Source organism: Haemaphysalis longicornis, unplaced genomic scaffold (genome assembly GCF_048455015.1).
Source record: "Haemaphysalis longicornis isolate Haplotype H1 unplaced genomic scaffold, Haemaphysalis longicornis Haplotype H1 scaffold_6, whole genome shotgun sequence".
Taxonomy (NCBI): domain Eukaryota; kingdom Metazoa; phylum Arthropoda; class Arachnida; order Ixodida; family Ixodidae; genus Haemaphysalis; species Haemaphysalis longicornis.
In genome coordinates, this window is record NW_027526407.1 from 62,509,072 (window position 1) to 62,653,250 (window position 144,179).

At 45.9% G+C, this 144,179-nt stretch overlaps 2 protein-coding genes across 2 annotated transcripts in view; both read left to right on the plus strand.

Annotated features, from left to right (window-relative positions):
• Nucleotides 1-22,760: 22,760 nt before the first annotated feature.
• Nucleotides 22,761-96,111, plus strand: LOC144141591 (venom metalloproteinase antarease TserMP_A-like). The gene is made up of 13 exons (XM_077673135.1): nucleotides 22,761-22,851; nucleotides 36,032-36,210; nucleotides 37,696-37,788; nucleotides 44,496-44,634; nucleotides 52,771-52,928; nucleotides 60,003-60,074; nucleotides 69,613-69,743; nucleotides 69,834-69,883; nucleotides 87,410-87,518; nucleotides 87,685-87,852; nucleotides 93,682-93,817; nucleotides 93,936-94,076; nucleotides 95,814-96,111. Exons 1-13 carry the CDS (start codon nucleotides 22,806-22,808, stop codon nucleotides 96,081-96,083), a joined length of 1,692 nt encoding a protein of 563 aa, XP_077529261.1. The 5' UTR covers nucleotides 22,761-22,805; the 3' UTR covers nucleotides 96,084-96,111.
• An 18,881-nt stretch (nucleotides 96,112-114,992) lies between these two features.
• Nucleotides 114,993-144,179, plus strand: part of LOC144143044 (A disintegrin and metalloproteinase with thrombospondin motifs like) — a 52,625-nt gene continuing 23,438 nt past the window's right edge. The window contains exons 1-8 of the mRNA XM_077674865.1: nucleotides 114,993-115,035; nucleotides 116,878-117,056; nucleotides 122,294-122,386; nucleotides 132,252-132,390; nucleotides 136,077-136,234; nucleotides 138,852-138,923; nucleotides 140,838-140,968; nucleotides 141,058-141,107. Of these exons, the coding sequence (XP_077530991.1) occupies nucleotides 114,993-115,035; nucleotides 116,878-117,056; nucleotides 122,294-122,386; nucleotides 132,252-132,390; nucleotides 136,077-136,234; nucleotides 138,852-138,923; nucleotides 140,838-140,968; nucleotides 141,058-141,107 (865 nt within the window). The remainder of the gene's footprint in view (nucleotides 115,036-116,877; nucleotides 117,057-122,293; nucleotides 122,387-132,251; nucleotides 132,391-136,076; nucleotides 136,235-138,851; nucleotides 138,924-140,837; nucleotides 140,969-141,057; nucleotides 141,108-144,179) is intronic.

The window sequence follows — 144,179 nt, forward strand, 5'->3', positions numbered from 1 at the left end:
GCCTTTTATTGAGCCTGTGAAGGGGGAGTGGTCCCTTATTTCAGGAAGCCATTTGATGAGCGGGCAGCCTTCGCTATGGAGACCAAAATTTTCTGGACGTCCCGATCGCTGCTGGTCACCAGGTTCTCTAACACTCAGGGATGGGAAGGGGGATGGAAGAGGAAGGAGGTAGGGGTTGTGCTTGCACTCTAATTGTGAGGACCAGTAGTGGGTTGTAAGCAGAACTTGCATTCGGCCGGAAATTGCGTTGGAAACATGCGATGGAGGCGGACTGGGTGAGGGAAGGTATTTCTCTGCAGTCGGCGAAGTAGGGATTCTTCTTTTGAGAGGTTAGGATGTGGAGGAGGGAAGGGCTGTCTTTCGAACCGGTAATATTGTGTAATATCTAGAAAAGTAAGTAGGCAGACGGACGGTACGGTATCCTCAGTGGCCTGGCGGGACAGGGCGCTCGCTTGCTGGTGAGCAAAGTTATTGCCCGTCAGTGAGGAATGTCCAGGAGTCCAAATGAGGGTGAGTTTCCCCTGAGGAAGGACAACAAATCGGGTCCGCGAATTTTTGAAATACGCTTCGCCAGAGCAGCAGCCGGCAGTTTTGCCAGGTCCGGCGATTTGTCGCCAAAGTGGCGACTTTTCAAGAATTGTGGCGACAAAATTTCATGTGGCGACTTGGCTACTTTCTGACTCCTTTGAGCATTGGTGACTTTAAATATTTCCGGGCCCTTCCGATGCCCCACTTTCCACAAAAGGGCCTTATTAGAATCTTTATTTGCATTTTTGAAGGTGAGACAAACTGAACAAAGAGAAATGAAGTAACTTTTAGGCAGGCCATGGTTATCCACAAGGAATAGAATAGTTCTGAAGAATTTAGTCACTCAAAAACATCTTGTTACAGCATTACGTACTGGAAGAAATCAAAATTTACCTGAGTCTTTCTATTATCCTGCCCCTGGTGCACGACTTGCGCAAAGCCTTCATACAGCACCCTCGGGTAAAAGTTCAATGCTTCAATAATTTACGAGAGCTTGATTGTCGTGTAGATTGGTGGGAAGTGTGTAAGACGTTGCTGAGTAGGCACGGGAATCTAAAAAGGCAGCGAAAATGTTAAAACGTGATGTGCAGCGAACAACCAGTGTAAGTCATTCCTATTCTTTGAATGTTTCCCCTAAACCTGCATATCGTAACTTTTTTAAGACGGCAGTGAACCGCTGTCGCTTTCCAGCAACACAGCGCACGAATAATATTTGTAATATGTTTTCCTACTTCTCGGAATTTTGGCATTTTTGGCAGAGGTAATCAAAAAGTACCTACTAGCACCGCTTTGCTGAAAATGGCGGCATTTCGATCTCCTTTTCAGAGATTCACTTGAAGGAGCCGACTTTTGTAGCTACATTCGGAAATTTCCCGGCGACTTTTCCTTCTCAGGACATAGCAACAGTGGCACTAGGTGCGCCAATTACAGCGGCAACCCGACACCCCGTTAGAATGAAACAACAGTACACCTCGTGCGTGCCCCGTGGCAGGGGAACGTGATGGCACACGCGTACAACGGCTGCACGCCAGGAAAAGATATGACTGGTGAAGTGGCCGTATGAATTGCGGTCACAGTGTTTGTGGGGGTAATTCACGTCAGAAGCGAACAAACGAAAGCCAATAAAGATACGAAAAGGTGATGTAGCACTAATGAAGTCTCTTTTAATCGCTGGGCTTGCGCCTTCAAATAAAGTAAGCAGACATGTTCTGATAACTTTTTTTGTGCTCGGCATACGACGCCAGCTACACTAAAATATATAGTTTGGGCATGACGTGGGAATTTGTATGCTTTCAGAAATAGTAACAGTGGTCTTAGCTGATTTCCAGGGTTTACGAAGTGGCACTGAACACACGTTCCAAAAAATTTGATGGGCGCGTCATTACGTCAAAAATCCTGCTTAGGACGGTGCACAATATATTAGGAAAAGTATGATAGGGTTATATCACTCACTACGACTGTAACACAAAAGTGATGTAAAATATTACCTCCGCAATTGTCTTTTCTTCTAAATACCGTCATTTTGAATGTTGTAACCCTAACTTGGCGTTGCTCAGTACTAAAAAAACACGCTAAGTTAGTGTTTTTGAAATCCTCCAAACTAACTGTAAAAATACTTGAAACCGATGGTGTGACAGAAGCGCCAGGTTTAGGAGTACAGGTTAAGAACTCTGGCCAAGAAGTTGTTAGGAATAAAAGGTTTGCATTACAGCTGAACCCGTTAGCCTCGGACGAAGGATAATGATTTGGAGCACGGGCGTGGGCCTCGGACGTGTACAACTCAAGCACAGCGTCTTTACAAAAAATATAGTATTTTAGGTATATGATAACATGTTATCACTGACAACATTTCCTCTAGAGTACATGTCAAACGAATAATCTGTGACTTAGGGGCATCAGAAAACCCAAACCTTCCATGCCAGTAGCAGCGCAGATCAAACAGCCCTTTTTTCTGAACTCAAGGTCGACTACTTTGTCAATGACCCTGCAGATAAGGAGCCATGTAATGATGGACCCTCAATAATGATGACGATGGTATAGGCCACTAATGCGCGTGCGGGAAGAATTCTCTCTTTAACTATGCCTTCTTGCGTTCTTGCTGCGCGTATTATGCTGCCAAGCAAGCGCTTTTGCTTCCTCTGTGTACTCACGTATCAGCTCTCCATGTGGTGGTATCGTTGTCTACTGTAGGAAAAGATAACAGCGTGGTATACAGCACACTGACCACACCCCAGACCACAGATCTACTAAAGAAAAGGCAGTTAACAGCATCGTCTCCCTACTAACTGATGCTTATGTGGTTAATTTGATTTCCATTAACATATTATGAGTGTGGTAGTGAACTTACCCAAGAGTCCAGGAATAAGATTTAGCAGAAACTTGACGTGCAGTTCTGAAGTAACTTCTTTTAACGGTGGAACCTTATTGAAGAAGTCAACAATATAGAGTAGAATTAAACCGTTGATTGCAAAGACTGTTTTCATTTATGTATCTTACTATTTATATGCAATATTTCTATATTTGTGCTCCTGAAAACGAGTTATTCCTGCTAATTCAATAAAGTGATGCTTTCCCTAATTATATATTCCGACGCAACGCTGTTTCTAGCAAACAGGTGCGCATCGCTGTTTGTCTTGTAATACAGCAATTATGAAGGATTTTTCTCAGCTCTGCGCCATCAATGTGCCATCTGCTTGGCCACGTCAAATAATGCGAGTTATAGGCAGTGACGTAGCTAAAATCAAAACGTGTTTGCTTCTGGAATTATGTCAGCAACTACGTTTGCACTGAAATGCCAACAAGTAAGCATAATTTTATTTGATTGAAACTTTCAACTTGCACCGTGAATCATAACTTCGTGATACGTAAGAGGTCAAGTATTGGCTTGTCTTACTCTTTCTACAAGTGAACTCTACACGCTGAAAAGAGCAGAAAAGCATGCGTTCAATATTGTGCGGGTGAACGACGCTTTTTGCTTCGTCTGCGGGAGCTCGAGCGTCAGCTCTGTTTTATAGCTATATTTTTCGGCGCTATTCCGTGCGTAATAGCAGACGCAACGCTCCCGATTTTTGTAGGCACTGCTAAAGTTTCGCTTACAGAAGCGCGCTGCATAAACTAAAATAACCTTGGCTCCATTTCTGATGAAGCAAAACAAAGCTATCACATGGAATCAATGAAACTGCGTTTATACTACTTTCTGCACATTTGCACATTTTTTTGTAATTTTGTAATTTTTGACAGGAAAGTAATATCAGCACTAAAACCATTGCCATTGGTTGGCTGTTAGGCTACCTCGGAGGAAGAACGAGGTAGACTTCCAGGATCGAAACCATATCTCGGTGTCTGCGCAGGTTTTTCAGAAACCCTGACACCCGTGTCCACAGGCGTAGGATGCATAGGTCGGCGTACTCACTCGTGAGTACACTCATTTGTACTCATTTGTACTCAAACTCACGAGTGAGTACGATGATGAGTGATCACACACCCAGAAAAAAACAGTGAGTATGATGACGAGTGAGTACAGGGGTAAGTCCACTACTCATGAGTAAAGTACTCATGAGTACACTACTCATGAGTATGAGTACTCATGAGTACAGTATTCATGAGTATGAGTACTCATGAGTTTGAGTACTAATGAATATCAGTACTCATGAGTACACAGTACTCATGAGTAAACAGTACTCATGAGTACACAGCACTCATGAGTACAATACTCGTGATTACTGTTTTTGCGAGTGCTTGCACTCTTGAGTATATGCACTCCTGAGTACAGTAGTGCAAACAGTAGTGCAAACAAGAAAACGGAGGACAAAAGCTGCCACCCGAAGACACACAGAAAAACGCAGTTTACGGCCACGGCTGCACCGACAACCCCCGAGCTCCCCTGAGCCCGACCCGGCCTGAGAACAAGAGGAGACGCCAGACGCAACGCGAGTGCTTACGTTCCGTTTCGCTTTCTCACATGTACTTGCCTTCGCGCAGCAAGTCGCTCAACGACAGTGCACCGCGTCAGACGTTTTCTTCCTCTGTCCTGATTTATATGTAACCTGTGTTTTTTTAATCAATTGAACAATTTATTTTTTCTACTTAGTCTTTCATTCGAGCTACGACCTAGCTAACAGTGCAGATAAGTTGATTATTCGTGAGTAATACAAATTGAGTACTCATGAGTACAGATTGAGTACTCATGAGTGCAGAATAAGTAGTACTCATGAGTGCAGAATGAGTAGTACTCATGAGTGAAAAATGAGTAGTACTCATGAGTAGTACTCACGAGCAGTAGTACTCATTGAGTACTCATGAGTACAGATTGAGTACTCATGAGTACAGAGTGAGTACTCATGAGTACAGATTGAGTACGAATACTCGTGAGGACAGATGAGTTTGAGTACAAGTGAGTACGATTACAAATGAGTATTTGATGAGTGAGTACGAGTGATTTTGTAAACAGACGAAGTTTTTGAGTCTGAGTTTGATTGAGTACAGCGTGAATGAAAAAAATTGTGATTGAGTTTGAGTGAGTTCTTTCTGTTTTGCCGACCTATGGTAGGATGACGGTCACGCCACAAAGAGCCGAGCTCCACGCACACAGAGGAGCGCTGTGGCCACCAAGACTTAGCCGTCGTAACGCCTTCGGCCATATGCGTCAATATTACCCTCGAACGCGGATACAGCGAATTATTCTCAATTTCGAACAGTCTCAACTTTCCCTTGGAAATCTCATGCAAAAGTATGGCGCTGTTGTACGTGTGTATCGAGCTTCTGATCACGAGCACATTCGATATATCGAACGCCGAGCCGCAAGTGCCTCTGCAAGTGCACTTCTGAAGGTTCGGAAGGTTCGGGCCCATGTCCGCTGGTTAGAGGATGCGGTGTCGGGTAGCTTGGATGCATTCAGCAGCATGGCAACGAGAACGCGGCGAGTTATTGGGTGCGAAAGGCAATAAAGGGTGAGGGGAAACCGACAGGAAGCGCTCGGTTTCTGGATCTTTTTCAGCGTGCGGAAGGGGTTACCAGTGGTGGTTCACAGAGGGCGACCGATGTGGAGTGCTGTTTGTTTGTTTTGTCGAAACAAAACTGTCGGAATAAATAATTTTGTCGGAATAAATAATAAACGGAACGGAACGATTCTACACCAGTCTGTATGCCAGCGACGTTATATCAAGGCAAATCGCTAAGAGTACAAGCTTAGCTTGCGATGTCCCACTAGTAACGAAAGAGGAAAAGCTGCAGGTGGTGATGGCTCAACCGTAAATCTTTTAAATGAGGGAGGAGATGTTGTTCTGGAAGAGCTCGCTATATTGTTTTTGGAGTACTTGAACACAAACAGTGCCCAAAGCCTGGAAAAACGCCAATATTATTTTCATTTATTAGAAGGGAGATCCCAAGGACCTCAATAATCACATATGAATCACCCTACTGTCTTTTGAGTACTAAATTTTTACCTAATTTATAGTTAGCCGCATAGGTGACAGTCTGGATTTCCAACAACCCAGAGAGGAGACTGGGTTTAGGAAAGGGTACTCAACCATGGGTCCCAATTGTGTTGTCAATGAAGTGATAGAAAAATCCTCAGAATACACTCCATTTCTTTACATGGCATTTATGGGCTATGAGAAAGTGTTTGATTTCGTGCTCACCGCAGCCGTTCTAGAACCACTAAAAAATCAGGGAATAGAGGAGACCTACGTAAGACACCTAGAAGACATATATAAAGAATCCACGGGCACGATAACCCCAGACAAGCGAAGCGGTAGATTCCCGATTCGGAAGGGAGTAAGACTGGGACGTACCATTGCGCCAAAACTATTCATAGCCTGTCTGGAATGGGCGTATAAAAGCTTGAATGCGAAAACATAGAGTTAAGGCTAAATGGGGAATACTTGAATCATTTGAGGTTTACGGAGTAAAGTATTGCTTAGTGAGACTTCAGAACACACGCAAACAATGCTTGAGGAACTGCAATACGAATCATGGCCATGGGGCTAAAAATAAGTAGCAATAAATCTCAAGTAATGCAGAACAAGCATGCGAGAAAGATCCTCTTCAGCTTAGGAAATGAAACGCTGGAATAAGTAATCAAATGTGACTACCGCGGGCAGATTCTTAATGCTAACCCCAACCACGAAAGAGCAATCTGGTGCAAATTAAGTATGGATTGTCGTGCACTCACCAAGCACCCCCAAATAAAGACAAGTTAGCACCTCTGTTACGCAAAAGCAAAATCTACAACCAGTGCGTACTGCCGGTTATCATGTATGCAGCTGAAATTCGGCGCCTAACTAAATAACTAGAAAGCAAACTTAGGTCAGCTCAACGGGCCATGGAAGTAAATATATTAGGAGTAACACCCAGGACAGAAGACCAGCTACCTGGATCACAGAACAAACTGGACTAGAAGCTATCATAGTTGAAAAAAAGAAAAAGAAATGTACTTCGACTGACCATGCAGTGAGGCGGAATGACAACCGGTGGATAATTAGGGTAATAGAGTTGATACCAAGAGATGAGTCTGGAAGAAGGGGAAGGCTGTTAATCCGATGTTAACATGAAATAAAGTAATTCTGGGGTGAACAGTAGACTCGAGCAGCGCAGGACAGGAGCAATTGGAGGTAACTGGGAGAGCACTCGTCCTTCAGTGGACCTGTATATGCCGATGATAATAATGATGATGATGACGACGATGATGATGATCAGTATTTTTTGCTTCCTATGTGCTGTTCAGGAACGTATGTGTGAATAATGTCGACAACTTTACCGCTGTCGTTCTAACCGGCTTAATTAGGTGGTTTGAAAATTGATTTCGTAGTAAATCATCCTTGTGGTCATCTTCAATTAAGGCCGCCTGAAGGCAACCTTGGGCGGTATTACTTCAGAAGAAGGGCGAGGACAGAATTCAGCAACAGCGGACGCTAGATAGCAGAAGGTATATAGCGGGTCAAGTTGTAGCTGAAAACAATGACAACCCAAACATTATCAAAGGAACTGTCACCATTCATATACTAAGAGAAAGTTAAATTATCTCTGATTAGCTGCTCGGAAGTTAATGTTTTGTACTCTCAAACTATCTTATTCAGGTAGTGTATTGTATATTTCAATGGCTGTAGGCTAAAATTGTTTGTTGAAAGCCTTTTTTGTATCAAGAGTTCTGGGAACATGATTGATGAAAAAGAGGGCAAAGAACTCTATTGCGTAGTGAATACTCAGTATAATATGGTTTCTTTAGAAGGCAGAGTCAAGAAACTTTACATTGAATTTGGGAGGGTGGGGGGAATGTCGAATTACGACTTTTTTGTGATTGCGCGAACTATCCATTACATTTTGTTGTGTCAAGTTGCATCAGTCACCGTAAAGACTATTTATGTTTGGTGCGGTACGTCATTCTGAAGGCTGATATGGCCAGCGTAACATAAAATTTGCCGCTACATTTTGCAGGTATTTTTGAAACGGAGGTTAAAAGAAAAAAATTCGGCTGGATTGTCACTAAAACGTTTCTGGGACACAACGTGTGAGGATGGTGACACATCTCAGGCATATACGTCATGGAGTGTTGTTACTACTGCCAGCATACGTAACGCATGCGGTTTCTGTAATCGGAAGAACGTATTAAAAATCAGCAATATTTGTTTTAAAAAACTTGTGTATCAGAGACCATGGCACCTGCTGTAATAACGTTCACAGCTCAATTTCGCAGGTCTTTGCACAGAGCCGCATATTCCCCGCAAAAAGCGAGGTGATTACTGCAGGTTGGTAGGTGGAGAATACGCCGCAATGAGGTCAGTACGCAAACAAGATATTTCGCGCTGGATGATAAATACGTACGATATTTTGTGTGACAAGTGGGCCCCGGAAAAACCGCTACTGGCCTGGGAGGACGCACGGTTCTGTATTTTGCGCAACAAGGCGTCTTGCGAAGTATGCGCGTTTTGTTCTCAGTAGTATCTAAGGTACACAGTGCACCATTGCAGACTGTGGCAGCTGAAACAGGCAGACGACGGGGTAGCAGGAACTACTTCAGAGCTCGCCGTTCGGGAGGCCGGCGACACTTGCACGGGAAACTCAAAAATTACACAAAGTCCAATCTCTATGAATTGATATTCCAACTATGTTACTATGTCCTTGGCGTTTCTAAAGACATTACAGATTTATTATCATAAAGTCAAATCAATGAAAATAGCAAATCTGCTTATTTGAGCTGGTCTGTTGGAAGGCGCGAGTTGACCAGAGCTTTTCGTGACACGTATGCTGTCTTCTGTGGCCTACAATGCCTCCTATTATAATTATAGGATCGTTGATGCAACAAAGAAGTACACTTATGAAGGACTGGTTTGTACACGTTTCAACCGCCAAAGAAAAGAGATGTTAAGGATTGAAGCTCAACCTTTGACTTGTAATCGCTGGACACAGTTCTCTTTCTGTCACATTGTAAGCAGCAAAGAAAAAAGAGGCGAAGAAGGATTTCGAAACAAGTAGTCTGCTAGAAAAAAAAAACGAGAATCGTTACAGACGCAAAAGCGCACCCATTTATGATAACCGAAAGGTTAGGCAAAAAAGAGGCTTTTTTTATAGAATAGTTTGGGAAGCCTGAGCTTTCCAAGAAATACTCAACTTTAATAACATCCCCGTATGTTGTAGCAGTTACTTCTTGTCTAATATTTGTGTTTCCAGGATTTTTACTCTATGAAAAACACGCCCGTACCGTTTTGTACGAGTGTAATAAATGAGCGCTTTTATGAAACCCCTCGCTGCTCTCACAGGAACACTCAGGACTTAGTGACACCTGTTCGCAAAGTACTTTGCCGCAACAGTCATGCATCCGAAAACACAGCCCACGAAAGCTGGGGGGCGATCATCAAGAGGGCCATACAATTTGTAGCATTCAATATTTATCTTATAACCCTATCATATACGCCTATTGCGGTGGAAACCTCGCTTAGGGTCATAAAGAGATTTTGAAAAAAAATTGTGTTTTTTTGGGTATTTAGAGCTGCGGAGACTTGGTAATCAAACTATGCACAGCCATTCGTTGCACAACGCCGGCAAATAGGTACAAAAATGCAGTTTTGGTTTTACCGTGGCTTTCCTCTTCAAATGGTGAAATAATGGCATATTAAGAAGTTAAATAGCCAATCATAGCTCCCTGCTGTCTCCACAGCATGTCGGCGTAAATCCGGCGCGCAAATGGTCAGGAAGCTACAACATCGTCGCCATGATGGAATTTACCTGCAAGTGAACAGGTGTCGTCTGGTCTCTGACTTTACTGATCAACATAGACGATCTCCCACTAAAGAACCCGGGCGAGTGCGCAGACAGAAGTTACCATGCTTAAAGTACACTGGGCATTTGCAAACTGTTTAGGCTGCTTCGCGTGTCTTCAAACTGTCGGTCTCCTAGCCGGTATTTTCGCTCAATCTGGCCGACGTCTGTCGCACATTGGCTCTAATGTGACTTACGCGAACGTGAACTTTCTGACCGGAAGAGATAAGTGACCGAACGCTTTTATTTGTAATTTACTTCCACAACACGTTTATTGCAGCAACTTTGGCTAGTCTGAAATTAAAAAGCAACTAGTTTTTTACGTTTCAGCTTAACAATAACGAACGAGAAGCCGTCACACAGCGCGTCTAGCCCCCATCACGCATTTCGATTGCGTTCATTCAATAAGCAATCCTGCTAATGTTTTTTCGTCGATTGAAAATGCTCTCCTATGTCTGACTGCAGAAGCTTTCAACCGTAAGTTGCCTGTGAAAACGCCAAGTACATTGGAATTTGTGATTACGTACAAACCTGCATGATGGGCTACAAAGACGAAGCATCTCTTATGCTGCAGTTTTCAGGTGCGCGCGCTCTCTATTTAAAGGAGCCATGAAGAGAAAACGCAAGTTTGGTTCATTCTAAAGATTGCCTCTTTATAAGCATACTGACACCTCTTTTAACGTGAACTCCACTGAAATAAGCTACATAATTAGGAAAAAAGGGGAACGGCCATGCGACCCACAAGCTCATTTCCCGCAACATAACGTACGATGTCATACCAGCCAGCTCTGCGATTGGCTGAGTGCGGCAAAAGCCAACGCAGATTAGGCAGAGCGTATAAACTTGCCGAACGAGCTATTTGCGCTTAAATATAGGGCACATTCTTTTTATATAAGTAAGAATGGTGCGACAAACGGTGGAGTTGCGAAAGCACAGGTTAACATAGAAGTAACGGTGCGTACTCCTGGTAGTACTGCGCGTACTATGCTTGGTTCAGCTGCACAGGACTGCGGGGCTTTGGGGTTGTCTCAGACGGCACTGGCTGATTGATGCAAGCAACGGTGTCTTACGTGAACATATCTGTCGAGGGAGAACTATGTTTCACGAAACTATTATTTTCTCCCTTAACAAAAACAATGCAGGGTTGAGTACGGTCCAATACAAACCAAAGGCAGAAACGGCTTGCCACGGTAAACAAAGCTTCCCACTGGGCTGCAGACCGGTCGGTTCCCGTGATGTCATTGCAGACAACGAAAACACACAATTTAGCGGGAAAATCAAAATTTAAACCTAAATAATTAAGCTCTCAGTGAGTAAAGCATTGTTTGAATTTGGACAAGCGCTGGGGCACTATAAAACACGAAATCTTTTGAATAACACAAACTTGTATTTTGTCTTCACGGCTTCTTAAGTGGTGGGGTGGGTAAAAAAATGTCCGACTTCAATGCAGGCTGGTCCGCGGCCGCAAGTGGGAATCATACGCAGGGCTACATGTTTCGCTTAAACGGTTTTATGCAGTTTGAAACGAAAAAAGAAACATTCCGAAGAGAATCGGCCAAATAACGGGAACCTGAGCAGCGAACCAGCACAAACAGCCCGGAGGTCCGAGTTCTGTGCAATGTTTGTTATAGAACTTACGCCATTGAAGCAATCACGCTGACGGTCACGTGGATAAAAAATTTTTGTGGCACATAATAAAAACTGTATTATTTTTAAAATATCCAGTCCACATTTTTATAAAATGATGTACAGATAAATAGTCTAACTTTCGTGTGTCATTAACACTGCGTCACTGCTAAATGTAGCGCTGCCGGCCGAGGATATCGCATGGTCGCTTGTGATGCGCCTGAAAACGAGCATTTCAAAGCATCTCGTAACTTCAATAAGCAAGGAATTGTGAAAATATTTCGGATGCATGTTCTTGAAGGCTTGTTTAACCAGACAAATTTGCGCAGAGGGAAATGCAGTTTTTCTTCACGTCCTCTTCAGCGTTTCTCCAATGTGAATGAGTGATTTAACTGTGGTGTACGTTAATTCGTTTAAGTGGTCCCTGTTTTCGTCTAGAGTCTACATCAAGTTTTGTACTATAGTCCTTTTGCCGGCCGCTTTTCTGATGGATGTGAAAAGCAAAAACGCCTGCGTGTACGAGATTTCGGCGCACTTTAAAGATTCCCAGGTGGTCGAAATTAATCCAGAGCTCTCCACTACGGCGCGCCTCATCGCGTGCCTTGCGTTGGCACGTTAAACCTTACAATCAATTAACTTTATTCCTTTTTTGTTTTTTGTGCATAAATTAACTTTTGATCCTTTAACGGTATAACTAATGATGATGACCATGGCGACGATGATGGCACTGGCTACTTCAGCCAGTGAACTGTGTCACTGATGCATGTTGAATTCAGAGTACACCAATAATAAAATTTAAGACAATTCTCATATACAGAGAAACAAATTATGACTCAAAATGCAGTGAGATTTTCTTGGCCCAATAATTCCGCTCATTGAGAATCCACTTTATATTGCACTGTCTTGACAGTGAAGGTGCTCTTGAATACAACAAATACTGAGGGAGACGACAAAGGTTTTGTTATTTCCCTTACATACCCGTCGCTTCAAAAGTTTTTGTTAGCACCATATATGTTGAAATGTATTACCTTGATGGCGAGCCATAATCTCCTGGAAATCAAAGCATAATCAATTGTTGAATTTTTTTTCTTAATTTTTATGAGCGCACACCCATGCCCTTTGCCCGCACTGATTCGATCCCGGAGGTCCAAAAGAGGTTGTAGAAGCTCTTTTAACAACAATTTAAGGCTTGGTATTGGCATGATTAAACTAAGAAAAACGTTCTACTCATTAACTTCATCATTAGGGAGAGATTAAAAAATAGCAGACATAATACCACAATATATGGTTGCAATAAAGGAAGCGACTGTCTTCGGCAAAAAGGAGTAAAATGAGGCAATTGTAAAAGACTAAATGTATTAGAGTTAAGAACCTCCTCTTACCAAAAGAGGAATGAATTGGTTGCTCGCTCAAATAAGAAGCATTTGTGTTTCAATCTCGAGTATTACGAAACGATCGCGCTGGGATATTCTGTTTCACAGTTTGTTCCCATAAAATATAAAACTACCTAACAGTTAAAATAATCTGAGGTGTTGATAACGTGGTTCAGTATATTGACACATTGAAATAACTAGCCATGTGACGACAAACAATAATCGAAAGCAGGTAATTGTATTCAAATTTGTCATGTGCAGATGAATGAGCACGTGCCACTCTACGCACGTATTAAAAGAAATCATACTGAGCGTTTTATGCGAATATTTTACAGCTTTTTTGCAAGCATAAAAGGGACGCTAAAACGAAATTTGCAAGCTCTTGTTCTTGCTTCGACTGCGTAGACTGGCTCAAAAACACTTTTAATAGTTTTTCCGTCCATAAGGCTATAGTTATTTTATAAAGACCTAAAGAAGAAAAACTACCATGCGCAGCTTTCAGCGCCCGCACCAGGTGTAGCAGTGACACCCGTACAACGTGTTGACATGATTGGACGAAGTACAATTTCCAACGAGTCTCGGTTTCCGTTCCGTGAAACAACATGATTGACATCCGCGTTATGGTTGTATGGGCATTCTCGATATCTCAGTAATCGGCATGCCGCGCTTCCGCTATGCTGTCGGCTGTAAAATACATCTTATAAGCATACCAGCATGACTTGGAATTGTAGGAATCACTAACGGGGGCCCTCGTAGTAGCTGAACGCTCTCCGCGCCACCACAGACGCACAAATTCAATGCGCTTCCCAACCCACTTACGGAGTTTCCCTGAGTTGCGCCTGTATCGTAAGAGACGTGTTCGCGCCAGGCCAAGATTCCGCTGATTCGGGACTGTGCCGGCTAACAATCGGTGCTTATGGCAACACCACGCTAACGAGAACTCGCCTGCGCGTCGAACTCGGTATGCACGCGTTCTGCTAACTCGCTCGCTCATGGAACAATGAACATTACAGTGATAAAAATGTCAATTGAGTATACAAAACATTGTCCAAAGCATATTAATCAAGCTAAAAAAACAAGAAAGCGTGGGCTGTGGAAGATTCCAAGATGCGAATCGCACAACATTGCACTTCATGCTCCTTACCACTCCCCATAAGCTAGCGCTGCGAGGAGAGTAAATATACACTATATTGCAGAAACTCCTGTGGTACAGATTGAACTTTCCACCATGTCCATAGCAGTGTACTTTCCTGTTTAGCCGTGTGAGAGCGAGGAGAGTGAGAGCGCGCTGCGCCAACCGGCAGCTGTTTGGGAGAGAGTGTTCGCTATCGGAGAGAGGAGAGGAGGAGAGGCGCAGCTGTGCGGACAACGCCGGACAGACGCAGGAAGGACAGAGGGGCGAGCATGAGATGCGCTGCATCTAAAACATTGAACAACAGCGCCACACGGCTTTCCGCATCATTGACGACGACGGTATCACACTTCCCGCTCGCAGAAGTGTATTCGGCAACGTCATGAACTATACATTTCAGGACTATAAAGGGATAGCCGAAGGCAACATGCGGTTACTTCTAGACAAAGGTATCTGCATCGCGAGGGCATTTGTAAAGCTGGATAATGGGTGCATGCCCGTCTTGCTTAAAATTTCTGCAATGAACGTCGATATCTCGTGAAAGATACCTACATTGCATTCATTCAAGAATTCAAGAGGTCGCCGTGGTAACACACCTGACTACGCTAAGCACAGCGCCAGCAGATTAGAATAGACAGGCGTCATTCTGCGTGTCAAAGTTAACCAGAACCTTTCCGCAACGCAGAAAAATGCTTTAATGGGTGTCGGCAACGAATTTTCTTACTGCTTCGTCCCGACGTCCAAAGACCGTCATACTCATGAGACGAAGCACCCCATCCTAACAGACGAATCCGCGCGACCTGTTCGCCCGAAACCTTACAGGATGTCCCCGAAGAAGCGTGAAGCAATAAAACAGCAAGTCCAGGAATTGCTAAACGATGATGTCATCCGGCCTTCGAAGAGCGCATGGGCCTCTCCCGTCGTAATTATGCGGGAAAAAAGACAACCCTCTTCGCTTCTTCGTTGACTACCTCCAATTAAACATTATAACAAAAGGAGGTGTTTATCCGCACCCAAGGATCGACGACACGTTGCACCGGTTGTGCGATGCCAAATTCCTCTCGTCCCCGGACTTGAAGTCGGGATATTGGCAGACGAAGCCGACGAGCGTGAGCGCGAGAATACGGCATTCGTGACACCGGACGGCCTCTATGAATTCAAGGTGCTACCCTTCAGCCTCTGCTCTGCGGGGGCTACATTCCAGCGCATGATGGATACCGTCCTCCGTGAGGTGAAATGGCAGACCTGTCGTGCACACCTGGACGACGTGGTCATTTTCTCCGGTTCATTTGACGAGCACTTGTCACAGGTCAGAATGGTCCTGGGAGCTATCCGCTCTCGAGATTTTATTTTTTTTTACATACTGCAACCCAAGAGGGCTATCGCAGGGGTGGGTAGGTACAATGCATAAGATAAAAACAATGTAAGGTCACAAACGCCATTATACAATAATATTCAAGTGCTATCAAGTTCGTACACAAATTCATCATATCAGATAACATGTTGAGCCGGGAAGAGAATTCCATTTTGCTATTGTATAGGAAAATATACTGAACTTGAAAATATTAGTGCACGCAAAATACGGGATAACGTTGAGGGGTGCCAACTACGCGTTGTGGATGGTTTAGCGAGAACGACGTAATGATTATCAGAAAGGCAACAGTGTGAGTTGACAACACAATGAAGAAACTTCCGTGATTCGGTATTGCGACGCGCAGCTAAACGTGTAAGACCTAAGGAATGCAGTGCAATTGTCGGTGAAAATTCTGAGTCAAAGCGACAACAGATAAAGCGAACGGCTTTCTTTTGTACAGATTCCATCTGGTTTATTTCGCATTGCTTATGCGGGGTCTATACTGGCGATGCGTATAAGAGCATTGGGCGTATTAGCGACCTATAACCAATCAGCTTTATTTCCCGAGTGCTCCAGCCAGCGGGCGGTGCTTTAGCCAACTTTTTTCAGTGCCATATTGTGATAGAATTTATATGTTTTAAAAAGGGCAAATGTGACGTAAAATTAACTCCGAGATATTTGTATTCATTCACGGTATGAAGCGATTGTGCGTTAAATGTGTTACTGAAAGCGGTAGGAGATGTGCCATTTGTAACCCTTATTGTCACGGTTTTACGAAAGTTAATGTTCATTTGCCATGTTTCCGGCCATGAACAAAAATGCGAAAATAATTTTTTCATATTTAAGTGATCTTAAAACGAGAGAGTCTTCGAATATAATACACAATCGTCCACCTAAAGCCGTATCGTTGATATCATATTAATAGGCAATTCGTAATGCATAAAAGAAAAAGCAAAGGACCTAGCAATGACCACTGTGGAACCACTGATGAAACCGGTACAATATGCAGGGATACTTTGTTAAATGATACAAACTGTGTACGCTGAGTAAGGAAGCTCGATATCCAACCAAGCAGCTGCGGAATATAAATACTAGCGTTTAATTTTTGGCGACAGTTTGGTATGAGATACCATGTACAACGCTTCAGAAAAGTCGATGAATATAGCATCATCCTGGGTACCCTTATCTAATCTATGGCAGCTATCGTGAGAAAACGCGGCTAATTGGGTCAGTGTGCTGATTTGACCATTAAGCCAGAAAAGTGTCATAAAGGGTTCGAAGAACTCAAATTTCTTGGTCATATCGTAAGTGCTGCGGGTTTTCGTCGGGATCCAGAGGAAACAACGGCCGTCGCGTCATTTCCCTACCGAAAGTATAAGGCTGTGTGACGCTTTCTGGGCTTTCGCGCCTATTACAGACGATTTTTGGACGGGTTTTCAGATATCGCCGAGACATTGAGCCGATTTATGAAAGATGATGGGCTGTTCTTCTGGAACAATGACCAACAACAGGCATTCGACACGTTGCGTAGACGCCTACAAAGTGCTGCAGTTCTAGCCCCCTTCGATGACGCCTCTCGAAAGGTTCGCGAAAGGCAGCCAGCACAGCGTTGCTGATTGTTTGTCACGGGTGAACAAAAGGTTGCTTGTGAACAAAAGGTTCCCAAAACGTTAACCAGAAGAAAATAAAAGCTTTACAGAAGGTTTGAGAGAGAGATAGAGAGAGTTCCTGGAGAGCCGTGTCCGCACGCGTGAGGAGCAATGGATTCGATTGGATTGAATGGAATTTGGATTTGCATTGAGTTAGATTGAATTGGATTGGTTTAAATTGAATTGAATTGTATTGGATTGGATTGGACATCGTTTTAGCAGCAGTAAGCGCTCTCACAGGTAATTCACGGTAAGAACGATCCCCAGTTGCTTCGCCCACTCATCAGGATTCACTTTGTGGAGATGTGTGAATTTTTTTTAACCAACCTTACATGCACATGTGCTCTGAAGGCTGCTGTGACCGTGTGAAAGGACATTGATCTTCTTCTGCGACAAAAATAGACCGCGTCAAAAAGATGCCGAATTTTTCACTGCTCGAGCAAGGGGTGCGCATTCGTTCTCAGAGGTCCCCAATTATCCGGAGGCCTGCCGGAACGCGACCGTACGGTGCTGCCACCCTGATTTTCCACCCTGGATCTCTCGCTGGAAGCGTGTCCGCAAGGTTTAAACACGATAGTCTTTGTTGGGCTATTTAAACGCGATAATTTTGTTCTATCTATCCGAGTCTGTCCGTCTGTTTCCTTTTCTGCCGTACATCGCATGTTTACCAACCCCCTCGGCAATCAAACACCGAAAGGCGTCATCGTTGTCTCTGCTATGCCCCTGCTACTCAGTTTTCAGCTCCGACTCCGCCACTTGCGGTGCCAAAATTCCTACAAGATCAGCTGATGGTGGCCCGTCATCGTGAGCCTCCACTTGCAGTGGGTATGACTTGACGTGCTTTGTAGCAACGTCGCCTTTGTGAACTGCCCCTTTTTCCTTTAGTAAACTGACCCCGTTCGGGACGGAAGCCGTTTCCAATACTTTCCTGAATTCGAAGGTCCCACCAAGAAGGGCGAAACCAAAGCCCACACACTATCGCGCCCAGTGAAATCTTGGCCTCTTTTGGGAGCCTGAGATAATTCTTCGTGTATCTTTTTTAGTCACCCCTTCGCCTCCTGGGTTCGTGGCACTCTCCGTGGTAGCGTCCTTCGCAACCCACTCAGGTGCTTGTTTTCTCGGAAGTGCGTCAAAACGAAAGCACCTTTCGCGCAACATCTGATCGGGCCTGTTCGAAACAAGGTGCCGGTATTGTCGAAAAAGCCGTGGCGATACCGCCGGCTGAATGATCACTGCACAAATGGGCCTCCCATGCTAATTAGCAATCGGCAGGCTCCCGCTCCGCCCTGCTACAGCCTGTTTCAGCCAAAGATTATTTCCCATCAGGTGATGCGGCTCGACGTAAGAAGGTTGGATCATGTCTACCGTCACTGCGGAGTCACGAATTACGGGCACGGTTTGTCGTTGACTACGAGCTCGCACACGTAGCGCTCTAGTTGTTCCCTGGTGTCCTCGCTCTGGTCTACTACGTGAAAGACAAGCTTGTCGTTTTTGGAACTCGCAGCAAAATGAACTGCCTCGCCACAGTTGTAACACGAGGAATCTTTGAGAGTCTCAAAGCCCTTTTTCGGCGCAGGGCAACTGCAGCTTTGCCCTTCTTGTTTACTTGACCATTTTTTCTATCCGACACTTGGACACCATTACCTACATCTATTTTCTGTGAAGCTCGGCCTTTTGGTCCCGACCTACATGGCCTCTGCCAGAAATCTGTTTGCACATCCTCGGGCCCCTGCATATTGCGAATTTCGACCAACTCGTGGGTGGGCTGAGCTGTCCTGTCAACAGTGTTTGCATCCAGCCAATCCTGCACCCAGTGACTCACTCTTCCTGGTAGTCGGCGATAAATCTGTTCCTGACCAAAGCACTCAACCACCTTGCTTTGCTAGCCGAAAGCCGTCGCTTCTTGAGCCACTCTTCCATGTCGGCCCTCAGCTTACGGGCTAATTCCGAATATCATGGGCTCTTAGCTCTATACGCCTCACGGAATTTCCGGCGAAACGCCTCAAACGTTCTACCGCGTGGAAATGCGGTCGAATCTGCACTTATGCAGGAGGCTCCAAATAACCATCTGGTAATCCTTCGGCTCCTTTTTAGGCAAGCGGGCCATCACGTCGGAAACCTCGCTCAGCAAAGTGGCCTAGTCTCGCCGATGAACTGGGCCCTCCCGCAGGTATACTATAAATTGGCAAAAAAAGACCAATGTCCTCTCCTACCTTGCAGGGCTGCATTAGGTCACTCATTCCAAGCGTAAGTCACTCAGTTACCGCTGACTCCACACTGCTGTCAATTTGACCTCTAGTGCGGGACAATTCTAGCTCGAGCTGCTGGAGCTGTATCTGCTGCTTTTTTTCCTTCTGCTGGAACCTCTCTGGCTCAAACTTACGCTCTCGTTTCTCTCTCCCGAGTCTCTGTAGTCAGTTCATTTCTTCCTGCCGAACCCTTTGTCGTTGGCACTCAGGCTCTGGAGCTTGGCATTTATGGTCTCCAACTCATCAACGAGCTCAATGCATTGCGGCAGCTCGTCATCGTCAATCACAACAGGGAGTGTAGCCCGTACAACCTCTTGCGTTCTCAGCGCGTCTGAAACATCAGAACGTAACTCTTTTACAGCCTTGAACAACTGCAGCTTTGTGAACGCTTTCAAATTCCTGGCTGTCAGAAATACAACTTTTCCACTGATACAAAATAAGCGTGTGTGAATAACCCACTCGACAAAGACACAAGCCCTACTAGCAGTGAAGAATAGTTCGAAGCTCCTTGTACATCCGTGATACTGGATGCGCACCACCGGTACCAGTTGTTAAATTGGCCAAGGCATCCCCGAACCAAGCTACGCCGCCTCCGTCTATTTCCACTTGAGAATACACCAATCAAATGGGAACGGCAGTGCAACCTGAAAGGTTATTAACTTTGCATTAAACAAAACCTGCACGGCGAACACCTAAGGAAACTAGTTGTCGATGAAAGCACGGTAACGAGTAGCAGTGCGGTTTCAGAAGGATTTAATAATTATTTTGCTATGGTGACTGCTAAATTAATGCAGACTCCGTCAGGGAAAGTATTGCTTGACCCCATGAAAGGCATAAACATTGCTAGATCACTTTTCCGCAACCAGTAAACACACATGAAACTTCTCAGTTAATTTTATATTTAAAACCAAGTGCATATATGGGCTATGATGAAATTTGGTTTCACTGCTGAAAACGAGCGCAACACATCGTTATTCAAGAAAAACCATACAGAAGGCCGATTGCATGGACTGCTCGCTGTGCACTGTATATCTTGAGGCTGGCGTCTAGATTTTCTGCATGTACTTGGTAAATGTACTGAAAGCGATGGATGTACTTAAAAGCGATAAATGTACTTTGAAGAAATAGCTCAGCAAAAGAACAACCGCAAAAAGCATGTGCCAGTTTAAAACAACAATAAGTATCCATCCATACTGTAACCGCCATTTTATTACATCTCATAGGAAACTTGCCTGCACTTTGCGCAAACTGTCTGCGCAAACCTGAACATGCTGCAAAATTGAGAGGTGGTTCCCCATTCATTACTTCTGCAACACAACGCAAACATTTCACTGTCCGCCTATGAGTGCATTAAGATTTTTTTTGGCGTGATCAACTCCTTTGAACAAAAGTTCGTAACGAACTCATGTTCCAAGCCAAGATAAAGTTTTGGCCCTCTTTAGTCTTTTAGGGGCGAAGAATCCTAGGACCTCGCTTTGTCCGTGGCTTGCCCTTGGCGTCCGTGCACGCAGTGTGGCGCATGCTCGAGTAGCATTGGATTGGATTGGATTGAATAGGATTGGTTTGGATTGGGTTGGATTCAGTTGCATTGGATTGGATTGAATTGGAATAAGTTGAATTGTATCGGATTGGATTGGATTGGATTTGTATATACTGTACACACTCGTCACTCAATTACATGCGGGAGTGGGGAATGGTACGGGCGATTTAAGGTAAGAACGATCTCCAGTGTTTCCCCACTCGTCATGATTCACTTTGTGGAGGTGCGTGAATTTTTTTAGCACTGAATACTAAAAAACTACCCGCTCTAAGTAACACAAAAGCGTGCATTCTGTAAATTCTCCCGGACTTTTCAAACTAATGCACACAGCAAGACGAACGGGGTTCCTACTGTCTCGAAATTTGAACTTAGTTCTTCATTTGTTTCTCTGCACGCCAAAAAGACGAGCTTATAAGGTTTTCTAGTTATTCCATGTATGTTTTTTTGAAAACACGTAATTTCAGCTCTTGCATGAAACTTAAGCCAGCAGATGAACAATACCGTTCCGCAAAAAAACACTGCAAGCGGCTTGCAACGCTGTGATAACTTTGTTTTCGTCCGGACATTACATAACTCCTCGGTGCTCTTGGTATAACGGCGGTCGAGAAGCCTTCAGGAAGCTATGTTACTGCTGCAAGACCCTCACAGACAATTTATAAGAAATGTTATCAGCTCTGTGCTGCTTATTCACCGGCGCCAGAAATGTAGAAACAGGTTCGCTTCTGTGGGTGGATCTCTCTGCAGTGAGTGCAAATATACCACCCGCAGCAAGAGCAGGTGCTTGGTAATGCAGAAAACGGGCAGTGTAGCACAGCATTCCCTGCCCGGCACGCGTTCCCGCCTTACGACAAATGTCGTCGCCAATCGTGAATAAAAATGAGAGGTCGCTAGAACTTGTCGAAGGCGTTTAAGCAACTGCAGCGGCATCATCATAATCACCACAGCAGCGCACATCACCAACATCGCCTACGATTCATCAGCATGATCGTCGTCATCATCATCATCATCTACCGCGGGTGCTGGTGTGAGCATTCCGAGCCACACGCAGAGAATAAAAATCAGGTTCGGGTTGCGGCAAGATGTCTGGTGCCGTCTCTCTCGCCTGATCGGCGCAGTACAAAACCAAACATTAAATCCACTGCGTGTTTTAACGCCAGCTCTGAAATATTGCACACATGTTTCGTTCACTAGAACGTCTGGGCAGATAATTCAATTTTGATTTCAGTCCAATTTTGTACATAATTTTAAGCATAGTCCAAAGGCTAACAATAATGAACTCGACTGCGATTGCTCCTTTAAACCTCTGTGTTTAATCATATACAACAACCACCCGAAAACCATCAACATTAGTGTCGGAGTAGCCTCAAGTCATGCCCTGCGGTCAGCCACCTTCCTAAGAAATTTTGACAATATTTTCCACTGCTTCTCCCAGGCCGAAGCACCTCTCTTGCTAGAAATGCTTCGAATCACTTTTTAGCCAGTCCCCCGTCAAGATTTTTGACTTGATCTTTTTCGTCACGCAAAAACCGCGGGAAAGCAATAACTGAGTGAACTGACTGATTGATTTATTTATTTTAAAACAAGTAAAAGAACTTTGCACCCTCGGACAAAAGAAAACAAAAAGCGAGAAATGGTGCGATGGTTTTGTTTTATACAAAAAGTCATTCAAACCTTTATTGCCGCTCAAATATTAAAATTAGCGTTTCTACAAAAGTGCGCTGACCAAACGCATTATTCTCAGTCGCCATCAAGTGAATTATAATACGAAGAACAACACACTATTCTCGTTTTCCCGTTTACAATGAATCAATAATCAGACCCCATATGGTTGTCCGAATCACAGGCAGGACTTCCCGGGATCCGGGTTCAATAAACAGCACTTCTCGGAAGCAGCCAGTGTCCAACAAAAACTGACACCTTTAGAAATGGGCGTGATGTCGAAAATATCACGCTTTTTATGCCACACAAACAATAGTTGCGCGTGACCGCTGCCGATGTCTTCCATCCGGGACAGGAAGTGACGTCGGTGGCCTTTGCCTCCCTGACATAAAAATCTAGATAGATTGGCTACCCATGTTGTGGTCAGCAAAGTTTTCAAAATGCGCTGCGTAGTAGTGGTTTTCATTCTCGCTTCAGCCACAAAAGGTAAGCAAGCGGGGTGTTTTTTTTTTCTGGCGGGAAGAGCTAATATGGAAAGCACACGGTGTGTCGATTTGGCTGCTACCCCGAAACTATGCAACGTGAACGGAAAACGTAATGCAATAGAGAATTACAGCAATTTGTGAGAGCGAGTGCTTACCCGACAATATGACATTACAGTGGTGTGCTCTGGTGCACGAATATCAATGCCTGATATCGTAGTAGGAACAGATTTCAGGTTTTGTTTCCCATATGACGCACATAATTTCGTCATACTTGATGTTTTTGCTGGCAAGTATGTGAAGGATGCTGTTTTGTTTCAAAGTTAATCGTAAGGTTGTTGTACATATGCTACGTTGATTTCATAAATGGCAGTATATATTTTCTACGCTTTTCATCATCACGTGCAATGCTTTCACGCTCGCCCATTTTTCATAATTTCTGGTTAATCGATGTGAAAGGTATTGAAGAAGGTTAAAGCCTAAGGCGAAAAGTCGTAAGCAGGATTTTGTAAGTCAAAAACTGACGAACGGTTATTGTGCGTGCGCTTAGGCTAGATATATTCTCCAATGTGGGGTCTGAAAAGCCGAATAGCAGAGCATGGTTTCGTTCTAGTCGCTACAGTCAATCGATCCCAGTGCGTGAGCTCATCTATTATCTGCGTCAGTTTTCTTAATGTTGGTCAGGTTACATAAGCGTGACCGACAGATCCGCCTGCTTCAACAGGTGCGCGTTCCTGTGGTAGGTGTCCTTCTTGCTAAGACTTTTCGACTGTTCATAAAGCCGACCAAAAAACACGGCTCAGCACCATCAGTCCTACTAGATTACGCCAACGGTACATTATAATGCGAACATCTGTAGAGTCGGAGGCATGGTCCTAGTGGAAACGTTAAGGCCAATAATGGAGGTCAAGAAAAAATGTGTTAAACCTATGCACTTCTCATTTGTGAACACAACAGCTTCAAAGTCCAGGTGAACGCCATAAAGTGCCGCTTCAAGCGGGCGGTTAGTCCTTGCACCCTACGTCAATTGAGAAGAACGCCGTGAGCCTCTCTCCTCAGATTTTATCGCCACAGGCCAATCCCAGTCACTGGGCATGTAAGAATGTTGTTTAATAAGCATATTAATTTATTATCAAGGAGTACATACATTGGTAAAATGGGCCCGCCAAAGCCAACAGGTGGGCTTGTGAGGCGTCGCCAGGCAGCAGTGGCCTTCACTCCTGTTAGAAGCACTCACTTATAGCGATAACTGAACATAGATAGAAAAAAAAAGGAAAAAGGAAAACGGAGGAAAAAAAGCAAGGGAGAAATAAATACAAACAGAAAAAACCGACAAAGACACTCAAAAACAAGCACAATATATCACCATGGATTATAGCTACATTGTTGGCATCTTCCTTATTACCTAGGCATGGCAGCAAAACGGAAAACGCTACATTGATCGCGAGGTCTCATGACCGAAGTCATTGTCGATTATGGGGTTTAACGCGCGGAAACTACTTAGGCGATGAGGTGCGCCGTAGTGGAGGGCTACGGATTATTTTTTACCACCTCGGAACTTTAACGTACAACGAAATCTCTACACACGGGCGTTTTTGCTTTTCGCCTTCATGAGAAAACGGCTGTCAGGACCGGGAATCGAACCCACGTCCTTGTGCTCAGCAGCACAAAGCCTTCGCCACTGAGCCACCGCGGTGGGTACCCAACTTATTGTCGTTGCCCTGTCTCCTTGAGAGGGTGAGTGAGAACTCCAGGCATAAAATGAGAAATTACTGACAAATTTAGGCGGAGAAAGGTTCTTAAAATAAAAGAATGGACATCTATTTAAAATGAACACCTACGGCTACTAAAGAAGGCTGTACAACTTTCCAGTACCTTTGCACTTGAAGGAACGTTCACCGTGGTGCCGGGTTGAAATCCCGGGCCACGACGAACCTTTATTCGGTTAAGAGGTTTCTACGAAAGGTGCAAATATTTTTTTTTCTTCCCGAAAGGAAGTTGGTGAAACGGCAACGAACGTTTTCGGCAGTATTGACCGTTACTCCCAATCTGCCAGGGTTGATGCCTTGTGATGCCAAAATTTACACTTCACGTTTGATTACCCTTATATTATACAAAACTGCGTACCAAGATACGTCAAACTGATTGTAGGTGGAACTGTTTGCAGCAGTTTCAGCATTTTCGAAATCAAAGGTCACAGCATGTTCATTATGTTTCCCTTAAAGGGGCACTGACACAAAAATTTTGCATCTTGTTTTTTTTGTTGCGATAAGTAGCTAGTGACCTACTTGTAACCTGCAGAAACCTCATTTGCTTCAGCGTGCGACGGTTGTTTAATTAGAGGCATTTTCAATGCGGCCAGTCGCAGTTTCGGTTTCAGCGAGTGCCGCGAAACGATGGATTTTGTGGATTTTGTGTGAACGAAGCTGACCACGTGACCGTCGGAGGGATATCACAGAGCAGAGCCGCCGTAGCACTGTCGAATCCGCATCGACGGCAGTTTCTGCGAATGCCCCCACGTGAGGCGCTTAATTAAAAAGCGACCGTGGATGTGACGCAGGCGCTGCGAGTGCAAATGCTACCGCGGCTAAAGAACGACGCGCGACGCTCGAGACGGTGGGTGGCAAGACGCGCGCTGAGAGACGCCGGCCGGTCTGCCTACAGGTCCGCCTACAGATGTGTTCAGCTCAGCGCTGCGGCGGATATTCGAGTGCCGTTCTCGTAAGCGGTGCAGATGACAATTTTTAATGCAACCCGCCATCGCATCATTAACTCCTTTCTCATGTAAGCCACCATAGTCGGGACTTGGGGACAATTTCGTGAAGCGGTAACAAGCTATCACTCGAGCTACCTGCGCTGGCCTGGGCCACTTCGCGGCCGTGGCCGCCGCCTGCACAGCGACCGTGCGGCTAGCTCAGTGGGCTTTTCGTGCCTCCGGCGCATTGTCGCATCCAATGGTAATAAACAGTAATAGAAACAGAGTGCCTGGAATCGCTGTAGAACTTTGGTCGCGGCCAGCTGCCCGATTAGCTGACGAAATCACGGCGCCTCCGCCGCCAACGATCGGGTCGTTCGTTCTCGAGAGCAGAAGCTCCGCCCTCCGGCCCTCCGATTGGAGCGGCGAGCCGGGCAAGCCAGCTAAAAACGCCGGTAGTGCGGAAGCGGCAAACACAAACTCGTGACGTGTTTGGATGCTGTTTATTTACAATTGCGCGTGGTCCTCTGCTGGCTGTTCGGTTGCGTTTCGCACACTTCAAAATTGATTTTAAATACGTTCTAGGCTGTATTCGCCGCTGATATTTTGCAGCTGATGTATATGTGTTCCCACCAATCTATCTGCGAAGTTATCTCGCCTTCAAAATTTTGTGTCAGTGCCCCTTTAAGCCAGTTAAACGCGCGAAACCAGTCATACACCCTCCGTTTCTACCTTCGCAGACGGTTCCCTGTTTTCTGCACTTATGCGATATTACAGTTTACATTCCTTCACGCTGGAGGGCTGGTGGCTTGGGTGGTTACATGCCACTTCTTATTTCTGCTGGGCAGTTTTGATTCGATGTACGTCAGTATGATTTAACTGTGGCAATCTTCACAAAACCCCTGCTTTTGTTGTGTTTTATTGTATTTTATGTGTACTGAGGTTTAAATGTCTTTCTCTAGCAGCAGGACTCAAGACAATACAGAAACAAAGCCGATTTCACACAGCCAAATCAGAAAAACCGGGACATATACTGACCCCGTCAGGCGAAACGCGTGAACACGCACATGTGATGGGGGATCAGCTGAGTCAACATTTCAGAGCAAATAAACTGCGTGAAGGGTAAAAGGTCGAGCGCACACAATACAGTCCGCTTATTAAACGGCTCGTACTAAATTGAGCAAAGCACCCGGCAAATGTTTTGTAGCGTTTTGCAACCTGTCAGGGAGTATTACGTAGCGGTTCGTTGAGCAGTTAACATTTGTATTCGTACTTAACGCTGGCCCCTATAGTCACACCTTCTAAACGGAAACCGTCGATGAACAGGAACTAGGCAGTCGACAAGAGGAAGTTCTGTAATGAAGGAAAATTCCCCAGTTACCATTTTGCTGGCGACACTGGTAGAAAACACTGTATCTAACAGCCGCGTTGACCGGGAACTAAAGTCCTTCGTCTTCTTATTCTGCATAAGATAGCCATATGTCCAAGAGCCCTGCTTTACTGCCAGTCAAGAACTGTTAATTCGAACGTGCATGTTCGCTTGATCCTTGGGCGTTTTTTGCGCGTTTCCTTACGCATTCCGCGTGCTTACCACAGTTTGTACTTTTGTGATCCCTGTAATTTATACATTTCTACTACTCTTAACAATGACCAGCATGCTCACCTCAGGGCATAACTCCCCTTTCTATCTTTTACAATAATCATACTCCTACAGTGTTTTCTTCATTGGCTGTTATCGCGTCTCCTTCGTAGCGGAGTAATGACGTTTGTCATCCCCTCTCCCCCCAAAAAAAGAGCGGGAATATTTATGTCGTCTTGGTGTTTTAATTATAGCGCTTCTCTTCACGGCAGGTTAACCCTCATTGTTCATTGTGCGTGGATGCCGTCCATCTTAGCTCTGATCTGCCTCCACTGGCATTCCAATCTCTGTCAGTCATCCTTACAGGTGTCTAGCGTTACATTTTACCATTGTTAGCTTCCCGTATCCCAGCCTTTCCCAACAGCCACCAGTATTCCTTTCCAGTATGTTGCCTCCCTTTTTACTTCTACTAGCAGCGGCTCTACTGAACTTACCCGTTCCTTCTCCACATTCCCCTTTTTAACCTTTCCCCAATCCTCTTCCTCACCCTCTTCTCTTTTTGTTATTTCCTTTTCCGTTCATATCCTTCGCTTTGACACCCTTTCTCCCCTTTCACGCTCACTCTTATTTTAACACGAAAGTGCTTTATGCCGGGGTCGACCAAGATCTGACTGACGTCATATCCGTCACGTAAATGACATCGCCAAAAAAACTGCAATTGAAGGGCTGCACCGGGATTTGAACCACGAACTCTTTTGGCCGCAACGGGAGGTACGTATCTCGCTCCCGACTGCGCTTTGAACATACGCGTAAATAGGGCGACAAACGCGCCTTATATCTTTCCCTTCAGATGGTGCTGCTGTCTAGGAGAGGAAAGCGAAGTAGTGCACTATGACGCTAATGAGCGCCGACAGTTGCCGCCTCGATGGCAGCGCCTACGTTTATGGGGGTGCGCAGCGTAACCGGCGAAGAAGCCTGTAAGGCAACGACTACGGAGTAAGGTCGAAGCCTACTTGCGAATGTCGCGCTCGTGGCACGGTCCCGGTCCGCTGATCCTTTCGCTGCAGCGGACCGTGTGCTCACGAAACGATTCGCTGACAACCAGTTTGGTTTCGTTCACACGGACGGTTTGCGCGCGCCTGTGCTTTCAGTCGGATTTATGCAATGGTCCTACACGTGCCATCCAGTGTCTAACGTTGATGTGTCAAACAGTGTCGTACCGACGAAATATAAATAGCGATGTGCAACTTCATATCGGTGCACAATAAACATTCAACTGCTCCTGTGAAGGTGCACTTCACTTCCGCGTTTTGCTAGTTCCTATAGATGAGGGATCAACCACTCTTTTTTCCTTGTGCTACGGGTGGAACAATGTGGCGCAGTGACAAAAATTGTCCGCCCGCAACTAGCGAAGAATGTGACTAAGGGCATTCGCGATATAATTGCGTCAGCATATTGAAAAGAACATCGCTTATTAAAGTTACGTTATCACACCATGACAATATTATGCAGACCCTTTATTCATGTGGCATAAATTCAAAAGTTCCGCAAAAAAAAAATTATGAATGAGAAATTTGCATACAATCGCAATAACAGTGTTCGTCTTACTCTTCACTGCTCCCCGCCAATACCCTTGTGGTAGAGGGTAGGTGTCCAGCGTTTTGATAAACTGGACGCCCAATATTCATTGGAACATCTTCCGAGAAACAGTATCTGCGACAATTAGAAAGTCCTTTTTTGTACTCACCTTTATCCCCTTATGTGCCCTAACACAGCAAGACTATTCTTGTGCTTGTGAAGATGGCGAGCTTTACTGAAAAAGAATGAATGTTGTACGTTATCTATTCGGAGCTAAATCTATAGTGAAACTTTTCCTTACATGTCCTGGAAACATGGAATTCACATGGTGTAATTAACACCCGGGTGTAGCTTCTCCAGATAACGTTTCCAAAAACAAAAAACTGAACTGATTTATCGGAATAGAAACTTTGACGATGTGTTTTGTCACTTTTTGAATTATTGAATGAAATATGGCCCCGTAGGTTCTGCGTATGTTGGCCGTATACTCCGTATATATGGCATTCTTAAGGACGTTGAGGTCATACAGACATAAAACGGGTGTAAATTGTGTTTGCGTGATACCATACTCGATTACCACGCGTTGCGGACACATATGCCTGTTTATATTCCGGGGGTGTGTAAGCAAAGGTAAAAAATTGGCTGGAGATTGCGATACTCCCTAATGGGATATTTGGGCGCAGCACAAGTGCGCTGATGCAGCACTCACTCATAAGTTTTCTCGACGGCAGTGATGATGAGCCTCTGCATCGGAGGCGCGAAGGGAGTCGCAGGAAGGGACTACAAACTGCGTCTTCAGCGAACGCACATCATAGTCACGCGCACGCCCCACTCATATTTTAGGGGCGAAGCTCCTCTTGCTCGGGCTCTGTCCCGTCCCTCGTTGCTGCTGTACTCTGCACCACGCTTATGATTGTGGCAGGATCACCCTTGGGATTGGCCAACCAAAGATTGGACGAAGAGGTCAAAATGTGCAACGCGTTCGTTGCTACCCAACCGGGAGGAGAGGAAGAAAAAGAGGTTGTCATTCATCGCCTGCGAGCTGAAGATACGTATATCCAGGCCGCAAACTGCCTTCGTTACATGGCCTTCGTTGTTCTTCGGTAGTTCATGGCCGCGGTTCAAACATCCACAGGCGGTCTTTGTACAATCTTTGCTTGGCCCATTAAATGTGACCCTCTTGTCGGCTCCAGTACTTGACAGAGTATCGCACTTCCATATTTCTTTGATAAAATCTTTCCCTCTAACGCGAAATAACTCCCTCTGAACCTTTTAACAGGCCTCCTACAGGATCACCTGAACGGTTTCCCATTCCACGCCATTGTTGCGACCGATGTTTCTGTCCGGAAGGAGAGGGCAGGCGTAGGTATTTTTTCTCCCGGTCTAGATAGGGCCTTTTCCCTCCGGCTGCCTAACTTACTACATCTTTCCACGCAGAATTTCTCGCAATAGTCTTGGCCCTTCGTAAGCTTGGTTCCTCGAAACGACAGGCAATAATTCTCAGGGATTCATTTTCTGTTTGTTCTGCCCTTACTTCTTCAGCTTCATCCCCCCTACGTCGAGTCCTAGCTTCTTTAGCGCCTTCCTCCCTTCGTGAACTTTGTTTGGTCTGGGTACCTGGACATGCAGGTATCTGGCTTAACGAATCGGCGGATGCTCTGGCGGGAATGGCATTGGGCGGTCCAGTAGTGGAGGTTCTGCCGCCCATTTCCCTCATAACTTCGGCTCGCTTCCGTAGGCTGCGCTTACTTCAAAGCATGCCAGATTCTATTTACGACGACTCGGAGCTCGAGCACCTGCGGTAGTCATGGAAGTGCAGCATAAGCCAGTCGCGAGCTTGTAAAGTAACCCTCACTAGCTTTCGCTGTCGCGTGCCAAATTTAAATTATTAATTGCACCGCTCTAATCTGGCCCTGTCACCGTTATGCGCCTTTTGTAAAGAACCAGAAACAATCGACCATTTCTTCTTCTCCTGCCGATGGTTCTCCTCGATAAGACGGAGATATATAGAAAGTACATGCAGCCGGCTAAACCTCCCGCTGTCTGCTATAGTTATTTTGTCATTCGGGGCGAAGGAACTGGGATTCTGCCACGTGGTTCTTTGCAATGCGTTGCACTCATTCCTCCTGGTATCGGGCCGTCTGCCGTGCTAGACAACATTTAGCTTACCTGGATTTTCTTGTCAAGAATATGCGCGCCCAGCTCACTGCTTCTCTGTACCACTTTCTTCGTGTTTCTTACTTCCAATTTTCATTAAATGGTGTTCGTTTTTAACCTTTTTTTCTTTCTTTCTCTAATCTTCTTACTTTTATTTCTCTAGTCATCTACTGCTCATCCATCCTAATATTTAAATATTTTTGTTTCCCAACAAAAATTACCTAATTTCTTTCGGTAAGGCGCGCATTTCCTGGCCAATCCCCCTGAATGGGTATGCGCCATTTCACTGGAACCACCACCACCACCAAGTACCGGAGGTACGCGACACAAGACGCTCTGCAGAAGGTGACGGCCAAGATCGCTAAAATATCACATACCGAATACGCCAACTTACCCATGGAGATTCTCATCGCCCCAAACAAGCCCTACATAATCACCACAAACATCGACGTCGTCGACGGGCTTGTCAACGGAGCGGTGGCATGTCTCAAGCTTTCCGAGCGAGGAGTGGTGGTGTTGACGCGGCGGCGCCCGGTTTCGATTCCACGACTCTCTGGCCGCGATGGGAGGTACGTGGCGCAGTTTCCGCTGCGCTACAAATAGAGACGCGAGCATGGCTACGAACGAGCCTTATGGCTTTCACTCATTCAGATGGTGCGCGCTGTCAAGAAGACCTATAACAATGTTTCACGGTGTCACCGATAAGCATTTTAGCTTCGCCCCTCTCATCATCATTCACTTCGTGGAGATGGCGGGATCTTTTCCCAAGCGTCCCTTGTCTAGCGCCTGGTTTTGGCACAGCATACTGCCCCCTCCGCACCTCCACCGCACACTTTCTCAGAGTGCTGGGTCGCGCCACCATGGCGAACCGCCCTCACCTCTCAATTTTGCGAAACTCTCCTCCTTGGCTTTTTTTTCATCGTTCGCTTTTTCTTTCACTAGCTGTCCTGGCATCGTTCACTCGTTTACGTCGAAAACGTGGCTCAGCCGAGAGACGGCGGCCAAAGGGCTGCACCCAAAAAATTCCGTTCCGAAATTCTGTGTATATGAAGCTTTTCGGGAAGGATGGTAGTATTCAAAAAGCGCTAGCGACGAAAGGCTTGGGCCCATATGGCGCGCAAGAAAAAACACTAACCGGATATTTCTTGGAGAAAACCTCCGAAGAAAATTAACTTTGTACTGTTACAACATCAAAGCCTACACCCTCGTTCTTTCAGTGATTGCCAGAGACTAAGTTTTCAAATCACTAACTAGCTGTCTAGTAGAAACACAAGGCCTGTAGAAATATTTTTTATACCGGGCAAAATAGAAAGCCCCTTCGTCTAAGGACAAAGATGGCGTTAACGTGAAGCTTTCTGCCTCCAGAAAACGAGTAGAATGAAAGTAAAATCTCCTGTGGGATTCATTCGCTAACGTCTTAGGTTGGATACTGATGATGATGGTTGTCGCGACTGCAACGCCTTCGTTAAAGGAAAAGAACGGTATTTAGATCACATCACATACAGAACACGTCTGACCGCCGCCATCTTTCTTCGTCGTTCTCGTTGTCTCCCATCTGCGATAACTTCTTCGTCCTCGCGGAATAAAGTTCCAACAACCTCCCCGCGCACAAAAAAACAGTGGCTCGTAGAGGATATACCTTGCATTCGTCCTTGCGCCCGTACTTACACCAGCGGCGTGGTTTACTACACGGTCCGTTTCCGGTCATCCCGGGCAAAGGGTCACCTCGGTGGCGGTTCTTGCGCCGGTATTTCCAAGTATGATTACGTCCGGGAAAACCATTGTTGCGGTTGTCATCGCTGGAATGTTCTTTCGCCAGAGACCGGATGCTGCCGCGGCCACGGCCAAGATGTCTGCCGAGCGCGGCCTGTGCGATGCGAATTGTTTGCTCCACGTTCCTGTGTCGGTGCCGAGACAGCTTATAGGTAAATCTTGCGATGGAGCGAATGTCGTTTTTGTCCCTTGTCGGGCATTTTACTACTTGCTTCAGCCACGTTTCGTTAGTCATGGCTTGATTGATGCGAGTACCTTCATGTCAGGTGGACGCCATAACTGTCTTGGGGACTTCGCTAGAAGCGGTGGTCATAGTTCTGACTCGTTTGTCGCTTGTTGCCGAATCTTGATTGAACCAGTCCATCATTTCCGCGCAGGTCATTTTATCATGCTTGCTGTCAGGAAGGCGAGAAGTTAACTTGAAAGTTGAATCCTTCCACTCTCGCTTGCTACTGACTGTTTCAGCGTAGGTCGGTGTCGGGAGGACCGGCACAACATTGGGATGTGGGCCCTTCTTTTCACGCATATCCGACTCTTCCTGCGCAGGTTTGCCGCGGTAGCTGTCGGTGTAACTTCATGGACATCAGTGTCGTTGCTTAAGCCTTCGATACCATTCAACGGGGACGTAACGAAGCTGTTTGAGGTTTCAAGAGGCGCGTCATCCCGAGAAGCGTCACCGTGCCAACTGACGTTTTGTTGTTCTGTGGCAAGGATGTTAAGGTGAGATGGGACTTGTTCATACCTGCGGCACACTACATCGAGATCACCTCGTGGGAACTGGATCGCTTGCTTCAGTATAGATTGCCATGCTACAATGTAGTCCCGGAACTCAAAGCTGTCCATAAACTCTTGCTCAGCGTGGGCATCAGCCAGAAATGCTTCGATGTTTCGGTCGATGTTCCGTAGTTGGTCGAACTCATAGTAAAGGCGGTCGGTAATGGCGGAAATTTCTTCACGTGTTGAGTCCGCGTTCAAAATGGCAGCCTTCGCTTGGAAGATCAGCGTCGTAATTGTATAGCGTCGAAAGCGCCATTTTCGGTATAGTTGATCTTCGGTAGGCTCCGTTCGTGGTTCGGTCATGATCAATTCGGTATTAGTTCTTTTCAGGCATTGGTCGCAACCGTTGAGGTACATACCATGGTTCGTTGATCCCGAGCGATTTCGACACCACTATGTCGCGACTGCAACGCCTTCGTTAAAGGAAAAGAACTGTATTTAGATCACATCACATACAGAACAGGTCTGACCGCCGCCATCTTTCTTCATCGTTCTCGTCGTCTCCCCTCTGCGATCACTTCTTCGTCCTCGCGGAATAAAGTTCCAACAATGACGATGCCCATTAATTGTTCGGGGCGTACCCACTCCGGAGGATATGGAAGGGATAAAGTGTTTATGTGCACCTGCTCTTGATGTAATCATCATCAGCAGCAGCAGCATATCTACGCTTACTGCAGGGCAAACGCCTCAGGGTTACATCTCCAAATATCCCGATCCCACGCTAACTGCGACCATTTTATCCCCGACAACTTCTTGATCTCATCTGCCCTCTTAATTTTGTGCCACCCCCCGGCCACGCTTGCAATCTCTACGGATCCACTCGGTTGCCCTTAATGACCAACGGTTATCTAGCCTTCGCGTTACATGCCGTGCACACGCCCATTTCTACTAATATGTCCTTAACACTCATTGGTTGCCAGACCCACTCCTCTCTCTTTTAGTCCATCCACGTTACACCTATAATCTTCCGTTCCATTGCTTGCTGAGTCGTCGCCAATTGAAGTTGAACCCTTTTAGTGGGCCTCCAAGTTTCTGCCCCGTAGGTGAGTTCGGGTAGGATGCAGCTGTTACGCCCTTTTCTCTTCAGAGACAATGGTAGGCCACCATTCATTATCTGATAATGCCTGCCGAATGCACTGCACCCATTCTTATCTTCTTATCCTTCTGATTATCTCTGCCTCGTGGATAGGTTCCAGTATCACTAGTTGGCCTATGTAGATATAATCGTTTACCACTTTCACTGCCTCGCCACCTATTCCAAACCTTTCTAACTGCCGTGGCTATTGAGAGTTCCTTTAGTTTTCTGCATAATATTTTTTAGTCCCACAATTCTACCCTGCTTGTCCAGTGAGGTAATCATGCTTTGCAATTCGCCCCCCGAGTTACTTGGCATGCCAACGTCATCAGTAAATATGAGGTTACTCAGGTATCCTACCTTAACCCTTACGCCGAACTGTTCCCAATCAAATGTTCTAAATACCTCTTTTAAACATCGGTGAATACTATTGCAGACATTGTGTCTTCTTGTCTGACGCCCTCCCTTATAGGTACTTTACTGTTCTCCTTATGTAGGACTCTGGTAGCTGTGGACCCTCTCCTCTCGTATTCTCACATAATGCTCATCTACACCCTGAAACGCGCTTTATGTGCCTTTGTGCAAACTCATTGTGTAAGTTACCTTCCCTGCAGTGCGTTTCGGGCTAAGAGTTTTGGATTTCCGACTTTTACTTGGGGACTTTGAAGACGTTGGCTTTCTACCAGAGAAAGACTCGCGTTTCACGAGCGTCGTCAGAAAAAGTTTGCTTTTCTGCAGTGCGCCTTTGCGTACGGGCGCTATGAGTGCAGAAAAAAGGTACGCATTAAAAACTACCATACGCCCCTAAAAGTAATGAATTACTTACATACAAGACCTCTACACGCCCCGTTCAGAAGGATGTTTCTTCGGTTTGGAGTGCTCATCAGCATTTACTGAGTGATAAACGAAAGAGACAAAGAGTGAGTAATAATTCTTTCATAAAATATAAAAAAAATGAAACAGTAGCAGTGCGCTTCATTTGCCCACGATACCGCAGGAGATAATATGTCAAAAGTATGTTAAAATCATGTAACGTGGAAGTGCTGGAAATACGCTGAGAAAAGCTGAGATTCGCAGTAATGTTTTAAAATGTAAGGGGCCAAGAAAAGGGAACTCAGACGGATGTCACAACCTACCCACAAAGAAGGAGCTTGGTTGAGGCATAGTGACCCAATAAGGCCTTTTTAGGTCTCTGTGGACGTGTTCATACATACGTTTTTTTTTTGTGTTGCATAGAAATATGGAATAGATTTCTAGAGAATGATGTTGCAAGCTAGAATGGTAAAGAGTTTGAGTGATCGCAGGAATTGTATTTGCGGCTACACGAAACGTGAAATCTTTCATTTTACTGTATATTATCTTGTTTTCCAATACTCCCCAAATGAGGGTTACAGTATGAATAAACAAAAAAAAAGAAGTCTTCAGGCCTTCCCTAAAAAAGGGCTGAATACGATCTCTTTATTGCTTTGACAGATGCACCTTTCTTCACCAAATGTTCCATGCGTGGGATATCGTTCTTAACTGGTGGTGATAATATACTCTTCGTGCAGGATATCAGAGGCCCCAGCCAAGACTTGTTTACCCCAGGCTTCTCGAAGAGCGCTCTTCAAATGGAAGGATGGTTATGCATGTTCACGACGATTTGACACTCAACCTACGGAAAGCCTCCGTGGCCGCACCGAAACTCCGAGTTGTAACGGAAGAAGATGGGGTCTCAGCTACTCGATTCGTACGTATATGACAAATGGCAATTTTTTAAACTCTTTTGTATTACAAATATTGATTGCGAGTAAGCAGATGTAGTTTTCTTCGAACGTTGAGCTGTTTTTTTTATAAATTTATATTGACCAAATTTGTCTTTGCGACTAAATATTAAACAACCACGTCGGAATTTAAACCGGTTGTATTTACAACGGAATGATTTTCTTCCCCTTTCGTAGCAAATACAGTCAAAACTCGATCTCACGAAACCCAATCATAAGAATTTCCCGATCGAACGAACAAATTTAAATTCCCCCGCTTGTGCCTATACCGCTCAATGCTTTTATTAACTCGAGCTAACGAAATAGATTCAGCGCCGTTCCCGATTTAACGAAGAATTTGAGAAACAGAGACATTAAAAAAGCAGCAATTTCGCATGTGTTTCGTCAGAACACCGCGAATATTATTGCGCCACTTCAGAAAAAAACGAGGCATCTAGCTTTGTTCTTACGGAGCTGTACGAGATGAACTTAGCAGTCTCATTTTAGTTTCCGGCGCACAAGAGGTGTCAGAGGATGCTGACGGAAACTGCTGAAGCTCCTGTACCCGCTCCAGGCCAGGCGATGGACGCGCCTTGCTGGTCGCTTCAAAGGGAGTGAGGACGCGTTTGAAGTACTATGAAATGCCTGCCCGCACAATGCTCACAAAAATCAATCACTTTTCTTGCCAGCGGACTTTATCATGTTGCCAAATCAGCGGAAGGCAAGTGAGACGACCGCACAAATTATGAAGTCATGGGAGCAGCTGGGACGCGCCTCCTTTTCGACATCGAATTTGCGGAATTAAATGCTTCTAAAACGAAATCCCCAGTTTTACGTTCTCAATTTGACAAAATTATTCGCGGTCCCCGGTGACTTCATTAGATTTGATCTTGACTGCAGTTCCAATTATCAGCTCAGTGACAAGATTTCAGCTGGTAGGCTATAGATAAAATACCCAGAGTTACACTTAACAGAAAAACCTGAGTATTTCTTAGATCACGAAATACTTCTCTGGCAGACTGGGCTTCAAAAATTATTAACAGATATAAAGAAAACTTTTCTTTCGTGACTCACGCAAGAAATGGCGCCAAGTTCAAGAAATTGCGGCGTGTCTGACTGAAAAACGAGACACCGACTATTCCGCAAATTGTATTTTCGGTGGATGGTGATCGAGTGGGTGGCGGTGCCAAAACCATCAGTTAAAATGCTGAAACGTTCGCAGCAAATAAACCAAGCCTTCGTCCTTTGTCAGTGCTATGCACTTCTGATGAACAGCGCTGTTTGAAGCGAAGACTTGGCAGGAACACAGGAAGGAGTGCTTCGCCCTGTGTTCCTGGCTTGTTTCGACTACAAAACGCGGAACCGGACAACATTTTACCTTTTAACTATGCTACACTTTTACGGCTGAGATAGTTCCATCGATTGATTGGTGAATAGCTGTGGAAACCTAAAATTGTTCTTTTTCTTTACAGTACAATGGGGCCGAAATTGAAAAAGATCTTTACGAGGATGAAGAGAAAATTGCCACACTCCACGTGACCAGAAGTGCAAATGGTGTCCAAATGGTGGGTATTTTTCGAAACCAAAGTAATACTGCTGACCACACTGTCTCCTGCAATGATACTTATAAAGGGGCAATGCCGACAAAACACGAGCTTACTTAATTCGATAGAGATTGCCTCGTTAGAATCACACTGACACCATTGTTAACGTACACTTGACTCAAAACAGCTATATAATTAGAAAAAAGTGAATGCCCATGCAATCCTCTAGCTAATTTCCCGCAACAGAACCTATGATGTCATACGCACCATCTCTGCGATTGGCTGAGGCCGGCTAAAGCAAACTCAATTAGGCAGAGCTTATAAGCTTGCCGAACGAGCTATTTGCGGTTAGTTACATTTAGGGCACATTCTTTATATAGCCGCAAGAATAGTGAGATAAACAGTGGAGGTTACGAAAGCACACGTAAACATAGAAGTACCGATGCGTACTGCTGTTGGTACTGCGCGCACTGCGGCTCCTTGGGGTTTGTCTCAGACGACACTTACCGATTGGCGTAAGCGACGGCATCTTACGTGACCTTATTTGTCAAGCAAGCACGATGTTTCAGGAAATGATTATTTTCTGCCTGAAGGGAAACAAGTCATTTACAAATAAGATCAAAAACAAAGGCAGAAAACGGCCGCCCACGGTATAGTGGCTCCATCTAGGTTGAATAACGGTAAACAAATCTCCGCTTCATACTCCGCTTCACACCTTGCAGAACCGTTCTTATGATGGCATTTCAGACGTCGTTAAAACACACGAGTTGGCGGGAGAATCAAAACTTTAACTTAACTTGATGAGTTTCTCAGTGAATGAAGCATCGTTTGCTTCCGTACAAGCGCTGGGGGCACTATAAAACACATCTTTCGAAAAAAAAAAAAAACTTGCCTTTTGTCGGCATGGCCCTTTTAAGAGCTGCTTTGAAAAACAAATTAATTTAAGATTGCCGCCTGCCCCCCCCCCCCCCCCCCCCCTTCCGCTTTTGTGTCAGAACACAGCGGACGTAGCCAAAATTCGACTCTTGGTGTATGCACAACCCCTAATGTCTTTCAGATTCTGGGTAAACGTTGACGGTAGCTCAACATGTGACGAAACGCGGTAAAGCAGCAACTAAGACGACCGTATTCCGCTGTGTTGTTCCCATGGCCGTGCTTCCTAAACCTACTGGACTTGTTCTAGGGAGCGGAAGGACAAAACATTAATGCGAAAACATTTTTGTTTCGCAAACTCGTAATATTGAAACAGAATCAAACATTCAAACGCCGACTTCTTAATGTAAATTAAGCCCCAGACAACCAATTTGAATTTCTCTTACATAAACATCACGAATCAGGTTTGGCTTGCACAATTCTTACTATTTTCTTGGTCTCAAATAGGGGAATGTTAACGGCGCGCCTTTTTGATGTGGAATTCCACTCGGCATGCGTCGAGACACGAATCGGTTGGTAATTCTTAATGAAAATAATTCAGTTTACGTACCAAGAAAGTACACCGGTCTTCAATTTACGGCTTCCTTTTTCCGGAACTATCGTGTGGGACCGCCAGAGTTGGCCTAATATACCTAAGAGTTCTCAAAATATTGAGTTTTTGTGGCTCTGCGACCGATGCTGAAGTTCCTTCACAAAGTGTCCGACCCCGTGAACTTTGGTTGGGGCTGTGGCGGCTGCATCTCCGCAGAGAGCTAACAACGCAAAAAAGGAAAATCATCAATGACATCAAAGTTCCTGGGACGTGTCCTTCGCGGCTGTTCTTTCTTTTGCCGTTGGACCGAGCGTTTGCTTTCCTTGTATCGTCGCCTTTTAGCGACTTCCAATGCTTATCCCTCCTCCCTTCCGGCCCCTCGCCTTTGTGCGAGTTCTTGTATTCCTTAAAGGAGCCATGAAGAGAAAACAAAAGTTTGTTTTATTCGAAAGATTAGGTGTTTCATAGTACCCCAAGCGCTTTCCCGGAAGCAAATGATGCTTTATTCACTGAGAAATAAGGCAATTTAAGCCAAAATTTTAAATCTCCCGCTAAAATTGAACATTCCGTGACGTGTACAATGGCGTCATAGAGCCGGTTCATGAAACAGATTCTTAGTATGTCGACTCCATATAGCATCCTCACGCGGGAGTCGATCGAGACGGCGGCCATTTTAAAAATACTAGTAAAACCTAGTGCACCCGCAGCCCTAGTCATGGAATCGCCTGATCCGGAGAACAAAACTCTCGCCGAGGAGCTCGGGCTTGCATTTAACAACCTCACACCACTAAAACGCTCAATGCTTCTAAGTGCACGAGCGGCAAGAGTTGTGGGATACGCGGTGGACGGGAAAGCGACCATTCCGCGATAGCCACAACAGACGAACGCCCAGCCGTCGGCACCGCTGCCTTATCAGCCCCGTCGCGACGGACGAATATAGACTGGTACGTAAGTGCCGTATTTTGATTACGGTTAATAATAGTCCAATTTCAGTAGCAGTATCACTTATGCCAGTTAGTTGGCCGGTGTCGTGTATGGAAAGCCGTTCGCGCGAGCTCTCTGCTTCGACCAGAAAGATACGAGCGTCAATGCGCGGTGTTTACGGCATTTTTTTCCCCAAGGTCAGAGCGATTTGACGAAGTCGGCGACGAGCGCCAGCATGTCCCAGGAGTGCGCTAACGTAAGGGTCCCTGCCGTAATCACTTCCTCGGAAATGAAGCGAGCACACTCGTACTTCCTTTAGCTCTCTTTCTCCTCCGTTTGCAAAGTTCACAAAACGTAGCCACTTGCTTCGCCTAGGTTCGTCGTTGGGCAGCACATGAAAGGAGATCTCCTCACTGGCGGGGATGTCGCACTCCCTCGACGATTTGCCCGTACTACACGGGCATTTCAAAACGCAGCAACGAAATTTCATTGTAAAGTACTCGAACAAACTGAAGTTTTCAGTGGTTGTAAACTGGAAACGAGCTCGTAACGACAGCAGCAAGCCAACACCATTCGAAACTTACGCGACGACTGCCACTATCTCGTCGCTTCTTGCTGCTGTTCCTTACTCCCCTCGTTTCTATTTTTACCTTTGCTGGTTGGCGATATGACGGCCAACCTCCTGTGAAGGGATTACGATACGAAGCAAGGTCGCGGCTGTGCGCGCTGGAACGGTTCGTTGGCCCCGAAGAGCCTCGAACCCGAAAATTCGTCTGCGCGACGGCGAGATGTCGAGCTCGGCCGGCGCTAGTTTCGTACGCATTGGCGCACACGCTTGCGTGTTCGTTCGGACCTTCAACCGTTTACTCCACCGTTCTTTGGCATAAAAAGAATGTGCAGTATGTTTCACGGGCATTTAGCTCGCTATGCAAACTGTAAGCCCTGCCTAACATGCGTTTGCTTTTGCCGGCCTCCGCCAATTGCAGAGCATTCCCAAGTGACATCACAGGTTCTGTTGCGGAAAATGAGCTGGTGGGTCACATGGTCATTTCCTTTTTTCCTAATTATGTAGCTTATTTGAGCGAAGTTTGCGTTATAAGTGGTGTCGTTATGGTTCTAACGAAGCAATCTTTCGAATGAACCAAACTTGTGTTTTCTCTTCATGGCTCCTTTAAGAATAAGACTGAATATGCGGGATGCACAGTAAGAAATGCAAAAGTGTCAATAGTGGCGGGTGTAATTCCGCAAAGCGCCAGTGTCAGTGAGTGAGTGAGTGAGTGAGTGAGTGAGTGAGTGAGTGAGTGAGTGAGTGAGTGAGTGAGTGAGTGAGTGAGTGAGTGAGTGAGTGAGTGAGTGAGTGAGTGAGGGAGGGAGTGAGTGAGTGAGGGAGTGAGTGAGTGAGTGAAAAAGAAAGGTGGGTGCGCTAGGGGGGTCTCAATGTGTGGGCGCTTTTTTTCTTCGTGTTCAGCTTACACCGGCGCTTCTATTTGTCTATACGCCCTGCCGACGCCACTCCTGTCATTTTTTAAGGATCAGCGAAATAAAACGAGGAAAAAAAATGGAGAAACGAACCGTCCTGACCGCTTGTCAGTTTCGTTTATTGCTTTTTTTTGCGCTGATCATTATTTATAAATATTTACCAACTCGCCTGGCTTCTACTATTTTTGAACCTTTGATTTATGCATGGGTTAGACAAACAAAGGCGGAGGGCGTAAATAAACAAGAATCGAACGGAATAGTTCCAGGTGCTTACGTTAGATGCAGCTTTTTAGTCACATTTGATGCTGTTATCACGCAACTTAAAGTTCGTGGAAGGTATAAGAGAGAATTCCTTATTCAATAAATAAGCCAATTTGCCCTAAACCTACACTTTGGAAGGTAGCTTCACCACTAGACACAAATGGATCCCATAGAAACTTTGTTTTAGGATCCAAATAAACGATAGTTGGTCAACGCTATCTGTACAACTGCGAATGACAGTCCCTAACACAACTGTTCTCCACACGATCACCTACTTTCTCCCATGTGCAACTTTAGTTCCACCTGGGAGAAATAATTGCGATAATTGCCATTTGAGCGATCGGTGACGAAGAGAACTGCCATGGCCTCTTTTTATTATTCCGAACATTTTGCGCCATCCTTCGGTCGTTCGCCGCTCTTCCGGGACAGACCATCTAACCTCCACGGCAGGTCAGCATCGCGACATATATCTGATCGCCGCTTCTAAAGTCACCGCTGATAACAATCCCTAGCCTGAGATCTGAAGATACCACAGATAACAGATACAAACAGATAAAACAGGCCGGCATAGCCCGGCGTAGCTTGTCGGCAAAAGAAAACACAAACAAACCTAGTGCGTGGTTCGCGGCAATATTCATCATTTTCAGTAAAAAGTGCTGTTGGGCTGGATGGTGCATTATGAATTATGAAAATTGCGCTAAATAGAAAAATAGAGGAAGGAAGACCGACAATGCGCTACTCACAACTATTTATTTGCAGGGAGAAATTGCCTTAAATGGACTTCTACATTACATAAAAAACATAAAAGCAGATAGTAAAATCGATGACAACACCACAATACTCAGATGCCGCATACCGCTTGTTGTCTAAAAAACGAAATTCATTGCTAAAAAGTGATAATGACGGTTCACTGATGCGCCCCTCACGATTTTCTTTTTTTTTTAATGAAGTACGCTTCTTTATTCGGAAATAAATAGTTGTGAGTTGCGCATTGGCTGTATTCCTTCCTCTGTTTGTCCATTTAGCGCAGTTTTCCTAATTCATTTTGCTTGTGCTTAAGGACACTCACTGACAGCTTCCAGATGGCGCGCCATCGACTGAGGGACCAAGCACCGGCAAAGCAGACCTTGCATCCTCTCCTAGTCACGTTGCTCGCTTGCGTTGAAGAGCACGCACAGACAGCCCAGCAGGCGCTAAACGAGCGAGCGAAGGCTAAGCAGCCATTTAACTTTCCCCTAGCTTCTTCAGTCCCAAGAATCCAAAAATACAAAAACCTTTTGTAACACACTTTTATTCGGTTCATCATCCATAGAAATAAACGCAAAAAATACAATAGCAAAAAAGCAAAAGAAAGTAATTGAATTTGATGGTCCAATTAGGGCACTCTGGGCTTCAATGCGTGTGGAATGTCAGAACAAATATTTTCAAAAATGCTACAATGCATCGAAAATGCTTAAACAATGGTACAACACACTTTTATTCGGTTTATTAACCATAGAAATAAACGCAAAAAATTACAATAGGAAAAAGAAAACGAAAGTAATGAAATTTAATTGTACCCGTTTCGGTAGTCTTGGTCTTGCTTACCCTGTGGCCGCATTGGAGCGCTCGCGCCGTTAAAAGCCAATTTTGCCGCCTGCTTCTTCAGAAATGACTTGACACATCGCGTCACCTGGGGGAGGGGGGGGGGGGGGGGCTAGTGAAAGTAAGGCATGCTTTTTTCGGGGGACACACCTTTTGACGCGCCAATTTCGAAGCTTTTGCCTTTTTGGCTATGGTACCCATTTGGGTACCTCGGGACTGAGGAGGCTAGTCACATGGCATAGAAGCGAGGAGGCTTCGAACACGTGAAGTAATGAGGCGCAGTTGGTGCACCAGTGGAAAGGTCGCCTACAGAGCTATAAATGACCTGGAAAGACGCAGCGCAGCTGATGTTTACCTCCAAAATCAAGCAAAACCTTTTTCACAGGAGCACTGAATGACCTTGCAATGTTTACTGGGTGTAACGTTGATCAGATTGAAGACTCAGGGATGGTACTCGGTCGTTGAGCCATTTTGGGGTCGGAGGTTAAAATTGGTTATTGCATGCCTAAGCCGGTGTCATGACCGTTTAAAATATTTACTTTTATTTTTTGACCATAAATTTTAGTGTAATCATGTGCATCCGGCACAAAGGTTTTTCTTTTTTCAACGTATTTAGGGGTGTAGAGAAAACGTCGACAAATCATATGTAACTATCTTGGTACCTATGTGATTAATACAACTTCCTCCTGTACATTATCCTGCTTTTTCAAATGCATGTGTAGAACAGGTTTGCGTGCTTGTGGGCTCATAAAAAATATTCCACAGGTGGGATGAGCGAGTGTAAAAAGTGTATTATTATTTTCCAAATTACACTCCCGAATTACCGACAATTTTCAAATTGACCAATACTAATATTTACCAACTTTTATTTTTGCCAGTAATATTATTAATTATTATTAACCCGTATAAACCAAAAATGAATCAGTGACATTTTCCTAAATTGAACAAAAAAGTTTAAATCGTGATAATAGGTATCTGTAAGCGAACGCGCCTCTTAATGACACATTTGTTCCAGAATGGTTTGGTTGGACCGCACCATAGAATTTCTCCAATGCCCACGTTGGAAAGGTCTGCCGGGGATGGTGTGCCCCACTTAATTCATGAAATTGAGCAAGAGGAAATGATGGACAAACATCTTAGTGGAGACAAAAAGGGTGAGCAGTCTTTTTAGGCAAGATTACTAGAAATGTTGAGCCCTGTCTTCTTTCATACAAGTGCAGAATTTACCGTGGTATGCAGGACAACCTGCTTCAATATCTGTCCTGTAAGAGTGCACATGTAGACATTGTACATTTCTTCAAAACAAGTCTTGTGTCCAGCGCACATTTGCATCGTAAATTTTGATCTTGGGCGTAACATTTTGCATAATCAATCTGATGCAACGAACAATTTGTCGCCTAGTTAAAACTGAATTTCTTGCACTTAGCTTGCATTTGACAGCAGCTGAATGGTGGAGCTTTTTGTTTAGGAAAGCGACAAAAGAAATACAGCAGTTTCATTTGAATATCTCGTTTTTTGGGCGCTATAGAGTCGCAGCACGAGTGTGTGGAGATCGCCGTAACGCTATTAGTACCTCGTTAATACTCCGAGTGCTATGATTCGAATCTACTTAAAAAACCCTTGACTCGCCGTGCAGCTGTGAACCAAACACGCTCAACCTCTAGAAGATTGCCGACGGACATACACAGGTTACACATTATATATACCAAGTAAACGCACTAGCATGCAATGGTGTTTAATTTGCTTCCAGGGGAAGATCATTCCAATTAGATACAATAAACAATGCCCTGATCACTTATTCGCTGATCAATTCGGAACCTCAGTGCAGAAAATATGTGAACAAGGCCTCCAGATACTTTGTTCGCATATGAAAGAGGGTTCGAATCAGAGAGCCACCCGTGCCCAGCCAAAACGTTTCAATTCTTCAGTGGCAGCGATTAAGAATTGCGCCAAGGCGTAGTGCAGCATTCGGGGTTCAAATAATAGATCGAAAAGGTTGTATTTGAACACATATTTTTTTTTTGAGTGAGCTTCAAAATCTCTCCTCTACTAAAGCAGTGCTGAGGGGAACGGCGTAACTTTTTTGTTGCAAAACATAGGGGCTTCACAAGCAACTGAAGCTTTCGTTTTTAAATAATAAATTCTTGAGCACCTACGCTTGATATGTCGAACTAATTAGCACTGGTAGCTACTATCCAGGTACTGCTACGAAGCTATGACTTCTATGTCGGCAGTTGATTTGTCACCTAAAACCAATTACAAGGGCTGCAGAATGATAGAAAGACCAAAAAGGAGATTTTGCAGACGATAAATAATCTTGATTGTGATAGCTACTTCAAAAAGAAACATTTTTTTGCCTGTCGGTCTTTCGACACAGATGCGCGGCCAAAAGTTCAAAGAATACTTGAACGAAATATTTGCATTATAAAACTTTCCCAAACCAACAAATTTTGAAAAATACCTTTCAACATTGTTCAGGAAAAAGAAAACATTAGGCATAGTTGAGGGCAGACATTTTCGCAATGTTTTGAATTCAAAATAGATAGCTGCCTAAATTTTGTTGCAGAAAAATAAAACAAGTGCGTTGAAAGTAATGTTTTGAAAAAAAAATACAAAAACCGCTGGTGCCCGAAGCTAGACCTTGCGGTGGCATTTAAACTCTAACACTAACAAAACGTTCCAGTAGATGGCGCGCAAGCAGTGGAACAAGAGAAGGTTTAGTTGACTCGCGCATACCTACACCGTGTTTATTGCGGAAGGAGCGATACAAGAAGGGAAGGGTATTAAAGAGTGGCAAACAATAGAATACGTGGCTAGCGTATTTACGTGGCAAGAGTGGCAGAGGGCTATCATTTTTACCGCAAGGTACACTACGCTACCTCGGGCAGTCTTCGCGGGGTGACCAGTTTTGCCCTTGAGTGCTAGAGGTCAAATCACACCCCTTCCACAAGCATTCGGCACGGAGCAGCGGCCCGATAACGGTGTGAGATAGGCGGCCATAAACAGATAGTCGAGGAGGATAAATAACGCCGTGATGCGAAAAAGAAGAACGCTATGGTTGGGTACTGCTTGGCTACCTTCAACTCTCACGAATTTGTGTGAGCTTCATTCATTTTTTCTGCCATTTGCAGTGAAGAGAGCAGATACGCCTCCAACTTTTTGTAAGTTTTTCCATTCGCGCATGATCACACATTCAGTGCGTGTGACGCTGCAGGTCATGACGCACACCTTAATGTCGTCCAAATCATTTTGCCAGCGCTGCAATCGCCGCAATGGCGACGGTGCGGTACCTTCGTTTCAATGCAAGGGGTGCGGGTGAGCGCACCGTTCCAATACCTCCTCATCCAATTTGCAAGCATAACAAAGAAGGTAGGGTGAACATTAGCTATAAATAAACAGACAAAAACACTGCGCCAAGCGGAAAGCAAAACGGAGAAGTCCTTGTCTCTTTTCCTGGTTTTTAAGGGGGCTACCGCTTGCACTCTTGCTTGTTATGCCACTGGGTTTTATCTTACACCTGGCAGGGAAAGGCAGACGAAGGTGGAGGGGGGGGGGGCGTAGAGGACGCTGAGGAATTTGGAAAAGATACCCCAGGCCTCCCCCTACCGTGCCCCAAGTGCCGGCCGGGGAAGCCACTGGCGTCAAAGCACCGAGCGAAGGACCAGTTCCTTCGGGTATCACGTTATCTGCGCTTGGACCTGGTGGCGTCGGCGCCTGGGAGATTGAGATGCTCAACATATCTGGTTAGGTCTCGTACTTTCCGAAACGCTTTCCACAGCTCATTGTTCCTAAAAACCATGAACTACGTCAAGCAAAATAAGACTAAAAAATTCTACGCGTGGGTCAAAACGATTTCCCTTTACGATGTTTCAAATTGATCCGGAGGATCTGCCAATAATTGGAACACGAATAAGGTAACGTGAACAGTATTGAAAGAAGTGAAATAAAGTTACCAGGAACAAGAGGCGTAAATGCCCTGAATCAGATAATTATGGGGTGTTCCGCATATAAAAGCAATCATGAAGGAAAAGAAACCAGTTTTCGTATAAAGCCACCCCCTTCCCCTTATTGACGCATCGTTTGCTAAAGAAAGCGCGAAGTAAAAATAGTTTTTGTTAGACGCATTGCACGCACAAACATTTTCGACCCTCAACAGCGTAAAAATTTTGTGTTGAGACGGAAAACGTTGAACTAAGGCACTCTTGGATCCTAATGCCAGGGCTTTACTTGGCATATGTATACGGGTACATTTTGGAGAAGCATAAATTGCTACTGCTGAATAGCTGTTGGACTACCTATCCAACGCCCTTCATTGTGGTCTACGTAAGGCTGGAGGTTTCCTGGCGAGGTTTCCCGGGCCCTGTTTCAATACCGGACCACGCCGCACGATGTCACCGGCCGTGCCCCTGTAAGCTCCTCTTGGGCCGGGTGGTCAAGGCACCTGAGGAAGTATTGTATCCGGCAGTCCGGTCCACAGCACTCCTGAAGCAGCTGAAGCAGAAGCTGTCTGCATGGCTAAGTTGCCGTCCCGGGCTTTTGCTGGAGTATGGAGCTGCCGTCGTCGCCGGGAACTTCGGTCCTGGTCCACCCTAATACGCCTGGCATCTGACCTCTCCTGTCACTGCCTCATCGCTACTCGTTTTCATGTGGGACGCGACCACGTGGCACGGGCGCACCGTCCATGTGAGGCTTCGCCTCGCGACCCAGCTTGACCATTTAGCCGCCACTTCAGGAATGCTACCCGCCGGAGAACCAGCAGCAATACGGTTGGTGCCACTTAAGCACCATCAAAGGCTGCAAGCGTCAACAGTTCCGTGGCGCCGGTAGTGCCAATGCAAGTTCGGCGCCACAATTTTTAGCAGACCAGAGCAGACCTTCCGGCTGACTCGAGACTGGCTGAGGCAGCTCCCGATATTGCCACACACGGATCATCAACACCTGTGCCCAGACGGGGAACGCGACTGCGGAGACCGCCAGACCATTACTCGCAACATTTACAGGTGTCGTCTTAGTTAAATTGTGTTTGTTGGGCAGACAAACTAGGGGGTAGAGGGTGTAACAAGCAGGCAACGCCACCAAATGGCCGTAATCTTCGTTGGCCGCTAGGCTTGGTGGCCCCGTCCTGATCTGTGGACGACATTTTTCATCACAAAGGAAGAAACATGGACGGGCATAGCTGCTCGAGGTCAACCCGTCGTCACCGCTAGCAGACTGCGGGTCGTCTCTCGGCTGGAGGGCGCCTCGGCCCTCCCACGTTCACAAATGCGGTGTCAATCGAGACAACAAACTTCGACGAGAATGTGAATTTATCATCGTGTCCAGACCATCTCTTTGTACATTTTGACATTTCGTTAAATAAGTGCCATCAGTCAACTATATTTCTTTGCTTTGGTTAGCGAATTTCGCAGTTATGATGTAGTAAACGGTACTGGTGAAGGTGATAAAAGACACGATACATGCATATTAATTTCCATTTAGTAAGTATGGCATTCGAGACGGTTTAGTTGCGTCCCCCTGTGCACTGCGATTGAATCTTTCCTTTGGTTTCTACAAATACTATATCGAACTTCACGAAACCGAATTAATAAAAACAGAAATCATAATGAGACGCAAACTTTTAGCCTGATAAGTCCCGTTAGGGAAAGGCACGGGAACAAAGATGTAGAAAAGAGCACTACAGAGGTGTAACGAGAATGAAGCAATCTGTAAGTTAAATGCTGACACCCGGTCGAACATGGGACAGGCCCCAAATCTATTTCATTTTTCAATTTCAACCCTATGATGTGTTCGGCGGTATCCATTCATTCTTTACTGATGCATTCTGACACCATGTTTACAGCTCAATTTTTTTACAGCGCCAGACTATATGACTAACATTTTTTGTTGAACCCAAAATCAAATGTTTGTTTAGGAATGGTAAATAGAGGTCCCAAACACTCAAGGATATGTCTATTTCTTCCGGAGAATTCCTTAGAAGGCAGTATAGGATTTAGTCACGGCCTATAAAAGGAAGATATCTGGGGTACCTTTGGCAGCATTTCTAAGCTTATGCAGCAAGATTCTAAAAGAGAGCCAGCCCTTCCTATCATTAGCTATGTTTTAAAGAAGTTTTTTTCTATTGTGGTGGTCGGCCCCATCTAAAATGATAGTTCACTAGCATAAAGAACTGTAATAGCGGTGGTGTTTCCCCTTGTAATAAATTTATTTCTTATATAGTTCAAATATTATTCCTTCCAGGATATCTTCTCTCTGTCGTGTGTGGTTATTGCGCTCTACATTGTCACTCTGCTCTGTAGTCGTTGTGGGTGTCAGCAAACTAGGACCGGGTGGGTGGCAGTGTGAATGGTTGTTGCATGGGTGTACTGGCAGCTCTGTCGTCAGGTTGTTTCTACAGTAGCAGCCTCGTTAAAGTATTGCTGGTTATTCCGCTTCATGTTCCCGTAGGTCAGCGCGTCGGGAGAGTAACCTGCTACAAGTTGTAGCCACTCGTGGTAGACATTTAGCGGATGTTTCGACTGAATAATTTCCTATGTAACCCACGAGTTTTGCGGATAATCTGTCTTTGTTCGTATGCCGCATATTTATTCTTACAAGAATGTCCAGCTCCTTTGAAATGAAGCCATAAACCATTTGCCTCCCTAGAACAATCTCTATATTTACCCTTAAATTAGTACAAATTTACTTTACTTACGTCTAAATGGTTCTCATTATAAGCATTGTCGAAATCCCTAAATGGTTAAGTATAACACGCGATGGTAATCGCGACATGTCGATTTTAAACTGCACAAATTTATGATTTGAAATCCGCGGCAGAGCACTGACATCAAATAAAAGCCTCTGAATACTTCACAAAGAAATATGCTGTAATCTGTGTCTTTCAAGCTTTTTCTGTGTTTTGATATCCACGCCTTATCTACACCATCTGAAACCATGGAAATTATTGGTCTCCGCTTATTCTCCACTTTTTACAAAAGCTGTGTATATGTTCTATTCGGATGTTCTGCACATTTATTGTTGCAATAAGAATGTCGCTTGATGTTATAGGCTATAGGAAGTGCCCCTTTTCTTCTGTTTAGTTGATTCCGTACACAAGTAAGTTATTCCTTCGAATTTGGGTTTCCCAGTAGTTGATTTTTAGTATATATTACGCAGGAGTCCATGCACTTGCTATTCTAGCTTGTCTACTTAAGGAGTATAACACGTTACAGTGTTGGAAAGTTGATCTAGGTTTATATCAATAACAGAAAGTATAGTACAGTTTTCATTCAGGCACGGCATTCCGCCTGTAGGGCTTTGTTTCACTTAACAAATTTAATCTAGTACTGCTGAATCGTATCTTTGGAGGCATAGGAGGCATAGGAGGCTGAATCGTATCTTTGGAGGCATAGGCATATCTTTGGAGGCACCTTATAAGAGAGTTTTAGCTGACCGTTTTGACGCTCCGCTATGCTCCCGACGTCCAGCTCAGCACAACCGGAGCGTCAGCAGCGGAAAGGCTTTTAGCTAAGCGATAACCGTATCTCCCTCGACGGGGAATGATTCGCGTGACTGGTCGTTTTGCGTGCGCCTGTAAACCAAAACTTCAATCTAAAGGAAACATAAGAATTTGTATTTGGTCACCCAAAAAAATGCAAAATTACGTGTTTCTTGCCCTCATGTAACCTTTTTTTGTATTATGTAGTCACTGACATGGTATAATTTTTCTAAATATCAAGAAACAAGCCGATAAACTTTGGAATAGCCAAGCCAAGGCTGTCTTTCTCGGCGCTGCATAGAAGCAGCCCCGCGCTTCGGTCGACGTTTTTCGCTTCCGTTCTAAAAATCTTTGAGGTGTGTGGCACCACTGCCTATTCGGAAGCGCTTTCGCGGCTTCTTCGGTCGTGTTTCAACTGGAGAAACGAAGTTCGCCGGAGTGCGGTCGCATTGCGGGGGCAGCCATGTTAAAATTCCGCCCGGTAGCGTAAGCTGCCGCGACGGTCCGCTAAGAGGCCCCGGTTAGTGGAGCGGGGCCCCGCTCCAGTATCGCCGGTAGCGCGCTAGCGTACCACGCATGCGCAATGGCGCTCCCTCTTGCTATCGGAGTGGAGCGGACCTTCAGAAACGGTCAGCTAAAACTCTCTATTATGTCAGCAACAAGTAAGCTGGTCTAAAAAGCTGCTATCGTAAACTGCAGACAGAACAGGCAGCAACAACCGTTTGCACGACCGAGGCATAATGCCTATGTTTCACTACGATGTGCAAGAAATGTACCTTAGCCTCAAACACATATAACAAGTAAAAACGGGTTCGCCGAAATCATGCTCTCAGCCCTCCGTCGTGAATACGAGCCGCTGCGCGCAGAGCATATATTTTGTAGTTGCCTCGGTGACGGCCGGCTGATGGCACTGAAAGCGCCACCGTGACGGAGTAGTAGTACGCAAGCTGAAATATTTGCTGTCGATGCCGCACACGGCCGAACAGGCGCTCAAGGCTGCGTGATATTGTGTCGGTTGCGTCCAGGAACAAGGAAACGCCGATGTGTAGATGGAACAAACATGTACGAGCACCTGTAAAAATGCACTGCAGTGTTCTTGAGAACCATATTCTCGGCACCTCTGTCATTTTAGCAGGTGTAACTTTATTTGACGCTGATGTAATAAGGTACGCATTTGGGCTGGTTGATTCATGACTACGAGTGAAAAAACAGCGCTAAAAAGACAGGACAAGAAAGGTAATGATGTAATATCGCACTCGTGTGGCTCCAAATGTATTGACTAATGCATTACACTCACTGAAACTAGGAAGCATGTAAGTGGTAGTCTGAAGAGATAGTGATTTAAAGGGTGGAGTGGGTGAGCGGCTGAAAAAGAATAAAAATTTGGATTTTGTGGAAAGCAACAGAAAAAAAATTACCCAGGCAGAATTTATTTACTGCAAAAGCATTTTACTATTGTGCAGATATGATGCCCTGTGTAATTTGGCAATATATAGAAGGACGGCCTTGTCAACTTTTCTCAGGCTTATCTTCCTTGGCTCCTTACTGCCCTCTGTACCAATTTCTTATTGCTCACCTCATATGCTGAATACGATTTTTGCATAGACACAAAATTAACTGTGTACAAGTTTTTCTTACAACTGCAAACTTACAGTTGCTACGGACTATGCTTCAGCAAAAAAAAGGTGTGGTAAAGCTGAACTGACATTTCTTTTAGGAGTAACGAAGTTTATAAAAGCAAATTTTATTTGTTACGCAAAACCATACACAGTTTCTGTGTTTTACTTGTGCTAACAACGCTTTCATTGCATTGCAGATCCCAGAGAACTTCTCAAAGAGAGGCAATATGGGAGATCGCATAGGTGGCCTGATACGGTACGGGTAGAAGTGTTTATAGTGGCGGATCTCCGACATTATAGTTACTTTACGAAAACCGAGGATCTACTAGCATACCTGTGTGTAATAGCGAATGGAGTAAGTATTTTCTTTTCCTTTGTTACGTTTACATTTTCTTTTTTATTCTCAACTCCATCGAGCCCTAAAAATGGACTCGGGACACGATGTTGGAAACGCTCATTTTGTGAGATAGTAATTATGTTACCAATTTCATTGTTCTATAACTAAGCCGCCCCCCCCCCCCCAATTATATTCATTTCCTTTCCGCGGCAATAGTCCGGAAATAAGCGAATCCCTCTTCTTCCATATATGTGGTGTCGCTCCGTACACAGGTGTCCGATTACAGTTTATTTAAAGGGACAGTGAAGTGAATTTGTCAAGCTCCCGTTTTTGCTTGCACTGAGTAGACTGGCTGAAATCAGCACAATTTTCATCGCTTATCCGGTGACAAGTCGGTAATTATTTTTACAAAGCGCGAAAGAAGTAAAACTACCATGCAGGGTTTGCGGCGGCCGCGCCAACTAAAGGCTATGACGACGGGAGGAGACGCACCATGATTGGACGATGCCCAAATTTAGCAACCAAACAAGTTTCGGTTTCCGTTCTCAAAACAACGTGCTTGACATCCGACGGCATCGTTGCATGGGCATTCTCAATACCTCAGTAATCGTCGTCCCGCGCTTCTGCCATGTTGTCGGCTGTAAAATGCATAAATAAGTATCCCAGGATGGCTTGGAATCGTAGCTATCACTAGCCGAGGCCTACGCAGTGGATGAACGCCCTCCGCGTCCCCGCAGACGCTCAAAATGCCATGCGCTTTTCCCTCGTATTTGGAGCTTGCCTCATTCATGCCTGCATCGCAAAAAGCGTGTTCGCACCAGGCCAAGGGTTTGTTGATCCTGGCCTGTGCCCACTGCCCGCAAGCAGTCGGTGCTTATGGCAACGAGAATTCGCTAGCTTGCCAGTGTCAGCCTGCGCGTGTTCTGTAAACTAGTTCGTGGAGCAATGAATGTTGCGGCCTTAAAAAAGGTGAACTCAGCACAGAAAACATCGGTGGAAAACTAAAAAGTTAACTTATAAAAAAAAAGGATGTACCCGCGGGGATTCGAACTCGTGACTAGCAAAACATTTGCAATGACATACCTAGCGCTCCAGACCACCCGGCCGCGGGTGTTGTTTTTTTTGTCTTTATTTCCTTTTTTTACATTTTTACAAGTGAGCGATGTAATAAAAAGCGCCTGCCATGTTTTGGCTGGCGGAAACTATTGTAAACCTCAAATGATACCAATTTTTGAAGCACTGGAAAAATTCCCGCGTCACGATTTTCCACTTCGTACAACTCGCACAGATAGTTCACTTTTTCCCTGAAATATGCGCTCACAGTTTGCGCATTGACATCCGCATGGCGCACCGCCATTCGAGAGCGCCAGATACTATACAATCCTAAACGCATGATCATATCATGCGTTACATCGTCTTCATTGTGCTGCGTACCTCGGAAATATAATGTATATAATGTATAACCGGTTTACCCTTTTTTTATTTTTAGCATTTCAAGCAGCTTAGGTAACTATTTGTTGTATTGCGCTCGTGCAGTCAGCGTCCCCCAAGTTTCGACAATATCTCTTCTCTAGCCATTGCATTTCTTAGACGGAAAAGCGTTCGCAGATGCGTAGTCGTTCTGCTGACCGCTGTTCTTGTTCGCCCAGCGCAAGAAAGGGCTTCCCGCACCCTAGTTTTACGCTGTACGGTAAAAGTATCAGTTGATTTTATTTCCTTAGTACCTATATTGACTTCGCTGACGCTTCTCCCGCCTTCAAGAGGCCTGATATTTTCTTACTGGCGTACAAGTTATGTGCGCTTGTGCAGGGCTTGTGTGAAGCGACCTTGACTTGGAGCTAGATACAGTGTAGAAACTAAAGATGTAATGAAAGGCACATTCTTTCATTCACAAACGTGTCCTCGCTTCGTTTCAACTGAGTGAACGAATTGGACGACCCGTCGGCGACCGGCGGACGAAACGCTGGGCCGACTGACTCTGTCTGAAGGCCGGGGAGCCATGCAGTAGCGCAGCCAATTGCCAGCTCATCTCCTCCCGACGTCACACTTAAACGCCACAGAAAATGGCCGAGGGTGCAGAGAGGAGGACAGAATTTTCTAATTGATTTTTTTACTAAATAAATTCGCCTAAACGCGCTCAGAGTGGTCGAAACAGGGCTAGGGATTCCGGACTATAATTTGCTCTTGTAATCCCGCAATGTTTACAAATCACTTAAGTGTCCCTTTAAAGAATCTGAATTCGCTTACTCAAAATGTACTCTGCTTCACGGAGCCACGCACCATTCACTCAGTGGAACAGTGAGTATTGTCAGAAACTTCAAAGGCCTAGCGTGACATTTATCGGGGGATGCCAATATAAAACTAGCAACTGTTGTTTAAATGACATCCTATGGCACCGAAGCACCGACCGCATTGTGGAAAAATACAGGCTCTTCATGGACCTTACTATGCTATTACTCTAGGAACTAACAAAACAGAGCCGCACTTATTTCGTAACGAATGTTGTCGGGACTCAGTGTTCGCTTCTAGATCGATTCCCGATGACCATTCCGCCGATCGGTCAGTGTCTTCGGTCCGCTAGCCAGTCACTACACGCGGACTTTCAATCGTTGTCACTTCGCCGGAAGCGCGAGAAAAAGCCGCCCAGTTGCAGAGTTTCTGCTTCGTGACGCACATGGGAGAATCGAGGAGGTTACATGAGTCGGAATGGCGGAGCCCAAAACACGCGGGAAAGGGTGGGAACGCGGCAACATACTTTGCAACGAAAGTGTGAGCTTTCCTCTGCACGTCAAAAGGTTATGCTTAGCACAGATGACGTTGACCACCAGACCCAACGATTGTGCGTGCTCATTCACTGTGTTCAAGACTACTTTCAGGACCCATTTAACCGCTGGTAGATGCAATTTTTTGGAGTGTGCCTAGGAAACGCAACGGGGAAATGGGTTTATTCAAAGCATGTATATTTTTTAAACCGGAAACTCTGGTAATTCGGCTGCCAAGGTGTGGCTTTAAAATTTTAGCAGTTCAATGCTGGTCACTTAATAGGATTTTCTGAAACAGGAGCAGGGCGTCCCGGATCTCTGAAGGCAGTGGTTCTCAAATAGAAGTACGCGGACCCCGCTAGGCCAGCGAAGGGCATTAAGAGGCCCCGAAGCCCTGTTCGAAATTACCCCCACCACCTCTGCAGTTTTTATCCTTTTTGCCAAACCGCGCTGGCAATGCAAAAAAAAAAAAAATTGCCGCGTATCTGCTCGTTTCGTTGCAAATGTCGGCAAAAGACGATAAACTTTGTGGACATTTGCCAAAGAAATGCCCCCCTTTGCTTTCCTTCTCACCTCTCATGCTGTTGCTGTACCGCCGCGCTAACCCCAAGGTAAACACACTAAAAGTTTGCGCAAGGCGATTTGAATTTACCGCGTTCCAGTGCTACACGCCAGGTTCCTCGATGCCAGCGCTGCAGTACGGCGGAGACGCGCGTGAATGGAGGCGGCCGACTACAAGGTTTCTAGAACTACATGGCCGTGCTCCACGTGCGTTCCAAGCAGAACGTGGAACCTAGCTAGAGGAACCTTTCGTTTCTGTTGCCGCGTGATTTTTCATATGCCGCCAGGAGGCGGCGGTTTTCTGCAGTAGATGTAGAATATCATTTGGTATCTAAAAACCAAGCATCCGTGAATTTTTTACTAAAGCAACACTGTAAATATCCCTTGTGTACTAATTTCCTGTCTTATATTTGCTTAGTGTCTTGTTCATGTTCAACAAAGTTGACAAGTATGAACATATAAACCGAGCTTGACGTTTACATTTAGCTGTGAGTATATAAGACTATTCCGCAGTATAAATTTTACTTTGGCCGGGTGGCTGAATCGAGTCACAGACAGACAGACAGACAGACATACAGACATATAGACCGACCAAAAAAACTCCCACCTCCCCTCGCGGGAACCCCTGTGTAGATGCGGCGCATAGGCGGAGCGGCGAAGGGACCGCGTTTTATACGCCTCGAGCTTCGCGATCGCTGCGCCGCCTGCCGCCGTTTCTCCGCGGCGTTGACGGGATTTGCGCTGCGTGGCTGATAGGGGCTCGTGCAGTGTTTTGGTTCTGTTTCGCTTCTTTTCGCCTTTCTGCGCCCTAAAAAACTTGTTATGGTGACGAAAGTTTAGGCAAAGAGTACGTTTAGGTCACTTAAAAAGCAGCTGCGTCTTCGTAGAGTACGCGATCGCCTGCAAGAGCTACCCGCGGAGGTGGTTCTCCGCGCTTCGTCGCCGCTCTTCCGGGCGTCGGCGACGGTATCAACATATCACCCCCGGGGTGATATGTTGATACCGTCGCCGTTGATACAGTGTCACCTCCAAAACATCAGGCACAAATAAATTTTACTGCCGCCTCGTTTAGACCTGATACTGGCACAATGAGTGGTTGGCTTCATTTTGCGGCGTGGACAACGAATGCGGCTTCGTTTCGAATATATACGTCGCAGAAAAATAAGTTTCGGGGATGTGATTACCCAATCCCGGACAATATAACTTATGGCTTTTATAAGAATATAAACCATGCGAAAAAGTGAAGTATATTCCAAGCCTGTGCGCCGTTAAATATGTGCCCACACACGCCATATAGCAAGAACCAAGCAAGTCGATGAAACCACGGAAAAATAAATTCTGTGCAAGTGCGGAATGAAGAAACATAACAGCTCTAACGGAAATGAAAAAAAGTGCAGCTTCTGACATGCTAAAGACGTTTGTCGAAACTTAAGCCAGGTAGGGTTCGCTTGACCAACTATACGCGAAATGCAGTGCTATTTCACGAGACATCGGTGGGGGGGAGGGGAGGGGGACGCTGTGCACAAATGCGGAGCGGAATCAAGCAACTACGTTTTAGTAATCACACACACAAATCTCGCGTTCACTTTCCTTGTTTTTATACTGCAACGAACAGCTGATCGTACGGCGGACTCATTTTGGAAGTATACAGGGTAGGCTGTTCAACAAGCGATGAAAGGTGTCGTTGGAAGAGTGTGATATGTGATAAGGCCCTCTGATTTCAGTTTCTGCTTTATTCTGCACGCTCCCTGTGCCATATGACGATATTTCGAGAGAGAGAGAGAGAGAGAAATGACCTGTATTGATTCGTCCTGCGAGAAAGGTGCGGGTCAGGCCACGCAGGGCTTCGCCGCACCTCGTCTAACTACCTGCGCTAGGTATTTCGAAGAAGCATTTAGTCGCGGACGCGGATTATATTCTAAGCCCGTCGTCGCGCTGCTCGCAGAAGATATATGTAGCAGATGAATGCTTGCGGGCGCTCACTTCACGACAAGACGACTCTGTCGTGTGCTGATCCCAGAGTATAATTATGCATCGTCTATCGTGCTTTTGTTGAATATTCCCGAAATTAACACAGACCGGCTTGTAAATGGTGGTGATCAATATCTGAGGTATATTGACAAACGCAACTGGCGTGCTGTCAGGTATGAGTGCTCAGCTGATTATGTAAGCGCACAAAAGCGATTTAAATCGTAGTGTATAGCCGTAGAATAAACATCTGAGGAACCGGTGGTTACCGAGAAACTGCGAGTAAATTCAGGTCAGTGTAACTACAATCGGCTCCATCATACGCCGGTTCCGCGACGCTGGCCTGTGACACACACCTGGAGCTTATACAGACCGAATATACCACACTAAGATCGCGTCAGAAACATTTACACTCTCGTAAACACACCCCATTTGCGAACAGAGTGACTGCTTCACATAAACATGGGTTTCGAACGCCCGTAAACGGTAAATATCAGTCGTGAACGGGCCGCAAAAGCAGCGGCGGCACTGGGGAGCGGGACGCAGACTCCCGCGGCTGCTTTCGAAACGGGCCGCTAGGGGGATTTCAGTGGCGCCCCTACAGGCCGCGCTCGAGGCGTATAGCGGCATAACGTTGAGGGGACTGCGTAAGCCGGTCCCAGTCGATGACGACGTTGGCGTACTTGTAAACCGGCGTGTACTCTAGGTGTTTGAGCCAAGCGTGGATGTTGCTTCGCCGGAGAACGGCACACCGGTTATATGCGCAGCGCGCCCGAAGCAGAGGAAACCGCGGAAGAGAGAGTACTGCACATGCGCCGGCCCCAGCGCGTCTGCCGCGGCTATGACGCAACACAATCCAACACAATCCACTTTAATCAAATCCAATCCAAATCCAATCCAATCCAATCCAATCCAAGCCAAGCCAAGCCAAGCCAAGCCAAGCCAATCCAATCGAATCCAATCAATGCCCCTCGCGAGAGAGTGTTCGCTATCGGAGAGGAGAGGGGGTGAGCGGCGAAGAGCGCAGCTGGCGCGGCGAGGAGAATGGGGGAGGGGCGGACAACGCCGACGACGACGACGACGCCGGAGGGACAAGGCGAGTGAATCAGATGCTCTGCATCTAATTTCTGGGTTTAAGTAGACCAAGAAAGACTATCGACTTTAAAAGTAGCGTCGCTGCGTTATATTGACAAGTATGAACATATAAACCGGCCTTGACGTTTACATTTGGCTGTGAGTATATAAGACTATTGCGCATTAGCAATTTTACTTTGGCCGGGTGGCTGAATCGAGTCACCGACAGACAGACAGACAACACATATAGACAGACCAAAATTTCTGGGTTTATTAGCCCAAAAAATACTCTCGTCTTTAAAAGTAGCGTCGCTGCGTTATATGTAAATTAAATTTTTACGTGTCATAGAGGTTTTACGTTGGCTTTTTTTTGCACAACCCACCGGGTGTGCGGAAAAGCCAGACTCACAAAAGGCAGCCTGTACATGTTTTGGTGACTCCAAGAACAAATTGTTTGATAATACCAGACACATCAGCATAAAATTCAGACACAAAGGCGGACATTGGTAAGGATGTTGGAGCATTTAGCTGCATGTGCAAATTGTTTGGCATTATGACATAGATGAACATAACTCATCGTGGGGTTTCCCGTCACTTTTTCAAGCCCGAAAGGGGTCCTCAGCACTCTCATGGTTGAGAACCACTGTCTTATTGCCTGCTCTGGTCATGTCTTCAGACGCCTCTAAGTATTTGTCTGTCATTTGATATATGTGATGTTCTTTTACAGGCAAATCTTAGACTATTTGAAACGAAGGACCCCGGAATAAACTTGATGCTGACGGGCTTGGCGTTGAGCAATGTAAGATTTTTTGGAGATTTTATAAACCGATACTTGACACCCTGTTTAATCAAACATGCAGTTTTTTAAACGGTGGAGCCATAGGAAACATATGTTTCATCTTCACCGACGGCGTATTTTAAATACTTGCGCTTCTTTGCAAGATGGAGATAACGCTTGGAAATTAGTATTGCCTGCCTGTATGTTGCCTAGGCCCGGCGGGTGCATGTTTTATTATGAGCTGGGCAGGGCTTTTTGTGATCCAAGTTATGATCAGAATGTTATATTTCTATCAACCCAAATGGGGCGAAGGAACTTCACAGAAAATTGCAAACTTGATGGGAATATATTTTTTATAACCTTCTGGAAACAATGCATAGACCACGCAGATATATGTAGTTTTAGTTCGGTGTTTCCGCGCTCCACTGAACAGCGAAGCGGAGCACGAGTGCGAATTCGCATGCGCCTTCCAATTAGCCTTAAAGGGGCACTGACACAAAAATTTTGCATCTTGTTTTTTTTGTTGCGATAAGTAGCTAGTGACCTACTTATAACCTGTAGAAACCTCATTTGCTTCAGCGTGTGACGGTTGTTTAATTAGAGGCATTTTCAATGCGGCCAGTCGCAGTTTCGGTTTCAGCGAGTGCCGCGAAACGATGGATTTTGTGGATTTTGTGTGAACAAAGCTGACCACGTGACCGTCGGAGGGATATCACAGAGCAGAGCCACCGTAGCACTGTCGAATCCACATCGACGGCAGTTTCTGCGAATGCCCCCACGTACTGATCTCGTGAGGCGCATAATTAAAAATTGCCCCCACCTCCCCGAAGGAAATCGTGAGGAAGTGCGAATGCATTTCTTGCGCCGAGAGTACACGGCGTAGTAATTCTGACATTGCCTTGAGAGGCGCCCAGCCAGCGAACGGTCTAAACTGGAGCAGAGCGAGCAGGAGACTGTAGCGAGAGAGCGCGCGCGAGCCGACCCACGGAGGTCTGGTGGTTTATCGCCAACGTTGGTTTATCGCTGCATATAAAGGGGGGTACGCCGCGCTGAGCGCGCCGAGCCAGGTGGCTGAGAGAGAAGGCGGGCGCGCGAGAGAGAGGGGTGCGCGCGCAGCTGCAGCCAGCGAGGAGAGAGGAGGAGCGAGCGAAGGGGCAGCGAGCGAGCGAGCAGCGCCGTTGCTACCGACGCTGCTCTCCGCTCTGCGCCGTTGCTAGGGAGAGCAGGGCTGCGGACGCCGACGCCGCCGGCGGTGGATGGTTTGGGGTCGCTTATAAAGTGCATCGCACTTAAAAGCGACCGTGGATGTGACGCAGGCGCTGCGAGCGCAAATGCTACCGCGGCTAAAGAACGACGCGCGACGCTCGAGACGGTGGGTGGAAAGACGCGCGCTGGGAGCAGCCGGCCGGTCTGCCTACAGGTCCGCCTACAGATGTGTTCGGCTCAGCCCTGCGGCGGATATTCGAGTGCCGCTCTCGTAAGCGGTGCAGATGACAATTTTTAATGCAACCCGCCATCGCATCATTAACTCCTTTCTCATGTAAGCCACCATGGTCGGGACTTGGGGACAATTTCGTGCAGCGGTAACAAGCTGTCACTCGAGCTACCTGCGCCGGCCTGGGCCACTTCGCGGCCGTGGCCGCCGCCTGCACAGCGACTGTGCGGCTAGCTGAGTGAGCTTTTCGTGCCTCCGGCGCGTTTTCGCATCCAATGGTAATAAACAGTAGTAGAAACAGAGTGCCTGGAATCGCTGTAGAATTTTGGTCGCGGCCAGCTTCCCGATGAGCTGACGAAATCACGGCGCCTCCGCCGCCAACGTTCGGGTATCGGTTCGTTCGTTCTCGAGAGCAGAAGCTCCGCCTTCCGGCCCTCCGATTGGAGCGGCGAGCCGGGCGAGCCGGCCGAAAACGCCGGTAGTGCGGAAGCGGCAAACACAAACTCGTGACGTGTTTGGATGTTGTTTATTTACAATTGCGCGTGGTCCTCTGCTGGCTGCTCGGTTGCGTTTCGCACACTGCAAAATTGATTTTAAATATGTTCTAGGCTGTATCCGCCGCTGATATTTTGCAGACGATGTATATGTGTTTCTACCAATCTATCTCCGAAGTTATCTCGCCTTCATAATTTTGTGTCAGTGCCTCTTTAAGTGGGGCTGCGGAGCCAGAAACAGGGTCTGCTTACAAGCAGGCAACGTCGACCGCAGAGCGATCTTGGTAGGAGAATCTATGCGGGAGCCCTCTCTCGCGCGTAACCACAACAGTAAAGAACCGGAATAACGTCTCGTTGTCATCAAAACAGGATTGTCATAGATCTGTAATGCAACACCGCGGACGCCTATCATCTATCATAAAGCCGGTTTTTTATTTCTCGCTTGATGGAATCAACCACTAATGCATTGCTATAACAAGTGTCGATTATTCATAAATAAGCGAGCAGTACTTACATAGTTTGCCTAAATAAATTACCTAAAGTTTTTTTTATTTTATTTTACTACGCTTACCTTCTACTGGGGACTATGGGAGTTCTAAAAAGACAAAAATGCTGGATAAAATTTTGTTTTACCAGAAAGATTTTACGTTTCGTAACTACGTCGGCTTTGTACGACTAGCAACGGTGCATTTTTGGCTAAGAAATAAGTAAATAAAGTTGGCGTTTCTCTCACCCACTTCTATTTCAATTTTCGTGACATAGGCATTGCGTGACAAAAAAATTTAAGCCCTTGCACTCAATGTAAAAGCTGTTGGAAGTGTACAGCAGTGATTCGCCATAATGGGCTATAGCGCAGCTATCCACTCACTGCTACCACCCAATGCTATTGATATTTCCCTCCTCTGCAGTGCTCGCGCGCCACCTGCCTTAAACTGCGCCAGCGGGAGTTCTGTATTTTTTGCGCGTGCTTTTCCTCCCGCGCATGTCGGCGTTGCAACGCCCTTTTTCTCGCTTACTACCGTAAAAATCCACCCAACGAGCGTTCCTAACTAAATGAACGCTGGCGCTGCCTGTTAATTACGTATATTTTGCCTCAAACTACCTACAGTTTTCTTTGCTCTAAACAACAGGTACAGTCAAACCCGTTTATAGCGAACTGCAATATGCACCACGATTAGCTCGATATATCCAATAGTTCGATATAGCCGAACCCGCCTATAACGAGCTTATTATTACAAGTTCGCGATCCGTGGGAGCCCCCCACTCCCCCCACCCCAACTCCGCCATCCCCGCATGCAGAAACGAACACAGTAAAGTAGTGATTAGCCTACCCAAAATAATCCATTTGTTGCAAGTAATAACGCTATTTTGCCGCCTTAACTGCCTACTTTGCAAAAAAACAGCCGTGATTTTTGTCTTCACTTTCGTTTAGGCGGCTTAAACTAGCATAGCATTCTGTACACGAAACATTGTTTGCACCAGTTCGAGTCCGCGTCCTCCAAAATCGTAGAAGCTTGGGCGGAGCACATCGAAAGGCGAAAGCGCTGAATTATATGCGTCAGACGGCTTTCACTCGCGACATCATCGGGGACATTGGCGAGGTCTTCCGGGAACATTAATCTTTTCCCCCGGGAACTCTTCCGAGCGAACTCGAGCGAGCTCTTCCGGGAACATTCATCTTTTCCGGCGAGGCTCGGCGGGGCACAGTTCTACTACAGCAGCGTTTTTTCTGGCCAAGAAGGCGGGCTTGGGCTTTTGATTTTCCAGCGATGGAATAAGAAACGCGTTTAGATTCCCGAGCGGCCGGTATGCCCTTACACCCCCGCGTCCGAGACCCCATCGAACAGGCTGCGGCGAAGCCGCTTTTGAAGCAACAAGCGCCGTTTCGAATACCACGGGCAGCGTCCCAGGCTTCCGGCTGGCGCCATTACAACATCTATTCCGGTGATCACGGGTCGTTTCATATTATCTCCTCTAGCGCAAGGTGAACCTAGCATTCGGCAGCCGCGGTCAGTAGTCGTCGTTGCCCGCGCATCGTAACGCACGCTTTACGGATTCTCAAAGGCGGCTCGAGGTGAACCGGCGTGTCGGTGAGCCAACCACCGTAAGTTCATTTCACAGGTGATTATCTTCGATACTAGGCACACCTTACCGACAGCGATATTTAAAATGAAGTGTTACTACCCCTGTCCCTCCTACTACTTCGCGCGCGGAAAACGGGAGCTTGCAAGCTCGGGCGGCTCGCTTAGCCACGTGCGCATCTTGTTCCCTTCGCCGATTCTAATGATGAAGGGTATTTAGCTGCTCCCTGCCAAGTACATTCCTTGTACAAGCTCGGGTGATCACGGACGTGGGTTACTGACTAGAGTAGCTGCGCACAAGTGCTTTTCGGAAACTAAACTGAAAGCATGTTAGTTCGCGGAATAGGGAGGGAAGCAGCCTGCCTCACAGTGTATAAAAGCGGTAATCGGTCTTTATAACTACGATGAGCTCTCGGAAAGCTTTCATTTACGTTTATTTTACCTGCTGAACCACGTCTAAACCATTTATTTGAGGGAAAGACCTATAATGCTTCTCCAATGAGCTATCGTCGATGACCACATTTGTGGCGTCCCAAACCATAGTACCCGAAGGCGTGCTGAACGTAGGCCCCCGTTTTCCAGTTTCTAGCATTTTTTACCCCATTAAACAACTCCGAGTGGCGAGAATGGTGAATTTAGATTCTCGGCACCGCAGTCCATTGATGCAGGCAAACTTGTTTCCACCCTTTAGTGTCCCTTAAACGCTGTCTTCCCAGCGCAAAACTCGAACATATGACGTACGTACGTAAGACTCACACCTAGACGAGGTTTGCGGGGCGGCTGGAGGAGAGAGAGAGAGAGAGAGAGAGAGAGAGAGAGAGAGAGAGAGAGAGAGAGAGAGAGAGAGAGAGAGAGAGCTCTTTATTAGAAAAAAGCAGAGAGGTCTGCTGGCATGTATTCGCCTACATGCTACTCTTCGGGGATGGGGTTAAGAGACTAAAGGCTCTAAACGAAGCATGGCGAAAGAGACGGGAAAAGGGAATAGGTAAACCATAAGGTAACACGGAGCATTCCGTGGGATACTTAAGTGGAGAGGGCCGTAAATACGCCTAAACAAAACAACATTCTTCAACCAATTTTTTATTACATCAATTTTGGGAAAGCCTATAAACTCACACACGTACAGCAATAAAAGTGAATCCGTGATACGTGACTGTAGACAAACGAAATAGATAAAAGGCTGACAACAACTCGCGCACATGCAGTATAGGTCTCCCCAACCACGATTTGGACCGCAAAAGATATCCGCTGCTGAACTGTCTACCTATGGAAAACCCAGGGCTTCCACCTGTAGCAATGGTTCTTTAAATGGAAAGCTTTCTTAGTGGCACCGATGGCGTCCCGTCAAAGAATTAGTCTTTCGCCATAGACCGGTTGGACGACCGAAAAGCCCTGATAGTGTCTCTGTACACATGCCGCGTACGTGAAACCGGGCTTCTATTGTGCCAAAATGCTTGCTTGATAATTACGAGAAAGGAACGGTTCTCAATACGACAATACAGGCATTGATCATGAAGAAGAAGCACAATGTTATTTCTTTATCTAATAAACCACGTGTCTCTATACGGTTAGATCGCTCGTAGCTGAGTTTACTTAGTGCGCGAGGAACCCTCGCATGGGTTCGTTCTCGGTTTTTTAGTGGAGAATTCCTTTAGGAGCTGGGGCTGTCGGCGTCTTCTGTCGTCATCGTCTCATGCTGTCGCGGTACTAAATCACGGGCATACTCTTTTTCAAACGTCTCGCGCTAGCACGTACCTCGTAGTAAAAGAAAGGTGTATATTGGATAAAACCAGTTTAAAATAAACTAACATGAACGACGTGAGTTTAGCCAAGGTAATTAAATCGCGCAAACTTTCTTCTGCTCCTGGTTGCGTCGACATCAGCCCTAAACTCTTGCAGAGCACTTGTGCCTGTTCAGCTCATTTTTCCAAGGACTTTTCAGCAGTCGCTTGACAACGGTTGTTTGTCTCCCGACTGGAGTGTGGGAAACGTGATTCCGTTTCATAAATCAAGAAACAAAAACTCACCCCTGAATTACCGACCCTTTTGACATACTAGAATCCCTTGTAAAATACTTCAACATGTCCTTTTTCACACCTTGTTAATTTCTTAGGATCAATTTCATTTTTTACGCGATCGCAGCACTGTTTGCGCAATAGTTACTCATGTGAAACACCATTGGCATTAGCGCATAAACTTCATGCCATACTTGATCGATAATTGTTTACTTATTGCATATATCTAGACTTTTCGAAAGCATTTGACAAGGTGTGCCCTAAAATTCCACTACACAAGTTGCGGCAGCTTAACATTAAAATGAAAATTCTTGCATTGCTTAAGATGTTCGGAACTAATCGCTAGAAGTTTCTTTCGATTAACAACCGAAATTCTAATAACACTGTTGTCCAATCCTGTGTACCACAAGGTTCTGTTCTCGGCCCTCTGCTTTTTCTAATATACCTTAACGATTTGACATCATGCGTTTCATCTAGCGTGTGTTTGTTTGCCGAGGATTTGGTAGTGTTCCGCGAAAAAAAACTTGTGATGATGACCTAACCAACCTTCAAACTGACCTAAATTTATTTCCTGCTTGGTGCTTAACGGGGCGAAAGGAACTTGATGTTAACAAGTGTAATTTCATGAGCGTATCCAGAAAAAATTGCACATTACCTTTTCGCTACCTTGATGGCATCGCCCCGGACTCTGTTTCTTCTTATAAGTATCTCGGTGTTAACATCACCAACAATCTCACCTGGTCCGTTCACATAGCATATATTATTAACAACGCAAATCGCATGCTCGGTTACCTCAGACGTAATTTTGCCAAGGCACCATCATTCCTTAAATTTTCGTTGTACAAAACGCTTATCTGGTTTAAATTAGAATACGCCTGTTCAGTTTGGGATCCTTCCTTTCACAATTTCCTTAACACACTGGAAATGGTTCAAAATAATTCTGCACGCTTCATTTTGTCTAGCTTTAACCGAACCACCGGTGTAACTGCAATGAAATCTACCCTTAACGTTCAATCCCTAGCCGTTCGACGTAAAATTTTCCGACTTTCTTTTTTCCACAAAATATTTCATCACCAACACCTTCACAATGAACTTATTTTGCCTCTATTGTACGTTTTTTTTTTTCGCATTCACCATGCTCACAAGGTCGGCATAGCATCGAGCCGAACGGACGCATTTTCCCACTTGTTCATTACCGGCTCATCATTAGAATAGAATCACCTTCCCTCACCAACAGCAACCATTGTTAACCATGCGCTTTTAAAAAATGCCGTAGTCAACGTTGTATAACTATGCCTTGTTGTGTGCAGTTATGTTTGCTTGCTGCGTTTGTTCCTTCTGCCTAATTTTATGCAAAGATCTATGTTTTTCCTGTATTACCTTTTCTGCTTTTTTGTTGTACTCATGACTGCAACCACTCCCATCGATAATGTCATTGGCCCTGAGGTTATTACTAATAAATAAATAAATAAATAAATAAATAAATAAATAAATAAATAAATAAATAAATAAATAAATAAATAAATAAATAAATAAATAAATAAATAAATAAATAAATAAATAAATAAATAAATAAATAAATAAATAAATAAATAAATAAATAAATAAATAAATAAATAAATAAAAATGTTTGTGTGACACCCCCTGCCAGCTTCAGAAATCGTAAAGTTGAAGCAGACGCTGTTTGTGGAGTGGTTATAATTAGTGTTATCGGGTCAGGGTGTCGGTCGAAGCAAGAAAAGGCATACTTACCCGAAGCCGGGGTCTCGTTAATCGGATGCTTCTTGTACGAGAGGCACTTTCGCATACGGACTGACTGCCAGCCTCTCAAGTGGGTGATAAAGGCCCGCGGTCTGAGCTCGAGGCTGGCAAGGTGCAACCTGCTTTTCCAGGAGTACGAGTTCGAGATCGTTCACAGGTCGGGAACAACCAATCAGAACGCGGACGCCCTAAGTAGAGTACCCGTCCGAGCGGGAAACATCTTCGTACAATCTGCGGAAGAAGCCCCTATGAAACGAGAAAAACGCGCTGATCAACAATTGAAGGCGGACATCACGTTACTGGAAACAGGCGCTTCCGAGGGGAAATATTTATTGGATAAAGGGGAACTCTTAACGGGACCGTACTGAGAAGGCGCAGGGGCGATTAGTGGTACCAACTCAATGAAGGGTAACGGCTTGGTTTGCACCATGACGCCCCGTACGCGGAGCGCTCGGGGGAATGTAAAACGGGCCAGAGGATAAGTACGGCCTACGTCTGGCCAGGTATGCGGGCGGACGTCGCGGAGTACTGTCGAAAGTGTCGTTCCTGGATTGTCCAAGAGCCTGAAAAGCAAAAAGCCGATGCCGCTGCAGGTGTTAGAGCAGCTTAAATCCCCTGTCCATCGGTCAGCCATGGATGTAGGAACCCTATAGATGTACCATTGATTATTTGTACGAAAGCTTTGCAATTTAATGATGCATGGCAAGGTTCTAAAACAAATTCTCAACGACAACAATCCGTGGGTCGAAGTTCCTAAGGGGTTTCAGTGAATAAAGTTTCGCTAATATATGGGTGTAAGCCACCGCAGTCTTTCAGCGGCTCAGTGAAGCTGATCTGCCCTTCGAGCTGATCAGATCTGGGTGAGACATCACACACAGAGAGCTATTGACGCAGTGGTGGGGTGTGACTCTGATGTCCATATCTGCCATGCGGGTTTGGGCCAGGAGGTTACTGGCTTATTGCTGAGTGTTCACTTCTACCAGTACACCTCACCGGTTCTGAGTGTCTTAGCATCGAATGTAATTCAAAGCATGTCTTCGAGAAATTTAGTGATAAGGAATGCGGATTGCAAAGAGACGGGGTTTCATTTGTCAGCAGATTGGATTGCCAAGAAACAGGGATAGTTGTCAAGGTTGGGAAGAGTGACGGTGGCAAGAGGCGGAAACGTAACTTTGTCGCGACAACTTTTCAGGGGCCAATCATGCTATTGGGGGGTTACGATTTACCATATGTCATGTAACGGAAACAGGGAAGGGGGTGTACGTTCCTCGCTCGGTTTACCCTGGCACCAAGAGAGGTCCCGTGGCTCCCTGGCTTGTAAACAGATTGGGAGGCCGTCCGGCGGAGCTTGACCACGGCTCCGACTACCGACGTTTGTGATTTCTTACCCTCAGCCTAAACACCTCGCCACGGTTAGTTACAGCAAATGTTTGGGGGCTCAGTGTCCACGGCGTCGCTAGTACCGTCACCATGTATACTCAAGGTGCCCCGTGAGGTGTACGCCAAGAGCATCTTCGGCGCGTAACACAGCCAAGATTTGAGAAAAGGCCAACTTATCACCTCGGAGGCAATCTTGCCAGCGCAACCAGATTTGTTTGATTTCGTTGTAAGCGAACCATGTACCAACAGAGGGGAGGTGGGGGGGGGGGGGTGAGTAGGGGAAGGCGGATTATGTGGTGTACTTGCATTTTTGAACAAGACACAAAGGTGTTGAACAGATCCAATTTCAAAATATTATTTGACACCTTGATATATTTGCGATCTTCATTATAGAATGACAAATTCGACGAACTATCCGACAACGACTTACTTTTTGATGAAGGAGCTATAAAAGGATTTAAAGAGTACGCCTGGAAAAAAAGAAACGAGTTTGGAGGACCGGACGTAGTTTATTTAATTTCAGGGTAAGTACAAAAAAACAAGTAAATGTCTCTTTACATATCTGTTTATGTTGGATGTCACAGAACAATACTTTCCCATCTCCATTTTTCTAGGAGGGACGTGTTTACCATACACGAAGGGAAATTCACTAATCGTGGTTTAGGTAAGCAAAAATTTACAACTTGCATTTTCTCTTCACATCGCCAATATTGCAGCAGCGAGGGAAATGTAGCACGTATCAGGAAAAAACGCACAAAGTTCGGTATTTTAGCTTGAATTAAAAACAGCGCAAAAAAGACGGGAAAAGAAGCAATCACACACGGCGCCGATTAGCAACTCATTGGTTTATTCCGTGGCTTGCGAAATATACCCAAGGAAGGAAGGCGAGAAGGAATCATGATAAAAAAGAAGTGCGCGTCCAACAATACACACAAAACACAATGTTTATACACTTGCAATTACAAAAATGAGCAACGCTGATGCAGCGCAGCGATCTTACACGTGGCCAGAAGCGCGAGGCAATGAAAGACAAAACTGAACAGTGCGATTTGTTTTTTTTTTATTTATGAATCCAGATAGGGAATTTTCTTACGTAGTAATTCAACAAAAGGCTTACTAACGCAATCTTCGCCTGTCTGGTGAGTGAGGTACGCTTCATAGATTTCACGCTCACGCTGACCCATATATATTCGTGCAACACGCATATCGTGCAATCGGGGCGAGCTCCCGCGGTCGGGACAGTGGGTGGCAGGGTTGCTGCCAGTGCCAGCGCCAGTGCCCGTTGTGCGTGCTCGCGCAGTCAGTCATTTAAACAGCGCCCGGTCTGACCAATATAGGTCTTTCCACAGGACAGCTGAACTTCGTACACAGCACGGTACCTACAATCTACGTAGAGTTTTCCGTGGGGGGCTGCTCGCCGAGATCATGAAGGTCGTATCTGAGGGAATCGACCACGACGGAGCCGTCTACTTCCAGAATGGCAGTGGTGTGGACGACAACTCCTTCGCTCTTCTCTTGTGGGGTTCAACAGTGAGTTCTTCATTTAGAAGAAAGGCGTTTGCATAGGGTCGTGCTTGTCTCCTATTCTGAGCGACCTCCTGCTGGCTCAATACTGGTGGCAATCGGAGGTTGTACTTCGTGACTCCAAGATCGTCCGTGTTTTCCGCAACGTAGATGACTTCTTGGTGCGTTTTGAGTGTGCGACTGACGCCCTGGACGACCATGTGCCGCGCATTACGGACATGTTTGAGAACACCCTAGCTAGCCTCACGCTGACAAGGGAACTTTCTTCGGACACTAAGCTGCGGTTCTTGGACCTCCTCCTGCATTTCACGCCAAGTCATATTTGTTGGAGGTAGGAGCCCACTCGAGGAAAAGCCTGCTTCCGTTCCCCTCTGCCCATTTCAAAATAGTGAAACCAAGCATCGCCTTAGCCGCTTTAAGGGGCTCCCTTAGCGGTCTTGCCCGCATTAAGTAGAGGCCAGTTTCAATTCGCAGGTTGCGAGGCTTTTGTCGGCAGGCTTCCCAACTGCATTGCTTCGTGACTTGGCATAGGTGTTGCTAAGGCAGATTCACAAACGCAGCGAAGGTGGATCAGGGAAATACAGGCCGAAGAAAATCGCTGTCGTCCCCTATGTGCACGTGGTTTCCACATTTTGAAAAAGTTAGCGGGACGCTCAGGAGTTGTAGTAGTATTTTTTGCACCAAAGAAACTGGGTGGCCTTACCATTCTAGTGAACGCAGATGAGCCAAAGGGCACCTTGTGAGTGAAAGGCCACGCAAAACCCTACGTAGATTGTAGGTGCTCTGTTGTTTACGAAGTTGCGCTGTCCTGTGGGAAGACCGATATTGGTCAGACAGGGTGCTATTTAAATGATGGAATGCGGGAGCACGCAAACACACTAAAAACGGGCACTAGCAGCAACCTTGCCGCCCATTGTCACTACCACGGGTGCTCGCCCAGATTCCACGATACGCGTGTTGCACGAACATATATGGGTCAGCGTGAGCGTGAAATCTATGAAGCGTACCTCATTCGCAAATCAGGCGGTGATTGCGTTCGAAAGCCTTCTATTCAATTACGACGTTAGCAAATCCGTTATCTGGCTTCATAAATAAAAAAAAACAAGTTGTGCTGTTCAGTTTTGCCATTCATTGCCTCGCGCCTCTGGCCACGTGTTAGATCGCTGCGCTCCATCAACGTTGCTCATTTTTTGGTTATTGAACGTGTATAGATCCAGTGATTTGTGTTTGTTCGATGTACTTGTTTTTTCGTGATTCCTTCTCGCCCTCTGTCATTGAGTATATTTCGCAAGACGCGGAATAAACCAATTGGTTGCTAGTCAGCGCCGTGCCTTGTTGTTTCTTGTCCCGTCTTTTTGGCACTGTTTCGAATTCAAGTTAGTATGCACAAACTAGCCCAAACCACCGTTCTAACGCAGTTCGGTATGTTAATAGGGACCGTTCTGCGGCGAGAAGGCGAGAACAAAATTTCTCGCGCGTGTTCACTCCATCAGGCAACGTTACTAATTTTAATTAACTTCGGATTTATCAAGTTTTATAGCAAGAATACTGCGGATATATGCTTTTTGCTAATTATGGAATTAACTTCTCCTGGAGGGACAGCGCGCTAGGTAAGGCTGACGAAGACAGTAGAAACGCATCCTTTCACTTTACGACGATGGAATAAACTTGTGTGCGTACCGCACCAAAAGTTCTGCATAGCAGCAATTACAAGGCGATAGTCTGGGATAAATATGTCTGACACAAAATATTGTGAGTTCACTGCAGAATACCTGCGTGGTCCGAGGCTACAAATACCACAGAAATGTTCTTATGTGTAATTTATTGCAGTAATACGTTTGGTTGTTATAATCATTTTTATTAGTGGAGTGTGAAGTAGAAAAATTTTGAAGAAGGCCACGTGCACATAAGGGGCTATATAAATGTTGGCGCACTTCCTACACTCTCTACCTCAACTAATTGGTGAATGTTTAGGGTTAAGATATGACTCTCCTATGAAGGTGAGCTATGGCGCTGGCGTAGAGGCAGAGCATCTGCCTCGCATACAGAATGACCGTGGTACGAATTTGCGGTGCCGCACTATTCCCAGTGGATTAAAAAAATCCGCGTGCTGAAGGAATTGCTGAAGGAGGCTTGGGGTACAGCCAGATCCCGCCTGCTATTGTCTGCAATGCACTCCCTCAACAGAGCAGGATTGGCCACTCCGGTGAACTAATGGCCACAACCTCTCATGAATATGCCAATTAACCCTATGCCCTTAGTCTCCAGCGGCTGCGAAGCAATTGACCACGGCGGCGGTCAGAACTGTGACGCAGCAGAGGGTGCTAAGAATCCCTGGACCCGGACAGGCTGCCATTGAAATTATACCCTGGCAGCATTTACCACGAGAACCTTATCAAGGGAGGCCAGTGTAGAGGTGTTGTACAAGCTATTGAGGGCATTGAATGGGATGTAACAGGGCTCAGTGAGGGCAAAGCAGGTGAGGCCTTTACAGTGTTGAAAAACGGACACGTCCTATGTTACCCTTGTCTAGCGGACAGACGAAAACAGGGAGTGCATGGGCACGGAACCAACTCCTGCCGTGGTCGTGTGACCTGCGCAAAATGCGCTCAGCATGATCATCCATCTGATAATTGTCCATCGCCAACCCTCACCTGCGCCAACTGCCAGAGACCCCATGCCGCCTACTCTCGAACGTGCGAGAAGTTTAAGCAGGAGAAGGCGATTATTAATGTGAAAGTAACTGAGAACATCACCTTCCCAGAGGCGCGAAAGTGGTTCGCCTCTTTCCCCCTGGGGAGGTACGCCGACGCGGCTCGCCGGGGGGCGGAGCGGCGTCTGGTTTCGGCGGGGACCCAGTACCGCGAGTCGGACTTGGTCCCGCCCCCGCCCCCCCCAGGGTTGCCCCAGGCAGCCCAAACAGCCTCTGCACCGCTCGCTCACCCAGCAGCGGCTGTGGTGGCAACAACATCTGTTGGGGATGCCGCTGCATCCACTGCTTCCTCTCCACCGGCCCAAAGCACATGCAAGGGCACGGAGATGGAGACGGAGGCAGTCGCAGGGACCCCCTGCCCGCCTCACTGCCTTTGCCGTCTGTCGTGCTCCCCACGCCTTCGGCACTGGCAGCGCAGGCAAAGAACACCCGAAAGGGTACCACGCCAAGGGGGCCCAGTCCGCTGGGCACCCCCTTGCCTTCAGATGACAACATGGACGTCGAGCCCTTCCGGCTTTCATCGCAGCGGAAGGAACGGGCTGCGACGTCCAGGTCAGTAGAGAAGGTCAGAAAACCCCTCCCAAGAGTCCAAGCCCCGAAAGACCCTAAATAAACAGTCACACTCCAGTAGCTCTGAACTAATAATAATGGGAAGAGAAAACATAGTTCAATGGAACTGCAGAGGCCTTCTGAATAATCTTGACGACGTTTATGAGATTCTGCATGCCAATCAGCCAAGTATAATGTGTGTCCAGGAAACACATCTGAATTCCAAACACACAAATTTCTTGAATAGTTACATGGTATACAGGAAAGACAGGGATGGCTGCACACACTCTTCTGGCGGTGTTGCCATAATCACCCGCAAATCCTTAGCATGCCACCCTGTCACCTTGAACACCGTCCTCGAGGCTGTAGCCGTCCGCACAATAATATTTAATAGATTGATAACGGTATGCTTCATATACATTCCTCCTGATGTTGCACTTACGAGCACCGACTTCGAGGCGCTGGTTGACCAGCTGCCCGAACCATACATACTTACAGGCGACCTTAATGCTCACAACTCTCTTTGGGGCTCTTCCAGAACGGATGCCCGAGGTCGCCTGATAGAGAAATTCCTTACATCTTCTGGAGCATGCCTTTTCAACAATAAACAGCCTACATACCATAACATAGGACACAATACATACTCAAATCTTGACTTGGCTATTGGTTCGGCAATTCTCTTTCCATGTCTTGAGTGGGGAGTGGGCACTGACCCATATGGCAGTGACCACTTCCCCACTTCACTAACATATATAGGTAACGGCCCAAGCAGTTCTTCTTCCCATAATAGGTTCAATGAAGCACGAGCTAACTGGAACACATTTACAGAGACATCGAAACTACACCACACATCCATAGGACACCTACACGCTGAAGAAGCCACCCAACTCCTCACGGCGCATATCCTCGACGCCGCCGAAAAGTCCATTCCCCACGCCTCTGGTGCCCCGCGCAACCAGCGGAGGCCGTGGTGGAATGAGGACTGCAGGCGGGCGCGAGAGGCCCAGAACAAGGCGTGGGGTATCCTTCGTCGGTACCCCACGTCGGGTAACCTCATTTTGTTCAAACGGGCCAAGGCGTTAGGAAAACGTGTGCGCCGTGAGGCGAAACGAGAGAGTTGGCACACCTTCTTGACATCCATTAATTCATACACAGACACACACAAAGTCTGGACACGTATACGCAAGCTCAAAGGACAACAGACACACAGCCTGCCCCTGGTTAGCACAACAGGGGACACACTTGAAGACCAGGCTAACACGCTTGCACAACACTTCGAACACGTGTCCAGTTCAGCACACTACACGAACACTTTCATGAAACACAAAACAACTGCAGAAAAAAAGCCCTTACACGACAAAGACAGATCAAAAACTTCTTACAACTCTGAATTCACTCTCTATGAGTTGAGGGCTGCCCTGAGCTCGTGCAAACCTTCAGCTCCAGGCGCAGATAAGATTACATACACCATGATACAGCACCTACACCCAGACACTCTTGAAACACTCTTACACCTATACAATAAAATATGGCTTTCGGGGCACATTCCACGCTCTTGGAGGGAGGCCATAGTAGTGGCTTTCCTAAAGGAAGGGAAGGACCCTTCCTCTCCCGCCAGTTATCGTCCCATTGCCCTGACAAGCTGCCTGTGTAAGCTCTTCGAGAAGATGATAAACAGGAGACTTGTGTACTTCTTAGAGTACAATGGCCTTCTCGAGAGCTGCCAGGTGGGCTTCAGGGCGGGGCGATCTACCAACGATCAACTCGTTGCATTAGAGTCTTATATCAAAGATGCTTTCCTCCACAAGCAGTACTGTATGACAGTCTTCTTTGATCTTGAAAAGGCGTACGATACTGCTTGGCGGTACGGCATCCTTAGCGACTTGAAGTCCTTTGGCATGTAGGGTAACATGATAAACACGCTTTCCAGTTACATGTCCGAAAGGACGTTTCGCGTGCGACTTGGAACTGCACTCTCTAGGGTGCATGTGCAGGAAAATGGAGTGCCACAAGGTGGAGTTTTAAGTTGCACCCTTTTTATTGTGAAAATGAATTCCCTGAGGAAGGCATTGCCACCGTCGATTTCCTGCTCAGTTTATGTAGACGACGTACAATTATCCTTTAAGTCTTGTAACCTGTCTGTCTGCGAGCGCCAAGTCCAGCTTGGTGTTAACAAGCTAGCTGGTTGGGCAGACAGCAACGGGTTTAAATTTAATCCAGGGAAGTGCACTTGTGTCTTGTTTTCCAAGAGGCGTGGCATCCGGCCGGATCCAGACATTCAACTCCACGGTGTCTCGATTCCTGTCAAAAAGGAACACAAGTTTTTAGGTATAATCTTTGACGAAAAGCTCACATTCATCCCACGCATAAAAGAACTAAAACATAAATGCTTAAAAACAATGAATATCCTGAAGGTTCTCTCGCACATCTCTTTTGGTGCTTACAAACAGCTTCTGTTGCGTGTTTTTATCAGCTTGATAGGCTCACGATTGGACTATGGCAGCGTTGTCTATGGGTCAGCCACTAAAACATCCCTCAGAATGCTGGACCCTGTGCTTCATCTAGGGCTCCGCTTGTCCTGTGGTGCCTTTCGGACTAGTCCAGTCGAAAGCCTGTATGTAGAGTGCAACAAATGGAACCTACAACGTCAGCGAGCATACACAGACCTCCTTTATGCTTTCAAAATTTCATCCATGCCTCACCATCCTTTTAAATCAGTTTTTCATGATACCTTCATGACTGAACTCCTTTTAAATCGACCATCTTTCTCTGCGCCCTTCTCTTACAGAGTTAGAGAGGAAGCGTCAGAGCTTGCTGTTTCCTTTTTAGATACCATCCAAAGTTCTGTAACAGATCTCATAGCACCATGGCATCTCCGCCCTGTCTCATGCGATATATCATTCACACATGTAGATAAAAACCGAGCTCCCACATGTGCAATTCTGCAGCATTTCATGTATTTGCAGCAGAAGTATGAGTGCTCTGAGTTTTATACGGATGCCTCTAAGACTTCCACCTCTGTGTCCTGCGCGGCGCATGGGCCCGGCCTTAGTGTCACCAAAACTCTGAATAGTCATACTAGTATATTTACGGCAGAGGCTTACGGTGTACTTCTTGTTGTCAATTATATACTTCAAAGCCACAGCCCACAATCCATTATCTATACAGATTCCCTCAGTGTTGTGCGGGCACTGTCGTCAACAAAGCCTTCGAAAAACCACGTTGTCAATCGGATCGTCAAGGGTATTATGTCTGTGCATGTACGCAAGTTTGAACTGGTTCTTTGCTGGGTCCCTGGCCACTGTGGTATAGCCGGGAATGAAGCAGCGGACCGAATGGCTGCTGCTGCTACACTCACGAATACAGTAGACATAACCACATTACCCTACACCGAAGTGAAACCACACATCAGACAACAACTTCGCAAAACATGGCAAACACACTGGAGTGAACAAACAGACAACAAGTTACACGTAATAAAACCACACTTGGGACCATACACCAGCGACACACGTAATAGCTACACTGAAGTCACCTTGGCTAGATTACGGATAGGGCACACTCATGCAACGCACTCGCACCTTCTCACGGGGTCTCCAAGACCTCTGTGCGGCAGGTGCGGAGAGGCCCTATCCGTGATCCACATCCTTATACAATGTAAGGCACTTGACACAACACGACACAAATACTTCCCACAACTACACACGCGACATATTCCACCACACCCGTCATACTTCTTAGGAGATGAAGCCATGTTTCCAATCAAACGCGTTTTCGAGTTTCTTACCGACGTAAAATTTTTACATCTCATTTCTTATCATGCATGTTGACAACCTGGCCCTTTACAGCAGTCATCATCTTCATTACGTTGTCTTTTACTTGGTTTATTTTTACTGAAATGTTCTACTTTTACTTCCATGCCACTTTCATGTAATCACTACTGTTTGGCGCTCTTTGCCCTTTGTCGGCCTTGCGCCATTAAACTCCAAACATCATCAAAACAGGGAGTGCGATTTCACGTCAATAAAAGCATAGCTGGCAACCTAGGCGAATACAATAGCATAACGAGAGGGTAGCTGGTCTTGTAATTACGCTTAATAAGCGGTACTAATTCAAGGTGGTACTGGGCTACGCGGCTACATCCAGCCATCGCGACCAGCTAGTTGACCGCTTCTAAGATGCGGAAATGCGGAATAAGAAATGGCTGAAGTAAAATCACAGTATACCGTTGTTATGGGACACCTCAACGATAAAGTAGGCAAGAAGCAGTCAGGATACATGCCAGTTGGGAGCTATGATCTTGGTTGTAGGGACAACAGAGGGGACCAATTAATAGAATTGCCAGAACGGTATAATCTACGCATCATTAATACCTTCTTCAACACACAGAATAGCCGGACGTAGACATGCAGGCACCCGAATGGGGAGCATAAAAATGAAATAATCTTCATACCATGCGATAACCCTGGTGTCGCGCATGATTTTTAACTGCTCGAAAGAATAAGGTGTGTGACCACCGTAAGGTGAGATCTCCAATGAGGCAATATTTCAGGAGGAACCGTAACAAGCTAGTACAAAAGAAGCCGATCAATGAGCTAACAGTAAGACGGAAAGTTGAAGAAAGCAGGATCGCGCTGCAGAACTGATATTCAGCTCTAACCGAAAAAGCAGAGTTTACGACACAGGATGCCAGCGACAATCTTTCACGCATAATCACGGAGTGTGCAGTGGAAGTCGGAGGTATGATGCCGAGACAGGACCCTGGTAAACTTTCCGAGGAGACGAAATATTTAATAAGGAAGCGGTAAAACATGACACTCTCCATCCCAGCTGACAGAATAGAACTAGCGGAGCCTTCTAAAGGAATCAATTAGCGTAAGATAGCTGACACACGGAAGTATGATATGAGGAGGATCGAGCCTACTGTAAAGAACGGAGGCAGCGAGAAAGCAGTGGAGGGGCGTTTCGGCATTGCTAAAAACAGATGTATGCACTTAAAGACAAGCAAGGCAATGCCATCACAAGTGGGGATAAAATAGTTATAGCAGGCGAGCAGTTCTATAGAGATCTCCACAGTATCCGCAATATCCAGGATACTACCGAACGAGGAAGTACATCAGAGGAAGTAGACATCCCACCAGTAATGACAGAAGGAATAAAATGCAAGAGGCCAAAGCACCTGGTGAGGATCAGATAACAGCACACCTCTTGAAGGGTGGCGGGCAAATTGTACTAGCAAAAACTGGCAAACGTGTATACGCAATGCCCGATTTCCGCGAGTGTACCGGAATCCAGGAAGAACGTGAACATCATCTTAATTCATAAAAACCGGCACAAGAAGGACTTCAGAATTTACAGTCCGATCAGCTTAGTGTCAGTCGTCTACAAGCTACTTACCAAGGTAATGGCTAAGAGAATTTCTGCCACCTTACATTTCAGTCAACCTAATGAACAAGCAGGGTTTCGTAAAGACTAGTCAACAATGAACCATATTCACGCGATCAATCAGGTGATAGCGAACTGCGTGGAATACACTGGACCCCTACATATAGCCTTCACAGACTGAAAAAGTATTTCACTCATTCGAAGCTTCAGCAGTCATTTATGTATTACAGAATCAGGGTATAGACGAGCATTACATGAGAATACTAGGGAATATCTACAATGAGTCCACATTCTACGATCGTCCTCGGGAAGGAGAGCTCTACAATACCTACAAGAAAGAGAGTCAGGCAAGGAGGCACATTGTCTCCAATGTTATTCCCAGCATGTTTGCAAGATGTACTCAGAACATTGTATTGGGGACAGGTGGGTGTAGACATTAATGCAGAATGCCTCAGTAACCTCAGATTTGCTGATGACGTTGTCTTGGCAAGTAACTCGAGAGAGGAATCACAAAGCATGATTGTCGCAGTCGACAAGCGGAGTAGAATCGTGAGCGTGAAAATTATTATGCAGAAAATAAAGTCCTGTTAAATAGCCTCGGGGGAGCACAATGGTTTGAGGTAGGTGGCGAGGAAGTGCAAATGGTATGCGAATATATCTACTTAGGCCAAATAGTAACCCCGAAACCCAAGCATGAGGCAGAAGTCATTACAATAATAAGAATGGGATGGAGTGCAGTCGGCAGGCATTCTAAGATAATGAATGCCAGCTTAGTGTTGCGCCTGGAGAAGAAAGTGTATGACAGCTGCATTTTACCGGTGCTCGCCTACGGGGCAGAAACTTGGAAGATCACTAAATTGGCTCAACCTAAACTCAGGAGGGCTCAGAGAGCAAAGGAACGAAATATTACAGGTGTCATTAACGATGGGAAGAGAGCGTTGTGTTTCCTGAAAAAAAAAGTGTTTTTCAGGCAAAAAAACGCACGCCCACCTGTATCTTCGGGAAGCTCGGCAAGGCCTTCTGAGATGGTGGTCAACGAACTAAACAAGCAATAAAATTCGAATCCGCGCCACTCAAATCATGGCACGGGCGGATTCATACGCTGAACAACTAAGCCAACTAAATGACTTTTTTTTCTATAAAACTATAAAACTCGCTCGGCACCATCCGCACGAAGAACTTACTCCAGTCGTTACTAGGCGGCGAATAACCAGATTAGAAGGCCAAACGCGTCGTACACATCCACCAGAGTAAACCACCAGATTTATAACGACAGTTTGAGCAATAAGTCCAAGTGCCTTCTTCCGTTATTTATCCGCCACACCCTTCATTCTCTCATAAAGCCCAATTCATACCGCACATGAACGCACCTTTTAGGGCATTTGAAATTGCAGCAGTCGTTAATTACCAATACAGCTCAAAAGAAAGACCAGACCGAACAAGCTCCTTCGCAACATCGACTGCCCTGCCCTTGAAAAACTTGTGGAAGTGATTGATTTGATTTGATTGATTGTAGGGTTTAACGCGCCGACGCAACGCAGGAGATGAGGCGCGCCGTAGTGGAGGGCTCCGGATTAATTTTGACCTCCTGGGGATCTTTAACGTGCGCCGAAATCTCGTACACACGGGCGTTTTTGCCTTTTGCCTCCATCAGAAAAGCGGCCGCCGCGGCCGGGAATCGAACCCGCGACCTCGTGCTCAGCAGCGCAACGCCTTAGCCACTGAGCCACCGCGGCGGGTTTGTGGAAGTGACATTTTCAACTCCAACCTTACACTTATAATGGAAGCACGCCGATATCGCCCTCGTGCTCAACCCCAACAAACCGTCCATTAACAAAAACCTCGGCCACACATTGTCACTTTCCATACAATGGCACAACATCCATAGGCATCGCGCATCTGTGGTCCGATATATTCCTAATATATCCAAAAGCAACTCCCCAGGCATCTGCTGTTTCCCCACTGCTACTTAATACAACCGTAAACGTCATTTCTCCGCTCTTTGCTGACATCCCCGAACTACCCCACGCAATATACGCTGACGACATCACTTTGTGGACCCCAACCGGCCTCCCCGTAGCTCAAATAGGGGCAATTCAGGAAGAAAAACAGGTCACCTGAACATACCCCTATTCTCGTGGACTAAAATAAACTGCGGACAAATCCGCCCTTTACACTATTTGTGCCCTAAATTACAAAAAATAAAAAAAATGGCTGATGAATATGATACTCCGTAAAGCGAAAATTGAGTGCAGCGCGACGTGCAATCATCTAGGTGACGGTGCATTGCTGCTGCGTCTTGGAAGTGATTGCGTCTTTAGCGAACGATCGACGGCGCGCGCTACTTTGGCGATATCGCGCAGCCCATCGCCGCGGTCTCGCATGTCTCGCGCGGCCTTGACATACCGCCCTCTCCCTGGCACTTTTGCCATACTTTCCGTCTCCCCTTTCCTACTCGCTCTATCTGGTCCATCTTGGGTGTCCTGTTCGTACCCTTGGTTACAAGGCTGATGGTGACACGAAACCACAAGAGCGGGCGCTTAAGAGCTGAGCTGTAAAAATTTCACAACAGACCCAATCCTCGATCCGGAGTGAACAATGAACAACCTACCAGTACCCAGCGTATTCCACTACCACATACTCACATTCAGCACCACTACAAATGGAAGCAGCTTTCAAAACCTAGGTGCATTGCACCGCATCCTCCCACAACTTAGGAACGTAGTACGCTGCATCGCCCATTGCTGCTACCGCCATGATGAGAAGGACATCTATAGAATAATTTAATCACTCCTGAAAAGGACAGACAACCGATATTTATCGTGTATATGTCCTCTATCCCGAACGAAAAGCATCCGCTAAAACCCCCTGACGCAAAACGGTTTTGCGGATAACGCACTGGAACTTCTTAAATCGAAATTTTTAGATCTACGAGCTGTGCGTGTCCTCCCAAAAATAATGCTGGGCACCATGATGTGCAGTAGCGCGGCAACATACTCTTGTCTGTGTGCGAGATGAAAAGCGTTATTTAAAAACTTGTCCCCAGCTAAAGGAATAGTGAATTTCAGGTTCCCTTTATTTGTGTTTATACTAGCTAGTCTATTTTGCGCGATGGCGCCATCTGTTGAGATGGACGATAGGCAGATGCTGGCTTCATGGTGTGGAGGTCAGCAGTTCCATTCCCCCAGGGGGCGTCCTTTTTAAAAAAAAGTGCCGTTGGCGTTTTTGGAAAATGCAAATGAATATTTTGGCAGAAGAAATGATGCTGACGCAGGAAGAATCGTTATGTTTACTGACCGGTGCCTTTAATTCAGCGCATGGAGGTTCTGTTAGCCACACTGAGAGCAACCCAGATGCGGCAGGCGTTGTGTGTTTAGAATGTTTCAAAGAATATTTAGAAGTACATATACAATTTGAACTTCTATAAATACTTATGTTACAAGGTTTTCATGAAGTGTTTGAACGTTTAAGCAGTTTCATTCGCTGCAAGGTTTGAGGTCATGTGATCGGGACACATATTGTAGTGTCAAGTTTCCAGACTACGGTTCGCAACCCTTCAGATTTCGGAAAGTTTAGTGCCAAATTAATATTATTGCCGCCAGTTCGTTTATAAATTGCCCATGGTTACTCGACTATATGAAACGCTGGCTTTAATATGAGCTAGAGAACATGTACGTGACCAAAATCGGTGGTCCATCACTTTAACATTCGTCCAAACTACGAAACACCACACACTCCAAAATCCGCCAAGACGGGCAAGCTTATTACCTCAATCGGCGAAGCCTTCCAAACAACTAACCGCGTATACTGAATCTGTCCTTCACTTGAGCCCCCTCTGGAGGAGATACTTGAAAGGGTTTTGGCGCGCAAAATAATTCAGGTATGCTCGACTTAGCCGAGTCGAGGAAGCACACGGAGTGCAAGATAAACTGAGAATACGGCCATACAGCACTAAAAGAAAGAGGGAATTAGCTGCTCTTTGCGATGTCTGCTTAGCTGCCACGGTATATTTGCTCGGAGGCCACATGAATTACTGCAGTCGAAGGAAATTTGCGTGCCGTTTCGAGCTAGAGACAAGATTAATGGCAATCGAATTTTCCATTCAAGATGCCATTTAAATCTTCCGTGTAAATACTTCTGTTGCGTAGAGACCTAGCTCATTCCCAGGTGTGGCAAAAAAGAGCAGTTTGGCCACAAACTGACGCGGGTAAGAATTGCAGTGGCGAAATCTTGAATAAATGGAAGAAATGAGAACCTGTTCTTTGAAAACTTTGCATGTTTGCGAAAAAGTACGGCGTCCGAAATTCCCAGATTACGGCAATCACAATGACTTTGGAATGATACCGCCCTTAGTGAGAATACCTCTAACTACTCTCTGATGTTTACCAATTGTTCTCAGTTTATAATTCGACAGAAACCAGTTTTCTGGGTGTGGGAAAGAACAAGACGAAGGCTCACGGTATACACCTGGAGTGTCCTCTCGAAATTGATAGGGCGGTAAAATAGCATATACAAACTTCGCACTTCATTCCCCGCAGGAAGGTGTCCATGAAACCGAATGTGGCTGCAGTTTTCCATATTAAGAAATCAAAATGATTTCAAAATCTGATCTTGTGTCACGAAGGCTGTCTGTCTTGTGCCGAAACTTTGAAAGTGGACAGACCACGCAAGCTGAGGGAAACTTTTTCTCTTACCAAGGACTAGGGGGAAGACACGGGCTGGACGATTTAAAAATGACGGCCTGGGTAGGACACTGCTTTTTTCATTGATTACCAAGCCTTCAGCCGCCTTCAATCTATACGGCATTTGGGAGGTTGGTGCCAAATAGCACATGTGAATTTTACCATGAGCACCGGACTCAGCTGCCCCACCACAGTGTCTGAGTGGCTAAGCGCGTTGTGCTGTTGAGCCGAAGAACGCGTGTGCGAATCGCAGTAGCGGTGGCCCTTTTTTTTAATGGAGGTGGAAAGCAAAAACAAAAAGCACTCGTATGTCGAGATTTTAGCCTTTGTAAGAGAAACCCATGGGGTCAAAAATTTTCGAGACCACTCTACTACGGCGCCCATGTGTAGGTTTGGCACAAAATATACAGAATCAAATCGGACGCAGGCGGCAGCCGAAGTTGATTTTAGCTCTCAAAGTCAAATACCGGGGATTACCGAGGCAGCATTGTTAGTAAAGCATAATACCCCATCGAAGGTGCTGACCTGTTGATCATGCTGAGATAGTCCGCAGAATAGTCTGACTCGGTTGCAGGTGTACGTGTTTACAATTCTAAGGGAAGGCAAATTTGGTGCCCCGGCGTACGCAGAAAACTCCTTCGACGCAACCCCATGCGTATGCGCGATTAAACCAGGTTGTAGAAGAGTTAAAGTAAAGGGAGAGAAAGTGGCTGGGTTGTTCTCTTTCCCAGACTGGTTTATCAGTGCGCGCGCCCAGCGAGCTACTGGGTGGTCACCGACGAAGTGACGACGGCGGTGCGGACGGAGCAGCATGAACATGGCAACGGTAAACGGTGGTCTTACATTACTGAGAAGTGGGTAGGCCACACTTCAAACGTAAAACTGTAGCTGTACGCTAGAGCTTCCATGGTAAACCAACTGTACGAAATTAATAAGTTCATTAATTAAAGCGAAGCTTCGTTTGGCTCGATGAAAGAAAATTCAAGTGGTACTGTGTACGGAGAAAACTCTTTCCGCTCAACCAATAATCATGCGGAAAGAGGAACAGGTTGGAGAAGAGTTACTAGTAAAGGGAGGGAATGCGGCTCCGTTTATCTGTGTTGCAGCAGGGTGAGTGCATTGTGACCCACAGTATCAAGCACAAATAAAGCGACAATGACAGGTAGTAGCGGCCCGCGTTGCGGGAAAACAGCGTCGACACCTGCGGCAGGTTTGTTCGAAATGGGTGCCTCACAAATCACACGTACTACCACGGAGCAGCTATCTTACGAACAGCGACGACGCAAGCGGCAATACAAAATATTAAAGCCGTTCCACTCAACGTGAAAGCTTGCGTAAATGCAGAGCAGTGATTCGCCATAACGACCTGTGGCACCGTTATCCGCTTACTGCTACTACCCATCACGCTCTTCGCCTCCCTGTCTCACTTCTCTCTTGATGAATTGAACGGAGGTTTGTCCAAAACAGTTCAAATTTCTCGCCTTCGCAGTGCTCGCGCGCCCCCTGCCTGGAACGAACAGCGCGAGCGGTTCTCGCACGGGCCGGCACCTTACTGCGCAGTCCACAACGCGTTGTTTTTGGCGGTCTCATCTCCCCGCGAGGGGGACTCGACTAAATGCGTCGCATAGAGGGTGGGTATATTGCGTTAACGTTTAGTGTTTGGGGAGTTGGTGGTAGTGAATGCGTTGTATCAGCAGCTTCTTGACGTAGTTTGAATGAGTCAAGGATATAAGGCGCGTTCGTAGCGTCCCATTCTGTGTCGGCTTTGTGGCGCAGTGGGTAGAGCACCATGTACATTGCGTTCCGCCCGCAGGGTCGAGGGATCGAAACGAGGCGCCGGATAGTATTTTTTTTATATAGTGTAGGGGGAGGGGTGCGGACAACGACGGTGCGGACTACGACGGACGTCAACGCGGGTGACATCGTGAGTTACTGAAATGCTCTGCATTTAATAAAGCCGGTTCCGCGCTTATAAAATCTGAGGAAACATCGGAGCTGTTGACGGTAACGGACGAGCGAGCGCTGACGCTAACCCGTCTGCGTCCGCTGTTTCCGTAGCGCGTACGGGCGAGCGTTCACAGTCGAGGGAATTGGGACATTCTAAATATTCGGCGCCCATGGCGTGGCGGTGTACCTTCACCTGGGGTGAAAAGCAACGCCGCACGTTTCGAGCCCCAAAACAGCCCCACTGTTAAAAACAGCAACGCCGCCAGCATGAGCTGTAACAAAAGAAAGTACCACAGACAGCCAATGTATAATAAATTTCTTTAATATACCCCAAGTACTTACACAAGGGTGAACAGCCACCGGGTACTGCTTCACTGGTTAACCATCCGTACGGAGTACACGGACATATTATTTGAGGTGCGGAGTACCTTAGGGCCGCACAAGCCTGTGTCTGGTAGACCAGACCAGACAGAGAGTGTCAGTCGTCTTACCCGTTGGGCTACGACCGTGAGTTTGTACCCGCAAGTGAAACGGCTTACTTCCTCGCCTGTAACGATGCAGAGTTCTTAGGACATCCCAATGTCCGTCTGCGTCCATCCGTGCGCACACCCCCATCGAGCGAAAATCAAGCGAATTTCGATTTGAGCCGTGAGTTGCAGTTTCATTTAGGGAATAATCAAGGTGCAACTAACGGCTCAAATCGAATGACAGTCGGGGCGCAAATCGTATGTCACTCGTTGCGCCACTTGCATGTCATTTCGAGTCCCCGTACACCGCACTCTCGCCATCATCCACGGAGTGGAGATGCTTCCATCTTTTGTTTCACAGGCTCAATTTTGTGTCCTGTGCTTTAAACATTTTTAACCCTTGTACAGATTAACATTCCTCTGCAAAACACTACCGTTCTTTAAATAAAAGGGTGATTAAAAAAACATTTCGCTACCCTTCTGCTCTAATAAAACGACGCCATAATGAGACATAATTCACACAGGGAACTTCTGTGAATTTTCTCGCTCTCATGGCTACTTTTCAAACACAGAATAAATTAGTAAAAAGCCCCAACCCCATTCGAGGAACTGATGTGAAGGATATACAAAGAAGCATTTCTAAGATCTAAAAAATACGAAGTCCTTGGAATATTTAAAAAGAATAAATCAAATTTATTTATTGTGCTTGACCTTGGCCTTAGCAGCGTTCTTCTGACTGATGCGAGAATGCACGAAATGCAAAAGCAAATTCATGTTTACCGTTTGAGGACTCCTGATAGGTTACGTTAAGAAAAGCGAAGTGAGCTACGTTTTCAGTGTGACTGAAGAATTATGTTTGATATATCGGAAGTGTAGCGCTTCCAATTGAAGCAACAGTTCAAACCCCAGTAATTTGGTTCCAGGCATTGGCTACCTTTCTGGCGTATGCTCCCATTCCTTCGTAGCCCTGGGTGAAGATAAGCCTGGATTTTTTACCGGACTCCACACTTTTACACACGAGGTAGCCCACACGTAAGTACTTCTATTTTAAGAGTCTCCAATGGGACTTGTATTTTTTTCGCTCTTGAGTGTACGACAAAAAGTGAAGAAAATGTCTGCGCTAAATATTTTGATGTTTTTCAGGTGATAAAATGATTTGGTGAGGGCTAAATGATAATACTTTTTTCTGCTCCTAAAGGCTCGGTGCAACGCATGATGGACAGGACCCAGACAATCAAGGGCCAGGGTACCCCAGTGCCGTTGGATGCTCTTGGGATGACGGAAACATAATGAGCTACATTAAGAACGGAGCTAGCCAATACTACTTTTCAAAGTGCAGCTTGGCGCAGATGCAGTATCTTATCAGGTAAGAATTTATGGTCACAGCAAGCTGAAAATTGTTTAGAAAATACGACTTTATTCTCCCTTGTCGCCGCTATCTATATTGTGAATTCTATTAGACGATACTTCAATTCCTATGTAGTTTCTTGGTAATGCATTTGGACTTAAGAAAAAGCTGTTTTACGTCGTAATATCGGAATTATGAGTAAAAGAGGTGCATTTTCGATTACTTTCGCCGTAGCCCTAATGAAAAGGCCCGAACTTTAGTTCATTGATGCCGTTATTGGGAAGTACAACTTTACGTGTTAATAGCAGAACTTTTTGCAGGCGATATTGTTCCTTAGGGCAAAAAGCCCAACCCAACATGGAAGAACAGGTCATGAAAAATACGCGTCGGGCAGTCAGGTTAAAAATACGTGTCAGGGTAAAAATCTGCACAAGCTAGCATCCGCGGTAAGCAACAAATATTTCCCGACTTGTTAAACAAACACCTCACTATTGTAACATAATATATTCTCTGTTGCTTATAAAGTTCCTGAGAAATGACAAAATGAGCGCCTTCATATCTGCGAGAACCGGCGGGAGTCCAGGAAGTGTACGAAACAAAGCATGCTTGTTCGTGTTTTTCATCGAGCATATTTCCTCACCAATTAGCTGAACGAAAAACAGAAATTTTCAAGCTATATTCTAGCGGATAAACGTGTGGCTGTCCGTTTTCTTCACGCGTCGTAGGTATCTACCTTTTTATGGAACACATTAACTCAAGCCGCTCGACCGCACACGAAAGCAGGCAAGCCGCATGGGGCCGTAAGACATCCAGGCATAAATCTCTTACGAGCAGCACAACGGGCTGTTAGGGAATGAAGCCTAGCTGTGTGTGCACGCATAAACCGGCACGCATAAACCGGCAACCGTTAATGTGCGTGTGTTCAGATCTGAAAGACACAGACAGAAATGTCGCTCCGAGAGCCCCACAAGCTGATAAAAAAATTCAGGAAAGCTTGAGCACACGCGGAAGATTCGAATGACGAGGCTGTTGTAGTAAAGCATAGCCGGACAAATAGTTAGGTTTCAGTATCATTATTTATTGGCATAGTTGCGGTGCCAGTAATTGTCGTTATATGCAACGAAGAGGTCGACTTTTTCGCGGCGAGTGGTGAATAAAAAGTCATCGTCAGGATTGTAGAATTCAATTAGCTCTTATTCATCGACTCCAGGCAGCGGTGGCGGGATCTCGAAGTCGTCTCTGGAAAGATTGGCACATTTGTAACCAAACATCTCCGATTATCCATAATGGCTTCAACAAAACGTTGCTGCCGCGCTGACATCTACCAAGCAGGCTGTCTTTTCACCGTTAGCATTGGCGATGGTGTTTTTAAGAGCGCAGGTGTTGAGGAAATCGTTTGTGTATGGTGTTTGCAGTTATTAATACCAAGAAAAGGCCGAGCGGTTGTGCAAGCATTCCTCGAGCTCACATTCCTCAAGCTAGGTATACCTACTTAGGGAGGTTGGCCCATATTGGCAAAAAAAAAAAAAAAAACTCCAACGTTCACCGCGTGCCACGAGGGCGTGTTCGGCAAGCCAAGCATACCTGGTTGGGGAGATTGGCCGAATTTGCCAAGAAAAAAAAAAGAACTCCAGCCTTAGCCGTACCGCGGCAACAACGCTTGCTCGGAATGAGAAAGACACGCCGTAGTGTAAGTCCCTCGTTTGTTCGTACTCGTGTCATCATGCGCATGTGGTCTGTACTGTAGAAAAGCTGTAGGTGATCATTCACTTCACATGGCCCGTCCCCGGAAATTTCGCCCGGCCGAGGAAGAGGCCCCGCTTCGAGAGGCTTGGCGTGCAAAGCTTCCGCTGAATACGATAAGTCGTGCTTGCAGGGTAGCGTACGAAAACGCTGGCCAAAACGACGAGCTCACTCTGGCCTTGCTCAACACAAGGTCATCGAAATGGAATGCCATCTAGGTCAACCATAACACCAGAACAATACTATAACTCAACATTAATCGACTCGGGTTTAGGAGAAATCTCCAAATAAAGTAACTTTCAGCAAAGGAAAGTAACTCAGCTCCCTAATACTATAACTCCACTTTTGCGTGCATTGTGGACACTAAAATTCCTATAACTCAACTTTATAACTTTGTGTCCGTCAATGATCACCTGCAACAGCTTCGGCATTCATGTCTTGCACGTGAGTGCGAGCTTCAGTGAATTAAGAGCGTTATCGCTGAAAGAGAGCGCTGGGGTTGCTTTTTCTTTCTTCTTTTTGCTAAGGCGACTGCTGCGAGCCCGAGACTCGGCAGTCGCCGCGAGGCAAGCGCTCACGAGCGCTCGCCGTTTTCTCACTACTCTGGGTTTTCGCCAGTTTTTTCCATTTTTTTTTGTAAAACAAGTGGGCGAGTCGAGGTCGCTCGGCGGTTGCCGCGAGGCACGCACTGGTGAGAGCTCGGCATTTTCTTGGTATTTTTTCAGCAACGGCCAACTTATTTCCAGTAATAACAGCTCCGCTGTGAATAATTGGCTCGCCTCGATGGTCCAAGCTATCAAGTTGTTCTTCCTCCGCCAGGGATGCAGAAATACTCAACGAGGTGGAATTCGAGATGGCAAAGATGGCGGCTGCACGTTCTGAACCAACAACTTCGCGTTGTTTTGGCGCCCATTTACGCTTCTTTGCCCAACGACGCTCCTTCAATTCTCGCTCTTCCTCTTTCGAGCAAACGTCTTTCAGTAGAACAAACGACACGCGGCTATTCTATAGCGCGTCGTACGCGCGACAGCTGATAGCTTTGTTATCAAGCAATTACTCAACTTACGAAAGAGTCGCCGCCGGTTGCGCGGGGGAGCGGAACAGCGGTGCTGAGTAAAGCGTCTTTATCAGAAAAAGATCTATGGGTGGGGGTAAACATATGCACCTTCGCTACAAAACAAGTGCGTTTGCTGCCGCAGTGATGACCCTGGTGTTTGTTGTGCGTGCACGGCGAAAATGTATGTGCAAAATGGTGCCGTCTTTTTTTGCTTTGTATGAGTTGTGGTATGCTAGCTGCATATTTTGATGTATACAGTTAAACCTGGATGTAACGAACCTCTATGTGACGAATTTCTTGATTTAACGATTTCAATTGCCCCATTGAAATCCATTTGTTAGCGACCTGTATATAACGACGACGTTGCGACGGTAAGCCTTGATTTGATGTAACGAATTCAGTACGCTGATGAGCCATTGTTTTTTGCACTTTTTCTAAAAATAGGCTGAAGTAATGCAATAATTTAGACAACTTCACCTGCACCGCAAAGTACGGTGCGTATCCAGTGTCAGCGCCGTGTCGGTTAGGTGCTAGGCCTGCATGTGGACGTGTAGTCGCGACTTATTACTGCTTTCTGTGGTGTCAATTCGTCGGTGAGGGCTTGTGCTGCCACAAATCGAAAAGTTGACGAGCACCGCGGTTTTAGATGTATGCCGAGGCAGTGGAAGGCGTAAGCAAATATATCTAAGGCCAAGTTGAGACCACGGATCCCAACCATGAGGAAGAGATAATTAGAAGGATAAGAATGGGGGGAGTGCATACGGAAGGCATTCTCACATAATGCATGGCAGCCTACCATAGTCCCCGAAGAAGAAAGTGTATGACAGCTGCATCTTACCGGTACTTACCTACGGGCAGAAACTTGTGGGCTCACTAAGAGCGTTCAACTTAAATTGAGAACGACTCAGCGTTCAATGGAACGGAAGATGATAGGTGTAACATCAAGGGACAAGAAGACAGCGGAGTGGGTGAGGGAACAAACGCGTGTTAAGGACATATTGTTAGAAATTAAGAAGACATGGACGTTGGTAGGGCTATAATGTGAAGGCAAGATAACCGTTTGTCATTAAGGGTAACAGAGTGGATCCGTAGAGAAGGCAAGCGGGGCAGGGGGTGACAGAAAGGTAGATAGGCAGATGAGATCAAGAAGTCTGCGAGGATAAATTGGTCGCGGTTACCACAGGACCGGTATATTTAGAGATAAATGGGAGAGGCATTTGCCCTGCAGTGGGCACAGACCCGCTGCTGATGATGACGACGAATATGTCTGAACAAATGTCTCGTCGGCAATGCATAGAAATTTTGGTGTGAAGCATACTTTAAAGAGATCGTGGACCCCTTGGTCTCTGTGAGCTGCCTTTCCCGCGTTGTGTGTTGGGCATTGAAGCATGGCATGTGACGGACGACATTTCATTACAGCTCCACATTATTCTTCTATCCACCGACGCCACCCTTTCTTGAGTCGTGTACACTGCTCGACACGCGCAGCGTCTAACATATCCTTACATTGCGCAATGCCTCAGTCTGGTCGGCCGTCTTCTCCACGGCGCACGATAGCCTGCAGTGTTATGGGCGTGGCCGCGCCTTTAAAAACGGCACTGTCACTGCCCAAAAATCGTGTGCGCCCATTGTCTGCGGCGTAAAAATCGCCCGCCACCGTCCTTAGAATTCAATATACCAAATCCCGAATGGACACGCGCCGCGGTGGCTCAGTGACTGAGGCGTTGGGCTGCTGAGCACGAGGACGCGGGTTCGATTACCGGCCGCGGCGGCTGCTTTTTTGATGGAGGCGAGAAGCAAAAACGCCCGTCTGTACGAGATTTCGGCGCACGTTAAAGATTCCCAGGAGGTCAAAATTAATCCGGAGCTCTCCACTACAGCGCGCCTCATCGCCTGCTTTGCGTCGGCGCGTTAAACCCTACAATCAATCAATCAATCAATCAATCAATCAATCAATCAATCAATCAATCAATCAATCAATCAATCAATCAATCAATCAATCAATCAATCAATCAATCAATCAATGTAGCCAAAACTCAACATATAGAAAATCCAACCAGAGCGCCAGCTCCAGTAAACTTCTCTCTTTCCCAGTAAAAGGGCGCGGATTTTTATTTTTAGACAGTTTGCGGTTAAAAGACAGAATAATACACATTGAACAGCACGGAAAATGGTAAAAACGGTCGTGGTACAGGACATAACATACAAGTATGAAGATTCAGGGCTGTCACAATGTTTTCAGAAATTCATGCCGAGAATTTGAATGCGGACAAATTGCAGTGTGAGGTGTCGTTCTATGCTTGATGGCAATAGGCTGCTACGGGAGAACCAGTCGTGGCAAAAAAAATACTTTTTGATGCACCCGAAATCATGACAAAATGGCATGTAGTACGCCTCCTTGTTTAGCAGGTGGGGTAAATTTTACTCGTAAAAATATGGTATATAAAACACCCCTGAACTGCGGCATGTGCACTGTGAGATGTCATCAATCTAAATTAGCTCTGGCGTGTCCTTACTTAAGAGGAAGCATCAAGCCTGTGCAATACTGATATTTCGTCTAAATTAGCTATGTAATGTTCATTGCTTTTTATGTTCTGCAACGACTGTAAAACCTATAGATACGGTCAAGACAGCGGTTATGGGACAAATGCATTGCTTTTTCAGGTATGCAACAACAGGAAGATTTCTAGATACGGGTAAGACAGTGGGGTTGGGACAAATACCTTTAAAGTACATATGGTAATCGTTCGCATGTGTTCTTTTTTGATTGTGACTTCTAGAGCTGCGTGATTCCGTCATCGGTACAATGTCCTTTTACTGCTGATAGAACCAACCTAACATTCATTAGCATTTTCTCTTACCCACGTGCGAAGATATATTTTAACTCGACATTACATAGCACCGGTAACTTTCGCTTTCACTTTTTAGCCTGGCAGGATGTTTGAGACCATTCTTTTTTCGTGAGTGCAAAAATGTGTGAAAAAATCAGGAGTAAAAAAATCGGGAGTGAAAAGATGTCTTTTTTTGTTGTTTCCGCTTACTACTAGAACCAAGGGTGAGAGTTGCTGGGCGGTCAGTGGAAAAGAACAAAGGTGGGAAGGAGTGTATGCCGGAATGACCGTGCCATTTCAAAGATTTTGTGCCAATGTTCTGACTGGAAAAGAAAACGTCACATTCGAATTTGTAAGCATCGCTTTCTGTTCAATTTCTTAAAAATATAAGTTACGGAATACCATAACCTTTTCTGCCATTTAATCATGCATTACGAATCGTGTTTCGTTATTTTCATTCTTTTCTTTAGGTGAATAAGACAACTTGTAAAGTGCGATGTAGATTCGTGAAGCATGTTGCATACCAGTACCGTGGGGAAACCTTCTATTACGAGGATGCTTATTACACGGAGGCGCAAGCACTCGACTACATGGCATGTGACGTAAACATGGTATGTACACATTACCACAAATTACACGGAATATCACTTCTGTTGGGTGTATTGTATACAGGCAACAACTTCAAGCGAATATTAAAGAACATTTTTAAAGAAAGGGAAGGCGGCAGTATTCACACATCCTTCGGGGCCCTGAGTTTGCTTTCATACTTCAAAGGCCAAATCTAGGCGATGCTCACCAACAAATGATTTATTCTTACATTGTACTTCCATGACGTTCTTCGCTTTCGTTTCTCTGTCTTCTTGCGCAAATGTCTTCGCTCGCGTTGCTTCGATTTACGGCGGGTTTTACGTCAGTAGAAAGACTAGAACACGCCACTTTAAAGTACGAGTTCTGCGTGGCTGGTGGGATGTGGTTCTACTCACGTGCCACCACGTTAAGGTGTAACACAGCCCGCATTGCTCTAGAATTCTTACGTTTCCTATTGGCAGCTTTGTTAATTTGCTGCTACAGCCACATCAGCCGCTTACCGCTGCCGATTCCTTGCGGTAACCCGAGTGGGTACGTGCCATTAAAACGGCGCGACAAATTTTGTTCTGCGGCTGGCAACTTGAGGAGATGTAAAAGCCTCCGGCAGAATCTGGCCTCGAATGCTGTCACAAAAAAAAAGTTGCCTTTGGTGCGAGTGCCATTGCCGGAAATGTGTTACGTGTTACCTGGGGTGCTTTAAACTTCCGATGAAAACTAAAAATAAAGAAAGCCTGAGTCTGAGCAATACCATAGTCATTCTTGTTTTCATCAGTGATTTATATCTTCGTTTTTAAATTTTCAGATATGGATGTGGTGTGTAAATTGCATGGACGAAAAGAGGCCAAAATAGGGGAGTTGGGGGTGCAGCGCTCTGAAAGTTCCGGGAGGTGTTCGGGCTCCCAAGCTCTTCCTGGAGATGGCACGGTTTAATGCCTACAACACGGCTTACTGTTGTACCACTAATCAGAGCTGTAACTTTTGTGTGCGCAAAAGTTAGAGCTATGAATGGTCACCAACTAGCCCGCCTTTCAGTGTTATTGTACCACTAATGAGAAGTGGAGCGTGGTCACAGATTTCAATATTTATAGTATTATCCGAGAGCGTCACTCAAACTAGTTCGCTACAAAAACGGCCAGAACTTTGGTGCTTTCGTATCTGAAACAGCACAGGGATACAATTAAACGTCAATGTTCTATTAAAATTAATATGGACACCCCCTTAGTTTGCAATAAGTCAACATATAAGACAACAATTCATACCATACTACATTTCAGTGGAACTGCGAGAACGTGAGGCAAAAATAAATCCTTACACTGAAAGTGCAGCATAAAAAGGTATCTAGTACGCAAGCTTACGGTGCTCACCTGCTATCATATAATAGTGAGTAATTTGATTGTTTTCGCAGGTGGGTGCATGCTAGTGTATCTTAATATTCTATGGATGCTGTATCGTTTTTTTTTTCAAAATTAGTGCTTTATGCTGAGTGCACGACCCCATTATAAATAACGTTCCTTGTACAGTTTAGGAGACCAACGTGAAAGAATACCATTAAGGAAGTTGCACCAAGAGACGGGGCCACCTACAATGAATAAAACATATCCTTGTTCATGTTACTGTGAGTAAGATCGGAAAAGTAGTTTCGAGGGTAACTGATAGAGCTGTATGCGTTCCGCGGCGTAACGAAAAATCTGAAATTGAAGACGCTTGAGTTCTGGTTAATGTAACGCACAAATATTGGAGATGTATCTTCTTCTTTTCAGGCATGCGTCCGAGGGAAGTGTGTTCCGTTTAGGCGGAATCATAACGTGCCGCCGGTTGCCCCCCCTGAACCATCACCGGAGCATACTACTACAACTAGTACAACCACGTGGTCAAATCCGGTCTCGACGGCGGAACCCAGTTCTGAAACAACGTCCGGCTGCCACTGCGACTGTAGTTCTCAGGCTTCTACAACAGCAAGTAGAGCCCCCACAACACCGAGAAGAAAACGTTACAATTTTCTCGACAGGATCCGCACTCGGGGAAATTGAGCGAAGAACAACAGCCCTTCGAAGTGTATTAAAAATGTCGTTTTGTAAACTTTTATTTTGAGAGGGGTGGTGTTATTACCCAAGAACTACATTTCATTAAAAGCCTGCACATTGCAACTATGCTCTGGGGTAAGGTGAATACTCCTCAGCACACATTAGGTTCCTCTACTGCTACAGCCTTGCTTTTCTCGAACCAGAAATAACAAGTCAACGTTCGTGTTCGTCGATGACAGCTTGAAAGACTATTCACACTCTCGACGCGCAGTTCTGATTCTGCCGCAAGGGGACCAGAAGTTGAGGGAATAGAATCTCTTTTCAGTGATATCTGAGTGTCATGTAGATTACTGCGTATGATATGAAGTCACAATACTTCTCTAAATATCATCAGTATGTATGTATCAATATAACTTAAGGTGGTACTCTACGACGCTGTGCCCTGTCTACGTCGCCTCCACGTCCCTTTTGCGCTGCTCGAAGGTTGTTCTACCAATGCGCCCAAGCTTACACCTTAGGTACCCTACAACTCGGAAGTTACACCCAAACACATCTTCTATTCCTTGTCGCTACCAAGGACAGGTTTAGAATGTGGGAACGCAGCACTTTAGGGAAATAAAGTGGTTGGAACAGAAATTTGAAGTTCTTTTCTCTAAAGCAATTTCCTGTTTGTTGATTCACTTATTACACATTTGCAGTGTTTGACTTGGAGATCATTTTTGAGGGGTTAGCTTTCTATTTTGCACAGTATATCACGGTTGAATGGTTTCGGCTCCTCTAGAAACACGATGTTTAGTGTCTAGGACAAGAGGTGTCGAAGATAGCCTTTCAGTTCCCAATAACCGCACCTTCCAGAGAGAGATTTCCCGACAGTTGACATTGCCATTAGGCAGCTACAAACTTAGTTGATTATCTGTTACAAGTAACTGTATCGCAGTCGACTGGCTCGTGGGACGCTATTTGAAAAGCATTCCATAAAATAAAATAAAAAAAATTATAATTCATAAAGAATGTGGACACTCTTGCCGAAATCCGATCCCTATTTAAAAGCAGGGAAAAGTAATGTTTCTAAACGAGCCGCGAAGAAAAACTGTATTTACCTTCTCTAATTTAACATGCTTGGACAACCTTACGAACGATAAGTTCAAATTATTTCGCAGTTCATAGATTCGAGAATTTGGAAACGCCCTTAAAAAGGCTGTTCTAGGTGGCCTGATTCCCGACCAGCAGGGACAGGAGATTTGTATTTCCAAAATTCCAGCTTACCTGCAGCGGCGGACAGAGCCATGTATCTCGGTTTCAGCCACCATTAAGGCTTTTTGTGTTTAGGCTGCCTTTCCACGCGAAGCCATCGTCGCTGCTTCAGCTTCAAAAAGCAGGCTAGTATCACTTCCTTTGGGACGATTCAGAAAAACGAATGGTAAAACATCCTGTTTAAAGTGGTCGCGTTTTGCATTCGCCATTTTAGAACGTTTATTGGCGATTCTGGTTTTCTTTCGTCGTTTTTAGAGAGTGAATGAAGTCTTTCGTCCAAAGTATAACATTTTTTGTTACCTGAGTCAGCAAGTGGTGACCTATATCAAGTCATTCGTTACATGAAAACTGTCGGGCATACATAGTTCTGCCAACAGCATTTGTATGACGTTTAAAATTCTGGTGATTTACAAAACTTCTGAAAAAAAAATGAAAACAAAATAAAAAGCGTAAAAGCGACAGCTCCCAGAAATAAAACAATGGGCGCTGCCGTAATAAAAGCACGTAAATATTACTGCTTTTCAGCGTTTATGAAAGGTCTCTGAGAAACAACGGCACCGTTTTCAAAGGTGCCGTTCAGCCGTAGAAGTTGAAGTTGACGTTGAAGTTTCTTATTTTATTCAAGTGCTATCGCTGAGAAGGCGGGAAAAAACCGCGGTACTCTCGGCTTGATGAAGCTCCGACCCCTCAACCAGCAACCAGTACTTGTGCTTCAGCTTTTGGTAGCCGAAACGTAAAACATTGCAGACCATACGTAAAGCGTTCACCAACGAGTACACTGTAAAGGTAGGAAACTGAAAGAATGAACCTTCAAAATAGATTTCTGCGAAGAGGGCCTGGATTTGTACGAAAAAAAAAACGCTTTCTTTGTCCTAAGAGAGCTGTTTGTCCACAGTTTACTGAAAATGTGAAATGATGTGCAGACAGAAAACCAGGCGAATATTTTAAAAGCGTGTGGTTTCTCTTGCGTCTCAGCCGATTCTTGTTAAAATATTTACAAAGAACTGCTGTTCATTTGGCAAAGCGAAGTGAACCTCCCATGTCTCACACATACGTGACCCAAAAGTGCTGGTAAACAAAATTATCATAAATACGATGGATATTTTTGAACCAAGCCTGCATTATGTGCAGCGGAAAAGAAACATTTGGGCGAATCGTTTACAGAGCTAGATCTTTTCAACCTTCGCTACAACAACCTCAAGCCGTCAGATAAAAATCCACCTATTAGTTTCACGCGGCGTCATTAAAAGACGGTTGAAAAATTCACTGTACATTTCTTCGAACGAAGGTGAAGACGCAAATCATGACGACGGCGCATTCCTAAAAGCACACACGCACTGGGCTTCTTCACCTGCCTATTTGCTGAAAGATAACATTGTAACTACTTCAAGGGTGAATATTTCTAAAATGAACGGAACCATGTCTTTACATGACCTTTTCAAAAATATTTGAGTTTGAAATTTGTTTGACCGCTTGCGATAAAACATGTGCAAGAAACGGTAGCGCCAGCGCATACAAGATTTTTGAGGCCAGCGTAGGGAGTACCATACTGTAGGGGACTTATACAAAGCTTTATTACAATTATCCAACACATTCAACGGGTTAAAAAATTCCCGGTTAATTTGTAACGGAGGAAAAATAAGCAAAAAGAAAATACGGGCAATTAAAATGTTTTGTGTCTGTACTAAACATCGCGTAGTAAACAGAGTTTTCTGACTTTATCATACAAATTTGTTAAAGTAGATCGATTTAATCTAATAAAGTAATTCAGGAAGTCTCATTTCTATAACAAGCGTCATTTAGACTCAATTGAAATGGGTAACCATTCACCGTAGTTGCACCGAAAAGTCGGTAAATTAAAGTTCAGCATTGTCGGATGTCGAACATTGTGTGTGGGCAAGGTGTTCAAGGTCAAATAAATTAAACGATGTCAAAATACAGAATACAGCGCAACTCAAAAATACAGACCTTTTGAGTTTACCGAGTCCTCTTAGAGAATATACATATGCATATATATATATATATATATATATATATATATATATATATATATATATATATATATATATATATATATATATATATATATATATATATATATATATATATATATATATATATAACCTCAAATTGTTTCGACCACGGTAAAAAAAAAGAGAACAGATTTAATAACGTGGCGGCCGAGGGACCGGCCTTCGTTTTTTGTTTATATTCTACCGGCGTCCAGGAAAACTTTGTTCCTATATATATCTATATCTATATATCTATATATATATATATATATATATATATATATATATATACATATATATATATATATATATATATATATATACATATATATACGCATGTCTATTTTATTGCACCTTTAAAGGTCCTCAATGGAGGTTACTTGTAGTGTTTGGCTTTCAGCTACAAGGTGGTGGAAGACGACGTTTGGCGGTGGCGTCTCTGGGAGATTTACCAAGGGGGCCAAGAAAAAGGAACAAGAAAAAAACGAGGTGGCAGCCGCCATTCACCAAGGAACATCATCATCATCATCATTATCATTATCATTATTATTATTATTATTAATATTATTATTATGCCCTGGCGTACAGTGTCCTCAGATATGGTATCACAGTTTAAGCACATTGTTCTTCCAACTGGAAGGATCGAATTGATAGCCTACTGAAGAACATGTTAAAAAGTATCGTTTACAAATCTTCCGTATCTGTTTCTGATAATTTGTTCACAGCTGTTAAACTGCCGTCGTTTCTTTCTTTGTTTCTTGAGACTGTCATTCTCAAGCATTTCTGGAGCTGTGTTTTCAAGATTCAACCCAATGTTTCAAGAGTGTTAAGAAACGAGTTTCGTTTTTCAGTACCCCGGTGCTCTACCAGATATGGTAAAGCAACAAGAAATGTATATGTGCCTGTTTGTTTTAATCAATTATCTAAAGATTTTTTTACTGCGACCTCAAAACGACAACTGCAGAAACTGTTACAATCCCTTCGTTAAAGTTTTTTTGTAAGAGTGCTAAAAAGCAGCATTCACAGTGTTCGTTGATGTTCCTTAGTCTGTGTCTCTGTTGTTTTTTCTTCGGCCATTGTTTCACTCGCCGATTACCGGGCCCAGTCCCTCAAGCCTCCCTTTGGTTTCACGGGCCCGAACACTATGTATTTTCTCATGTGAATGGCAATAAACAGATTATTATTATTATTATTATTATTATTATTATTATTATTATTATTGCCGGACGTTGCCGGACGTTGCCGGACGAGGACCTACAGTCTATTAAGTCGGGCGCGCGTCGTTTTGTGTGCAATGCCTGCAAGTCTGCTCGTCGCCGTGTGTGGTGGCTAGCCCTAACGACGACTACGGCGGCGTTGCTTCGGCGGCGACCCTTTCGTCGAGCCCTCCCCGCACAGCGCCCGCCACCCAACCTGTTGACCTTGCGGCCGAGCTGCTGTCCATGCGCGCCCTTCTCGTGGACGCCCTGGAAGGAATTTCCTTCCTCTCCGATCAGGTTACCAGGTTGGGAGAGGACAATGAGCGGCTGCGCCGGGACAACGCGACAAAGGCTGAAGCTCACGCCGATGTCGTGAAGACCCTGCGGCAGGAGGTGCGTGCACTGCGCACAGATCTGACTCGGCTGAGGAGAGACCCTCCTTCCCCCTCTCGGCTAGCCGAGTTCCCGCCGCTTCCAACCGCGTCGTCCGCGGAAACAATACCCCCCACTCCGCTGTCGCAGAGCGCCTCGCCTGCCGCATCGCCTCTCTCGGCCGATCCCAGCTCGAAGGTGGTTTCTTCGAAATCCCATCGCCTGGACCATCCGCCCCTGCACCTACCCCTGCAGCAACGCACTCCCAAGAACTCCGTACCGCGTCCCCTGGCTGTTGGTGTATCTGAGGGATCTGGTCTTGTGGCTGTCAGCCGTCGCAAGCCCCCAAAAGCTGTGTTTGTAACAAAACTGGTTCCGTCTACAACTTCAGCTCAAGTTTTCGAGCACCTGTCCAGTGTGGGGGCCGCCCCGATTGTGTGCAAACGTTTAAAGACGAGGCATGACTTTATGCCTCTTTCTACGTCGCTGTTGACGACGCGTGTTTTGAGCGGCTCAAAGACCCTGCGCTGTGGCCTCGGCACTGTCTTTTCAAGCCCTTCCGTGGTGAATTGCATGAAAAAATGATTCATGCAGAGCAGCAACGACTTGATGATGATGGCAGGTAATAGTAGCTTTGATTGCTTTTATCAGAACGTCCGTGGACTTCGCACAAAGTCAGCTGAATTCTTCTCAAATGTCGTTTCTTCTTGCTGGCCTATAATTATTCTAACAGAAACTTGGTTGTGCCCGGACATAAGTTCCAATACCTTGTTCCCTCCGCATTACCAAGTTTTCCGGCATGACCGTGACCCGTTGCACGATAAACAACGGGGCGGTGGTGTGCTTATTGCCCTACATGACTCCATCAAGTGTAAACGCCGCCTTGACCTTGAATTAGAGAGTGAGTGTATTTGGTTAGAGGTGTTTTGTGATCGGGGTGAACGGCTCTTAGTGTGTACATACTACATTTCCCCCGAGACACATGCCAGTGAGTTCAGAAATATCCTTAACACAATCGAAACTACAGTAATATCTCACAGTGATCACCATTTCCTTGTCACTGGGGACTTTAACGCACCGGGATTTCTTGGGAGACTCAGCGGGTCAGTGAGGCGTCTCACCCAATATCTCCGAAGTGTGACTTTCTATTTGATTTTATTTCCTTTACTTCCTTGCAGCAGTGCAACCTCATTAGGAATTCATGTGGGAACGTCTTAGATTTGTGTCTGACTAGCTTGGAAGCTGTTGACGTCTCGCGCAGTCATACAAACCTTGTAAAACCGGACAAGTTTCATCCGTCATTACATATTTCGTTGCATAACGTATCTCTCCTCCATTACAGTCCCCCTGTTTGCACACCAGGAAGCAGTAGTTACGACTTTGCTCGTGGTGACTACATTGGTTTATTTCACTTTCTTAGTAACACTGATTGGTCACCAATCGCTAACCTCAACGACGTTGATGAACAGACCGATTTTTTTACTGAAGTTGTTCACGATGGCTTGAGGAGCTTTGTTCCCCGAAAATTTGAAAAGAAAGGCAATTTTCCGCGTTGGTTTTCTGCTGAACTTAAACGAGCTTTGGGGAGGAAAAATCGAGCGCACAAGCAAGCTAAGAAAACGGGGCAGGAAAGGTGGCAGAATGAGTTTCGTCAACTCAGATCTCTTTGTAAATGTCTGGTTAGGCGCGATAGGTCGAATTACATTGCCGCGGTTGAAGCTGATGCTACACGCAATGCAAAAGCTTTCTGGGGCCACGTCCGTTCTCAAACATGTAAAAATTCACCTGGGTACATTAACCTCATCGATGAACGAGGAGAGAGCATAGCGGACGTTGCCAATGCCTTTGCGCGACAATTCCGTTCCACTTATGGCAACAACAGTGCAGCTTGCACCCCTCCACAATCTCTAGGTTACTGTAAAAACTCAGAAGTGCTGGTTTCGGAAAGTCTCGTTTTGAAAGCTCTGAAACAATTGAAATCGTCATTTTCATGCGGCCCTGACGGCATTCCTTCTGCCGTACTGAAAGCGTTTGGTGATATCCTAGTTCCAGTATTGACGTGTATATTTCAAACTTCTCTCAAGTCTGGCAAGTTCCCCGCTCGTTGGAAGAATGCAAGGGTTGTTCCTGTATTTAAGACAGGTTCTAAATTGGACCCCACGAACTACCGACCGATATCTATTCTATGTGCTGCTTCTAAATTGTTTGAGTCAATACTGCATAAACTACTCACATTCAGTATAAATACCACATTAATACCTGAACAGCATGTTTTTTTCGCGGGCCGATCGACCACTACCAATCTCGTCAACTTCATGCTGCATGCCTCGGAAGCTGTGCTAGGGAGAGGTCAACTTGATGTAGTCTACTTTGATTTAAGCAAGGCTTTTGACGTCGTCTGCCACGAGCTCTTAGCCAAAAAACTATCTGAGCTTGATATGCAACCAACCCTGATATCTCTTATATGCAATTATCTATGTGATAGGTCATGTTTCGTGCATGTAAATGGACAGTCTTCTCTTTCCTATGAGGTCACCAGTGGTGTCCCTCAGGGCTCAGTTCTCGGGCCACTTCTCTTCTCAATCTTTATAAATGATGTCGCGACAATATTTAATGATTGTAATTTTCTTTTATACGCCGATGATGTAAAAATATTTAAATCTGTTTCCAACTCTGCCAGCTGTTCCGCTCTCCAGAGAGCAATCTCGTCCTTCTCGCATTGGTGCTCATGCAACAAACTCCTCATTAATACATCTAAAACTAAGGTAATGACATACACAAGAAAGACTGACAACATCTTGTTTCCCTATAACATCAACGGTGAATTACTCCCACGTGTGGTAGAGGTTAATGACCTAGGCGTCACTTTCGACAGTAAACTGAGCTTCTCTCCACATATTCAGGTAATTACTCGAAGAGCTCTACGATCGCTTGGCGTTGTCTGTCGCGTGTCCAAGGAGTTCAAGGAGCCGATTTCTCTTCTGAAGCTCTACACAACTATATGTCGTCCTCAGCTTGAATATGCATCTGCTGTCTGGAACAGCACGAGCAAAACAAACCGTAAGCTTGTAGAAAGGGTCCAAAATAAGTTCATATCTATCTTCAACCATCGCTTTGGCGATAGTAGTAATTATAACCCTGGATCGCCCTCTTCATTGACGCTATCATGCTTAACTTCCAGGCGGAACAAGGCTGATATTCTCTTCCTCTTTAAAATTATGCACGGCATAGTGTCTTGTGGTGAGCTGCTACAGCATGTTCGTCTTTATGTGCCGCTAAAGTGGACCAGGAAACATGATACCTTTTGCAACCCCAATTGTCTGCGTGTCTTGTGCCCTGTGTGCCGACTGCAATGCACGTACAATCGGTACTCGGATTACCTTGATATATTTAATGATTGCCCTACTCTGTTTCGCAAACATGTCTGTGAGTTTGTATTGGCGTAACTGCCAACTTTTGTTATTCTGCATTTGTCTTTTATCCTTGAGTTCATGCACTCAAATGACTTTCATTCCGTAACTTCAACATAAGCTATCCTTTCGTTTTTTTTGTATTTTGTATTTTATTTTGTATTTGAAAGATGTGTACATTATGTTTCGTGTGTTTCTGTTTCCGTGCGCCAGCACAAAGGCCGACCCCGGCTGTTCCTGGGCACGCAAATAAATGATTGATTGATTGATTGATTGATTGATTATTATTATTATTATTATTATTATTATTATTATTATTATTATTATCATCCGTTGGTGATGCCGGAGTGCGTCTCGCTGGTGGATCTGGAAGGCCCGTCCTACAGGGCGAGGCTTAGGACTAGTAACGACCCATTGGCCTCGGGTGGACACCTGGGATCGCCATCGCGTGCGGCTAAAGCCGTCCGTTGAATCGCCACGCTTCACCACTAGTGAGGCTCGCCGTTCCGGGGCGGGGCCTAGCCACATCCCACCAAGAGTATAAAATATATTTATTTTTGTCCTTTTTGGTAAGATGATACGTCATCACCCCGCTACAAGAGGGAAAGCATTAGCAGTCATCATCATCATCGGAAGCAGCAGCGCTGCGAGCACCTCAAGGGAGGCTGGACACGCCACTGTGTGCGGGTCCGGACGGCCCAACGAAGAACCACCTTCGGTTCAAGTGTCGTCGCTTCGACGCTAGGACAGTAACGCAACTCTCCTGTGTGCCCGCTACGCACCTACGTCACCAGAGCTTGCTACTGCGCCGTTTCATGGACCCACGGCAGTCATTACATCACGACCATCCGCAAAAACTTTTGTTTTCTAACTGCGGCACAGTGAGCGACTCTGAACTGTTTTACGCAAGTGTATGCATCGACAGCTGCAATGAGTGTGGGAGGAGGTCGCATTGTAATTTTTGCTATGTAGGGTAGGATTGTTGTGAATATTTTTCTAGTGGCCTTCTCGCTCAAGTGTCCTGTCAGTGTAAAGATACTCGCGTTGTTTAATCTATCAGCCATGAATACCGTGCAATTTCGTTTCTATGGTCCTAACCACTATGTGTTGTTTCCTTGTCACACGCCAGCATGAACCTCCCATCAATCTTCAAATTATTTATTAAATAGGGGGGAGGGGCGAGGCATGCATACACTGAAAATACACATATGCTAACAGTAATAATATATATATATATATATATATATATATATATATGTAGAAAATGAGGGTTGGCAGTCAAGAAAACCGCGAAAAGCAAAGGGTAGGTTGTGGTGGATCATAGAAAGAGATGAAGAATTTTTTTAGTCAGAAAGAAAGTGGTGAAAAAATGCCCGCCGAGTGGGATACGAACCCACGACCTCCAGAATACCGGTCTAGTGCGATCATCTTTGCACCAGACCGGCTTCACTTTCTTCTCTGACGATATGCTCGGTCTTAGAGGGGGAGCAGCTGAGACCAACGACTTTCATGCATGTGGTGACACGATATCAATCCCTTCCGGGAGTTGGTGCTCCTAGTTCCTGTAAGAGCCGTGGCAGCCCCACAAAGTCAGGTCATCGGCACAGATGCCGCAGTGAACTTCGGCGATGGAAACTAGTTTGGCGGGCAGATCTTCGGAGGCTGTGTTAAAAAGAGTTGGGGAAAGAATGGAGCCTTGTGGAGCTCCTTTTCTTGGTATGAATGGACCTACCAAGCGGCCGCTTACAAGGACCTCCGTGGTTCGGTCGCTTAGAAAGTTCCGTATATAATTATATAATCACTCACTGCATTCGATGCTTTGGAGTTTTTCCAAGATGGCTTGATGAATTGTGTGGATGAATGCCTTGTGGATATCGACTGCTACTATTGTCCTTAGTTGTGTGCTGCTAAGGGAGTCGCAAACATTGTGCTTGAGGCGGAACACGCAATCCTGGGTCTACAGGTGCCACCTAAATTCCTTCATATCTTGGTGCAGCACTGCCTTGATGTTTACTACCCACCTAATGTGCTCTAAAATGGTCATCTCCGTGAGTTGGCCGCAGAATGACATAGCGGATATTTGGCTTCTTCATTTTGTAAGACGCACAGCCCACAAATCCAGACAAGCCAGCATACGCAAACCTCGTACGCTCACAATGACAACACTAACATCAAAGGCTTGCTACGGAGCTGCGTGTTTTGACTTGACAAATCCGCAATAGGACAAGCTGGAAAGGCTACACCGGGATTGTCTTCGGGTGATTACGGGCCTGCCACGCCATGCCCGGGTAGAGGGGCTGCACCACTACTCTTGTATCGCGCCGCTCAGAGGCATTATTGCAGAACGCAAAACAGGACATGATTGCTACTGTCTCTATACGCGAGCGGGCCTGTCGCTGGGTGAAGCTGGGAGCAGCTGGATGAACAGGCAGAAGTGCTCCGCCTGGTCAATACCTTGGATGACGTCCAGGTTCGTGTCACGAAGCCCGTCAAGCGCAAGTCCCAAAAACTCCCACATCCCCTCGCGGGAACCCCTGTGTAGATGCGATGCATAGGCGGAGCGGCGAAGGGACCGCGTTTTGTAGCGCGCATAACGTTGAGGGCACTGCGTAAGCCGGTCCCAGTCGATGACGACGTTGGCGTACTTGTAAAGCGGCGCGGACTCTAGGTGTTTGAGCCAAGCGTGGATGTTGCTTCGCCGGAGAGCGGCACACCGGTTACATGCGCAGCGCCCCGAAGGAGAGGAAACCGCGGAAGAGGGAGTACTGCACATGCGCCGGCCCCAGCGCGTCTGCCGCGGCTATGACGCAACACAATCTAACACAGTCCACTTTAATCCAATCCAATCCAAATCCAATCCAAGCCAAGCCAATCCAATCCAATCCAAGCCAATTCAATCGAATCCAATCCAATGCCCCTCGCGAGAGAGTGTTCGCTATCGGAGAGGAGAGGGGGTGAGTGGCGGAGAGCGCAGCTGGCGCGGCGAGGAGAATGGGGGAGGGGCGGACAACGCCGACGACGCCGCCGACGACCACGACCACGACGCCGGAGGGACAAGGCGAGTGAATAAGATGCTCTGCATCTAAAAGGGGCTCACACTGCCCAAGGAACCGCCCCGGCTGAGAGGGATGACTTCCAGGACTACGTCATCTTCACGGACGTCGCCTGGTATGAAGATACCTTCCGGGGAGCGGTCGCTGCCGTCCAACAACACCAGCGAGACGCGTTTCAATATTTCCCAGAGCAACCTGTGAACTCACTTTAACTGCAGGCCATCCTCTATGCACTATAGAAGTTAACGTATGTGCAAGGATCAGCCCACTTTCTGTGCGAGCAAAAACCTTACCTTCACCGTCTCTACCAACTCATTGTAGGCTGTAAATATCTGACGTGGACACCTAGAGCCGGCGCTTTGGCGCACAACGTGAAAGTCGCTTGCGTAACTCTTCAGGAGCTCTACGGCGCGATGGTGGGGGTGGACTGGGTCCCGGAGCATGCGGGAAGCATCGTAACGGTGCCGCCCATGACGCGGTGAATGAGCTGGTACGTTTCCGCTTGCCCCCCTTGACATAGAACCTCCGGCTAGGCTGCTGCTTGACCTGGACGAGATACGCGAGCGGATAAAAGTGAAAGCTAAACGGGAACTGGGGTCGAAAGTGCCGCACAATCCCCACCAACATCCCAAAAAGCTTCGGCACGGTGCGGAAGGGCTAATGTATAAGGATAGGAAACGTGCTGCCCTTACTGAAGATGTTCTGGCAAAGGGGCGAGCACACGTCACATACAAAGGAACTCATGGCCCTCACCCTGCACCACAGGCGGAAAACACCAATAAAAACAAGGAGGGCGGCTACGCAACCACTGCGTAGTGCTCCACGTGCAATACCGGTGCCTCTTCAAAGTTATGCCACCTGGTGTTGGACTGCCCGCCCTTTCACCGCTGAGAAACAGCCGCAAGGGTGCGGCATCACCTCATTAGATGAATGGACAATCCCTGTCACTTACTTGGACGCGGCGAGCACGATCCTTTCTTTGTAGGAGTTCGTGCGTGAGGCAGGCCTCAGCGGACAACTGTGACGGTCTTTTCTCCCTTTCCGTTCTTTTCTCTTTCCCAACTAGGCTAACAAGCCCCCCGAATTATGAATTAATTTCAGTCATTCATATTGGGCGGAGTGCTCAAGTCGATGGGTTGTTTTCCCGATTTTGGTATAGGCGTCATTATTGTGTTTTTCCTTTTAGGACGCACGCGGATATCCACGCTACGCTTATGTACCGAGGTGGTTTATTTCTTGCATTTTCTGCATGATGTGCGGAGCACTTAACAATTCCCTGCAAAGACCCCTCTTTTTAGCGTTGCATAAGTGGGTGTGCGTCGAAGGACATTTTTGTTGACGGACTCGCAGAAAAAATTCTGTAATATTTTCGATATACAAATCCGCCATAACAAGCGTGGCCTTGTTAATTGGAACCTCATATAAATGAGCGCAATTAAGATATTGCTCAACATTCTGACCTACAATTACAATAACCAACATGACAGTTGCTGTCGCAGTAGGTTCTCCAGCAGCGTGACGACAGGAAATACAACCTCAGAAATATACTTGGCCTGAACAGTAAGGGGATTTGCATTTCAAGCAATTCAAGTTTACCTGAGTGCGCGTGAGAATGACGTATTTCTGCTATCGTCACTCTTACGCTATTACGGGTAGGCTACCTCCACTCCCCTCTCTCGTCGCCGATTCAGCGCCAAGGAAATGTTTATTATCACTTTCTTCGAGACTCCACAGAAAATCCAGAACAATATGAACTTCCCTTAAGTCAACGCATCCGCTATTCGCCAATGAGAGTTTATTCGACATTTATGTTTTATTTTCCTTTTTCTGAGAGTAAAGGCTCTCTTTTGTTCAGGCTATAATATATCTAGTTACCCGAGTGAACAAGAGGTGACATATATAAAGTCATTCTTTACCGGAAAACTCTCGGGTATACTTGAATATTCTAAGTCAACAGCATTTGAAATACAAATTTAAAGTTCAAGTCGCTCATGAAACGGAAAATTTAAAAAGCAACACCAAACCATGTTCATCGGCACCCTGATAAATTGAAATTTCAGCTCCGTAGTGAAGAAAACCAGCAGCCCTTATTGCGTTTTCCTGTCTGCGAAACCTTCATGAGAAACAGCGGCAGTGTTTTCAAATGTGCCGTTCAAGGAAACAAGCGACCATAATCTCAGGTTTTCTAGGAGAAGCGTCAAACCTTGTAAACCACACATAAAAAATTTACAGGCGACTACAGAAGCAAACGTTTAAAACCTTTTATTGAATACCCTTTCAAAATAGGTTTCCGCCAAGTGGGCCTGACGTCGTTTCAACTGCTAGAAAGCTGTGTTTTTTGGACACCTGTTTGTCCTCGTTTTCCTCAAATATCAAATAACTACTGACCTAAAACGAAGCCATTGTTTTACAGCGAGCAGCGTTTTTGGTTACAGACCGGTGTATTCTCTTATTAACACTTACCCAGCGCAGTGATGCGGACCTGCCATATCTGATACCAACCCATACTTAACGCAATAGTAAGGTAATAAACAAATCGCATTTTCTATCACAATTCAAGCTCTCCTGCCGACTGGTATGCTAAATTGTCATAAATAGGATTCAGGTATTACAACCACGGCTGTAGCATGTGCAGCTAGGGAGAAATATTTCGGGCACGCCTTTACAGAACCAAATACCTGCAGCGTTCGCAAAAGTGCCAAAAGTCGTTATCTGGACCGTCGCTTCTTTGTTTCATGTTGGGTGAGGAAAAGTGTTCTGAAATTTCACAGTACCTTACTTCTTTCAAAGAACGGTAAAGACGCCAGAATGATTGGCCGATAGATGTATTCCTAAAAGGTGAAACGCCCTCGGCTTCTTGTTAACGCTCAAATTTGCTGTGTGAGGATACTGTAAATGCTGCAGGATGATTGTGTTCAGAATGGTTGTGAGCATGTACAAGTCTCCAAACGCTTCGAAATGAACCTTTCGAAAAATTTTGATTTTTACATTATGTTTTTGGCTAACAACACTAAAACATCTGCAAAAATTGTTAGCGCCAAGAGATGAAAGCTATTTGAGGGCACTGTGGAAAACATCAAAATGCAGGGAACCTATACAAAGTTTTATTATCTTCATTTAACGCACTTAACAAATTCAAGCAATCACTGCCGTTTGTAAAGCAGAAAAAGAAACAAAAATACAGTGAGTTGAAATATTTTCATTGCTACACTCAAAATTCTGTATTGATTACATTACTCAGTTTTATTGATATTTACTTAGGCGTACGCACATGCACGTGCGCATGCATGCATGCACGCACGCACACACACACACACACACACACACACACACACACACACACACACACACACACACACACACACACACACACACACACACACACACACACACACACACACACACACACACACACACACACACACACACACACACACACACACACACACACCATTTCCTATTGGCGGCGGTGTTAAAGAACACGTTACATTTAGTCACCGTGGGGTTAACAAGCTCAGACTAGGTGTGTCCTTGAAAATTACGTTTCATGCGCCAAAGATGCACTACGTCCGGTCGCAGGTGACATCGTCTGGATGAAGCGCCAGCCTTCAGGAATTAAAGGAAACGTTGCGCCGCTGAGTTTCCATAGAACCCCGTAGTAACCGAAGCAACGCTTCATAAGTTTTGTGAGAGCCTCCGTGGTCTAATTAATGTCTATACCCATACTCGATCTCTAGGTTCGGAAGCGGAGTGTCTATGGCGAGCATTGTAATGCACCGAATCATGCCGCTGCTCCGCCGTGATGTTATCGTACGCTAAATTCCCCGTTTCGTCAGCTATCTGTATAAATTCCTGCACGCTCTCGTTAGTGTCGCCGTCGTCATGAGGTAGCATTGCATCCAAGGTGCTTATTACTTCGATGGTGCCCGTAAACAAGTGCGAACGGCGTCATGCCCGTTGTTTCTTGCCTGGCGCTGTTGTAGTAGAAAGTCAAATAGGGGAGGAGAACTTCGTCCCCGCGTACGTGTTTAGCGTCAACGTACAGTAATGGACATTTGCAATACAAACCGCATGGCCGAAGATGCCGGTGCCGCAACGTAGCAGTGGCCGTGGAAATGACACGGACATGCTCAGTTAAAAAGTGTGGCGAGACGGTGCGTGCCGAAGTGTGACATTTTGCCCTCTCTTCGCACGTATGCTTGCCTTGTCGCCATGCCGAAAGAGCGCTGAAAACAATGGGTAACGATGCCGTGCGACTGCGGGCACTGCGTGCTGGGCACACACGAGCGTCCGCTGCCTGTCTGTGGCGGCGTCACACTGCCGACGTAGCTTTGCATGTGTGGTGCGGTAACATGAGCAAATAACGATGGACACCCGGGTCACGTCGAAAAGCGCGTTCAGTGCTGCCGGCTCGGGTTCTACAAGCAATGAGGTATGTTGAAAAAAAATACGAGAAAATCAGGCCGCCGACATTGTTCTACAAGGGCAACTGACCTACAGCAGGGTTCGAGCTGCCTAACTTCTCAATTTCTGTGAACATTAAACTCTGCGATTAATTATAACAACCCCAAATGCTTGAAGTTAATATGTGTCACTGGAGGCGAATTGTGCTGGTATATGCATTGTTTGCTACAAGCACCCAATCTGCGAAATGACTCAGCAGGACTGCGTCAAACAATGGCGTGTTTTTCGTGGCCAGCTCATTGTTCAATTCTCAAGCCCGTGCACCACGAACGCAAAACAGTACAATGCCATCAGAAGTAAGGCGGCACGCTTTGTTTTTCTCCAATTATGTGTGGTGGTTTTCAAGAAAGCATGATTACCTCTACAGTATGCCTTCCGAAAGTCTGCACACCGTTTCCCGCGCAAGCACTGGACGGAGCTGAAAGCAATTACGCGCCGCAATCCTCAGCAAGAGCAACAGCTGCCGCGGCGGTAGTATTTGCAGGGCTAACACCACTCTTGCGGCATGGCGACAAGGCAAGCCTGCGAGTGAGGAGAGCGTAACATATCGCAGTGGGACATGCACGCTCAATTCCGACATTTCAACTGCGCATGTGCGTGCCTTTTCCACGGCCGCTGCCAGGTGACGGGGCTGGTATGTTCGGCCGTTCCTCCCACAGTTCGTATTTAAGTTGTCCATGACTGTACATGCCCAGCATGTCAAATTGCTTTTGTTTAGTCGGTTGGTAAGGCCATGAGATTGTGCATGGTAAGTGGTCGATTTTCGGTGGGACGTTCCTGTGAGGTTCATTACGGTGCGCACAAGTTCTACTGGAAATGCGTTTGCTCTGTCTGGAGCGGCATGCCGAAGAACAATGTTTTCGACAAAAAAGTAGGCCACGCTGAGCGCTGTGCAATGTTGTTGCGCTTTTGTTTTAGTGTACCACGCTAAATAGTCCATGGCGACGATTATGTCCATGTTGCCGAGATGAAAAGGGTCGAACGGGCCCAAAAAAGGCCATCCAGATTGGCTCAAACGGTCTTTTCGGGAACGGAACTGGCAGCAGTGAGCCAGTTGGTCGGCACTGCTGAGTCTTGCGTTGCTGACATTCACGACAAGTCCGTGTGCATTTTCTCACACTTGCAGAAAGGTTCCACATTCCTTCACTCTGCTGTACTATCGGCATCACTCCTGCATGGCTCCCTCGATGGCCGTCACTTCCTTCATAAAGTCTATTACATTACGAGGCGGGTTACGCACGAGACCTGCAGAGAGCTTCTCCTTCTCGGCGTGCATCAGACAGCGCTGCTTCTCCGGTTGCGACATTTTAGGGTGTGCTCTCAGGAACGAACGCGCCATTTCTTCCACAAACGTATACATGGCTTCATTGTTTTTGAATCACTAACGCAACCCGAGCTGCGCATGATCTCGCCTTTCTGTTGTGGTGAATGTTTTAGGGATTTTCTGGAGGAAATCATCCCAGGGTGCATAAGCTTCGTGGTTCTCAAAACAAGTCTTTGCGCTGGCTTCAAGTGCAAAGTACGCGCTTCGAAGTTTTTATTGAGGATCCCAGTGATTGAACGATACGACGAGCTCGAACTGGAAAAGCCAGTCTTCTACGTCCTCGTACACATTACTTCGGAAGGTGGCAAGGCTTCACGCCTGTTGGAATGTTACCTGGGATGTCTCTGCGCCATTACTTGTGGTTCCGGGGCTGGGTGTCTTGTTGCGGTGTAAGGAAGACCACCGCACCCAGGAGACAGACAGCATTCGCGGCGGGCGGCCTGATGGATGGATGTGTAGACAGGGCGAGGCCGTATTAGACTTGACGAAAGAATCCTTGGCTTTGTGTAGACAACCCATCAACCTCCACCAGTGCCGCGTATTAGAAATACGCGGTTGTTGACGTCTGAAGGCGACCAGACGGGGGAACCTACTGGGCTTTTCCAAATGAGCTCGAGCGCCGGGTTTCTGAAGCCATAAAGCTCATTGGACGATGATGATGACCCCGAAAACACTCTTCCTTCGTCGCTGTTCGCCAATGCCCCGAATTAGACTACGGAGGGCGCTGGTACCAACGCTGCTTTGTCATCCCCGTTGCCGCCCAAATCTGTATTGTTCAGAAGTGAAGTGAATTTTGTCAGCGCTGCGGCACGCGCTGATTTGGGAACTCTTCTGGAGCTCAAAACTGTGTAGCACCACCGACGTCTGTAGCGTCTTGGTTAAAGAGCTCGTGACAATATGTTGGTAGTGGAAACTGTTGACCAATGGGCACTAGAAACATAGCGACGAACTGGAGCATCCTGTGTGGAAACTAGCTTGCGAAAGCAAAGACCCTATCGTGTAGGTTGACGATGAGTTTTCAGAACCGCGTTGGCGGCTCAGGAACTTGTCAGGAGGAAAGAAAGCTGGCATCATTTTGCTTCTCGGAGTTTCAGGTTAGTCTATGCGGCATCGAATACAGGCCGTTCGGAAAATTATCTGTATCAGTGCGATGGGGTGCAGATTTGACATGGCGTCCAGAAAGAGTGTAAAAAGAATGAACTTTAGTTCCGTGCCGAATATAGAAACATAAAAGGGGACATGTCTGACACAAGCGTCATTACCATAGACATATGAAGAGCGTTTTTTTCGAAATGAGTCAAGTTTACCTGAATAGAGTTTGAAAAAACGACAATTTTGGTAAGGGACCTGAATGTAACGCCGTGGAAGCGAACTTTCCCTTGACCCTAGCTCAAATGTATAACATACCATATAATAGCTTTTACAACGTTGCATTTACGTGGCATAAGAAATTTTCTTTCGTTTCTGAAATTCTGTTCAGGTGGATTTCCCTCATTTCGAAAAAAAAGCTCCTCAGCTGTTCATAGGACGAGGACGACCGGATACATCTTGGGAATCATAATTTTACGAAGAAGCAACCTCACTTCTGTGGCCAACAAAGCATGACCAAACTTCGAAGCAAGCATCTCACTGACGTAAAGTGACACCTTTTCAAAGATAGTTGAAGACAAGGTGTCATCTAGTTTTTTCGCCAAAACAATTGTCGTGGGCGAGCACTGTAGACGTCTTCAACTTGGGGGAAAAATTTCGTTTCTAGGAACCTCGCCGCGTCTAGATAAAACTTCCGAGAGATTTCCTTCTCGTCTAGTGGTCAGCAAGCTCTTCAAGATGCTCTCCACAGCCATCATTTTTTTCCTTGCTACCGCCGAGGGTAAGGTGGCGGTATTTGTTTTTCACTGGAGACGACACTTAAGGCTGGAACTCTCTGCAGGGTTAGCGGCACCAGGGAAATTGTGTTACAGTAACGCGTCTGGTCACTTTTTAGTCATAGTAGTTGCTCTAAGAGAATAATTACTTATTAGAAAATTTTAGATTTTCTGAATTTCTGGCCCAAATTTTGCCTAATAGTTAAACATGAACAGTTTTCTTGATTACAGGGTAGGCATAAAACTTCAGTTAATTGAATTATATCAAAAATAATAGTGGCATTCAAATGCTTCTTTCGAGCATGCTTCTTTTGAGCATGCAGGATGATAAGGCTTCTAATAAAAGATTACTTCACAGTTGTTACATTTCTTGGGCTATTGTACATATTTATGCCCTCCCAGTGTATCTGTCTGCATAATGGCGAAGGAAACTGCGGAAGAAGCAAAAGGGGTGCAATGACCAGCTAAACAAATACAAAACCCCTTACAATGCACCATCATCTTGAAAGAGTCAAGAAAAAAGAGTCAATGCTGCTGGAATGTTGATTTTAACAAGCATGATTTCTTGTTGGTGCAATTATTTGTCAATGCCATTTCGTCAGCCTGCCACAACTTGCTAATATTGTCACCTGACAGATCCGTTATTGTGGTCAGTTGACGCACGTGTGTTTGGAGTTACAGCCCAAGCTAACTCGTGGGATCAAGCGTTGCCATTCTAGTTTCCAATTGTTCTGTTCTGACTTTTTACACTACATGCGGCCAAGGTATTGCAGTGCATAGTATAAATTAAAGGTCAGATCACAGTTGTTTTATTGATCCATTTATTCTATCAATTTTTTGCATAAAGTCCCCAAACCTATGTCATGCAACTAATGTAAGCATTCCTACCATGGCTCGAATCGAAACACGTCCGCATCCAAATATTGAGTGCTAAAAGTACCTGCAACTGCAGACATGGCACGGCGGCCAAACGGGTGGATTGAAATGAAACTCTCCTTTATCCAACGTACAGAAGCCATGTTAACCGGCGTAATGTTTTGTCCCTTCTAACCCTGCTCTCCGTACAACAAATATCAATTGGCCAAAAATAAATGCCCAAATGCATTACATACAGCCACTCAGTGCTTAGGTGAAAATGTTTACTGATAGCTTCTTGAACGCGAGGTGAACAGATGATGAGAAATCCCTTTTTGGATGTCCATTGGATTGGCATTGTGAACCACTCGCAGATGACAGGATACTAGACACAAATATGGCATAAATGTGAATTTTCAGCGATAATAAGATGCCTTTTTGTATCCGCAAATTGAAGCGTGTGGGGTGAAAAGGTTGGGGCACATGCTCAACGCCGCTTAAACTTTGACAGTAGCCGCGCCCATGTTTTTCAAACGCCACATTATAGTTGATGGGGGGCGCACATTAAAAACCGAACAGTATTAATTTTCCCTAGACGAATATTTAACCCTAACGCTCAGTGAGGAATTGTGTTTTTGTTTTACTTCGCTGTTTGGGAGTAAAGCAAGAACTGTGTAAGAGTTGTCATTTCGTCCACAAAGGTACGCCTAAATCAACGCCAGGAGAGGTTCTATGGGTATCCATGTTGTTAAAACGCCAAAAAAATAATTCCCGGCGAAACAAGGAATATAAATGAAGAAATCTTGTTTCCCTTGTTTAATTTGTTGTTAAGAAGGAGAATTGAAGCTATACAAAATATTTCGCAACAGCGTAAACGAGAGTGCGGATCTTCATCACAAACTTCATCATGGCGTGCTTTTGTATCCTTTAGTATATGAGTTGTAGCAAAGGTTTACTTGTGAGCCCCAGGTCAATTTTCTCTTCAAACACAGGCTTCCAAAGGCCGCAGCCAAAGCTTGTTTACCCTAGGCTCATTGAAGAGCGGTCTTCAGAAGGAAGGATGGTCATGCACGTCCACGATGATTTGACACTGAACCTTCGGAAAGCCTCTGTGGCAGCTCCCAAACTCCGCGTCCTAGAGGAAGAAGACGGTGTCACCGTTGCACGTTTAGTAAGTATGCAATAAATGTTAGAATTCCTATTGTTCATGATAAAAACGCACGTTTTGTCCGATTTACAGTTCGAAATTTGGTGATCCTTCGGCCAGCTTTTCCTACATTTAGATTTGTGTAGGGCTGATTCTTAACCATGAATATTTATGCATGCATGGATGGCTTTTAATTGAGTCCGTCAACTGGAGATAAAGTAATTTAAACTCCTTGTCGCTAGGCTCGTCATCAGCACACGTTTACTCCGGGCTCTCTCGATTCAGTGAGACTCAACAGCATATGTAGAGCTCGGAGTAACTAAAGCAATTCGCTTAAAAGGAGTTTTTAAATGCCTAACAGGTCACCTTATTCGGTTGCATAGTTTTCACCCGTTCCGAAGTCATTGTTTATCTAAATCTTCTAGAACGTAAAGAAATCCCTGTGCAAGAAACGTGACGACACCTTCTTTCTTGCTCAATGGTTTTTTCGTAATTCCAAACCGCGCGATAACAAACCGAGTTTGCTACAAAATCGGTTATCGGATGTTTCATTCACCGATCTATTCAACGATGATTCGAATTTGAAAGCCCGATAACGGGATAACCGGAGTTTTCTGTTAGCGTACCTTGTTAACAGGTTGTGTAACCCAACATTGCAATACCGGATTTCTGTTTTATGCCTAAAAGATTTCAAGTCCTGCACAACGGCGAAATCGTTTTAAGATTAACAAGTTGTCGAAAGATTTCTGACTGTTCAACAGTACGGTACGTTAAGCAACGTATGTTAAGGAGTAACATTTATGGCGTTCCTCACAAGATGTCCTCCTACACACGACGGAAATGAACAATCGAATAGCGCGCAAGCATCTCCGATTATTGCATTCGAATATTAAAATTCGCAGTTTCAAACGGCTATTGAAACGGGAAATACCGAATGCCCGTCGTTGAAAATCCGATTAATGGGATAACCACCTTTCAATGCCGGAATCGCTTCGAGCTCGTTGAATCGCATGACCAGTTTGAGAGATTTTTTCAAGCACTTATTTATGTCAGTTTTCTCCGGAGTATCCTTTACCGCCAAAAGAGTACGCAAATTCGCATTGTCTCCGGCACGTGTTTTCGCAAAATAGCGCGTGCCTCCAAAATAAAGCACCGAGAAAAGGAGCGTGCGGGCATGTTCAGAGTCCCGTGGGAAAGCGCTATACTTGATAACAACTCTCGTTGATTCTATGTCATTTTATGTTCAGTTGTGTGGGGCGCAGGGCGCCTTGGGGTAAATCAATTGCAGGCTCAGGAGTGCTGAAACGAACATTATTGCTTGCGCATTCACAACTGAAAAACGGCTTCGTTGTTCCTCAATAATTTTGTTACCGTTTTGTTGATTATAACGTTTGTAAACAATCTCATTTCAGCGCAGTTGAAGACACCACACGTAAACATACATGAGAGCGCACAGCTGCGACGCTGACCCCATTCTTAGCGGTGTGAAAATTTTTATTGCAGGGCTTCATTCAGAGGCGACCCGAGCTTCGCTTGACGCATTAACAATAATGTTATTTTATTAAAACTACAAACCGAGCGGTACCGGTTTAGCAAAGCACAGTGCTTGGTTAAGCACGCACACAGACCGCGTATGCTAAATATTTCGGTATGTCGCGCGACACACAGACGCGTTTTAGGACGCAGCCTTTCGGCAGCCGTTACCCGGGTTTCGCGGGGGCGGCGTCTGTTTGTGTCCGCCTAACCGAGTGAGCGGGCGCAGCAGCTACGGAAGAAACCGGAGAGGAGCGTCTGGTGTAGGGTGAGTTGGACGGTGGCACGCGTGTCTATGACGTCATCTCTCTCACAGCATCCCCCTCACGCTTGTTTCATGCATCGCCGCGAAGGCCCTGACACTTCCCCCAGACGCTCTTCCGTTCGCCGCTAATCGAAACCACGCGATATTTGCGCGGGAGGTTGAAACACGATTTGCAACAACACGCTCGCTGCTCCCCCGTGCGTGGATAATTCGAACCACGCGTAATTTGCCACGGCTGGGCTGGAGGAGCGGCGAGCGCGCACTTTCATACGGCCTGCGCACCCAACAAGGAAACGATAGAGCAGATTCTTGACAGAGTGAGCGCGCTTCGAACCAACCCTCTACCCTCCCAACCCTCTTTTCTTAGTCGACGCATCGCCTCTGGCCGAGCGAGCCGACAACGCTTGCCGCACGTGTTTTGAATCTGCCGCGGAATATCACCGGTACCAAGGAATGCCTTCGCTGCTATATCTCACCCCCCCCCCCCCCCAAAAAAAGACTCGTTGTGCACTTCAGTTACATGATTAAGAGTTTTAGATGTATGTTTTTGACAGTGCGCTCGCTGCCAGCGGTCCGCTCAGCCCGAGCGGAGCGTGAGCTGCAGAAACGCGTTTAGCTAAGCGATAACCTTATCTCCTTCGGCGGGAAATTATTCGCGTCACTGGTCGTGCCCTGTGCGTGTGCAAACCAAGGCATCATCCGAAAGGAAAAATAAAAATTGATATTTCAGTCATGGAAAATGCCGCGTTTATTGCCTGCCTCACCATTTTCATATAATACAGTTGCTGATAAGATATGAAGGCCTCGCATATTTTTTTTCATGTGCCCCGAGTTAAAATGTTTCTTTCAATTTTTTGATTAGGTGCTTCCGAGTGATAATGTTAGGCTGTTTGACCCTATTAGACCAAGAATTCAGAAGGGGGTAAGGAGTCGCCTATTTTACTGACGCACATGTAAATTTACACGGACAGGTATCACCTGTAGCCACGGCAGGGCTAGGGCAGTGGGAAATGCGCGCGCGCCGCCGCTCTACCCCGCCCGTGCTGTAGGTCAACCGGCGAGGGTTGGTCCGCAGCGCCAAGAACTAGCGGCGGTGAAAGGTGGGAACTATACCCGAAGCGCAGGCCGTATGAAAGTGCGTGCCCGCCGCTCCTCCAGCCCGGCCGTGAATTTGCGAAGGGGGTTCAAATGCGATTTGCAGTAACACGCTGCTCGGCAGAGGTGATGCGCTGCGAGATAACAGCGGAGTAACGCGCGCCTCCATGCGTTCGCTGATCACGCGATCCCTTCCTGAGAATCAGCAGAAATGTGCAGCTACTGAATAAAGTAATCGTCAGAGCATTTTGTATCTTTTGCGCCTATTTGTTTCTCAATGACCTTGTCAAGGAGACTTTTATCTCGATAAAGATATTGCTTATTAACCGCCTTTTTTGCCTGATGCCGGAAACTGCCACAATCGGATGCCGATGATTAAAAGAACACGCGCCGTTGCTAAGTGGCTGAGGTGTTGTGCTCCTGAGCCCACGAATGCAGGCAGAATGCAGGCCGCTGCGGCTGCTTTTCTGATGGAGGCGAAAAGCGAAAACACCCGTGTGTCGAGATTTGGGCACACGTTATAGATACCCATGAGGTAAAAATTAATCCGGAAGCCTCCAAAGTGGCTCACCTCCTCATAAGCCAGGTATAGCTTCGTCTTTTTAAACACCACAATAAATCTGTCAATGAATGGCTGGCTTAAAAAACCATTGCCTTTCTTTCCGATGACGGGCCTCAAGTTATTAGGAAGCTTTAAAATAACGCGAGAGTAGATCCTTCACGCTTGTGAGATCAGATATTACATAATGATACTGCAATATAACTGAAAGCCGATATTGCAATATTATAATCGGCCGGTCACCCCAACCCCCTTTTTTTCTCGCTTGTTCGACGGCGTGGTTCAGGAGTCACTTGACCTCACGAAGCAAGTCAACTACATTGAGCTAATCATTTTTAAAGGCAACGGCTGGTTCACAAAAGCCTGATATTTTTCTAAGGGCTCATGCTAAGCCCTGACAGAACTCAAAATGTATCGGTCCGCACGATTGCTCATGTCTCAAATCACATATCTCACTTTGAGATACGCTTCCCACCTTTATGAAATAAGTGGCGCATGCCACGTGGAGTCACCACCGTGCTACAGCGTCGGAGGCGCTGGTTGTAGTGAAGGGCAGCAATACACTGACATCTCTATAGCGTATGCGCTGATACTACCAATTAATTGCCACATGTATGCTGCTAATGCAAATGCCACGTCTTCATGATACTTGTCATCTCCGCGTAATGACCAAGTAGACAGGCGATGACAAGTTATTCTCGGTTGACAAGCAACCGAGGTATTTGGTTGCTGAGTAATTGATTTTTGATTCGGCCAGACGGCCAAACGAGCAAGAAATTGGTGTAAGCTCCCCACAACAGCAACAAAATGTGCACGAGCCCGGATCCTTGCTATAAAAGATATCTGTTTACTGTGGGCGTAGCGATCGCTATGTTCAAGCTGTAGGGTTCAATACACCGCACGTGTTAGGGCACTCTTTCTTAAGATTATTAAGGTACAAAACGCGAGTACCGCACGGCAACAAAAGCGTCACGAACTAAAATATTCATGAATGCAACATTTGAGAAGAAATATTTACGCTTGAATCTTAAATCAAAAATATTTCTGCGTACAAATAGCCCATAAAAGCTTGTAGTCACACAGCACAAAAACACATTAAGCATGCCGTAAGACGTTTCTGTTTTTGAGTTTGACAAGTACCTCTCAAATGATTAACGTTCAAAAAAGGGAAAACTAAACATCATTGGTTTAACTCGGTGAATTTCTCCAGATCTCACAACTTTCCCGGCGATTAGAACGAAACTCCTGAGTGTTTGGCGAAGCAATCTGGTACACTCATGCCTGGGGAATAAGCTTTTTTCTATTGCACTAGCCGATAAGGCATAGCTCCGGAGGGTGCCTGGGGAATGCAAAATATGATTCACAACATTGAGCATTCACTTATAACCCCTTTTTTACGCAGAAAACCTATACTAATTTACCAAGTTTACTTGAAAATTTATTTTATATGAGATCTTCCTTATTGAAAACATCGCTCTGTCAACAGTTGTACGAGGTCTATGAGAACAGATCTTTAAGTGCCCTCTTCTATTAGGGTTTTTTACTTTAAGCCACCTTGTTGCTGCGCCAAATGTAGAGCGTGGTAGAGTAATTGACTCTGAATGCGGACTGTATGCCCATAGGGCAAATAATAACGAAAATAACTACAGGGTGAGAAACTGCTATTTTAAAAGTAATCAAGTTGACGAAACGTAATGTGTTCCCTACAATGCATTTCCTCTACAGTAATCGTGATACGATTAAACAGGAGAATTTTTGTTTTTCGTAGATAACTCCAGAAAATTAAAACAATATCCTCCCTCCTCACAGTATGAAGGGGCCGACATTGAAGAGCACCTTTACGAGGATGAAGACAAAATTGCCACAGTTCATGTCACCAGAAGTGAGCATGGTGTACAAATTGTGAGTATTTTTGTGGAAATGATTAAGCAGTGAGCCAAAGCTTTTTCAAGTTTTTTGGTGAGGCTACAAGTGTTTAGAACGAAGTGGAAGAAATCAACTTTGATGCACTTACATTTTACTCTCAAAGAAGACAGATCAATTGAAAACAATTCCAGTCACTTTCATTTCAGAATCAGATTCTCGAGAAATTTTATCATTCCTCACGGAAATAGAAATGCGCCTAAACCAATGGAGTTGATGTTGTTGAAAACGTTTATTAAGAAGAGAGGGGAGAGGAGTTGGGTTAAAAAGTGGAGCACCGGGTGGCCATCCTATTCCGGTAGGCCGCGGGCTGTGGCTGCAGTCTTCGCCCGGAGAATCAGGGCTTCCCGTTCTTCGAGTTGCCTGCAGCGCAGCGGGCACTCTTAATGCTCAGGAGAAGGGGAGAGAGGAGTGGGGAGGGGGGGGGGGATTGGACGGACATGTCCAAACTAGGTGGGTGGTTGTGTTTGGAGAGTTGCAGTAGGGACAGTTGAGTGGGTAGAAAGTGGGGGAGGCATAGTGAAGGCGAGTGCGATTGTGGTACGTCTGTGTTTGTAGCACTAAAATATAACAGTGCTCTTAGGCGGAGCAGGCAGCACGCAGTTTTATATAACTATTGTCGCGAAATCATGACGAAGAGAGCAGTGCAGCATAACCCCCTTAGCCCACTCTCCAACAAACAGGATGCTATGTGATAAGCACAGCCTGAAGGCTTTGGCATGGTCTTTTTTTAAATACTTTGTATCACCTCTAACCATGAGTAACTTCATTTTTTCTGCCGCCGGGCAATTTCGTTCTTAGACTTTGCCGTGTTCATTTCTATTCTGGGTCACCAGCAACCCTCCGTCTCGGCTCCTGGAGCAATCGCTCAAAAGCTTTGTGATAGCCAAGGTCGGCACAGTCTTGGTTATCTATGGATGCACGCATTCCAGTGCTCCCTTTCACCACCGTATTACCAGCCAGGAATTGTGTAGACAGCCGCTATGGTCACCTGCCGTGACCAGACAACGTGACTAGCCGTGACATTACCCTACGGCTAGACCGTTCTCATTCTCAGTTCTTCGGTGCGTCTCCACGGACATTCGACGTTTGCTGTGCGTCGGCTCGCATAGTTGGCTGGAAATGTTGACCTGGATAGTTCACATGGAATACTTCACCCGGGGCTGGGGCTTTTGAAACTCGTAATCACCTTTCGTGACGGCAAGGACTTATCCTCTCTTTATTCTTTAGTGGTTTCACATCCTCACCGCACGCACCCTTTTGCGCTGCCTCGAACATTCGGTTTGATTCTATAGACTACAGAAATTGCTACGTATTGCTGGGAGAACGAGACAAGTCATGATTAAAAGGAATACGATACATTTACGCGCTGCCTACCCTGTGGACAAGACTAGCCTATTTAGTGACTTTAGACTACACCGCAGAATAATGTTCAGCTAAGAGGTCCCTGCTCCACTGCCTTTCTGGCACAGGGGTACACTTTCAGACTTTGACAATAGCCGCCTCAGTTCGAGCCCCAGCAGTTGTAATTTTTAAGCGCGAATGCACTTCTTAAGCGAGCCTGAAGCGTCCGCCGCCGTCCGCATAGCAACAGCTGCGGGTGCGCGCGCTCCTCGTCTTCCTTGGCAACGGGGGGAGATGGGCGCGCGCTGCCTGGCCGCTGACATGGCACATACCCACGTGGGGGATTGGCCAGGAATCTCCTCGTCTTCTTTGGCAACGGGGGGAGATGGGCGCGCGTTGCCTGGCCGCTGATATGGCACATACCCACGTGGGGGATTGGCCAAGAATCGGGCGTGAGAAGGGCTAATGCACCCGCTTAAAGGAGTACTGACACGAAATTTCAAAGCTGAGATCCGCTCTAGCAATCAAGTACAACGACAACACAAATAGGTGTCTGTGAATAAATGCATCTTTCTTTCTTTGTAGTTGTGTGTGTGTGTGTGATCTCTCTTTCGCGAGCATTACCGAACCGCGCAAATTCAACTCGTGCATTCGCACTTTCACATTCTTCCCCTCGGGGAAATGCGGGGAATTTTTTTTCCAAAATAGTTTTCAACTTGGTCTGTGTGGTATCTTTTCGGTCTGTGCTGATAAATAAGGCTCACCTGTACCATGGTACGGGCAACGCAATAATGCTTTTCATTACATTGCGGCCTGCTACAGAGCATACTGCTGTAAATGACGCTGTAGTCTGGTGCACAACATAGGTCCTGCTATACGCCTCGAGCTTCGCGATCGCTGCGCCGCCTGCCGCCGCTTCCTCGCGGCGCTTACGGGATGTCCGCTGCGCAGCTGATAGCAGCTTATGCAGTGCTTTGGTTCTCTTTCGCTTCTTTTTGCCTTTCCGCGCCCTAAACATCTTGTTATGGTGATGTCTGTAAGCAAATAGTACGTTTAGGGCACTTCAAAAAACAGCTGCGTCCTGATTAGAGTGCTCAAACGCCAACAAGAGCTAACCGGGGACGCGGTACTGCGCGCTTCTTCGCCGCTCTTACGGGCGTCGGCTACGGCAGTGGGATATCACCACTTTCATCTCCGAATATCTCAGGCGCTAGTGAATTTTGTTGACGCCTCGTTTAGACCTGATATTGGCACAGTGAGAGATTGGTTTTGTTTTGCAACGCGGACAACGATAGAACGCGGCCTTGTTGTGCATGTATACGTCGTAGAAAAATATCATTCAGGGGAGGTGATTACCTAATACCTGACAATAACTTGTGCCTTTTATAGAAATAGAGGCCATGCGAACATGTTAAGTATATTCCAGGTCTGTGGGTCGTTAAGTATATTCCAAGTCTGGAAGCAATGTAATAGCTCGTGCGGGAATGAAAAAACCCAGTGCAGCTTCGGAAATCCTAGAGACGTTCGTCTCAGGCAGGATAGGACTTACTAGACCAACTAGATGCGAAATGCACTGATATTTTCCAAGACAGGAAGGGGGAGGAGGGGGCGCTTGACTATCGTTGTGTACGTATGCGGAGCGAAATCAAAGAATGACCGTTCTAGTAATCACACACAAACTGCGTGTTCACCTTTATTTTGTTTTTCGACTTTAACGAACAGCTGATCACTCAGCGGTCACATTTTTTGAAGAATACAGTAAGGAAGTTCATAAGCGATAAAAGGTGTCGTTGGAAGAGTGTGGTATTTTTTGATAAGGCCCTCTGATTTCACTTTTGTGGTAAATTCTGCAGGCTCCCTGTGTCACATGATGATGTTTCGAAGAACGTTTAGTCACGGCCGTGGATATAAGCGGAGGATATATGCAACCGATGACTTCCGTAAATTCTTTGTGCTGACTCCCGCATGTAATTTTGCATTATCCATCGTACTTATTGCGTAGAATATCCGTAAAATTTATGCCACATTGGCTTGTTCAGGGTAGTGATCAATATCCGAGATATGAAACGTAACTGGCGGGCTGTCAGGTACGAGTGCTCCGCTATATTATGAAAGCACACGAAACCGATTTACATTGCAGTGTATAGCTGTAGCATGAGCATCTGAACGAACGCTGCTTGCGGAGGTGCTGTTAGTAAATTTCAGGGCAGTAGAATTACAATCAGCTCCATGCATATATGCCGGTTTCGTGGCGCCGACCTGTGACACACACCTGGCGCTTATGCGGACCGGATGTACCACAGTAAGATCGCGTCAGAAGCATTTACGCTCTCGTAAATACACCACATTTGCGAACGGAGTGACTTCTCCACATAAATATTTACTTCCAACGCGTACAAACGGAAAATATCAGTCGCGAGCGTGCCTCAAAAGCAACGGCGAGTGGTGAGTGGGCCGGCGACTCCCGCGACTGCTTTCGAAAGGGGCCGCTAGGGGGATTTCAGTGGCGCCCCTACAGGCAGCGCTCGAGGCGTATATATTTATGGGATGGCAACGAGAGAGCAGCCGCGTGGGCTGCGCCCTTTCCATCCCCAGTTTCTCCACTGTTGATCGTTGGGCCAACAGGATTACGCTGCATTGGCCGCTTCGTCCTCCTATTGTGGAAATATACGATCCTTTCGTAATACGCATGTAGCATGTACAGCGAAGAAAACTCACAAATGAGGAAAGCAAGTTAAAATATATTTTACGGCTCAACTTAGTGTCCCACTAGACGGTGTTAGAGTGGGGGAATACAAATCGACGGTTACACAGTTGAACAGAAAATAGCATCGAGATCGGACTCCCGAGGGCACATCGTGATCATGTCGAAACGGTGAACTACTTTGCAAAACCAGACGATGTAAAATAATCGCGAATCTTGCCCCGTAAAATACAACTTCTATATTGCAGTCAGCTGTCTCTGGGTTTCAGTATTTGAAAATGGGCAATATAAAGGAAAAAATCAAACCTTTATTGGAGTCTCACGCCATGTGAAGTGCAAAATAGTGCCCTGCCTAAATGTTCACTGTTCTTTGAAAGCCCTTGTTCCCAAATCCGAAAAGGAATGCAAGTATTCTTATGCGAAATGTGGTGAATTCATTCGAATTCAGCACTGAAAACCTGTGAAAAAAACCTTTCGTTCGGGTTAGTTTGGTTGCGGAGTTAGCAGACGGGTAAAAGAAGGAATATGCGTGAGGGAAAAACAAAACAAAAAAAATCAAGGAAGCCCACACTAACGCGTAAGACTTGAAGGTCGCGAAGCTGTACACAACATTCACCACCATCACGACGGTTTAAGTCCTCTCATTTCAGACGATTTGCGTCTTCTTCTCTGCGGCAACGACCTTTATTCTATCATTGCTGCTATAAGTGTTCGCTCCTATCATTGTTTGGAAGTTATAATCATTGGACATGAACTTGGAGGGGCGTACACTAGGACGTGTCCTTCACGCTCCGAGCAAGTGTTGTCACGATTACGCCAAACTCTGGAACGTTTGTTTTTGCCAATTTCGGCCAATCACCCTACGTGGGTATGCTTGGCATGACAGACGGGCACCGGGGGCGTATTTCCAAACGCTTCTCTGCACACAGCACCCACGTGACATGTGTGTTCGTGCGATACGGAACGGTAATTAAACGGCGTCATTGGCTGCGCCCCAAACATAAAGCAACCTAAAACATACCAAATCACTATTATTAACAAAAACAACACGTAAATTTGAGTTTAAAAATTTATAAAAAAATGTTAAACAACGAGAGAAAAAAAAAAACTAAGAGATAAACCTGCTGGGGCTCGAATCCAAGCCCTCAGCACCAGTACTCAGGGCCCTACATCGAGGCCACAAAGCCCGAACGGTGGGCTCATTTTAGCAGGCGTTCAAAAGAATAGCGCCCGCAGTGACATCACACATGTCACGTGGGTGCTCTGTGCGTCGGAGCGTTTGGAAACACGCGAACCGGGGACGCTGGGACGTCACCACAAGGCACGCGCTCACGTGCGCACGCTCGGCATATTCTGGGTATTTCTAACTGCGGACAGGGAAAATGACAATTTGCTAAACATCTTCGCTGTCAGTTAATGCGTCCGTGTTGTCTTAAAGGGGTCCTGAAATGCCTTCCGCCGATGCATGGATGTACATGTAACCAAATAAAGCAATGTATTAGCAATCTCCTCCTGCAAGAATTTTGTTAAAGCGATGAGTATTAGCTGAGAAATCGTAAATCAAAAACCGCGAATTATCGTCGCGCCGTATTTCCTCCTCCTTTCAACTGTTTCTTCGCTGTTGGCCTCCCCTCCCATGATGCTCCGCTCCTCTGCGGTGACGTACTTCCGCTATTGCGCTCCCACAGACTGCCGTCTGCTACGGGCCAGCTCTTTTGGCTTTTTCATCTCTGTAGACACCATGGACACAGGCTGGAAAAGCGAACGAATGACCTGGCCGCATGTGTGCGGCCTGGCCTTGCCCTTTCGCGGTGTACGTAGCTGCAGGGCTGCAGTTGGTATCGGCGGCGAACTCGCAGCCGCGTGGGGAGAATCCTGCGCTTGTTCCCTTTGGTGCACCGCGCACTGTTTATCCAAAAAGCGCGGTCTCAGATGTGGCCCCGCTGGTGCCGGGTGTTATTTTGCGGTGGTTGTAATTCCTACTACCGGCGGCATGTGAAAAAAGACATTTTCAACCGACACAGAACCCGTGCACAAAACGCGCCGGATCGGATCGCTTTATCAGCGGCGATGAACGTGAAGGCGAAGAGCAAACCAACGCTGCACTCGATCAGCGAGAACCCGTGTTCTGACAAGCTGCACCCATGTGTTGCATTCAACACTGACGGGAAAGCGTTTGTTTGCACTTGTTTGGATAGTCGTAAAATGTCCGAACACTCCGGCACTCCGCTAGCAGATCAGCCGGCGAGACATTTCGGAAAACATTTGACAGATGGCGCCGTATGCATTAGTGTGTCGCTACGCAAAACTGATGAGACGCTCTACTAAAACTCCCATCGCGGTGTCACGTAGCGGGACGCAAAAATTTAGTGTTTAGCGTATGCAAAGGCCACAAACGCTGTACTAAAACTCTATTAGCAGCAAAATAGCGTGCGTATGTGAAACCGCTTGCGTTTACAAAGCTGCACGCCGAGCGCGTACGTTTCAAACCTAGTGACATCGTTTAAATACACTGGCAAGCACAGTGTAACGTAGTCAGATATCAACCGTATGCTCAGGCGACAAGCAAGAGCTTGTTTTATGTGGGGCGGAGATTGCGCATAAAGGCCCGTTCGCACTTGCGACGAAAGCGAGTGAGAGCGGCAGGAATTCCGTCGCTTTGTCGCGCGACGATCGTTTTTGTCGAATGGTCAGGACAAGTTTTGGTTGCGCGACAGAATTCCCGTCGCTTTCGCTCGCTTTCGTCGCAAGCGGGAATGGAAAGTTCTGCCGCTGCCGTCTGCTACGCAGCTCGGAGGTAACCGCGCGATCTGCTCGGGCCGGATGAACGCGCACACTCCCGCACGGCAGCGCCCCAAGCGGCAGACGGCCGCGTACATCGCTCCCGGCCCCCGCCTGGAGCCCGCCATCGGCACACTAGCCAGTATATTTCAGGCACTATAATGGAGGAAAGATTTTTTGCTTCCGATGAACCTAGTTCTTTGCCCCTGTGTTTTTAAATACGTGAAGTGGTTAGCACGTCGTCCTCACGCAGCTCTGTATCGTCGTAGCATCGCTGATTGTCCGAACGAAGCTTGCAGCGAAGCCAATGCAGCGACCGAAGCTGTGTGTGTGTGTGTGTATCGCCTCCTGTGTGTTGTGGACGCGTTCGTTTCGCGATGAAATGCGACATTGTACTTCTGCGGGTGGATAGTGCTTCCCATGTTCTGGATTATCTTTCTCGAACGACGTACCACTCAACCTCGCATGGGGTATGTGTAGTGTGCCTGGCTAAAAGCCTTCTCGCTTGCGCGCCAGAGTTGTGACTTGCTGCTCGTCCCCGCAAACCGGGTGTGAGGTGAGTGCCGTATTTACGAGGGGCAGGAGGAGGCAACTCATCGTCTGTCAATCGCGGTTCAGACTTGCAACGTATGTTGTGACGTTGCGTTCGTTCGAAACGCATCTCTGGATTGTTTTGAAGTTGAATAAAATGTACGCGTCAAACCCGGGCATTCGGCTCAGGGCGTTCTCTGCGATTGCACCAACGAAGTGCCACGGGACTTTCTTTATGGTACGTACTCACGTAAGATAAAATCCACGTCGTGTTATGGCCGTGTTGCATTCAATACAAACGGTTAAGCGTTTGTTTACACTTGTTTCGTTTGTCGTAAACTGTCAAAGCACTCCGGCACTCCGCTGGCAGATCAGCCGGCGAGCCGACGCTGAGCAGACGACTCATCTCTTTGCCGGAAGTGCGTGAAAAAGCCGCCCAATAGCAGGATGTCTAGGTCATGACGAACATCTGGGAATCGATGATGTAGACATGTGAAGATGGCGGCGTCCAAAAACACGAAGGAAAGGGTGAGAAAAAAGCGACAAACTTTGCAACAAAAGTGTGAGCTTTCCGCTGCGCGTAAAAGAGTAATACTTGGCACAGGTGACGTTGGCGACCCAATCTAGCGATTGCGCTAGTTCATTTAGTGTGCTCAAAATGCCTTTCAGGGCCCCTTTAAAGGGTCCGTGCAGACAAAACGCAGGTTTGGTTCATTTTATTGATTCCCCCGTTACAATAACACAGACGCCATTTTGAGCTTTAACTTCACTCAAATCAGGTTACGATTAGGTTGCTAAGTTCCTAAGGTTCCCAAAGTTAAGATTAGGAAAAAAGGAAAGATCCATGCGACTCACTACATCCTTTTCCACAATAGAACCTGTATCGATCTGCTGAGGCCTTCAATAGCAAACGCAAGTTAGGCAGGGCTTACAAGCTAGCAGGACGAGCGAGCTATTTACGCTTAGGTTTAATGCACACTCTTTGTATAGCCGTGAGAGTAGTAGTATAAACAATGGAAGTTACGAACGCATACGTAATAATACAAATAGTGCGTACTGCGCGCAGAATGCCGGTTACAGCTGCACATGCGTCCGGCGTGTTGAGCTTATACTGGTCAACTGGCATAAGCAGCATTGCCTTCTGCGACTCTTGCGCATGCGCAATGTTGCATGAAATTAGTACTATCAACCGTAATAAACGTTATCCATCTACAAATCTGCACGAACAAAGAGAGGGTGGACAGCGTTCCCGAGCGCTGTGGCGGCGCCATATAGGAGGACTGACAGCAAACAAGGCGTTCGCCGTCCGCTATAGCAGACCGCATACTTACGCTCGCTTCAGTACTTGCTCTGTATACGATATCGCAATCGTCACGAAAGAGGGAGTGAGATATATATTTAGAGACAGAGAGAGATAGTAAGGGCATTTATTGCGAAAAGGAATGAGAAGGAGTCGTTATTCCAAGGCCACTTGAGCATTCCCAGCCTCAACAGCCCTCAACAGCAGAAGGCGCCTATCATTGAAGTCGCAGCTGCTTAGAGCTCTCTCCCAAAGTTCGTAAGGCAAAAAGGAGGAATGCACACGTCACGAAACACACGACTCAGTAGAAGAATCAAAATTAGGGCTTGAATTGTTTAATTTCTTTGTGAATAAAGGATCGTATTGGGCGGGGAAACGCCGGGGCACTATAAAACACCAAATATTTCGAACACAAGAAACTTTTTTTTTTCTGCATAGCCCCTTTTGTGCCTTTTGCGCGCTGCCATTACGGGCAGAGTTGGGAGGCAAACAATAATTGCTTCTTTGAAACAATTCTGAATAAAGTATATTCTCTTTCCCTTTTCTCTAAAGTTATTTCCAAATGACGTTGCTTTACTTTGTCCATTTCAGCTGTACATTTTCGGCCATTAGCACACTGCTATTGAATCTCAGCATTCACACAGGGTGATTCGTACCACTCATTGAAGACGCGTTGTCGCTCACGCTAACGGAGCTACTAACGCGACAACCTACCCACGCAATCTCGTATCGACTTGACACTGAGAAAATCTTACCTTTTGAAAAACGGCCTGTCACTGTGTGAACAAACTCGGTTTCGAACTGCATTCTAGCACCGTGTGTTGACACGTCCTTTACTTTGGCTTCGACGAGATTACCGTCCACACCCCGACAGACTCGTTTTATTCAGCGTTCTAACTATCGGAATTTCAAAACAACTGTACAGGTGCGGCTGAGGAATACGCAATAAAGTTCGAAAGGCAATAATTGGCAGCATTAATAAGGAAGGGTTGTTGCAGCATCGAGTCTTGTAACTATATTTTCTGCGCTGAAACCCACCGATGCGGGACAGTTTGCTTATACACTGTAGCGTCTGTTCAGGCAAATTCAGTCTGGTTATGCCGGAATTTCAATGCTTCCAAAATTATGAGTAACGTTTTGGTGTTTTCTGGCGTCAACTAACCTTCACGCACAATTGGTTTTAGAGAGGCTTGGTTGGGCCACGCCACCGAATTGGACCGATGCCTGCATTGGAAAGGAGTGAAGAAAGCGTTGTTCCCCACATCATTCACGAAATTGAGGAAGAAGAAATGATGGATAAGTCTCTGAATATAGAGGCAAATGGTAAGAAGTCTCTTCTAACGGCATTGATAGCCCGTTATGGGATATTCTTTACCCTTAGCATAGAGAGAATCGTTAATAATTGTTACGTATAACGTTTTCAAGCCACGGCAAATCATTTTGCCGTGTATCCGGCATAAATAATGAAATTATAGTTTTGCAAAGGTAAGAAATTGTGCAAAATTACTTCAGGCGAAAATGTTTAAATAATGACTAATACGGAATTATGTTGTGACAGTCATCGGTAGTCTACACGGCAGATTTCACAATATATTCAATTCTACTTTATGTTGAAGCTACGTGACTGGGCCTAATTTTTTGACAGAGTTGGCTCACCAAACAAAAATGAATAAGCGCCGCAAATTTAGGACTAGGAAACGCGAAAGGATGTGGGCTAACTCACGACTAATTTTAGTCCAGGAGTTAATAAATAAAATAAATGAGACATAAATAATTGCGGTTCCTATGTGCAATTACTTTTGAGTGACACCCGACTTTCCTTTCTTTTTCTTTTTGTGCATACGTCTGAGCATCTTCATCGGTGGCATGCTGACGCGGGAGTGTTATTTCGCAGGGCACACAAGAACTGTTAAATTTATGTTAGGAAAATGCTTCGAGGGACCTGTTTTATCATAGAGTTTCATACTAATATATACTAGAGGGAAATCTCGCGCTGCATTCGCGGGCCGCCGTGGGCCGCGCCATTGCAGCTAGCGACGTTCCTTGCCTCCTTGGCTTGGTTAGCCACATGGCTTCTTTTTCGTCTTGAAGCCAAAAGGGGTAACATTGTTTTTTTTTGTTGATCTTTCATGTAGCTTCTAAATAATCCCTGGGAAATCAATCCTTATGGAGCTTTAATTTTATAATAACAGAACAAATTTGATTAATTTTCTGCAGTAATATTGTCGCATTTTTGCAGCCAAAGGCAACTTTTCAGCCTGTTCGTGAGCCATGCCAAGGACAAGTGGAACGTGCCTGCCCGGTACATGACGGAACGCTCGCTGAAGCGCGGCTCCCCTAGACAGTGGCGCCGGATTTCAATCTAGTATATATTAGTATGAAACTCTATGTGTTTTATGCACGTGTTAGGCATGCTTCCAATGCTGATGACAAGGCTAAACCAGAGAACTGCAGTTGCAACACTGCTAAGTTGCAAGCATGGTAGAAACCTTCAAAGGCTGTTTGTTTCCTGGAGTTTCAAGTACCTTCATCTTATCCTATTTGAGCGCATACCCCAGGCAGTAAAACACCTGAAATTTGTACTGGCGGAGTGATGCCTAATATTAGTCAGTACGCGTTGGCTTTATAATACAAAGACAATATTGTTTTTTTTTTTGCGCTTTGCTAAGGCTGCAGAATAACGAGAGAGAGTGCTACAATGCGTCTCGGCACAATAAATACTTCCTTGAGCATCAGTAAAGCACAGGTCACTTGTATGTTTCGGAAAAAAACTGCTTCTTTATTGCACGTCTTATTGACCGCGCAACAAAATTTAGCCGGATGACAAACCAGTAGGCAGAATGACCATTGTGTGTATGTAGCATTAACTTGTAATAAAAATTGATATTTAATAAGACGACCCAACATATAAAACACGTACTCATCCGGATTGTGCCAGTGACAATGACGGCAGCTGTTATAAGCTCACGGCTATGCAACAATCCTCATGAGGCCGCGGACCATATTTTACAGTGGACTTACGGTAGACACAAACGAGTCGGTGGGCGTTAGAAAACAAGACCATTTATTTTAACAGCAGAGCTATTTAAGCTTGAGATTCATGCATAAAAGTTAGCAAAAGAACACAAAAAGCTCCCTCGATTGGAGGCGCCCAGCACGACCTTCGCGCACTGCATTTACCAAAACATACCAAGTGCACTAGAGGGTTTGCCTCGTAAGGAGCGCCAGGTGTTGTCCAGGCTCCTTCGTGGGCTTGCGCCATGTGAAGGGCTCTTGCCGTAGTCGAAGTCTTCTTCGGCCTGGCAGACGTGTACCGCTTTGGTCGCTACATGACTCGCCCTCGTAGAACCGGAGGCCGTTGTGTTGCACACGTGACATTTTTCCATCAGTTGAGATTGGGAGTCCCGGGGCGGGATCGTAGCGACGGGGAAGCCCTAGGTGGGTGGGAGAAATGAGACGTAACCGAGCTTGACCCGGTGGGCGCCGACGACGTCTTGGCTGCCTTTAATTTAGGAGTCACAGTCTTGGGTTGCCGCTCGCCGTACGAGGAACGTGCAGAAACTTGCTGTTTCAGCCCCCTTTCTCCTGGAAACCGCTGGGAGTGAGACGAGAAGCTAGGTCTACCCACAGATTTTCTGTTTCTCCAGCTCTGAAGCCACTAGTGTAAGCTGTGCTAATTTTTTTCTCTCTCGCCTTCCTTCGCCTGTTTGTAGTCCGCGGCAAACGTGGGGAACATGGCTGGCATCACCTTTGAACGTACCGGCGTTATGTTCCTGGCTATCCGCTTCCATGATGATGACCCTAAGTGAATGGCATCTACCCATTCAGAGGGCCGGCCAATCATCAGTGGTTAAAAAATATGTGGACAATGTTCATGTGATGTTCTGCATTACTTTTATTGAGGCCCGAATATAACAAGCCAGGTAGATCCGCCACTTATAAGAACAGCCGTCAGACGGTCACGTATAATTCAACCGTTTTAATTTTGCTGTGATGTAAACAACCCCACCAACAATTAATTCGTACTAATTCAACTGCTTTGGCCAAGTACGAGTTCAACTGCCATGAGAATCTCATGACCAAAACCAAATTTTAGTTTTGCGGAGACATAGCGGCATTGCATTTCCAAGTCATTGTAGGGCGGGCGCTTGCTGTTACACCTAGGGATCTCTAGTGGTTAACTTGGAACAATGCCGCAATCTTCTTGATCAGCTGCTACAAAGATCTTGGTGCCTGCTCTCGTGGGCCTCGTTTCCAGCGCTTACATCGTGGGTTCTATTCCAAACAATTCTTGCTTCCTTCGTTTTGAAACTTTATTGTACTAAAATATTTAAAAATGTAAAACAGTTTTACGGACATATTTTGTAAATAAAGGTGCTTTTGCACCTTCTACACCCGTTTAGGTTCGCGGAGGAGCCAATGACCACGCTTACCCAAAGTTCGGCATGCCGTAAGTGCCGTCCTGCCCAAAGTTGGAAAGGGAATGTCGTGTCGCCGTGAGCATACCAACCACCAGTTTCCACACCCGCAGTCAGGAGTTAGTTCAATCACACTAACAACAGCAGTTTGAAGGTATAGTATCGCTTCAGAAATTCTCATCGGCAGAGACGGCAGCATACCCACGCACATTTACGTTTCCACGCTAATTTAGCAGAAATGCTCATACCTTCTGACACGATACATGTAAGGGAACCTAATGTTCTTTCGTAACTTTAGAGTCAGCCTATAGTTTGGCAATAGTTGTGTACGGGTTGCTCCAAAGTTACGAAAATTCAAAAGTTTTTTTCAACTGAAATTACTCCAGTCGGATTGCTGAATGAAGAAACGGTCTTTTTATTTAGTACTCACTACACACTTGGTAAATTTACCTTTTTTCTCAGAAGAGTCCTGAAAGCACGTGTTAAAAAGGCGAAAAAAAGACGCTTACGGTCAAAAAGAGTTTTTAAAAACAGGTATTACTTTTTAACTCGTGTAATAAACTTTATCTCCCCAATAATGTTTTATTGCAGATCATCAAAAGCTTGTTAGTGAGAGGCAAAACCGAGTGCCATACTGGGGGCCCGCAGTTGTACAGGTGGAAATATTCATAGTTACGGATGAACGCCATTACCAACACTTCCAAACAACAGAGCAGGTGTTGTCATATTTATGCGTGATGGTAAATGCAGTAAGTATGTTTTTAAATATCCATTATAACTTGGCAAACCCCCTTACGTTCTGTCCCCCAATCTTTATTATTACGTTTATCGCACCTGTTTTAAAAGCCGATTTCCTTTCACGTAGACTCTGCTGCTTCCCCAAAAACACTCTTGTCGTACCTGTGTCAGTGAAGGTAAAGCACAGACAGGTAAACAAGGTTTTGAATTTTAAACATAATGGCAGATTTCGCTAACGTGTCGGCAGTGCTTCGCGTTTAATATCTGATGGGCACACTTAAGACAAGAGTAACGATACGAGCCATATTCGTCTTATCTAAAGGCGGGCTTCGGCAATGTGCTCAGTAAGCAATCCCCTGCAGAATGAATAATGCCGGGTGCGTTGAGATGATTAAAATACATCGTCTAATGGATATCTAACCGCGACAATTAAAAAATTTCTTGGCGGTAACTCCTGATACCACCACTGTCGGCCGTGAAAGAAATTCCGAAGTCTCGGTCTTTTATTGACTCCTATTAAATATCGGAGTCCTAGACCTGCCGGAGTGGTGGGGAGAATAAACAGTCGCCTGTTTATTCTGGGCGCTTTGAGAGGATGATGCGATGCTCCCGACTTGCGCGAACTAACTCTGTGGCCTGCAGAAGAAGGCCGTGTATAACACCGCGTAGAGAGACGATCAGATTGCAAAAAAACTGCAGGCTTGCCTTCCTAATCCTAAATTAGGAGTTTCTTGTAATCTGCCGGCGGTGCACCAGGAATGGACAGGACAATATTAAAGTCCCCCTGGAGGTACAGGTGGTTGCAACACAAAAAGGTCTGTCGATTTTAGGCCTGCTCATCTATTCCGAGGATAAAAATGAACAGATGGTGCCACCCCTCGAAAACGTATCACAGGAGAAGCTTCGGTTGATTACAACAGTAACAAATACATTTCTGCAATAAGCACAAGGACACCATCCGCATTGCTCGAGCCTCCGTCCTATATGGCGGAACGTACTTCTCACCGCACACACGGCTAAGAAAAAATATACCGACAAATAAAATGTACCATCCGAAAAGACACGACAGCCTAGTGGTGATATCATTCACTGGTTTACTCCGCCACACGAGGCTCTCTAAGAAGGTCGATGAGTCTAGAGACGACAGCTTCTGGACTCAACCAGAACGCATGCATCACACAAATCACAAGGACTCCATTGTTCCTAACATGAGCCGATCGAACAAAATATCGGACGAATAGCTTCGAACAGCGGAATCCGCACACCATCTCACAAAGTACGTCTTCACTGTCATCACAGGTGCACAAGACCACCTTTGAAAGCTATAAAGCTAAAGTACGTTTTCTCCGCTACTGTGGCCCACAAGTACTCACCACTATACTAGTCAAGGCTAGCTACAACCACTTTGGAAATAACAAGGACGGATCCAAGTATATGCGCCACAATGGCACAAGGCAAGGCTGGTTCTAGCTCTAGCCGTGACCGAAGCTACCCATTATCTGGAAAACGATTGTAGCTTGTAATGTAGCTCCGTGACGTCCTCGCCACAGAACCGCCATAGCAATTCTATACGAAGAAATTTCGCACTGTGGTGCTCGCACTCCACGCTTTTAACGATGACCTGTCTCCGTCTGCATCACGCGATGTAAGGACCCACCCTGTGTACATTTCACCGCCGCTTTTGGTACACGCCGCGCAGTCCAGCACGGCGTCGACCCCTGCCTCAAACATGAGACCCTTGTGTCCTCGGCCCTCCGCGGCAGGAGCAACTCAACCGTCAACGCGTGCCACAGAGGTCGTGGTTATAGCTTAGCGGGTATAACCGTCCACTTCCGTACCCGAGGGTGATATTCTGCGAGACGGCACCAGTCAGCCACAGCACACGGGAGATAACATCACCTCCGCCTCGGTGAGAAATGCAACCCCAACCTCCGTCTTCTGCAAGCGATGCTTTGAGGGCGAAGCATCGCTCTTCTACCTGCATCATTTTGAAAGCCTCAACGGCTGTCAGCATCGAATCAACGTGGTAACACCGCCACATGACCTCTGTGGCCCAGCGCAACGGCATTATTGCCAGGTTTCCAGCAAGGACAAAGATTTACTGATGAGACAAAAACGACCGAGCGCGCTATCGGTATTTTTAAACTGCAAGCCGTCCGAGCTCTACGCAAGCCCAGAATAATAGTGCACCGTTGCGTGGGCTGTGGTGTTCAAGTAGAAACTTTCTTAACCATCAGACAGCCCTTCGTACTACGCAGGTAACAACGAGAGTGGAAAATGTGATTTTTCAAAAACTCGTAATTTCCGAAGAAAGAAGACGTTACAAAGAAACGTATAAAAGCTATTGCTGGAGTCCATAACTTCCCATAGTGGGCCCTTAGATTTTTCAAGAGAAATATCCGCTTCAGCATGTTTTAGATAATAAATGTATTGTGTTATGCAGGCCTCTTAAGTCCCAAGAGAAATGGCCGGCAGCCCAAACTGTTGTGGTTAAACGAATATCCAAAAGCGCTCTACAACCACTGGTCCTACGAAGCTTGCCTACTGATTTTGAATGGAACGCTTTAATTGCCGCTGCTTTTTGCTCTCATTGCCGCTGCTTTCCTTAACTTTGGTTTCATTTTGCAGGCCAACCTTAGATTCAGCGCAGCCAAGGGCCCCGAAATAAGGCTCGTACTGATTGGCTTGGAAAAAATCAAAGTAAGATTTTTCAACCACTAATGCTAAAATTCTCCAAGCCAGTTTGTTTTTTTAATTCACTTCGTCCATGCGCAAAACGTCGTGACATTAATTCCCCTTTGTATATTTCTCCGTTGCGTCCGCAGATCATGCGCTAATATTTAACATACTAGAGATGACGTTAAAAAAATTTACGTGAACTCAAGTTCTCATCAACTATAAGTCAATTGCAGCAGTATTTATTTGCTCACATTTTTAACTGTACTAAATACAGTACAATTTGTGCATCCAGATGGAGGTAAAAAAGCTTCCAGGTAAATTATTAAACAAAATTTGCAACTAGCCTTTAGAAGATTTGCCTATTTTGTTTCACAATATTGAAATTACGTACTTTCTATAGAATATTACTTAGCGGTACCATACAAGCCACGATGAACCATGAGTAAGAAGTTATCAACGCGGTAGACAGTCAAAATGGAGCACTTTACGGAAATGGAGCCGCTCAGGCGACTTAAAACACAAAAGGCCATATAGCCAGGAACCTCATATTAAACACGCATAGGCGCAATAACGTATTGCTTAGAGGGATTCATTTTCATTAGTGTATGCTTATATGTCAAATAGGCTCTATACGGACTCAAGAAAAAAATACGCCTAAAGTTCCAGTCCCTATGTATGAGTGCATACGTCTTCTGCATGTTTGAAACTTGTATTTTGTCTTCATGGCGCCTTTATTCACATGTGTGTCGCAGCTTGACAATGACGCTTACGAATAGAACCCATGATCCCAGTATCATACTGATGTCACAATTGGCGTTATGAGGAGCTGCAGCAGCTGCTCACGAGAACCATGATAATTATACATTTCGTGTGGCCAGTAACTTTTTGTGTGGCTGAAGTAAAATTAAGCGTGTACTGTGGCTGCTAACTTCAGACACTTCTGTGCTGGAGTGACAGTTTCGTTCAAAATTCGTCATACTATGAGGGAGAATCAATTTGGAAAAAGATGTGTCCGGTACCCATCCGTGCCTTGGAAACAACTAGGGTAATTTGCCATACGAGTGGGCGTGCTGAACGTTTTTTTTCGATACCGTCTGTATTGCTATTGTTTTCTAACAACCATGACACTAAACGAAGGCATAAATATCATTCTCTTTTCAAGAATGCTGACTGCAAATAGAACTGCAGATATCCAAACAGCAGAGGTTACAGTTCATGTAGCATAAAAGGTTTTGCGTACCATCTTTGCTCTAAGTGTACAAGTGATCTCGCTTTGAGGCCGCATAATATCATGTTTTTCTTCAGGATTGAGCGTTTGGCTGTGGCGCAGGCTAATACACAAATGCAGCAGAAGTGGTTATGAATGGACACACCATAAGTGATGACTATGAGAGAAATATAGATTTTATTTGCATATTTTAATCACCTCCGCCCATTTCTGATACTACCTGCAGAGGCTCTTAGTTTGACTGTTGTCACCTCTTCTGTTCTGGCAAGGTTCAGTGATATTTGTACACTGTACAGTTTACTAGCAATTGTTACGGATATTAGTACTTTATAATGCTTTAGAATGCTGAAGTTATTTTTTATTTATGGTTAGTTGTAGGAAATTAATACAATGTCGAGATCATAAAGCTTGTTCTAGTTTTGCTGGTTTAGTCCTATTGAGAGTTTTTTGTACGCGTCAATTATATACTCTTGCGGAAATTCGGCATAATTTTTTTGATAATTTGTAGCTTTTCTTTTGTGACAGGCGTTTATTTTTATTGGTATTCTCCATTAGAACATTTTCAGCAGCAATTTATGAAAATACCGTGTAAGAAAGAAAAGAAGTCAGTCGTTTCGTGACTCTGAAATGAGACCGTTTGTCTTAAAGTCGAACCTTGGATCACATTGATAATTTAGCTTCTTGTATTTTTTCCCAATGTGTACTAGGGAAAGAATTTCGATTCGCGATCCGACGATAATTACCTCTTTGATGAAGGAGGCCTGAAAGGGTTCAAAGAGTACGCAGTACAGAAAAGAAACGAGTTCGGTAAACCGGACGTTGTTTATTACATGAGCGGGTAAGTGTTTACCACCCGCACAGGATTTCTCTCATCCCCACGTCATCGTGTTGCCCTCTGGAGACCACGTTCGCCGAATATGTTTTCAGAAAGGACGTAACGACGCTACTTGACGGCAAATACTCTACAAGGGGATTGGGTAAGCAAAGCTCGACTTTTTCAAACTTTTGTTTTCAGTGCGTCAGAACAGAACGGCCTGGGGTGCTGAAGTATCAAAAGCAGTAAGCGGAGCCGAAGAGTTATGATGAAATTCATTGAAAGCTATTTTGAGGTAGAGTGTGTAGAGCCATTAAGATGTTGCCAACAGTTGTAGTTTTGTATTCCTCCGGCCAAAAATTCATTAATTGGAAGACTGCGGGTGTACAGGTCCGCGCAGATGTAAACGGTGCACGGGAGCGGTAGCCGAACTGCATCGCTGCGCCGCGTATGCGCGCCGACGGGAACCATGGAGCGCCGGTCAAAGAGTTTGTTCGCACTGTTCCCGCCGCCCCATCTGATATGTTTAATCGCCGCTGTGCCGGCGTGTCATGCTCGGCGAGATGGTCTTCAAAAGGCAGCGCTGAGCTACAGGGGGGCGCTGGTTGCATTGCCGCTCGCATGTATCAGCGGCGACTGAATCCGCTGCACATGAGCTGGACGAAGCTGCGCGCGCCCGGAAACGTGCCTTGTTGCCCGATGTAAAGAACGGCATAAAATTTTAGGCCGCTGCGGTTTTCCATAACATGTCATTGCGATATAATTAATTTAAGCCGGCCACAAAATTGATTGATTGTAGGGTTTAACGCGCCGACGCAACGCAGGCGATGAGGTGCGCCATAGTGGAGGGCTCCGGATTCATTTTGACCACCTGGGGAACTTTAACGCGCGCCGAAATCTCGTACACACTGGCGTTTTTTCCTTTTTTGCTTTTCGCCCCCATCCGAAAAGCGGCCGTCGCGGCCGGGAATCTAACCGGCAACAAAATTGCCACGTACAATTAGAAAGCACATTCACAGAACCTTTCGTTGTTCGGAACAAAAATCTCGCTTACGAGATTTCTTCTGTAATTTCAGGTTTGTTCCAAGTTATTGCTGCCGGTCAGTCCAGGTTTGTTCGGAAGACACAGAAATAAGAAATGTCCTTGTGGTGGAAATTATGTATAAGAGAACACCGTAAAGGATAGGTGTAATCGTGGCCTGCTATTACAGTGGGCCTCATAGGGTGCATATTTTGTTGTCGCATCTATCGTTTGAAATGCGCAAACGCCTTTCCTTCTTGCCCCAGCCTGTGTCCACTATATAAATAGGATGCTCCTTCTCAACTTTCCCTACACCCAACTGCCCTTCACACCCCCTCAGTATGACCCCTTTACTGGGAGTGCCATCCACCTAACATGCCACCACACCAAAGCTAGCATATCACTTCCTGGGAAGACTGGTTGAACGCGGATCAACTAATGGACGTGACGTCGATGCAAAAACTCCTGGCAGCCCACTGCCTTTGGGTTAGTGAGGGACTCTGGAAGATTTGCGGACCGGCCGTCTCCTAATAAAGATTAGAGGACGGCCAAGCAGCCTGGACTGGGGCTGCCTAGAAAGCACCGGTTTTTCTTTCCCTGTCTCTCTCTCTCTCTCTCTCTCTCTCTCTCTCTCTCTCTATGCATGAATACCACATTTATAATGCTTTATCGCGCTCATAACAGCAGCGCATACAATGTGCCGCTACTCAGAAAGAATGTGGCAATGCTGTGTGTTGTTGAAATGCATCAGACTCGCTTCATACAACAGCACTTTCTATTAAAGTTGGTGCTTTAAAATGGAGCGCTTGTAATGCCAAATCAAATTTTTATAGGCATGAAATCGACCTAAGACTTATTTTTCGTACGCAGTGCTTTAGAAGGGTCTTTGGCACCTCACCACATCTAGCATAGTTCGACATCAGGGGGCCAGCTAGTTGGTAAACCATAATGCTCACAATATAAATAACGGGCAGAATAAATGACAGCAAACAGTGCTTTTTCGTTCTAATTTTCCATGAGTTGTTTTTATTTTGTGCTATGAGCATTATTCGACCAACCCGCATGTTGTTTTCAAAACCAATGCAATAAAACGCTTGATTCAGTATCGCTTCGGCACCGTGCCTGTTCCTATAGCCCAAAAAATAATATGCGCAGTAGCACAAGCACCGGCAGAACACTACTAAGAACCCAAGGTCTAATGACGTTGTTTAACGGCACAGAGTCTACCACAGACGAACGCTCAGGTTATCACTGACCTGCGAGTATCGCGTTTTTTCCCCATCAATGTTACTCCAGTAGCAGCTACGTTGAAAGAAAGAAACTCGGGCGCTAAACAATCTCCAAGGCGATCGTAGCTGAATAGCGCAACCGCACATTGGTCGCAACGGCTCCATGCAACTATCGATGCTCGTGCAAGTATCGCACTTTTCCGCCAAATGCGCCGACATGAATGGCGATAGCACAGAGAATACACCCTGCACTCGACCACGCCTCCTTCGCGCATTTACCATGTACTACGCCGTGAGCGTAATCACAAGCCGAATGAGGTAGTACGTCGATTTCTGCGCCCCGATTCCAACAATCATCTTCACCTCACTATATTCGCCATATCACAGCACGGCACGGGTGATCTCTGGCACATTGGTACACGCATTGCTGATGGCAACCCGACTTGTAGAAGAGTAAGTGAAGAACGAACGATGGCAAACTTTGTCATCGATTCTTCAGGAGATGGATCAGTGTCGTCGTGGTCACCGTTTCTCGCCGTCCGACGAGGGCTTGGCACTGCGGCTTCACGCGTGGGCTGGCTCAGGACAGCACGCAACGTGAAGCCGAGCGCTAGCAGACCGGTGCTGCACTTGGGTTACGTAATCGGCCATGACAACGTAACACGCGGATAGCATCCAAGCCGAGAGCGGAAGAAACTGGGGCGTACACTGAAAAAGAAACTTGGCACACAGCGCCGCATTCGGGCTCGAGGCGTGCGGACAACTTTAAAGTTATCCGGGCGAGGCGTGGGGACAGTTTTAGAAGTTATCCGCCGAGGCATGCGGATATGGACAGCCGGAAAGAAGGACGGCAGATCGTGCTGTTTTCTGCCCTTCAGCTAACATGGCAGTGGTCATGAGCTGTAGACGCGAAGGCATGACTAGAATGCGCAAAGATACGATGACATATGTAACAGAGGTGGCCGAAGACTATCGTTTTTCGACA

What these genes read in the sequence shown, in the direction of transcription:
- LOC144141591 (XM_077673135.1), top strand. Translation starts at nt 22,806, where the DNA reads ATGCGCTGCGTAGTAGTGGTTTTCATTCTCGCTTCAGCCACAAAAG. An exon ending in GTAGTTTATTTAATTTCAGG is followed by an intron (nt 69,744 to 69,833) that starts GTAAGTACAAAA and finishes CCATTTTTCTAG; the next exon opens with GAGGGACGTGTTTACCATAC. An exon ending in CAGATGCAGTATCTTATCAG is followed by an intron (nt 87,853 to 93,681) that starts GTAAGAATTTAT and finishes GCTTACTACTAG; the next exon opens with AACCAAGGGTGAGAGTTGCT.